We start from the raw sequence: 116124 nt of genomic DNA on the forward strand, positions 1-116124 counted from the left end.
ACAAAAGCCATTGTTAGTCATGGTATGGGGGTTTATTAGTATTTATTTATTTATTAGGATTTTAATGTTATGTTTTACACACTTTGATTACAGTCATGACAGGACAGGTAGTTACAGGTTACACAAGATTCATCGGTTCACAAGTTTAATGTCACAGTCATGGACAATTTAGTATCTCCGATTCACCTCACTTGCATGTCCTTGGACTGTGGGAGGAAACCGGAGCTCCCGGAGGAAACCCATTCAGACACTGGGAGAAAATGCAAACTTAAGCTGGTCAGTGAAAACATTAAAAATCTTTTATTTGCTCTTTTGTACAAAAAATCTCCCAAATTTTCCAGAGACGGAGTTTGTACATATAGATGTTTTAATGGTTTAACTGGCCTGTTCTGAGTGACTTTAATGCAGATTGGCACATGACTCCAGGCTGAGCGGGAAGACGAACAAGAAAGGGCCAGTGGGCTCTAAGTTTAGAAACCATGCCAGTTTTAAACACAGCCATGCGCTAAGCTATTATTAGCTTTTTGGCAATATTTCCCTGAGCCATTTTAATACGTCTCACTCTTTTTTAGTATAGCGGGGCCAGTGGGACTCATTTTAAACACTTTTCCTCTTTCCACATTCTTCTCCTTTTCGCAGTTAATCTTCTGCTTGATGTCCTGAACGACCAAACTTGTGCATCATCTCAGGAAAATGTGTCTGCAGGAGAAGTTTCCAGCTCCATGCAGCCCTGACAGCAGACAAAGGACGCACACTAACGTTAGTGAGTCTCGGGATGAGTTTTCTGAGCCTGTGCCAGATGTGAAATGAATAAGCAGCAGATGGTGGAATGTATATACGTGTTCTTTACAGACAGTACAGTTAAGCCTACAATAACATGTACACACCGCTATAAATTCCCCCCGAACTCAAAACTGTAATATTTAATGGATTTCTCAACTTAGCTGCTTCTGGTTGTATAAATTTATATTTGACATTTCTTCAAATGAATCAGAGACCTAATGAGTACCTCAGAAAAATATTTGGAGGCATGGTGTATTCAATTATACAGTGATGTTACTGGAAGTGTTGGTGCTGCATCACATACCACAATGTCCTAAGTTTGATCCTTACACATGATTCTGACACCTAATTCTGATTTCCATAGAGAAATTTGAATCTGTGTTATATAGGGTTTGATTTCACCCTACAGCTTTTGGAATTTATTTCTTGCCCTCATTTAGAGTTAATGAAGTGTGGCGCTCAGGTGCCACAGAGGTCTTAGCAGTACCAGAAACGTGGTCAGGTGCTCTAAAGACACAACAGGGGGTGTCTAAGGGAAGGTAGGACAGACTGGGAATTTCCTTCGTGAAGGTTCAACATTGATTCCTAATGTCTGGCTGTAGTGTTAACATAACACAGGTGTATTTATTTTAACTTTTAACTATTAGGTGAAAAGAGCTTTTCTGGGGTCTGATACAGATGTTGGACAAGACGGCCTGGCTACTACTGGAGTTTGTCCACACCAAACTTGTCAAATCATGTGCATTGTGAACAGGATCACAGTCATGTTTGAACAGGAAAGGTTGAAAAGTTTAAGGTAATAATTGTAGAATTGTATACAACTGTTATTAATAGGTGTGGCTAAAAAACCCAACCTCAAAATTATGTGGTGTTCACATACTTTATTATACTTTAGTACACCTACTTTATAAAAATTGTATTTATGTATTAGTCCTGATAACAGATAACAGTACTGGAACACAGATACACACATAATAAACGCTCTTTACTTCATACAATCCCAATAGGGTGCTTTGTTTTTTAGCATACAGTGTTCAGTATTCAGTGACAGAAGATCACAACCGTATGTTTTCTAGTACATTTTATATGAGAGGATGGATGCAATAAATAACTCCTGACAGCAGTGTTTGTTAGGAGTGGTGCTCAATGGTCTCAACTCCAGCTACCTTATTTGGAGTTTACACAAACCATGTGTGATAAATTAGCTCAGGACGGAGATAACAAAGAAGACCATGCAGTGGACGGCAGGAGCAAACCAGAAGGATGAAGGAAAAAATAAAGGCTCTTTAAGAGTCCAGGTCTTGTGCAAGAGTGCATTAGGGAGTGAGCGATGAGGACGGTGGAGAAGGAGGAGGAGCGGACTTTTGAAGGGGTGGTAGAGCCACCCAGCCAATAACAGCCCGGAGAAACAAGGACTTCTTAGGGTTTTGACTTTACGTGGTCAGTCCAGACACAGCAAGAAAGGTGAAAACACACAAGGAGAGTAAAATCTGTCCAGATTAAGGAGTGGACAAACTGAATTTGAAGAAGTGCAGGATGTTCTGTGAGGTAAACTTACTCTAAAAGACATCAGTGATTTGGGACGAGGCCTGACTGAACTCTGCTGTGCATCATCCTGTATCGGATTAGAAGAAGCAGCAACCAGAGAGGGGTGTGGAACCAGGACGCACATGCCTGTCCAGACAAAAGCACCCTCAGCTCTTCAGCAATCAATTATTTATGTGTTGAAGAGTTGCAGTGGACCAGGAAAACAGGAGCTCTGATATCCGCACCTCACACAATCCCGGGATACTGAAGGCTAAAGGAAAATAAACCAAGTAAGAACAGGAACAGGAGCCCACAATGAAAGCTCTTCAGAAGAACCAGGGGCGCACGGATCAGATCATAGGTGCCATGGCAGAAATGCTGAGCTCACTGGCCATGCCCAGCCAGCAGTGGGTAAGTTTTTTATTCATTCTTTATTTTGTTTCAGGGAGTTTTAAATTCACCAACATTTTACACAATCCAGTACAAATCTGGTGATGGATGGTAATTATGAAATGATGGATGTCGGATTTGTTGCTAAGGGAAAACAACAGTGTTTTTAAACCTCACTAATACAAATGTAGTAGATAAACGTCAACACCTTTGACACAAATCTTGTTTATTCAGAACTTACAAAGTACATCATGTAACCCTAGAAGCTGAATAAACTAATAATAACAAATATGTGATTATAAATAACATTTAACAAAACTCCAACAATTATATTGTAACCATTAAGTATTATAAATGCTTTATATTGTTTCAGCCAGTTTTAAAATACAGAATCACATAATCTTTCCTCTTTATGAGTCTCATTCCTAAAATAATAAATTATACAGATTCAGAGCTTAGATTACAAATACATTCTACAAAACTATTTTGCATACAGGGCGGCACGGTGGCTCAGTGGGTAGCACTGTTCCCTCACAGCAAGAAGGTCCTGGGTTCGATCCCCAGGTGAGGTGGTCCGTGTGGAGTTTGCATGTTCTCCCAGTGTCTGCGTGGGTTTCCTCCGGGTGCTCCAGTTTCCTCCCACAGTCCAAAAACATGCAGTTTGGTTAATTAGAGACACTGAATTGCCCTATAGGTAAATGTGTGTGTGTGTATGTCCAGGGTGTTACTGTGTGCCTATTGAAAAGCTGGGATAGGCTCCAGCCTTTTAGTTCTTTAAAACTTACCTTAGTTTAAAACTAACCTTAGTTAGAGTTCTTTGTCTGTAACTGAATGATTTTAATTCTTTTCTATGTTTTCTAACAAATGATAATATACTTACATTTAGCTGATATATTAGGTGGTGTAGAAAGTTTTGTAGTGTCAACCCTTGGCTCAGAATGGCTCGTCAGTGACTTTGGTGCTTATATAAATATGACTGCACCCCTTAGACTGAGCCAAAAGTCTTACAGTGGGTCACAAGATCTCAAAGTGGATCATCAATTTCAATTTCAGGTCAAGAAAGTCACTTTCTGAGCAACTTCAGGTCCTGTGATTATCTGTACAAATGACTCTCAGTAAGAACAAAGTAATTAAAACTAATCACTTTGCCAAAAAACTGGCAACCTAAGCCTATGTAATTCATGCTGGCATGTCCACAGTCAAACAAGCTTTAGATATGGGTTTAAAGGCTGCTATGGATGATATTGGCCACAATAAATGGTGAGCCATTGAAAACCCAACAACAAGCGAGGTGGTTTTTGCTTTTGGAACCTTGTACATTAATGTCAGAGACATAATCCCATTAAATACCTTTGGAATGAATTGAAACACCAATTTCAAGGGGCACACTCCAAACTCTTGGGGCAGGCTTTCACAAAAGAGCTGTTTTAACTGTCAAAGTGAAAGAGGGGTGTGGCAACTCTATATTAATGGCCATGATTTATACTAGTCATGGTGGGTCTGTTTTCCCAGGAATCACTGGGTGCAATGCAGTAACAAATCCCGGACAAGACAACAATCGATCACGGGGCCTTGGCCATTGCTTCCTCAGACAAAGCCTAGAGGACTAGTGTAATTTACCACTGTGCCACCCATGTATTCAAGTATCTGTATAGATCAGGTACTGAAACTCTCGTTACTACTTTACCAGCCTGTTTGTCATCGTGTTCCTAAACAAACACTCTTTATAAATACATTCCAGATCTGAGATGAGCTGTTAAAAGATAAAACACAGACAGAATCTGGAACTAAATCTGAATTATACATCCTGTCCTCTTCCTCTCCATCAGATAAACAGGAAAAGTGACAGACACAGGGTTGAGGTATTTGTGCACTAAATCCATTATAGTCTGTGGGCTAAATTAGCTTTGAGTGATTTAGGACCGATGTGTTAGACAGCGCTCTCCATCACCATCATCAGAACATCTCTAGAGGTAAGATGATGTTTCCTCCTAGAGTGAGTTAGAAAGGAGGGAGGTGGGCATGCTGAGGAGGGTACAAGTTCTGGCATAGGTACAACGACAAATGTTGAGGCTGGTCTTTGGACATGGTACAAACGCAGGAAACAGAGAAGCACTGATTAAGACGTCTCTCTGTATCCCAACAGGCCATGCAGCCGGACTCCTTACCACAGCTATAAGGCTCGTCTCTTAAGTACAATCGAACCGTCTGTCTGCTTCTTGCTTAGGGCTGTGGATGCTTGTTCCGTCGTTAAATGCAATAACATTACCAAATTAGCAACCAAATCAAGAAATCAGAGGCAGGATGGAACACAGAGAAACTCATTCCACCGGTGGGAGGAACAAAACAAGTAACATGGAAAGAGACACACAGTTTCTCCTTTCTTTTCTTAGAACAAGGTTCTTCTGAGACCAGGTATCGCTTCTGGTGGGCCGCCACATGTTTGGATCAGAGTAAAAGAGGAAAGTGAGAGAGAGAGAGACTGACCAGTCATATACATGTGCTATTTTTATTATTAAGATTAGTGGCATCAACCAAGAAAGGCAGTTTATAAAGACTAGATGTTGAGAAAATAAAATAAACAGGGTTGAATGTTATATGACGTACTGTAGCCTAGCGGTTAAAGTACTGGACTAGTAATCAAAAAGTTGCTGGTTCAAACCCCACCTCGGTTGGGCCCTTGAGCAAGGCCCCTGACCCTTAATTGCTTAGACTGTATACTTAAAAAGATAAAAGTGTCTGCTAAATGCCGTAAATGTAAATAGGATAGAAAAATGGTTAATTAGGTAAGATGTAGAGAAGTTTATTACAGATATATTATACACCAACAAGGCATAACATTATGACCACAGACAGGTGAAGTGAATAAGACTGATTATCTCTTCATCATGGTACCTGTTAGTGTGTGTGTGTGTGGGGGGGGGGGGGTATATTAGGCAGCAAGTGAACATTTTATACACAAAGTTGATGTTAGAAGCAGGAAAAATGGGCGAGCGTGAGGATATCAGTGAGTTTGACAAGGGCCAAATTGTGATGGCCAGACTGGGTCAGAGCATCTCCAAAACTGCAGCTCTTGTGGGGTGTTCCCGCTCTGCAGTGGTCAGTATCTATAAAAAGTGGTCCAAGGAAGGAACAGTGGTAAACCGGCGACAGGGTCATGGGTGGCCAAGTCTCATTGATGCACGTGGGGAGCGAAGGCTGGCCCATGTGTTCCGATCCAACAGACGAGCTACTGTAGCTCAATTGCTTAAGAAGTTACTGCTGGTTCTGATAGAAAGGTGTCAGAATACACAGAGCATCACAGTTTGTTACGTGTGGGGCAGCAAAAAGGGGACCAACACCATATTAGGAAGGTCAAATCAAATCAAATCAAATCAAGGTTTATTTGTCACATACATGGTCATACACAGTACAACTGGCAGTGAAATGCTTTAGTGACTGCTCCGCCACAGTAATTACAAAAACTACAAAATAGTTAAAGAATATATTATACAAAAAATATAGAATGTTTTTAAAAGTAAGGTTATGCTTGATCGGTGTAGATATATTACAGGTATATTACATATATTTAATAAAGAAATGTTTGAAAAAGAGTGTGAACTATGTTTTTTAATATTTTTGAATTATTTTTGTTTGTTTTAATACCTTTTTTTTTATTTGTGCTTATAGTGTATATGAAATGAACCAGTTCACTTTTAACATTCATTACACTTATAATACCACTAATTCCACAAAATCTTCATACTGCAGCCTACCAATAAATTACATACATTTATTCTCCATTAATCAATAATAATAATCAAATAATCAATTTAATCTGAAGTGTCAAGGTCCTGGTGTAACATCCTCATCGGTCCTCTGCTTGTGCACCCTGTTTTGTTTTCATGTCTGTGTTTCCCTGTCCAGTCTAAGAATAGAATGCTTTTATTTGTCATATATCATACAGATATACAGTACAATGAAATGTTTTTTTCCGCATATCCCAGTTTGTTTGGAAGCTGGGGTCAGAGCGCAGGGTCAGCCATTGTACGGCATGGTTAAGGGTCTTGCTCAAGAGCCCAACAGTGTTACCGACTAGGACACCAATGTCCCGTGTCTGTTACGCCCCCTTGTCTGTGATTTGTGCCCTGTCATTGTACACATCTGTGCTGTATTGTTCTCCAGTAATCCGTGTGTGTATAAGTATCCCAGTTTGTTCTTTGTTCAGGACAAAGTGTTGTTGTTATTCATATATACAACACTTTCTGTTTTTTTTTTGTTGTTTGTGTTTTTTAATCGTTCTCATCTTGTGATGTGTGCAGTCAGCTTTAGATCGGTATTCCAAATAATTTCTACATAGTGCAGAGAGAAATAATCCTAATATTTTACATTTCTCTAAAAATAATACCTGCACTTAACGACTACTAATATATATTAAAATGATTGTGGTTGTGAGCAGCTTTCAAACGTTTCTCACTGCTTCTACTTTATTTCCTCACTGATTATAAAACATAAACACTGATTTATGTAACTGTAAATAGAAAACGCCACAAACATGCACAGAATGTAGTGCTTACCAGAAACCAACCCACAGAGATCAATACTTGCTATTTGACACCCACGGCCCACTCGAACACAAGCTAGGAATGTTTAGCGCACAACACCAGCAAACTGGAATATATGAGGTATAAATAAAAATATATAAGAGCATATTTAAACATATCCATGTCTAAAAAGTAAATGTGAAAACATTTGAAAAGTAAATGACTCGGATTTTGGTACTAACAACAAAGTACGACAGTAACACTATACCAACACATGATTGTTTAATTCGGACAATTAGGTGCAAAACAAATGGAACAATTCAGGACTCTAGTAATTTGGTAGCAGTGGAACTTGATTAGTGACTGGAAGTTTACTGGTTCAAGGTTGGTCCTCCGAGCCAGACCCTTAATCCTCCAATTTCTTGCACTGTATTTAATCTAAATGACATAAATGCAAATGTAAATATTATTATTTCCAAAGTGATAGGACTGTCACAGTAACATTATGAACCAGTGGGTTTCAAACCACTTAAAACTGCTAGCTTTCATTTAGTTTGTTTCTTTAACAACATTTATACACGTATATATGATAATCTTAAGCTTTGGAAATGTATTTTAGCATCTTCATAGTTTATACACAGCAGAAAAAGACCAGCATGGTTCAAACTAAACCTAAATTCATTTACTTTTTATATTTGCTTCAAGCTATATATATTTTTTGTGAATAAGTCATCAAAATTATTTTTTTGCAGTGTGACTAACATTTAATTTGTTAAAATTGCCAGAATATATATAAACATTGAGTGATTTGTGAGAAAGCTTTTGTATTTTGGACGTATGAGAAGAACCAATTATTGAAAAGTACAATTATGTTTGGAAGAGTTAAAGGTAAAAGATGAATAAGAAAACCAGCTAAACGATGGAAGGATATAATTAGAGGAACCATGTACAAACCATTAAAGACTTGAACAGAAGGCAGGATATCCTGAAGAAACTCTATCCATGTGGTCACCAGGAGAAGAAATCAGCTTGACATTACTTAATAATAACAACAGTTTTTAGCCAAAGCTAACAATATTAAAAGTTAAAAGCTGAACATATGAATACTTTTCTTTATCCCCTGCAAAGCCATACAGCCGTGTCAATTCAGCTATGACTGGCTGCCTCAATTTTCTGGGTTTCTAAGCTATGAACCTATTGTATATTGAAGATAATCAAAATATTAGAAGACCTTATAGGTAATCAGTTCTGTAGTGTGACCACTTTTATTTTCCTTTCTTCTATTTAAAAAAAATTACAATATGTTTTCCCGTATTTTTAAGAGATGGTGGATGCTCAAACTGTGTTTTACATTGAACTTGAACTGATGAATCATGTGTAACCTGTAAGTACCTGTCCTGTCATGACTGAAACCAAAGTGTAACACATGAGCTTAAGATCCTAATAAAAAATACAATAGATAAATAAAAAATTCCACTTTGTGCAGTGATAATGTTGTTTTAATGGTAGTAATGAAAACAACCTTTGTACCTTAAGTTGTTGTGATCTTACCATGACTCCTCAATTCACCAGTATAACCAGCTGAAGGCAGCTAAGGTACTGGACTAGTAATCAGAACATTGCTGGTTCAAGCCCCACCACTGCCAGTTCGCTGCTGTTGGGCCCTTGAGCCAGGCCCTTAACCCTCAATTGCTCAGACTGTATACTTTCATGGTAATGTAAGTCACTTTGAATAAATTTTGTTTTAAATAAAAAATTTAAGTGTTTCCTTGCAGTCTAAAAACCAACTTCTGTAATAAAACTGTATTTCAAAAAGACTGACAGGGTCAATTACTACATCTTTTCCATTACGTGTCAAACTAATACAGTATGTAGCTTATCTACAGAGGGATGCAAACCACAATGCAAGAAAATGCATTAAATTAGTTTTTATTTACAACATACAGTTAAGCTTGTCAGCCAAAAAATTCAAAGTTATTTCTTTATAATGTTGCAAGTTATATGAAGGCTCAACAAAATTAACAAATTACAGATTCTGGTCTTTACTGCAATTCACAAACTGCCACAAAGTCTTTCGGAAATGTGGTTTGTAAATGCCTTATTTAAATTCTTTGTACATGCTGTCATGCACACAGTTGTTTTTGTAAATCACCCACAACACACTGACTCATTATTATTAAGTTCAGCCAAGTCACTTTCGACTCCTGGAGATCATAAGGAAACAGTTTCTCCAGAACATTACACATGTGATATATTAGGAAGTATGAACACATTATTACTCTTTATTAAGAGAAATCTTTTGAAATTACGGCCTTAGTCAAAAACTTGCACTTTCCTTGATTTTGTTTAATGCTTCATTAAAAGAAACATAAAACATACACTGACTAGGCATAACATTATGACCACTGACTAAAGGCAAGTGGAGGCAGTGTGATGCTTTGGGCAATGTTCTGCTGGGAAACCTTGGGTCCTGCCATCCATGTGGATGTTACTTTGACACGTACCACCTACCTAAGCATTGTTTCAGACCATGTTCACCCTGTGGCCTCTTTCAGCAGGATAATGCGCCCTGCCACAAAGCTAAAATGGTTCAGGAACAGTTTGAGGAGCACAACAACGAGTTTGAGGTGTTGACTTGGCCTCCAAACTCCAATTGAGTTAATCCAATTGAGCATCTGAGGGACGTGCTGGACAAACAAGTCCGATCTATGGAGGCCTCACCTCACAACTTACAGGAGTTAAAGGATCTGCTGCTAAGATGTTGGTGCCAGATACCACAGCACATCTTCAGGGGTCTAGTGGAGTCCATGCCTTGACAATTCAGGGCTGTTTTGGCAGCAAAAGGGGGACCAACACAATATCAGGAAGGCCTGACTGGTGTATAATAACATATACAAAACTATATCTATATACAGAAAAACAGAAAAAAGAAACATGCTTTTTCATGAGGAGATATAGAGTATATACAGGTATAAGATAAAAATGCTTGTAAACAACGTAGTTCTTGACCTGTATCTGTAAAATGATTGTTATGTAATCTGAACAGCAGTGGTCCCAGGACTTTATTATTATTATTATTAATGCTTATAATAAATCCTTTCTCCTAAATGCACAAGTGGAAGAAGATAAGACACTCTTTCCACTTCAGTGTGGGATAAATAGAATTGTGCAACATTAAAACCACCACTTTACGAGCGCATGTCCCTACAAAGACGGGCAGATTCCTGAGGTCAGGAGTTGTTCACTGACCTACTGAAGTACAAAGCACACGTTTGAAGATGACAAGGTACACATTCTGAACAGAGACAACAACTGGTTTGAAAGAGGCATGAAGGACCAAAGGTCAAACTAGAACTACTATTTCTGAGGAAAACAAGGTTTTCGTCACCACATGTCATCTAATTATGGGTTTAACCCTGATTTTACACCAGTTCACACCTTCAGACTCGATATTATGTAATTCCATGGGGTTACAGGTCACATTTAGGGGTTTTGAAGTGGCGGTGGTCTACAGAGATGGTATGATTATGTAAGTGTTATTCTTTACCAGTTAACAAGTGGGGTGTGTTCACCAAGGCACTTGTTTAGGCCTGAATGGTGAAACTCTAGTAAGGTGAAGTGAGGTGATCCAGTGGCTTTGTTAAGTGTTATTAAATCAGGTATGTTGATTATAAAATTTGGTGACGTTTCATCAATGCTGATGGAAAGTATAATCAGCTGTCAACTACAACTCAACTCATAGTAAATAGAAAGATTTAGTATTTTAGTATTAGTTTGGATGTGTTAGAAAACCCTCAGACTTTAGGACAGTTGGCCTTTATGACAGCAGTTAAGAGACCCTGTTGTACCCCATCTTCACTCAACATGGACAAAAACAACCTACTATCTCTAGAAGTGACTATTTGACACAGAGCCCTAATTCATACTAAGAAGTGCCAATAACCAATGAGACTAGAGCTGTAATCTCATATAAAAATACACTACATGGCCAAAAGTGGACATCAGTCCTAATTACTGAGCTCAGTTGTTTGCCAGAATAAAATCTGTTGAGGATGCAGAAGGAATTTTAAACTGTTCATTTGAGCAGCACCAGAACATTTTAATTAAAGCTGATCAGAACATTTACTCACCTCAAATCACAGTGGAGTGGAGGGACTACTTCCTGTAATGAACCTCTCATGGCTTTGACTTTATGTCTCAGGCCTGTAGTGCATTACTCTGATAATCTGATATTTCATGTTCTGGATGCAACAAATTAAACAAACCTGAAGCCTTATTGGTTTAAACGACTGAATTTTGTTTAAACAAACCTGTAATTTAAATATAAAACATAATAAAGATTTGGTTTCTGTGTTTCTGTATTTACGTTCCTGTGTGTGGGCATTTTAGGACTCAGAGGAAAATCAAGAGTTGGCAGTGGACGAGGATCAGGAAAGTCTTGAGTGGGCGAGGTCATCTAAGAACAGCCCCGAAAGAGGCCAAAAAGACAAAGAAGGTAAGCCAGATATGCCTTATTTGGTCTTGTTTTGCTCAGACAAGATTTGAATCCATCAATGATGACAGTGGTCAAGTTTCCCAGTTCTGCTGGCTATTCATAAGCTGGGTGAACATTCCATTCCAAAAGCATGGGCATTAATATTGTATGTGGACCCTTTCATTAAAAAAAAAAAAAGCATTTGTGAGGTCGGGCACTGATGTTGCTTGAGGAGGCCAGACATGGAATGGATGTATTAATTCATCCCAGAGATGTTCATTTGGTTTGTGGTCGAGGCTCTGCGCAGGCTGCTGGATTTCCTCCACACCAAACTCATTAAGTCATGTCTTTATATGCAATATATCCAATCATGCTGGAACAGTAACTGGCCTTTCCCAAACTGCTGCAACTAATTAAAAGCATGTAATGTTTATACACACTTCGATTAAATCCAAATTTAGTATCTCCAATTCACCTTCACTTGTTTCACACTTTTATATTTTGGTTATAAGCGGTGAGGGTGGGAGGAGGAGTAATCAGTCGTGTCTGAGAGACTGAGAGACGCTTATAGTCCGGATTTAGCTCCATCTGATTTCCATCTTTTTGGACGCTCAAAGAAGCTTTAAGGAGAAGAAGATTTGGGTGATGATGAGGGTGGCATGGTGGCAAAGGTAGCACTCTCGCCTCACAGCAAGAAGGTCCTGGGTTCGATCCCCAGGTTGGGCGGTCCGGGTCCTTTCTGTGTAAAGTTTGCATGTTCTCTCTGTGTCTGCGTGGGTTTCCTCCGGGTGCTCCGGTTTCCTCCCACAGTCCAAAGACGTGCAAGTGAGGTGAATTGGAGATCCTAAATTGTCCATGATTGTGTTTGATATTCAGCTTGTGAACTGATGAATCTTGTGTAATGAGTAACTACCGTGTCTGTCATGAATGTAACCAAAAGTGTAAAACATGACGTTAAAATCCTAATAAACAAACAAACATCATGTAATGATGTGACAGCTTTGATGAATCAGTGGCTACTGGCTCAATCAGAAACATTGTTTGCTGATGGCATCAAAAAGTTTGTACGATGCTGGGAAAATGCATCATCAAACGATGTAGAAAAGTGATATAGTTTGTTTTTGAAATATATAGAGTTTTAAAAAGTGCCGTCACTGGAGATGAATAAATCGTTGAGTAATTAATACATCATACTCAGCGCATTTGTACTTTTATTTAAAGTACAAAAGTACGAGGGGCCATGTTTATCCCTTATTAACATCCCTCATCTACCAAACTGGAAATCTAATCATTTCTGAACTCATCTTGGACATGCGCCATGTGCATGCAGAACCAGATTTAAATGCACTTGATTTCTGTTTTGTATTTAAAGCTGTTGGTTTACAGATACCCACCAGGCAAATGCCACAGTAAGGAGATAATAATGTTTTGTGAAGCAGGCATGGTTAGCATGGCCAGGAATGCACTGTTTGGAGATAAGCAGAGGTAATATGGCTCTTATCAGATTGGATTTGTTACATTGTGCTGCCTGAGGTTAATGAACCACACCCTGTAAGTGCCCAGTCCGTGCTGATAATCAGATCCGCCCAATCAAACCAATGAGTCGGTCTGGGCCCCTGCTAATGCCTGATCAAAAAATCTTGATGAGCAGTCACAGGGAACAACTTCCAGATGCCCTGAAAAGGCAGCAAAGATTTCCTTTCTGCAAAAAAGTCCACTGAAAGAAAGTTGTTTTGCTCAGGAAATGTTTGCGTGCTTTGGGTTTTTTCTTGAGTGCAATGAAACAAAAGGGGCTTTGTAACCACCCCAGGGGAACCAAAATGGGTGTTTGCAGAACATAAATGGTTGCTGTGCTGATTGTACAGGGTATCGCATTAAATGCAGCGGCAGTGTTGACAATCTTCATTACAAATTCGTTCAGTCTGATGGAATGTGCAGCCTCCACTAAATATTACCTTCAGACCACTTTATATCACAACTACAAGCTTCTGTTTTTTTCCTGTCCCATCTTCTGCTGATGCGAGCTGACCGGCTTCCCCACATACTCATTATACCAGCTTTTCCAGGTTCAAATTTCCCAACTCCATGCTGAAGTCAGGGGTTTAATTGCTGCTAACTCTATAATGGTTTAGAAACCGTATCTACTTCAGCTCAGAAAGGTCTGAAAACCTGCTTGCTAAATGCTGAAATGTCTGCCTTGCTGACTAATGCAATTTTAGTGGTGCATTAATAGATTTAAAAGGAGAGTTGGAGTGAAATGTCTATGCTTTGGTGAGGATGAGGAGACGCTGGTTCTCATTACTGCAGAATGGGGTGAAAGTGCAGGACATAACTCCTCTGTTAAAGATTAGAAATAAAATTTATTCTGGTGGCTTGAATGGAATCACAAAACTGTGACAGTTTTCACCAAAACAACATTAGGCTCCCGAATGTCTTCACTTTTAAACTACTGATTCACAAACAGAGAGGTGCATGCAGACCTAATAGACTCCTGATTTAAAAGGGAATCTTTTACCAGGCATTTAAATCGGCTTTTATTTTATTTAAATTATATTTATGAATAAAAATCATGTTCATATCTTTTTATTTAGTCTTATAAACTGTCATAATCTCAAAATGCTGACATCTCAAACTCAATGATACACGGACAATGGTTTGACCAAAGGTGGGAGTGCCGGATTACGACCTCTGCTGGCTGATGAAGGCATCTACACAGATACGGGGGATAAAACAGGCCCTTCTCGGTCAGGAGTGGAGGTCAGCAGCAGTAGAGGAAGTGAAATGCGATTGGGTAATTGGATACGACTAGATTGGGAAGAAAATTGGAAAGAAATCTTCACACCACAGACACTAAGCAATTAATAATAATATAGTAATATACAGTATATTAATTATATAAATAATCTACACAGATAATAATTATAATATTAATAACAATATCTGGATAGATGCCCTGCTGGCCGGTAGCACTAATAAGATTAGATCCTGAACCTCAGCGGTGGTGTGCCTCACTTAAGCGCCTCATAATAATAATAATAATGGGGCGGCACTGTAGCTAAGTGGGTAGCACTGTCGCCTCACAGCAAGAAGGTCCTGGTTTCGATCCCCAGGTGGAGCGGCCCGTGTCCTTTCTGTGCAGAGTTTGCATGTTCTCCCCGTGTCTGTGTGGGTTTCCTCCGGGAGCTCCGGTTTCCTCCCACAGTCCACAAACATGCCGTCAGGTTAATTGGAGACACTGAATTGCCCTATAGGTGAATGGGTGTGTGTATGTGTGTCTGCCCTGCGATGGACTGGTGCCCCGTCCAGGGTGTTACTGTGTGCCTTGCGTCCATTGAAAAACTGGGATAGGCTCCAGCACCCCCCCGCGACCCTAATTGGATAAGCGGTTAAGAAAGTGAGTGAGTGAGTGAACAATAATAATGATAATGATAATAATAATATAAAATATAATAAAATAATAACGAATGTTCTTACCTTTAAAATCAATTAAATTGAGACGTTTCCGCCCCTGTGCACAAAGCAAGGTCCACAAAAACACGATGTGAAAGGTTGACTGTGAAGCAACTTTACTAACCTGCACTGAACCCGGACCTTAAACCCACTGATCACCAGTGGGATGAATTGGAAGACTGATTGAACCTGACCTCACAAACACTTGAGTTAGGGAGCATAAATTCCCACAGGCACACTGCCAAAATCCTCTCACAGAAGACTGGAGGCTGTTATAGGCCAATGCTCGTGGTTTTAGAGCAAGATGCTGAAGAAGCTGATGGACAGGTGACACATACTTTTAGCACTTTTAAATATGCATTTTAATGTTGACTTTGTGTTCTTTAAATTCTGGGAAATGTATTTCACTCACCAGGGATGAATGCTTCAACTTTCCATTGCCTAATTTTTCCAGGGATTTCCATCCTCATATGCGATCACTTACTGCACTCTCATTTTTCTTCTGCATGCCCTGAATGTTGCCAGTGTGGTAACTGCTGTGTCGGGACATCATGTTCTTATCCATTTATTTTCCATCATTTTATGTAAACTATATAGAGAAGGACTTACAGGACAACACGTTTGCTAGAAAACAAAGCTTTGCAGAGGCAAACAAAACACTGATCATGATTTTTCTAAACTGTAAATAGATTTTCATAGATAAAGCTTGCAGGGAAAACAGTGTTGTTCATTTGTTGTTCAGCTTGACTATTACCAGAGTCACGAAATTAGTCTAAACAAGCAAATCAACAGATACCAAAAACCTAAATGAACAGAAACGTGCTGTAACTGAAGCATGGCAATAGTGTGTAGAACAGCAAATATGTCCAGTAAGTAATGTACTGTTAATAAATCAGTAAAGATCAAAGACTATCCAAAAATCTATTTAGAGTAAAACTATTCAGAGATGTTCCACACACACAGTGAGGATTTAACGCTGGAATGTATCATGGTCCACTGGTATTCACAGCACAGACACATTTGTGGAATTATGAGCTTCTTGCTGATCTCTGGAGTTCTGCTGAAACACACTTGTGCTTTCTGTTATTCAGTGTTATTCAGTTATCTACTCCAGTGACGTGCCACTGTCTGATAATGTATATTACAGTATTTCACAATGAAGGTGGCATTATATAACACACTCAGTAACTTATGGAATGAATTTTGATACTAACATTTAGTTTTGGTTAAAATAAAGTCATCAACACTTTTTAAGCTATTAGCTACTTGCCACAAGCAAATTTAAAAAAAATGCATTTTGCCCCTTTTTCTCCCGATTTTTAGCGCATCCAATTTTTGCCCAATTGCGTTATGCTTCCTCTCTACTGGTGCTGACCCCCGTACCAATTGAGGAGAGCGAGACTGTCACACGTCCCCTCCGACACGTGAGCAGTAGCCCACTGCATCTTTTCACCAGCATGAGGCGCGTTCATATGTGGATCAGCTTTGTGCTGTGCAGACGCGATCAACCAGCCAGCAGAGGTCGTAATTCGCTCAGTTATGAGGAGTCCCTATCCGGCTTTGTCCTACCCACCCAGCCCAGACGGATGGCATTATATTCAAAATCCCAGCTCCGGTGTGCTAGTGTGTTTTACCGCTGCGCCACCTGGGCGGCCACAGGCAAATTCAATTTGTATTCAGTTACTCAAACGTATTTCAGTTCTACTGCTGCTGACCTCCACTCCTGACCGAGAAGGGTCATGACTAACACACACCTCCTTTCGACATGTGTGCACCAGCCAGTCATTCCTTTTTCACCTGCATGAGTCTGGTTCATATGGAGATCTGTATCGTGCATGGAGAGTCATGCACTGAGGTCGTAGTAAGCCAATTATTGTAAGTATAGGCACCCAGTTGCCCAAAAGTTTGAAATGCCAGCACTGGTGGGCTAGTGTGTTTTACCACTGCACCATCCAAGCATGAAAACATGCTAATTTAATTACAAACTGTGAAGATCTCAGAAGAGCTGGTAGCCTATTTTAAGGGCCTTGTGGATAAAGTGAACTAACACTCAATGAGACGTAGAGGCTGTTGATTCAACAATTGGACACTAACAGTCATCTTGGCAAGGCAGGTGGTCATGATACTGCAATCTGTGCCCCCTGCCCTCTCCAAGGCAGGTGGTCCATTCCAAAATCAGAAGATGCTTGTTGCATTGTTATTAAACCCCATCATTATCATGGCCAGTGGTAGCTCAGTGGTTAAAGTACAGGACTAGTAATCAGACGGTTGCTGGTTAAAGCCCCACATCTGCCAGCTTGGCACTGTTGGGCCCTTGAGCAAGGCACTTAACCCTCAATTGCTTGCAATGTGTACTGTCTCACTTGTAAGTCACTTTAGATAAAGGCATCTGCTAAATGCTTTAAATGTAAAATGTAAATGAAGTTAAACAGTCATTAGCTCTGAATACAGCAGGGTAATTTGCTTAAGTTAATAAAATGTATTTAATGCAGCACATTATTATCCACCAACATGATTTATGAACTTCATTTACAACTTTATGGACCTTTTGTGCACATGTGGGCCTTAAAAGAACAGTTGCAGGAATTTAAAGTTGTACCTCCCCGGGGATGAGATGGCTGAGCCAGGCCTGACCTTAAAAGGGTCTTCGAGCCCCAGCGCTCCAGCTGGCCTGGTCCCAGCTCAGGTCTGAAGGCACCACACTCGGATGATGACTGTGTAAGAAAGTAGGTGCAGCATTACTACTTTAGTTCTCATCATATTATGATTAGAGCTCGAGCGTGGCACATATGCCAGCGCGTTATCTAATATCCACTATAGCACGTCCACCTTACGTTTCAGTTCTGATCCACAGTAGTGGCTTAAATTATGTGACAGAAAATAAGAACCAGATGGTGATATCAAATACACAAACAGCAGGGGCAAATGTGAATACGGTCAAAGTCCAGCGTTTTTGGCTGGAAAGTGAAACAGGGTTGTTATGGAGAGCAGACGGGCTCTCAGGTCACTGCTCCTGAGTGGGTGACATTTTGATAGAGTGTCGTCCTCAGCGCCTCTGCTCCGGGCAGCAGGCCACCGACGGCCTGAAACGTCAGCCTAAAAGTATTCAGACATCTTTAAGTGCAAGGTGAGCCTGAGTCTGTAAAACCATGACTAAAGCATGTGTGTTTTAACTATATAGTAATAGATTTATCATTATTATAGTTCAGAACTGTTTTTATTACATTTTTAATTTTTATTTGAATATAATAATAATAATCATAACAATAATAATATCAATAATAAATTTTGTGCATTTTCTCCCTTTTTGTCCAATTTTTTCTACCCAATTGCGTTATGCTTCCTCTCTACTGGTGCTGACCCCCGCCCCGACTGTGGAGAGTGAACTGACACACGTCCCCTCCGACACGCGAGCAGTAGCCGACAGCATCTTTTCACCTGCATGAGTTGAGTTCTTATGTGGATCAGCCTTGTGCACGGAGAGCCACACCCTGATCAACACATTATTCCTCCACGCCATCAATCAGCCAGCAGAGGTCATAATTGCATCAGTTATGAGGTCCCTATCCGGCTCCCTGTCCTGTATGAACAACAGCCAAACGTTGTTCATATAGCCGCCCAGCCCAGCCGGATGGCAGAGCTGAGATTCGATACGATGTATTTAAAATCCCAGCTCTAGTGTGCTAGTGTATTTTAGCGCTGCGCCACCTGAGCGGCTTCATTCACTTGGTTCATTGGTTTTACATAAATTGGTTGGTTTTACAGAATCCTGGTGTTTAAGACTCCCCCAAGCCACAACCTTCCAATTTAACATCTCAGCTGTGGAATTCTGTACTTGTTAATGCTTCTGAAAGAAAAAGCAGGACAGCCAACCAGCAAAATGTTGATCTAATCATAAGGAATGAACATGTACACATATTGTTAATGCTACACGACTGAAGTGATAATATGCACGTTTTAAAATCTTATTTTGTGGCATGATTAATAAGCAGGTCCTGTGGTGACTAAGCAATCGTGTGGCAATTAACAACAGCTAAGTTAAAAACATAGAATTAGGAATATACTGTACCTGTATTGGTGCAGAATGCAGTGTGAGTGTTGTGTATCTTGATTTAGTGGGCTGGTCGATGACGTCTGTGCTGTATATATGTTGGGTTTTCACCAGACGACATTGTCATGTTCCTGTGATGAACTGAACAGCGGAGGTAAAGCATTGATCAGGATCATTTGGGTAGGGAGATAGGGTTTATTGGGGGTTTATGGGGTTTTATAGGGGGTTTAGAGTCGTCTTTAAAAGTCGTTTCTTTTAGAGTTCACGACCCATCAAACCCTCAGGCCCACAGAGGCTGGGGCATCTGGAACTGGACTAATTCTTAAATACATGATCTAGGATTGTTCAAGTGTATTCGGGGCATCAAGTGAACTGATTCATGTCTTTCTTATTTATCCTAGAAGTATAAGTTCTCAGTTGTCAGAGGTACCACTCCTTTCTAAACTGGTTTAGGAACTGGAACACAAAATTTTAATACCACTGTCCTACATGGTTACTTATACAGTAAATGCCATGCTCTGGAATTTCCCAATTTGGTTATGTAATCATACGGCTCTAAAAAGATTCAAAAAGTTCTCTTGCTTCTCTAAATAGCGCTGGCACCTTTCTGCTGGAAACGAATATGAGCAGACTGATCTTTTTTGGTATGCACCAAAGGACTGGATTGAACCCCAACCCGAAGCCAGATCCACTCTGTATTCTATGAATGTAGTCTGTACCGTTCGAGATGAGGCCTGGAAATCAGTCTGAGCTCGTCTGTGCAGCACATTAATGAGATGATTGTGAAAGTGCTGCTTTATAAGGCGAGGACACAAGGGTCAAGGTTGGACTCTTACATAATCAGTGGAGGCTTGATTTTATTACAAGAATTTAGAAGAAGGAGTTCAGTGGATCATGTTTACTGGAGGAATATTTCTTATCTGTGTAAAAAAAGAAACTCAGTTTTTAATGCGTGCAGTTTTTGTGTGTTCCAGTGAACTGGGGCTCAGAAGAATGGGCGGGGGGGGGGCTTGAATTTAAGGAGAGCTGTGAAAGGCACCACTTGGTACTTACTCCCCCTGCTTGTCTATGCAGGTGGGCTGGTGGATACGTGTGGTGTGTTTAAAAGTTGCAGGGTGTGGTAGTGTGAACAAATGTGTGTCCTGGCTATTCCTGTGAACTCGTGGACTTGACTTTCCGACAGGCGGGTAAACAATTTACTCTCCTTAAGACCCAACTAAATCAAACCCTGCGGCACCGGGCCAGCTCTCCAAAACGACTCATTCAAGCTCTCAGGTTAAGTGAGCTTTGTTATTAGGGCTATAGAGAGAGTTCCTAAACTGGAGCTTAATTTATGTCATATCTAAGGTTCAGAGACACTTGGAAGGGGGTGTTTGGGTATTCCTGCCTTGAACCCAGTATTTCTCGGTGCATCCAGTACCTTCATTCATTTTTATTCCAACATTTTTCATTCAAATTATTCTCCAGGCCACCGAGGGAGGATGGTCCCTCTCAAGGTTTCTTCCTGTAATCCCCCCCCCCAATTTCCCCCTAATCTAGTCATATCCAATTACCCGATTGCATTATGCTTCCTCTCTACTGATGCTGATCTCTGCCCTGGTTGAGGAGAGCCTAGACTGACACACGCCCCCTCTGACACGTGTACAGTAGCCGACTGCATCTTTTTACTTACATGAGGTGAGTTCATATGCGGATCAGCTTTGTGTTTGGAGAGCCACATCCTGATCAACGCATTATCTCTTGACTCTATGCAGGCGCAATCTATCAGCCAACAGAGGTCGTAATTGTATCAGTTATGAGGAGTCCCCATCCGGCTCCCACCCTGTATGAACAACAGCCAATCGTTGTTCATGTAGATGCTCAGTCTGCCAGATGTCAGAGCTGAGATTCGAACCGAGTTCGAAATACTTCCTGTAATTTGAAAGGAGTTTGTTTCTTGCCATTGTCGCCCTCTGCTTGCACAACAGAGGTTTTTGGTCCGTCGGTCCTGGATTCTGTAAAGTTGTTTTGAGACGATGTCTATGGTAAAAAGCACTGTACACATAAATTTGAATTGATTTAAAGTTTCTTTAACAGATTTATTCTGGTCAGGAAAGCACCAGGAACAGTTCACAAGGTATGACCACTCTGGACAGGACGCCAATCCATCGCATCCCTGCTTCAGACATGGGACAATCAGCCGGCTGATAGCACTGCTGAGAATTGAACCCAAAACTCGTACATATATAAATCTGTGATTAAGATTTCTTACTTGTGGTCTCTTCTGTACTCCAGAGTCCTCCATCCATCTGTTACTGTACATGACTGTTTACTCGATGTCTGTGTTTATGGATTCTTGCTTTGCTTCTTAGTATTTATCATATGAAACTCATGTGAGAGGAAAAAATAAATAATTCTAGCCAGCATGAATGTAAACATGTTAAAGAATTACACCTGTGTTTTCCAAGCTTATTTGTACTAGCTGCATTTGTAGCATATGTGGAATTACTGCTGACAATAAAATGGGTACTGGGTCACAACAGGAGAAATGCAGTTGTGTGAGCCGTCAATTAAACTAGAATCAGTCATGTTTAGATCCCTTCTGTTCAGAAAAAAGGTGTTTGTATATAAAACATTAGTTTGTTCTCTGTGTGACAGCATGGTTATACCATATATCCCAAAAACATTCAGATAGGTTTATTGTAACCCTGTCTAGGGTGTTTTTCTGCCCTGCACATTGTGTTTTTAGTACTCCAAGTATACTTGGTGCATAGAAGGCATTAAACTTTGAAAGGAAGATAAATAACATTGTAAGGTCCTGAGTTCGATCCCCAGACGGGACCGTCCGGGTCCTTTTTGTGCGGAGTTTGCATGTTCTCCTCAGGTTTCCTCCGGGAGCTCCGTTTCCTCTTACAGTCCAAAAACATGCAGTCAGGTTAATAGGAGACACTGAATTGCCCTATAGGTGAATGGGTGTGTGTGTATGTGTGTGTGTGGGTGGGTCTGCCCTGCAATAGACTGACGCCCCGTCCAGGGGGTTACTGTGTGCCTTGCGCCCATTGAAAAAGCTGGGATAGGCTCCAGCACCCCTTCCCCCCCCCCACTACCCTAATTGGATAAGCGGTTAAGAAAGTGAGTGAGTGAGTGAGTTTGCCTCTTGTACCTGGATTATTTACTGTTTTTGTTTTCTTGTAGATTTTGGTGATTAGTGGTGACTAATAAAGATGCTTCACCAGGCCCCAGTTAGCTTCCTCTGGATATTTTGGTTTCCTCCCACCTAAAACATGAAGAAGATGGTCTTGGCTTCTGGGTGGTGCCAGACACACTTTAATTTAATCAGAATTAAGCAAAAATAAATTTGCTAATTTATACATGGAGAACATGCCAAATTTTGCTTGGGAATGGTGCAGCGGCCTATAACACTACCCCACCCCTGTTGATCTGGGTTTGAATCTCACAGGTGCAATCAGCTGACCCAGCCTATACACAGGCAGAACTAGTTATGTCTTGTGGTCGAATCCTTGAAATGCATTGTGCCCAGTGTTTCCTGGTGGAACCAGACCCGCAGCAGCCCTGACCAAGAACCAGGATAAAGTGGTCTATAAAAACTAATTGAATTGATTGGATGAACTCTTACAGCGACTTCACACAGGTCACATATTTGGACATAGCTTCAGGATCTACACATGCATTATTTATGGATATATTAATAACACAATGTGATTTAAATCTTTATTAGCTAGCGTTAACGCTGCACATACTTATTAAAAAACACAGATAGTGCTGAAGCCTCTATCTTTAGCTACACGGCTTTGTAGAGATCACTGAAAGGTGAGGGCAGTGGGACGATCAGCTGTGTTATAGCATCCACACCCCCTACTGCTGACAACTGATAATGCATTCATTTTCAGTCCGCTGCTCCTGAGCTCTCAGATATTCTTCTGCCCACTGAGGTCTTATATAATCATGCATGTCTTTACAACCATGACTTTCTAGAAGAATGTGGAACAGGACTGCAAGGATTCACTCCTACTCAGCTATAACAGCATATCCAAGATCGAGAATTGATGTTAGGTGATGGGATCTGCTCCTACTCAAGGTTTCAGTTCAAGGTGATTCATGTGCAGGCCATTCAAGTTCTTCTCAAACCAAGTTTGGGAAACTCATATTAAAAGCTGTTCCTGGGTTCGAATCTCAGCTGTTCAATGGGCACAATTGGCTTAAAAATGCAGAGCTGTATGTGCACACGTATAATCACATGACAAGTTTTTTTTTTTTAATTTTCTATTTTCCCAACCTTTCCCCCCCAATTTTCTCCCCTAATCTAGTCATGTACAATTACCCTGATTGCATCCTCCATTGATTTAACCCTCCACCGCTGACTGAGGACGCTTTTCAGCTGACACACGGCCCCTCTGCCAGGTGCTCTGTATAAACTGCATTTTTCACCTGCATGAGTCTAGTTCATGTATACCGATTAGCACTGTGCATGGAGAGCCACACCCTGATCAGCATTATTCCTCAGCCTTGTGCAGGTGCCATCAATTAGCCAGCAGGGACCGTTATTGCACCAGTTATGAGGACCCATGATCCGACCTGCCCCTAACCCTATGAACAACAGTCAATTGTTGTTCATGCAGCCGCCCAGCCCAGCCGGATGGCAGAGCTGAGATTCGATACGATGTATTCAAAAACCCAGCTCTGGTGTGCTAGTGTATATTTACCGCTGCGCCACCTGAGCGGCAATCACATGACAAGTTTAACCTAAAGGTCAAGTTCTTACATCTTTTCTAGCCTTTACATCAGCTCCCTCTCTTCTACTGTACCACATTCTATAACTGAACTCTAGAGAGACTGGACACATTTCTACACACAGCCACTTGCTGGGAGTGTGAGAGAGTTTGGAGAGGGTTAGTTACAGGAAGAGGGGGTGAGAGAAAACGAAAGATAGGGGGAGAGGGCAAGTAAGAAAAGGGGTGAGCAAAGGAAGGGGAATTTAAGCACTCAGCACGATTCTTAGCTGATGGCATTCTTACAGCTGAGCTTATAACCATACTCCTTCTGATTACTTGTCTAATGAACTTCTTATTATATCTTCCAGCACACTACATTCCGACACACACACACACACACACACACACACACAGAGAGAGAGAGAGAGAGAGAGAGAGCGAGAGAGAGAGAGAGAGCGAGAGAGAGAGAGAGAGAGAGAGAGAGAGAGAGAGCAGACAAACTTTCCCTCTAGCACATGCTGGCTCAATTAGAGTGGAATTTTTCAGACCTGCTCCCCCTCAACCTGTCAAAGCATTTGTGCTGAAACGTCACTAAATAGTTACCCATATGTACCCACATAGGTAGATTTCAGGTTATGGCAACATTAAAATATATATTTTTGGTTTGGCTAGTAAGGCTGTTTTACAAAAGTTACTGGGGTAATGGTAGCGGACCTGGTAGTGTGTGTGCTCCACAGCCCCAGGGTCCAAGAGACCTTGGTTTAATCCTTGCTTCAGATAAAAATGAACGTTTCAAGACTGTGCACTGTGAGAGGTGACTGGTTTAATGAGTATTATAATTACATACATTATATGCTACGATCATCACAGTCATCAGTTCTTATCCCAGTTAAACACCAGTGGGAGATTTTGTGCTTCTCTCCACCATCATGATTGAAACAACAATGGAGGAAAAATCTTTTGGAAAAAATGTGTTGAATTCGTTTTTAGAATCTGTATCAAGGAGCCAAAATCTGGTCTGGTATGTCATGTTGACCCACCTCCTTCACTAGGCATTTTATATTAGTTTTTCCTTTAATCTGTCATGTCTGCCAGTACGTGTACTTGTTGGTTACCATTAGAAAAGAAAGCAGAGGCCGATCAGGTGGCACAGCAAGCACGCAAGCACACCAGAGCTGACATTTCAAACATGTCGGTTCGAAACTCAGCTCTGCCATCCGGCTGACTGGGCGGCTACACGAACAATAATGGGCTTGTTGTTCATACTGGGTGGGAGTCGGAGCCGGGACCACATAACTGATGCAATTACGACCTCTGCTGGCTGGTTGATGGCACCTGCACAGAGTCGAGGAATAATGTGTTGATCAGAGTGTGGCTCTCTGTACACAAAGCAGATCCACATATAAACTTGCCTCGAGCAGGTGAAAAGATGCAGTCGGCTACTGCACACGTGTCAGAGGGGGTGAGTCAGTCTCGTTCTCCTCAATCAGAAGTGGAGATGAGCATCAGTAGAGGGGAAGCATAATGCAGTCGGGTAATTGGATACATGTAAAGTAGCAGCAGTGTGACTGAGCTGGTTGAGTGTGCGGTGCTCAGTATTATAAGGCTGTAATAGAGAAGTAATAAAAATAGCCAATCTGCAAATCTGAAAGTTGCTTAGTGGGCTGAATGTTTTTAATACACTGGGTTGGTCACACACACATATTTGGATCTGAGCTTATCAAAAGTTTGTCACTGTGTCCTTCTGTTGCAATCGTCTTGCTGCTGTGTGCGGTAAACAAACGCCTCCACCTCTTCCCTTTCTCCCCAGTGTCCAGCAATTTATGTAAGCCACTCATGTATCAGCCCGGCATCAAGACATATAGCTTCTGCCTCGCACATCGAATATAAAACACACATGCAGTTATGTTTATCTTTAGGCTGAGTCTGGGTGGTGTTGGGTTTCTGCCTGTCCATCTGGAAGCTTCTGAACAAAAGATCTGCCAAGCGTACTGACGCTAGCGCGGCCTGGGTTTGAACTACAACAAGATAGATGGCTGAATGATGGAGTGATTGATCAAAATGCATTGAATGTGAGGCGTTAAAGAGGGTCTTAAGGGGGACAGAAATACGAGGGGAGTGGGAGCTGTATTCAGAAATAGCCAGTGACTGGAGCTGCTGACTGGAGCTCCACCTCCTCCCCCTCCCGGCCGGTCTTGCTTTTTACATCGCTCTCAGCCTGTGGTGCTGTCTGATCATTGTACCAGGCGCTGAGCTGAGGGAGGAATGCTGCATGGGGAAAACAGAGGGAGTTAGCTGATATGGCTTCTTTTTTTTTTACTACACTTTAACTTGTTCCTTTGAAATATCTGGATTTTAAGGCTTCATTTTTTATGAACAACTGTTGCTTGTTTGGTTTTCTGGACGCCCACCAAGACTATCTCCTTCCAATGGGATTTACTCCATACAACACAGAGGGCAGAAGTTGGTAAATGTGTGGATTAAAGAGCGTGGATACCATGGGTCATGCCCCTGTCTGGTAGACTGACCGGCAGTGATTGGAATACACGATGAAGGGCGCTCACCATCACCGGGGGTGTGCCTGCCAACACTTGTTCCGAAAAGTTCTGGCAAAGTGCGGCTGCTGTTACGCCCGTGTCAGAGGTCAGTGATACTGTCTTCTAAATGCTGGACACATCTTGATGTAGGATGGTCAGAAAATGATAGTTAAGGGTTAAAAAAGCAAGATGCATTCTCAGGAACTGCTAGAATGAGTAAAGTTAACTAGTTGGCAGTGATTATAGCAAAACGTTTCCTATTTTGATGAGATTTTGCTAAATGATGCATGTTTTATCCATCCAGTTTATATGTCATGCTTTTAGGGCCTCTAATTAAGGAAAAATACTTTTTATAACAAAAGTTATAAATAATACAGAGTATTACACGTATAAAGTGATCATAGTGGTGACAAATTAAGAGATGTGGTGGACAGCAGGCTATTTCTCAAAAAAATCTAATGTTCTTAAATTTGATGTTTTAACTGATGGAGCAGCTTGTTTGTTTTTACTCCCTCCCACTTTTGAATGCAAGTCATTTCTTTTAACAATCTTGTGTTGTGGCCTGTCCAGCACTTTCACCTAATTCTCTTTGGACACCTTTAGGATGAATTGAAACATTGATTGAGAGTCCAACATCAGTGCTTGACCTCAGAATTGGTCTTTTGACTTAATGGACACAGCTCCCTTACACACACTGTGAAAAATCCTTCTCAGTTATTTTTAAATGACTCTTTATTAATGCTCATTTTTTAAAATATAGTGCTTCAATACTGAAAATATTATAGATTTATTATTAATATTTCATATATACTCAACAGGTTATCAACAGAATATATCAACTATATTCTTAACATCTATTATATGACTCAAATATTATTGACGTATGGACTATCTCAAAATATTACAACCTTATTTTAAACATATTTTAAACAACATTCCTAAGGGTCAGAATTCTAACCTTATTCTTGAAAAAGTGACTCTATCTTCAACAAATTTGGCCTATATTGTTAATAATTATGTTCTTAATTACCTGATAGCATTATGCTTCCTCTCTACCGATGCTGATCTCCACTCCTGATTGAGGAGAGCGAGACGTGTCCCTCCAACGTGTGCAGTAACCGACTGCATCTTTTTACCTGCACGAGGCGAGTTCATATGTGGATCAGCTTTGTGTACGGAGAGCCACACCCTGATTAACACATTATTTCTCGACTCTGTCCAGACGCCTCAATCAGCCAGCAGAGGTTGTAATTGCATCAGTTATAAGGTCCCTGCTCTGACTCCAACCCTGTATGAACAACAGCCAATCGCTGTTCGTGTAGCTTTTATGTAACTAACTAAAAAAGAATATCTATATGTTACAAATTATTTTTGAATTTATTTATAGTTTTCTCCTTAAAATGTTAAATTTTTAATTTCTATATAGTTTATATTAATTATATTTTTCATAATAGTGGCTCCTAATATCAAAGCTGATTTCTTTAACTCATTTGTTGCAGTGATTTAATCGCTGGCTTCATTTCTTTGCTATTTTGAGAGCGAGCTCCGGTATCGCACGTCCTGATATTGCAGAGTGAGATGTGGCCCTGGGTCAACAGGGGAGGTGCTTAAATTGAAATTGTTCAACCAATCACAAACTAGCTGCAATGACATCACCACATTTGCCGGGCCTTTCTATTTTATTTTTATTTTTAACCTCAACCAGAGAAGCTCCATGGCACGCACTGAATCCCCTACAGAAGGTAAGATATTTCTTTTAGAAGTTTCTTGTTATACATGCTTTTAACATGTAGTAGTACTGGTTTTGCTTACACAGAATAATATTTTAGATATTGTAGCCTTGGCTTGGCTAATCTCTGATAGCTTTTGCTATGCTAGCTAGTTAAGCTAGCTGGCTAACCTAATGGTAAATCAGAGAAATCTATTTAATGCTTTCACACTGTTAAAATTTTGCTTGGAACAATGATTTTGGGGGGACCACATAGATGATGTTCCTGGGACCACATAGATGATGTTCCTGGGACCACATAGATGAAGTTCCTGGGACCACATAGATGATGTTCCTGGGACCACATAGATGATGTTCCTGGGACCACATAGATGAAGTTCCTGGGACCACATAGATGATGTTCCTGGGACCACATAGATGATGTTCCTGGGACCACATAGATGAAGTTCCTGGGACCACATAGATGATGTTCCTGGGACCACATAGATGATGTTCCTGGGACTACATAGATGATGTTCCTGGGACCACATAGATGATGTTCCTGGGACCAATTGGTTGAACAATTTCAATTTAAGCACCTCCCCTGTTGACCCAGGGCCACATCTCACTCTGCAATATCAGGATGTGCCTCCGGTATCTCATACTTTCTGGCTGAGTAATGGACCACCACATACCTCAGTATTACTGTATTTTCTTTAATCTGCATTGCTGTTTAGATTCTCCTCCGAGTCGTTTGCTTGAAATCTCCTGTGACAGATGCTCTTCCTCCTCATGCTTATCTCTGCTCTCGAGCTGGAGCCGCTGACAAGCTGCTGATTACCCACAGCTCTCTCTGTGTGTGTGTGTGTGTGTGTGTGTGTGTGTGTGTGTGGGTATATTTGATGTGTCACTGTATCATCCACACACTCTCAGAAACAGATGTTTGCCACTTCTTTTGGTAATTGCTAGATTTCACACTCTTTTTACTAATGCTTTTAAGCAGCTGTACATATGATGTGCAGGAATGCTGTATGAGTAAACATAAGTGTGTACATGAGTGTGTATATAGACATGTGACAGGAATAAATCCTGCACAGTCTCTGTACATGTCCATGGGTTTAGGGTTTATGAAACAGCAGGGGGTTGAGCAGTGGGAACAAATCTTAGGGGCCTCGTTTATAAAGTCGTGGATGAAATAAATCCAGACCTTTGATGTATAATTATTTCCAACAGAGAAAGTTAATTTAAAATGTCCACATGCACAAAACTTCCCACATGTGGTGTGTTTATTAATCTCATATATTCTTAAAATGGAACTTGGGCTTCAAGTTCACCTAAAGAACCCCTTTAGCGACCCATATGGGACACAGGAGGTTTTTCCTTGTTGAACTTGTAATGAATTTGCCTGTGAAACCTCTTCCAAAAGCAGAGGGGTACGCAGGCTCGGGTGTTTTAGCTGATAGCAACACTAAGATTCAAACTCTTGATTCCAAAACTACAGCACAACATGACCAAAAATGAATGCATAATTTATTCATTTATCATCTTGTACCACTCAGAATCACTGAATGCAAGGCAGACAAGATTTAATCCTAGCGCACATATTAAACCCTCATTTATACGGGTAAAGCTGCCAGCTGCATCTTTACATCAGAACCGTGAGGTTGTGTGTTTCATTAAAACAGTGGGAAGTATGATGTCACTACAGCTGGTAAACACAATGAGGGAAGAGAACTACCTCGTAATATCTGACTAATCCAAGAACAGACACACGTGCACATCTGCCCTCATTCTCTCAGGGCACAGCTGGACATCATCTGTTTTGTTTTCTTTAATAATATGGTAACATCAATGTTGCGTTGGGCTTTAAAATACAAACCTCAATCAGAAATTGGGACATTAAGTAAAATACTAATTAAAATGCAGTAGTTGGTACATTGGCTGACCTATTTTAAAAAAGTTGGGACAGGTGCATGTTTACAACTGCTACATTACGCTTGCTTTTGACAACATCAAATGGTTAAAGATACTTAGTGCAAGTATTTTGTTTTTTATTATATTTATAGTTTTTAAATGTAAAGTTTAATGTAAAGTTTTTTCTAAAGTTATAAAAGTAAAAAAGCAAACACATTAAAATGGACCGGTTTCATCTTGACTGCTACTATAAAGAATACACACCTACTGCATTTGTTATTAAAATAAAAGCCTGGGTTCACTTAAATAATTCCAATTCACATTCATAATACTAGTATAGCCAAAGTACGAATGTTAAGTAAAAGTCAGCTATTTTAAAGAAAGATAAATACTGTATATTGCAATAATATTCTGCAGAAGAAAATTGCTTAAACTGGGAACCAGCTAATGCTGGTCTGGTTTGTTTGTGTGCATTTAATGGTACAATACTTTGTCTTTAATTTTGCTGGTATATTACCAAAAGATTGTGATACCCATCTTGTATAATAATAATGTTTTGTAAAATCGTAACACATACTATAGCACTATATGGCCAAACGTATGTGGACACCCCTCTTACTTATTGAGTTTAGATGTTTTATTCACACCCAATGCCAGCTGTATATACTGTATTCAATCCTATACATTAAATTTATTACTTTTATTTTTGCATTCATGGTTTTGGGAAGGTAATTTCCTGTTCCAGCATGACTGTGCTCATGTGCATAGAGACAAGGTTAGACAAGTTTGCTGTGGAAGGAGTCCAGCTGCCTGCAAAGAGCCCTGACCTAAAACCCAACAATCTACAGTCTTTACAATGACAACTACAAAACTAGGCCTATGCACAAATACCCATAGACACACTCCAAAATCATGTGGACACTTAAGTCTGTCCTGTAAATTAAAAGCTGTTATTGCTGCATTGAGAGGGAGAGCAAGAATTAATGTTATGGGAGTGTGATGTTCTCTAAGCACATGGTATGGTGTCCACATACTTTTGGCCATATAGTGTATTTTTGCCATGTTACCCACTATTAATTTTAGTGACCAAGGGGAATTTAAGCTGACTATTTTTAAGAGACTAATTTAATATCAGATTTGTACTCTCAACGGTCATCGAGTGTCACTGAACTGCAAACAAAAGTCAGCTGGGCTGAAATCTCATAAAAAAGTCATTGTTTCAGTTGAAGGTGGACGTTTATCAAAACATATTTTGAGTAGATGATTGTCACTTATTGCTGCTTAGAACGAGAAGTGTGTAAATAAGTGTAAACAGTGCTCTTAATGAGGCTCCTGGTTTCAGCTCGTCCCCGTGCATGGATTGATCTCCTGTCTGCTTCAGTCCTGCTCTCTCTGCATGTACTTTAAGGGAAAATGACAGTCCTGCCATCTCCATCAGTGGACGAGATGGCACTAAGCCTGCAGTTATGTGATCCACTGAGGGAATGCATGCTGCAAGTCAGTGAATATCATTCTAATGCAGGGGATTATGGTGAGAGCCAGCTGCTTTAATATAAATCACGTTAGAGGAGAGCTGTTTAAAACATTTCACTTCTGAAAAACAATCTGGACCATCAGGCTAGTTTTAGCTGCTAACCTGCCACGTGTGATCGGTCTGTGTAAGCTTTTCTAGTTTGGTGATTTTGCAGAAGTTTTGAATACTGGTTGAATACTGGAATAAGGGCAGTTGTAGCCTAGTGGTTTAGACACTGGACTAGTAATCCAAAGGTTGCTGGTTTAAGCCCTACTCCTGCCAGGTTGCCACTGTTGGGCCCTTGAGCAAGGCCCTTAAACCTTAATTGCTAAGACAATATACTGTCACAGTACTGTAAGTCACTTTGGATAAAAGCATCTGCTAATTGTCGAAAATGTAAATGGTTTAGCTTTTAGGTTTGATGGTTTTGCAGTGGTTTTGAATACTGGTTTAGCTGTTAGGTTAGGTGGTTTGATGGTTTTCGGATTCTGATATGGCTGGTTCTTGCAAGGCAGGCCAAGGTCAGGCTGTTTTGAGATGCTAAATATTTATAGTCTGGTTTTAGCCGGTTAGGTTGGTCTGGTTTAATGGCTCCATAGAGGTTTGAATCCTGGAATACTGATTCTAGCTGGTCAGGTTGGTGTGGATTCATGGTTTTTATATCGGTTTTGGATGATCACAGGCTGGTTCTTGCTGAAAATAATTTGATTGAATGTAGAGTGGTTTTAAAAGCTGGTAAGCCTGGTTCTAGCAGGTCAGCCTGATCATTTTACATACTATATAGACAATTGATTAAGAGCTTGTTGGACTATTCCAAAATTACAGCCAATAATTTAGGACACTGCTGTACATGATTTGTGGGGGTTGATAGCATGTCTTGAGAATCACATCGAGAGATCAAGATCCCAGCGATGGTGGGCCAGCGCATTAGACTGCTGTGCAGCCTGAGCACCCCCTACCCTGTCTGAGGGAATTTGTGCCCACTGAATGAAAGGAGCATTTGAGTGTAGTGTTGTAGTGTATGTATGCACTACGTAATATCAGATCTCCATCACTCTGTTGCTATTCCATGCGGTTTAGAGATAATTCTATTATTTGGGGCTACCTAGAAGTGTAATTTACAGATATTATAAAAGCAGTCCTAGAAATAATTGTCGTAGATAACTTAGATATTCCATAAACAGCATAGGCCACAATTTCAAGTCTTTTGCACTAAGTAGGTGAAGTAGTCCATATTGTGTTAGTACCTTTACCTATGATTATGATTATAGTGTATTGTATTTAATTATACTATATGTATTTTTATATACTATAATGAATTATACAGTTATAGTAGTTGTATTCCTTCTGGTCTTGCATGGCACATCTTTTTAGCACCCTGGCTGCATAATCCATGGTAAAATCGGGTATAACTGGGTGGTTTACATAAGACTGTTTAATCATGTTTGAATAAGGACTGAATGTTTACTCTGGAGGCTCTGGAATAAAAAAACAAGCTGAATGTATTTGGAGTCGAATGATGAGCGCGATCCTCTCCATGCTGCATTCTTGAGTTTGCACATCCACTCGCATTCCAAATCAAGGTATCCGGACTGATCCAGGATTGTATTTTTAGCTGAATTTGGCTTCTACCCATTTTGATCCATGCACCCACATACCCGCACAGAGTGCATTCCTCATTTTAATGTTTATGGAAGTGATATTGCAGAGACTCTGGAGTTGATTAGGCTCATGTGCCAGCCGTTCATGTTTGTCTTCAGTGCAGCATAACGATAAACGAGACACTAAAGGAATCATGTTTCCCGGAACTGAATCATCTCTGGGACAAAGTTTATCTGTACTAAGGTGATACACTAACGTGTCACTAAGCTTCTGTGCTTCTATTATAAACCCTTCTCTTCCATCCTAACATTTTTATTTTATTTATTTACCTGGTGGCTCATTTTTTTCTAAACGGTGCTTGCTCGCTTGTTGTGGTTAATTCAAACCATCATGTTCATTCAGCTTTAAAATGCTGTTTGTTTCTGCACTGTAGCTTTTATTTACTTGTTTACAAGCTCATCAGGCTTGAATGGTCTCAGTGAGCCCCGTGTCCAGTAGCAATTAAGAAACTTTGCTCATAAGCCCTTATAATTCCCATCAGGCACTTGCACAACCATTAATATCAATCACTACCATTGAGCGCTGAAGTTGTTCCTCTGTTCGTAACTACACAGGCATGTGTATGCTTTAATGAGGTACTTAAAGTTTGTTATACTGACATTATGGCAGCACACATTGACCTTACACAGCCAAGCATGAAATAGCACTTTCTCAGATAATCACTTGTGGCACTTAGGGAAATGGTGGGAAAGAGACGATCGAAAAACAAAAGACACCTGTAACCATAAACTAAACCAGAGTATTAGATCTGGATTATTTCACCTCCTGACCCCCCCCCCCCTAAAACAGGAAGCTGAGGAAACTCAGAAGAAAAACACATCTCAGGCCAAGGTGAGCAGGATCAACAGGACTGGTTTACTGATTCGGTGTTCTGACTTAGAGCACACGCTGCTGGTCATCACTCCTCTTTATTCCAGTCAATAAACAATAATAGAATACAGCATCTTCAGGCCACATATTTATCGTCTGCTGCCAAACGTGATACAGAAAGAAGTAAAACCATTTCAGAGCGACGCTTCTCTAGCAGTAACATGATTTCTTCACATATGTTCCTGTTATACCACAGACCATGTCATCTACCATAAATATGATCTAATATATATAAATCCTAAAGCACTGATGAATAGTTTAATGACCTGGAAAACCTCTGTACATATTTATATGTAATTTAATGTCATTTAAAATACGATAATTTCTGAATGTGCATGGGCAAACACCCCTATTACTAGCACCCCATCATAGCAGGCTCATTTTAAAACATGCTTTATTTATGTATATTGATGTGTTGCTTTTCATATATTTTAAAATTAAATTTTCATTTAAGTTTTTTGTGCCAGCATGAAAATGTTTAAAAACCCGGTTGTTTTTACTGAAGCAACACCAGGATGTACTGGACTAGCAACTGAAAGGTCAGTGGTTCAAGTCCCTTAAACAAAGCCCTTAACCTTGAATTGCTTAGACAGTATACAGTCACAGTACTGCCACATTGGATAAAATCGTCTGCTAAATGCCGAAAATATAAATGTAAACATATGTGATGACCATAGTGACTTTCACATACAGTATGTGAGCATTAATAATTTAATAAAGTAATTTAGAATTTGACCTGTCAGCTGTGATATCAGAGCTTCTGTTAACTTTTCAGTGTTTTATTCTATTTATAAATACTCATCACTGTCCAAGGAAGTTTAAATACACTATTAAAACAAAGCTAATGATTCAGCATTTTGTCCATTATGCTAGAGAATAGTAGAAGTTTTAAATTGCATATGCTGGATGCTCTGGTGGCACAGCAGTCTATTACTCTAGCATACCCAAACTCAGATGTCAGCGATGCCATTGGCCTGTTGGGCATCTACACAGTCATAGTTGGCGATGTCTGAGGGAGGATGACCAAAGACCTGTGATAGGTTGTGTTCCTTTACAACATCAGTGCTTGACCACACAAATAAGTCTGGTCAAGCAGAGTGGATAATCTTATAGACGAAGGGTAAATAACTCCATATTAAAGCCCATGGTTTTGGAATGTGATGCCCACTTTGTGCCATGTAGTGTTTCACAAATTTGGATGTTTGACTGTGGGTTTGAATTTTAAGTAACTGTTTTCATTCCAACCTTCTACTTTGGGTATTGTGTGTAAATCAGGCTGATTTGGAGAACTTTGAGGTGACCACAGCCTGCGGTAGGTTCTTGTTTGTACCAAATCTTGGATCTCTGTTCCTGTCTTTGTTCTCCAGTTCTTAGTTTTGGTCTTGGACAAAGCAGCAGTTGAAAAGAAACAAACACGTTGGGGATTGTGGCTGCTGAATGTTGAGAATGTTGAGGTATTTTTAATCATGGGACCCCCCTCACATTCCTTCTTTCCTATTTTTCCACACTTTTCTGACACATCATATACACAGTTCCTTCAGCGGGATTAAGAAGGAGCCCCGGTTGAATTGTGGTCAAGAAGTCAGATGATTTTCCTGTGTGGAATGTGAACATCAAGTGAAGGATTAGGATCATTGTAGGGGCAAATCTCCATCTCTCTGTTTATGTCTGTCTCTCTGTCAGCTGGGCTATATTAATCTCCGTCCAACTGCTGCTTGTATAATCCCTCTCTGCACGAATCACCTTTGCTTCCTTGTAACTTTAATTTCTCCCTCCCTGCTGATCTGTTTCTTTTTTTTTTCCTCTTCAGATGGTGCTACTATATTCGTCCTGCTTTTACAATAGAAAGTACAGTTACTAAACCCAATGCAAACTGTACGTACTTGTTAAAACAAGCGAAACAAAATAAAAATCATGTTACTTGGTTCCAATTACAGGATTCATCCTATCAAAGTTGTAAAAGTTTTTAGGGGGTGTGGTTTGTTGGGGTGAATAGTGATGGACATGATAATACTTCTGGAGAAACAGAACAGTCTCTGTATGGTCTCATTGGAATCATCTTGACTGCATTTACTACTAATAATAATCATGAGCCCAAAAAAAAGAGTCGCAGAGAAAAATAAACTTGTACACAAATGCCTCCTTGTGGAGGCTTTATCTTATCTTGTAAAGCACAGTGGGACCAGATTGTACAGAGAGATAGAGAGTAAGATGTATTGTTTGTGTTGCCTGTACCACATAAATCATCTATCATCTATCTATCTATCTATCTATCTATCTATCTATCTATCTATCTATCTATCTATCTATCTATCTATCTATCTATCTATCTATCTATCTATCCATCCATCCATCCATTTATCCATCCATCCATCCATCCATAGTAAGTAGACGCCTTTTTCCAAAGCACCTTGCAGTACTGTTTTGAGGGTTAAGGGCCTTGCTCAAGGGTCCAACAGTGGCAACCAGTCAGTGGTGAGGCTTGACCCAGTGACCTTTCGATTACTAGTCCAGTACCTTAACCACTAGGCTACAGCCGCCCTGTAGCCCAGTCAGATCAAATGGGGAGTGTCTTCAAGCTTCCGTCTTAAGGTCTGTCCACAAATGTTTAGGTCTGGGCTTTGGCTGGAGCACTTAAGAACATGCAGAAACTTGACCTGAATCCACGCCAGTATAGGTTTTAAATGTACGACTGTAATGATTGTTGCTCCAGTCTGAGATCCTATGAGCTCTAGGGAAGGTTTTATTCAATGAGGTTCTCATATTTGGCTGCAATTATCTGTTTCATATTTCTTATACATCTCCCTGTCTCACCTACATAACATGACACTGCCACCACCATGCTTCAGGGATGGTGTTTGCTAGGTGAATTGCCTGGTTTTTTGCATACTTGGAGCTTGCTGTTCTTCCCAAGGAGTTTTCTTTTTATCAGATCAATTTTATTGGACCGTTTTTCCTTACGTATTCAGAATACTTTGCATGCTGTTTACAAAACTACAAAACAAGGCAGAATGTTATATGCCTTTTACTTAACACCAGCTTCCATCTCACCACTCTTGCCAAACACGTCAAATCAATTCAAATTGCAACAATTGGACTCCAATTAAGAACTGTCAAGGATAATTAAAGCAAACAGGATGCACAGGACCACAACTTAAAGTGCCACAGTAAAGGTTCTGAACACTTATGAAGAACAGATTTCAGTTTTTTATTCTTGGTTGGTTAAAGATGGTTAAAACAGGCAAATTTTATCTATTAAAATGTACAACACAATAAAATGTGCAGAAACTTAAGGGGTCTGAATATTTTCTCAATCCACTTTGTATTTTGTTTGTATATCCTCGTCCTTTGCAAGAAGGTTCAAATTCAGCCCAAGCACAGGCAATGTAAGCAATGTAAGTAAAGGCGATATGTTTAAAGTTAAAACTTGTACCGTGTGTACGTTGTGTCTCCAGCTCCAGCGCTTGTGTTTGTGAGCACTCGGGATAAGAATGAGTTATTAAATGCAGCATAGCATTCCATACCTTTTTTAGAATAAACAATAAGACGAGACATGAATGGACTCCTTAAAATTCCTCGTTTGTCAAGACATAAACTGTCCTTTGTGCCTTAAAATAGTCCCCACTCATACTGCCTTAGAAAGACACCAGCTTGTGTGTAATTGAAGGAAGAGGACTTTCTCTGACCTTTGGGGTGTGTTTCAGTGCCGGAGTTTCAGCGCTGGAGTTTAGAATTGTGTTTTTCGGCACAAAGGTCTCTCTCTGTCTGTGTTGGCAAACACCCGGAGCTTCTGTTCCCAGAGGTGAATCCAAACAGGGAACTGTTTAACATTTTCCTGAAAATGGAGTGCAAACAGTTCTGAAAGCTTTTAGACCTCACGGTTTTGTCACTCCAGGCCCTCTGTTGATTGAGACATGGCCACATGACCAGCGATTGGCTGTTGTTCACAGGGTGGGAAAAGTCAGACCGGGTTCCTCATAACTGGTGCAATTATGACCTTTGCTGGCTGATTTGGGGAATAATGCTGATCAGGGTGTGGCTCTCCGTACACAAGGCTGATCCGCATATGAACTTGCCTCGTGCTGGTAAAAAGAGGCAGTCGGTACTGAGCACGTGTCGGAGGGGGTGTGTGTCAGTTGTGGAGCTTCTCAGTCAGCAGTGGAGGGTTGTATCGATAGAGGTGAAGCGTAACGCAACCAGGGTAATTGGATATGACATTTATTAGGGGACAAAATTAGGGGACAAAACTGGGAGGAAAAATGGAAAAAAAAGAAATTTTATTTAAAATAAACACATTCCTGTTTAATATGATGACTTTATGCCCCAGTACATAAAGTGTATTAATATGACAACAAAATATATCAGAATCTTTTGTTATGACAGTTCAGTTTTGGGGAATCAGACACTCAGTTCAAATGTTATTTAATAAATAAAGTAAAGGGCAAAAAGACACAAGGGGCTTTACTTTTTTAGTTTGTAACTGATAAATTGGCAATTGTTGGTTTATATGGACTGAGGTTCATGTAAGTTTGCACTGGGTACTAATATACGCCAGTAGGTGTTTTGGCCTTTGATTTTGTTAATTACCCCTAGGTGTGAATGAATTCCCTGAAATATATTGGCATCCTGTCTAGTGTTACTTGCTTGCACCCAGTGTTTCCACGACTGGCTCCAGACCCACTTCAATCCTGATTAGATTAATGAAAGAATACGGTGTACCTGTAATCAAATAATAATTGTTGCTGTATACTGCACCACAGTGTATGCACATAGTGAATCTGACAGAGAAACACCTGTATACCTGTAGTACACTGAAACATAATTGTTGTTTAATCATCGAGTAGTTGAGGCCGTCACATCGGTAACTCAGAAAAGCAGCTGAGCTTATTGTATATTATATCTCTGAGTTTTGTGTCTTTTTGATTGCTTATCCTTCATGTAGATGTTTCTCTCTCTTCCTCCCGGATTCAGTTGCCATGGCAATGTGACTTCGAAAAAACTAAGAGCCATGGCGAAGAATAAAGATGGGAGTTTGAGAAATGAGCCAAACAGATGCTGTGCACCCGGTCGCTTAATATTCACACTGACTCACATAATGAGCTTCTGTAATGTGTAACATTAGCACAAACACATTGTATGTATTATTATTTAGTTTTAAGGGCACATGTGCAGACTTTCGAGTGTGGACGAATGAAGGGACGAATGATGAACTGAGCATGTTTGGATTTCCCAAGCTGTAGTTAAAAAAAGAACTTGCGCAGATCAACTTCTGACCCACTTAAAGACTTTTTGCTGTTACACAACAGTTAATTAATCTGTGGGGTTAAAGACAGCGAGTGTTTCCTACTAGACATTTCACACCTGCCACCTCTTTATAAACTGTCACTGGGCAGGTCAGCATGCAACGCTAACTGACGTCACCTATACATAATGTCCTACCTAATTCAAGGCTGGGAAAAGAGCATTTACCTGCATAATATGCAATTTGCTGTGAAATTTAAAATGTAAGGTTTGTGTTTAGCGATTTAACATTTCTCATTTGTGTAGCGTCCAAGTGCCTCACAGTTACTGGTTAATCTGCACTATGAGACGTGCTAGCAATCCTACAGCAATTCAGTTAGCAATCGGTTAGCCAAAATGTCCAAGATGTCGCTCAGGTGGCACAGCGGTAAAACACACGCTGAACACCAGAGCTGGGCTCTCAAATACCTCGTATCGTATCTCAGCTCTGTCTGCCGGCTGACATGAACAACATGAACAACGATTGGCCTGTTGTTCAGATAGGGGTGGGATATTAAAAAGCCGGATAGGGACTCTCTCATAACTAATGCAATTATGACTTCTGCTGGGTGATTGATGGCGCCTGCACAGAGATAAGAAAAGAGTGCTCTCAGGGTGTGTCTCTCCGTACACAGTGCTGATCCGTGCTGCACTCGTGAAAGTGTAGGTGACAAAATGCATAAGGCTGCTGCCCACGTGTCGGAGGGGGTGTAAGTTAGCTTCGTTCTCCTCAATCAGAGCGGGGATTGCATTTGTGGAGAGGAAGCATGACGCAATCGGGCAATTGGACGTGCTAAAAGAGAGTAAAAGGGGAGAAAATGCATCAACAAAATATATAAAAATGCCCAAGATGTCGAAGTGTAAAGCAGCTAAAAACACGATTTAGGTAACTGTTGTGTAACTGAGTTTGGAAAACTCCCAACCAAATCTGTGGACGCAGAGGGGGGTCAAAACACCTACGAGAATTTTCGTCTTTGAGACCGTACCTGGTTGTTCTAGGTTTACATTCAACCAGTGAAGTAAGCTACGCTGTGTATTGTAGCTTCCATTTATTCTATCATTCAATTTATGTGTGAGTAAGTGTAATTTAATGACTTTTCTTTTTTGAGTTTGAAATCAGCCTTCTGATTTTAGTGTGAACACTTTTCTGTTGCATCACCAATGTCTTTTGCCCACATGATTTTAAAGAATCATCCTAGGTTTATCTGAAATGAGATTGTTTCCATCATGTCCCACTCACAATTAGATTGTGTCCTGCTCGCGCACATATAATTCCATCTAATTGCCACTTGTAATTCCAGCTCATTTCTGGCATCATGTTAAGTGGGTGTGCCAAATGTAACTGAGGAGGTTTTTCCACTTCAGTGACTCAAAATGAAGTAAAAAAAGATGCTTTTTTAATCTTTTGTCTTCTTTTTCCACATCTACTAGCTACTTTAGCCACCTGATCCTCCTGGGTACCCTTTAATTCCTCATGTAAAGCAACATTTACATTATTCCTTCTGTAAGTCCTAGGCTAATCATCAGGCATCAGTGCAGAGGCCAGGAGGTGAAGAGGCAGGCTTGCTCAGGTTCTCTTGGGAAGGAATACGTGTTGCTCAAAATCATAATTGTAATTTTGTTCACATGCACACATAACACTATGTGGCCACTTTGGGATGTAAACCTTCCATTCCTGTGTTCTGATCTTAATCTGATAGCTTAACTTACCATTATTAAGAGATCACCATTTATTGCTATTATGCTGCTGGAAATCCCGATAGTGTTTGAGGAGGGTATATTTGCCTGATCCACACCCCCTCTGATCCCCTTAGTTTCCTCGCGTGCTTCGGTGGATTTGCAGATGAAGCTAATCCACTTCTGCAAAGGAGCCTCAGTCTACTAACCAGGGTCCTTGCACAGCGTTTCAAGACCCCACCCACTTAGTCCGGTCTTTTCTCACCCAGCAGACTCGGTGGCCAATTGTGCTCGCTAGATGGCGCCCAGCCGACCAGTAGCAGAGCCGAAATTCGAACCGGTGTGTTCAGAATCTCATCACTGGTGTGCTAGTAGAATATCTCGCTGCTCCACTTGGGCGCGTAGAGATCACCATTTTAAGCCAACTTTGCCATAGTGTCTCTATGAGCCACAGTCCAAAAGAGCATGACTGGTCCCACTTTTGGTATTCTAGGTTGGTATTCTTCTCTTTTCTATTTATAAAAGAGTCACTTAGCAGTCTTTGCAATCTGTGAGAAACTGGCAGAACTTTTATTCTGCCTTTAGGTACATTTAGCTCCGCAATGACAGTAAAGTCCTGCAGTTTAACAAGAAACAGTTTCCTAAAATAAGCACATAAGCCCTTACATTCTAGAAAAGCAGATGTAATACAATAGATTACATTGTAATTGGAATGACCACATATGAGAAAATTGGTCAGTTTAATTCATTCACTCGCAGCCCCAAATACAGAAGTAGCTGGCACCTTTCTCGGATTCCAATCACAAACCCTCCTGCAGTGTGTCATTATAAAGAATAAGCTGAGTGAATTTATTGCGCCAGGGTTGTGTGGTTGGAGAAGTAAAATTTTCACCCTCCTTCCCCTCATTTAGTGCGTCAGCAGCCTGTGCCGTCCTTGCTAATTCCAGAAACCACACTGAGAGGGCAGCGGCCGAGGTCCAGTGGTGGTGCCAGACGATAGGGCGGCTCTGCCTAAAAGGAAAATGTGGGCCCATGGTGGTTGCTGGGACCAGCTGTGCTGGAATGCAGTGGTTTTTTTAAAGACCCGTGGTGCATGGTGAGAATATAGCCCTGGGCAGAGATCTCACATCTACTGATAAAGCGACAAACTGAAGGAATGTTAGATTTGTACCTCCAGGATAGAGGTCTGAAAGACACTAATGTGCATCTCTATCTTATCATCTGAAATGTTTCTTGACTTTTGTCAAGTGTTCTGTGGAAAAAGTGACAGGTTTAATGATTGGTTGGATGATTGATAATTAAATAAGAAATTTTATCCACAAGCTTGTCACTGCCTTTACGTCAAGCTCTTCATTTTCAGCCAGGGTTATACTGTACAATTAAAACTTAAAGTCTATATTTCTACACAGATTTTAATGTAAACTTACTGTCATTTACATTTACAGCATTTAGCAGACGCTTTTATCCAAAGTGACTTACACAGTGAGCGGAACACAATGAGCAATTGAGGGTTAAGGGCCTTGCTCAGGGACCCAACAGTGGCAACTTGGTGGTGGCGGGGCTTGAACCGGCAACCTTCTGTTTACTAGTCCAGTACCTTAACCACTGAGCTATCACTGGCCCTGTCTGTGTTTCCATTCATCTTTAAACCAAAGTAAAAAGTCTGGCTTTACCAGACTTAATTTGTAATCATGGGCTCACACTGCGAAATTTACATGCAATCAGACTTTTTTTTTATACAAATATAAGCAACTTATCATATATGGTGCTGAGATCAAATACATCTACATCTGATCTGTGGATTACTTATACATAAATAACAATGAATGCATAATAAATACAGATTAAATAGCAGGAATTAATTTAGACACCTTATCCTGTAAGCTTGCAGCAATAACAGCTTGCTGGTGTAAATAAGCCAAAGCCGTGTTCTTAGCTTGCTTTACTTCTTTTGTTTCTTGTCAGTGTCTTGCACTGATTCCCAGCATTTGACATGCACACTTGACTAAAAAGCACTACCAAGGGCAAACTAGTGTCAGTGGTGTGTAAAACGCTGCAAAAACCACAGTCCACAGAGTGCTTGTGTGGATCCTGCTGTTTTATTTTTTCAGGAATCTTGGTGTTGAGCATGATTCACGTGACTGTCTCATCAGATGTATGTGTTTTACTTTTCTATATTGTGTCTGTATGATTGTATCAATGGGAGCTGCTTATCTCAGGAGTCATATAATATGCCAGATTCAGATCTATCAGCTCTTTCATTTCATCTTTGTGGTATTTACATGTGGTCTGAGGGATGGTCTGAGAAGTGGAAGGTGGAAGGGCTGCTGGTCTGCTGTGTGTTTAGTGCTACTCTTTTATTACTTGTGGTTTTTCTCTGTCTCTTAATCACTTACACAGCGAGCCTCCCTACTCCCAACTGGACTCATGTAACAACTGTTAGCAGACTTTAGTGAAATGAAGAATCAGCAAAATATATTTATATGGGTTTATTCTGTCTCTACCACCGTTCATATTAAGTCACATAGCACAATCAACATGTTGATTAGATAAAATGGATTGGCAGGGACATTTTGATTATGGGCTGTTGACTCATGTATATGTATACTATGTGTGCTAATACCACAGTTTTTACATCTTAAAACTGATTTTAGAAGAGAAAATCAGGCTATAATTAAAATTACCAAAGCTAATAACCCTGTTAGGAACATGTTTACTGAACTGAAATGTTTGTGCTGATTTTTATCCACCAATTCTTCAGAGTAGTTTGGTCAATGATCCACCCAGAGTTTCTGTACTAGAAGCTTGTTGATTGGCATCTTAATCTATCTAATCTAAAGGTGAAAATACATAAGCTAGGGTGACCACATTTAAGGTGTGCTGTGTTTTACCCTGGTAAAACAGGTAATGTCATATTTTCAGAAAACTCACAATAAATAATAAAGTTTTTGTCACTTAAGATGATACCAGGACTGTTGTAACATACATTTACTTTAATTTTACCTGTAAAACAACAGATGTCAGGTTATATAACAGTGGCATATACTGTAGTTCCATATTCATTTAAACACAGCATTGGTTTTAAACAGTCACATTTTTATACATATTTTTATATGAGGTGGTTCCATAACCAGCAATAGCATCCTACTGGTACAAAAGGGCTCTGAGTAAATGTGAGGTCAGAACACTCTCCATAAATCAGTTTTACACTTGCCTTCCTCACCAGAAATGTACCGTTATCATTCTCCTTCAACTCTCCTCCACGTCATGACTGTTTCCTTGCCCACCAACCCTCTTCCATGGCACTTACATCTTGCCAAGCAGTTTGGTAAAAAGTAAACACACAACCTGCTAAACATAAAAGCTCGTGTTAGTTCCACAGCATTAACCTCCACTCAGAACTCAAACCTCCAGGTTTCCTATAAAATCAAAGGGTCAGAAAGACCTGATGCAGCTTAAGTCTGGCGGCTGGGTGATTTAATGTCTATTCCAGCAATTTGGGTCAGTGGTTATTGCAGCGGATCTCCACAGCGCTGAAAGAGAGCATGACTGGGTTAGGGGAACAAGGCAGTAGGGGAGATGAAAAAGCCAAAAGAGGAAACAGCCAACAGTCTGTGCTCATTAGGAATGCAAATGGAGTGCAAAGAAAATGCATGCAGGGTCTAATCACCAAATATGGAGAAGAGCATAATTATCAGGGCACATTAGTGGGTAAAAATGAACCTGAAGGCAGAACCTCTATATACCACGAGTAAAAAAATAATCCAGTGTTTTGTGCCCGGTTCTATATACTCACTGCATCTGTAACAGAAATTTAGTTAAAACAAAACACACTTAAACTGGAATCCCAGGGAAGTTCTTTAAAAGTCTTGGCATCCAACCAAAGCTGTTCAAACACTAAAGCAATGAATTCATTCATGTGTTTTATGTAACCACTTCATAGGTTGTGTTTAATTCAGAGTCTATTCTGGTAACACTGAGTGTAAAAGAGAAATCCACCCTGGATACAACTCCATTCCAGACCTCACACAATCACACATTTATTTACATTACCACCAAACAAAAACTGAGAGTAACCAATCCACTAAATGACCGTTATTCTGAAGTGAAATCCAAGGACATTTTGCAACTGGCAGGCAAACATCACCAACCAGTAATGTTTGTCTTTAATGTGTATAGCTGTGAAATGAAAAGAGGGACAGTTCTGGTTCTGGTTATTTAACTAGTAGCATAGTAAACTGTGTCAAATTATTGCCAACTTTTAATGTACACTGGTCATCGTAACATGAACACAAAGGAATGACCAGTTGTGGTCAATTAATTATAATCACTGAAATTAGATTTATAATCTTTATTGCTATATTTATATTTCTAAGCCGTCATATTTTGTCAGACTATTTAATTAATTTATTTATAGGATTTTAATGTCATGTTTAACACTTTGGTTCCATTCATGACAGGGCAGGTAGCTACAGGTTACAGATGATTCATCAGTTCAAGTTTAATGTCAGACACCATCACAGGCAATTTAGTTTCTCCACTTCACCTCACTAACACGTCTTTGTACTGATTGTTGGTGAATTACATTACAGCAGTGATTTATATGGCCAGTGTTTTAGCTGCATCACTGTTGCGCTAGTCCAGCCTGAGCCTCATACAGTTCTTATTACTCTCAGTAGTCGAAATATAATCTGAGGTCTGGGCTGAGTGCAGCTGAAGTGCTATAGAAAGAAAAACAGAGCAGCATGACTTCGCTCCTTTTAATGGTGTTGCTTATTGACTTTTGTTTTATTTAGGCTGAGAAAGCACTGGTTTGTGTGCTACATGCTTTCCCACTCGTATGATCCTAAAGCCTGGTCTGATGTGCTTCTAAAAGGTGTATGTGATAAACTTATGAAAGCCTAGAACTACAGAAATCTTACAGTCAATACTGTGATATACAGTAGAATTGCAGAATATAAGGAAAAAGATGGTCCATAAATACTGACTACTGAAGAAATATTTGCCTCCAACCAACCAACCAACATTTCCTTTTTCTTTTTTTCTATTTATTTTAGGCATTTTTTTTCCATTTTCCCCCTGATTCAGTGTAGTTAATTTGTCTTCAGGCACTGCCAATTATGCCCGCTAGATGGTCCGCCGACCAGTGGCAATGGTGATTTTGGCGATTTTTGGCGGAAGTGTCTAGCTCTTAACCTCCCAGATTAGCAGATATTGGTGAGACTCACTTGGTAAGCTTAAAATAAATTTTTGTATACCAACTGTTTGAAGTTAAAATGCTTTCGGCGAAACACCTGAACCTAATGATGCTGTTCTCCAGCTGCCAATCCTAAGATTGCCTAATTCAAGAGAGGAATGGTATTTCTCCCATCAATAAATCACGGCCAGTTATGCTCTTTTGAACTCCTGGCCACAGATGGCTATAGTATCTGCTTAGATCCTGTACATATTTGACCAAAGTAACTTTTTACTATTGGTTCATAGGTTGGCTGTCAGATTGTACACAGCAATACCTTAATATTTTCCGGAAACCCAGTATTTGGTACTCTGTCTGTGGGATGTGTGCTACATCAGTCAGACATAGAAGGACGTTTGTCAGTGTATTACTCCTGCTGATTAAAGTTAGATATTGGTGCAGAGGCGTGAGTGTTTATGCTGCACAATAGCCGTACTGCAGTGTACTGTATTAGCCTTGGGCAGTCGCCAAACACAGTCCCTGTGGCATGGCCAACCCAGAGCTGACTAAAGGCTTTTAGGTCCCACAAGGCCACAGCACTTTATGAACACTGCTGCATCATTATTGCTACCACACACACACACACACACACACACACACACACACCAGCTTAATGGCTGCCTCAGCAGTTATCCATGGCATAATCGATTGGAGGACTAAGGCTAAGATCTTAGATAACTGCCCCAAACATTCCCACATACAGATCTGCTGTAAATGCTACAATTGGTTTCTGTTAGATATAAAAAAGATGTTAAATGGTTACATTTATACTAATTTTAAGTTTAAATACACCCACTACCTCACACAACTTACATGATAGAAAAATTAATGGACACTTTACATACATTATATACATATAGGCTTGTTGAACATGAAAAACCATGGGTGGTGATACGGAGCTGGTCCCCCTTTTCATGCATTGATGGATCAAGGTTTAAATTCCAATTCATCCCAATTCAAAGTTGTTGGATGGGGTTGAATTTAATAAAAAAAATGTGTCTGTACGGACTTTACTTCATGCAGTTAGCCGATGATTGACATTATACATGTTGGTGTTGGGAATTTACTTTCATTCATAAATAACCAGCCGAGTTGTTGTTGCTCTACGAGTGCTCCAGAACAGCTCTAGCTGGACACAAAAGTAAAAAGCTGACTTATTGAAAAGGTAGTACTTTCACATTGTGTGCAACTCTTAGCTATACTTACACCCACTTAAACAGGTGAACCGACCAATTAGAAAAGACAAAGCACCACAGAGACCAAAATTCCTGGACACAAGTCAGAGTCCACTTTCTACAGTGCTTTCTACAGTGCTGCCTGGAGAAGACAGGGTTAAGGGCCTTGCTCAAGGGTCCAACAGTGAATTTGAACCAACAATCTTCCAATTGATAACCCAAAGCTCTACCTACTAGACTACCACTGTACCTGACTTTAGTCTTAAAAGACCTGGATTTGCTGTTACTTTGTTAAAAAGTGCTGTTTTGCTTTTAAGTATCCTTTTAGCTAGTTAAGAGGGGAGGTCTAAGCTTGGCAGTGTGGCTGTAGTTTCATATTTTCTCTTTTTTATATCAGCTGACCGAACCGATATGAGTGCATGTTGACCTTTAGATCCCTGATTTATTTCAAATGTTTTTTTTCCTTCGCTCATTCTTCAGTTCATTCTGCCATACTGATAGACCTCAAAACAAGATTGGCTATTTAGATTCATACAGTAATTAAATCATCTTGTTTATATTTCAAAGCCAATGTTCTGCAATACAGAGTACAAACACACATCAGTTCTGATCGACTGCAGTGTAAGTGTAAGTGCGTATTAGAGCCAACAAAGCTTTTCTCGAGAAGCATTGAGCTGAGGACAGGAACAAGACCTCAGGAGAGCCATTAGAGGGAAAATGAAAAAAAAAAACAGTGAGAGGATGAGAAAGTGGAAGCAGTGAAAGAGGACGGTAACCGATCTCGATTGTGATGGATGGCACAGGCCATACATTCCTAGCTGTTATGTTCAGCTGTTAATGACCTAATCTGCCGAATGGTGCTGCGATCGCATTAGGAAAATGAATCTGTGGAATCAGTTCTCTCTCTCGTACACACCATTAGAGAAATGAGTCACAACCGATGGCCCTGATCAGTCTGTCAGTTTCAATTGGATCTTTTATTATGATCTGTATAATACACACACTCAACTGTGAGTGGCACAGATCGTTCTTTATCTTCTGATGTACCATGTGTGACAAAAGATTAGTTTACTGATCCATTTTTCCAAAAGCATTTAAAGAAATGATTGAAATCATTCTACACTAACTTCAGTTCTAGTAAAATTGGGGCAGTATGTGAAATGCTACCACCACTGTATTTTACAGTGGGAATGATGTTACCTGACTTTCAAACTAAAATACATTTCATACAAAGCAGAACAGAACGTCTTTATTTGTTATATATACATATACAGATGTACAGTACAACAAAATTCTTTCTTTGTATATCCCAGCTTGTTTTTGGCAGCTGGGGTCAGAGCGCAGGGTCAGCCATTGTACGGCGCCCCTGAAGCAGACAGGATTAAGGGCCTTGCTCAAGGGCCTAACAGTGACTGCATGGGAGATCTGAGATTCAAACTCTTAACCTTTCAATTGATAGCCCAAAGCTCCACCCACAAGGCTACCACTGTTACAAACTGGGAATAAACTGTCAGTCAATATTGTCAGTACTGTGTATTGTTTTTAAGCTTGCCGCTCAGAGGCACAGCCAGCAGAAAGTGGAATTTGATGTGTATCATGTGAAAGGCAGTAAGCGCCAATATATGCCCAGCCTTGTGGTGAATGAAGCGCCAAACGCCTGTCTTGTGAAAGCAGCCTTTCATACTCATCAAATTACTGAGTGACCTCTTGTGCCCTATGAATGAGGTCACTGTCACTGTACAAGAGACCACTTGTTGTAGAATAGATATTCCTTTAACTGAGGGCAGCTGTAGCCTAGCGGTTAAGGTACTGGACTAGTAATCGAAAGGTTGGGGTTCGAAGCCCCACCACCAGGTTGCCACTGTTGGGCCCTTGAGCAAGGCCCTTAACCCTCAATTGTTTAGACAGTATACTGTCACAGTACTGCTAAATGCAGAACATATAAAATGTATAAATTATTTGCAGTACCCATCCCCACAAAACTGGGCGTTGTACGACCCCTGGACCACATCCCATATTGGGTGTCTCTGACCGGCCGGGATGAGGTCAGTGGTAATTAGAAATAAGACATAAATAAGTGTAGATCACACATGCAATACAACAACATTGTTATTATTAAGAAAGGACTGTTATTTGTTCAGTTTACCTACATTTGTATGTTTGTGTGTGTGTGAATGTGAGTGTATCCATCTTCACCGTAACATGTTGGCAAAATTACAATCAGCCCTCCACAACAGTCCCAGTTTCTCATGTGGCCCCTTGCAAAACTTAATTACCCACCCCTGCTCCAAGTACACCTTTTCTGGAGGCATCTTACATTTCTCCACCAATTTAATATATCTTTGGTCACCTGTTTTTTTGTATTTAACATATAAAACCATGAATTGTTACTCAAGGTAAAAACTAAATGTATAGAAAACTTTCCCGTGTTAGATCAGACGTCAGATCGTGAGGAACGGCTGGCTACACCACAGCTCTGGATCTGTATGAAAAACACCACCACCAGCTGTGTGCTTCGGTCTTTTCAGAACAAGTAGTCCCGATTCTTTTGATCTCACAATCAGCTGCATGTCTGCCTGACCTTCCCACAACACACACACCACCAACATGAAAAAAAACACAGTAAAGCTTGTACTAGTCTTGTATGTGGAATGATTTAAAGACATGATTACACACAGTTATGAGAATTTTATTAGAATTAGTTAAAACTTTAATTATACCCTCTGTCTGTATTCTTAAAAGATGTTTGCTTAGCTTTGAACATCCATCTTTACATTCCGGATCATCTTACACTGCTGTAACGGCTGTGAGTTCATGAAACGAGTTCCTGCCGCCCTGAACTGAAACACATGCTCAGAAGAATGCACTGTGGGGGGCTGCCAGGAATGTTCTGTCCAACAGTATGTGAGAGACAAAACCAAAGTTTTCCATCTGCACTTATTTTCCCCTCTTTCTTATGCTGTTAGCATAAATCGTGTGTTTGCATGCAGCGAACAACAGTGTTTACCGGGTGCTGTGGTCTTCCAGATGGGAAATCTACATGTAAAGGGAGTCAGAATAATTCTGATATGTTTAGAGTCTGGCCTGGGGGTCAAATACATCCCCATATTATACATAGTATAGCATGAGGCTCTGAAAATCTCAGCTCAGATGTTGCATATGGCTCTGTCTAGTTCTGTAAACTAGCCAGGAGCTAGCTAACTAGACAGAGCCATATGCAACATCTGAGCTGAGATTTTCATTTTATGGAGAATACAAGCACTATTGCCTCACAGCAAGAAGGACCTGGCTTCGATTCTCAGGTGGAGCGGTCCGGCTCCTTTCTGTGCAAAGTTTGCATGTTCTCCCTGTGTCTGTGTGGGTTTCCTCCAGGAGCTCCGGTTTCCTCTAACAGTCCAAAGACGTCCAAGTGAGGTGAATTAGAGATACAAAATTGTCCATGACTGTGTTTGACATTAAAAGCTTGAACTGATGGGCGCCCAGGTTGCGCAGCGGGATTCTGAACTCCTCGTTTCGAAACTCGGCGCTGCCACCAGTCTGGCATAATTAGCAGTGCCTGCATCAGACACGGTTCTGCTAGGGCGGGATGACCGGACTATGTGGGTGGGGTTTTCAAACGCTGTGTAAGGACCCTGATTAGTAGATAGAGAGGCGCCTGTACAGAGTGCGTAGGTGAAAAATGGTTCCGCTAAGGGCTGCGTGTGGGTCTGAGGAGGCGTGAGCAGCAATATACCCACCTCGACTGCAATCAGGGATCTCCCAGCAGCGGAGGACAAATTGACTATGCTGAAACAATGAATAAATAAAATAGAAAAAAAACTTAAACTGTTGAATCTTGTGTAACCAGTTATTATCTATCCACTTAGATACAATTTTTGGTACAAGTGCTCACGTTTTTCTACATATTTACCTCCATATCATAGAGTCGGTGCAAAACTGGAATTGTAAATGTTAGACACAAAAAGTTCTGGCTGATAAACCCCATACAGTCTAAGTTGATAAGCGGATTTATGGTGTGGAATCATTACATGACGTGTGTATGAGCTCAGATGATGGATAGCACATTGTTTGATTCGTCACTCTTGATTTGTGACGGATGTTGTAAACAATGGCTGATTGTTCGTCGTACAGACCCTGATTTCTGATAACATTCTTTAGCCCTGAACTGGCAGCTGAATTGATTTATATAAGAGCTGAACTTCGAGAACATGCTGAGAGAGATTTAGAACCGATCCGGCACCTGACGTTTGAAGCGAACTGTTAAAAAGCTGATCCTAATCCCACATCAGGAAATTCCATTTACCCTGAGATCAGCTCCTTTATTACGCTATTAATTCATATTAGGCTGAAAAATCCTGTGAAGACGTGTTAAGCAGTTTTCACAGCGGGAACACTTGTTTCATAAATTTGTTCCAGTTCCAGGAACATCTGTGATATTTCTTTTTAGAACTGTGGAGTTATATCATATGCACATTCTTATCATTACTTTGTATAATAAAAAATTTATTGATTTGTGTTGCTGGTGTGTTTGTGGTTGTCTGATGATTAATTTAATATAGATAAGCGCTGTTCAAAAGTTTACATACATCTGTAAGGAACATGTATAACAGTTTGGGGATTTATTTGTTTTAGTAACTGTTCTTTCTCTGTGACTGAATTACTCAAACACATTCAAACACTTGCATCTTTACGTTACGTTTACATACTAAGTCAGCTACACTGCAGAAATGTATACATCTATCGAGTAATACACACAAACAGCAAACTAGATTAATAATTAGTAAACAAATAAACACTTTCTATAATAAAAAAGTTCTATAATATCATCTATAATCCTCTATACGTTCTGTAATGCCCACTTTGTAGCACAGACTCCTAATTCTTTGTTAGTGATTAGGATAACAGCTGTGTGGTAACTTCTCTGTGCTCACATAAAAGAGTTTGTTTGATTGAAACCACTACATGAAAGTACATGAAACAGTGCTCTTTTGCAAAGTCAGGAACAAAACCCAGACTTTAAGGTGCCAGTTTTCCACTACACTACATTCGCTACAGTCTTTGGTCCATAGCAATCCAAAATTTGCTTGACTGTAGACAGTAACATGTTTTGGCAGCTTGTAATTTATAGAAGACTTAGGAACTACACAACCCTGCCACAAAGGGCATTCAGGTGCACTGCTGATGTTAACAACTTGCCTGATCTTTATTATGAACCCAGACATTACGTATTGCTACCAGCTGTTACAGATGTGGATTTGTTCATGACATGCTCACATTCGAGTAAATAATCTAAATTGTTTTAGGAGCTTTTAAAGGTAATTACTTAACAGGATGTTCATGCAGTTGTAGCCTAGCGGTTAAGGGACTGGACTAGTAATCAAAAGGTCACTGGTTCAAGCCCCACCACTGCCAGGTTGCTGCTGTTGGGCCCTTGAGCAAGGCCCTTAACCCTCAATTGCTCAGACTGTATACTGTCACAATACTGTAAGTGGCTTTGGATAAAGGCGTCTGTTAAATGCTGAAAATGTAAATGTAAATGTACATATAGGAAATAAACTGAATCTAGACGTGGTGAGAAAAACGAAAAAAGTTTGCGTCCCTTCCTGTGGGTGAGGATTAAAATTGGCTTCCTGTCCACATCCCCCTGCTCCCTTCCCAGGGTCCCTGTGACACCAGCACTGAACTCACAGCTTCAGTTGCAATGGGACTAAATTTAGATCCTCTGGGTCACACTGAACAAAGGTCCCTCATTTCATACACTCAACCAGTATGATCGGCTCAGAGTCTATGGAGATGCCAACTACTGGTAAAGCTTATAATTCAGCACAGTTATGTTCCAGGTGATTTCATTTAGAACTGTGATCACCCAGAAGCATCGTTTTTTCCCAGGTCATGTTATACAGCACGTGGCTACAGCACGTTGTTATGATGGTGTATCAGGACCACAGTTCATATAGATAGTTCATATGTTATAATCAAAGGGTGTGCTATGATGTCCACCGTAGGCTTGCCAGTATAGAGAAGCACAGACAAAAAGCTTAGACGGCCACGACCTGCAAGTTCTGCTTCAACAAAACAAATTTCTCAAAGTCTGTCTAGTTCTTTTTTCTAAATAAACACAGTTTCTTACAAAGTGGTTTCAGAGTTTTTATACTAATAACAAACTGGGGTGACACTGGCTCGGTGGGTAGCACTGTTGCCTCACAGCAAGGGTTTGATCCCCAGGTGGGGCAGTCCAGGTCCTTTCTGTGTGGGGTTTGGATGTTCTCCCTGTGTCTGCATGGGTTTCCTCTGGGGGTTCCGGTTTCCTCCCATAGTCCAAAGCCGTGCAAGTGAGGTGGATCAAAGATACAAAATTGTCCATGACTGTATTTGACATTTTGACCCTACATGACTAAATGACAGAAATCCTTCATCAATTAGATTCCTGGAAATATTACAAAAGCAGCTAAACACTGCTGAAAAGCTTGCTTGACTGTGGACAGTTGCTCTCATGTTCTAGCACCTTGTAATTTACAACAGACTTGTTTTTCTTATTTCCTAAATCATCTGACCATACAGACAAATTTGCTCTGTTTACAAGGTTACAGTTTTAATTATCTTCCATATTTCTACGGGCACAGAGAACTCTCAAACTGCACTCAATCATAATTAGGAGACTATGCCACAAAGATACAGCGGCAATATCATTGAAATCTCAGAAGTGCCATGACATACAAGTGTATGTAAACTCATGACATCTGGCCAGACGTGTTTATGACAGGGTTACAGTCGTCTTACGAGGCGTGACTCACATAAAGTGTTACTCTTTTAAAATGTAGTCCAAATTTACTTCAGTGGTTCCAACAGCTGTCAATGAATTTTAAAAGCACAGAGCCAGTGAATCCATACTGACTACTACTACTGTCCTCTCAGCCCATAAACCACCGAACCCGTGAACAGTAGTCTCTTTATGCCCGTGTTTAGTGCACCACAGCTGTGTGCTGCTTTGTGGTCGTGTGTGAACGATTGAACCGTGTTTATGCAAGGCAGCTTTTATTTATTTTGCTTCCCCCGTTCATCCTCTGAGAGACTTATTGTCCTCTTTTTTCCCCTGTGTGTGCAGATTCTTACTCCGCTGCGGGCAGCGAGGGAAGTATATCCACGTCGGTGGCCTCTCTACCCCCCCAGGCGTCAGGCAGCTCTGCCCCAAACTCGCCTGCCTCACGACGCTCGGTCAGCACGTTGAAGAAGTGGCTGACCAATCCGGTTCGCAAGCTGAGCGTTGGGGCAGCTGGAGGAACTAAAGGCGAGAGAGCAACACGTAGACAAGAGGGCAAACCGCCGCCTCCGTCTTGCAAGAGTAACCCGGAGCTGGGAAACAGCAGAGAGGACAACATCATCTTCACCAACACCGAAAAAGAGCTGGTTAGATACATTATACACTTTATATTAGTGTCCAGTCTGCTCATGCGTTAGAATCTAGTCCATTAATACCCCGGCCACCCCCGGCTAGTATACAAGTGGACTGAAATTGGTTACTCTTTTTTTAGGATACCAGGACTCACTTATAGAGCTGGAACATTTAAAGCTAGAAAATCCAGAACTACAATCTGTGGTAGTCTGGTGATAGTGTAGTATCCTTATATTATACTCTATATGGTCAAACATATGTGGACACCTGAGCATGACCATGAATGTCTGATCATTCATGAGTTTAGGACAAGAAGGTCTGGCACACAAGTAAGAACACACACATACTCACATCTGTACAGGTGTCATAGGACAACGAGACACACACACGTGGATTGCATCTGTCACAGTGAGCACTGTTTGTCCACTGAAGATCAATTTTACTCTCTAGTACTCAAGAGCATTGGGCAGTTCATCCTGGACATGGTACCGTATTTAATGCTCACTTTAGTGGGTGGAGGCTGCTCACAAATATTGGTTGCAAGGTTGAAATAGACCCGGGAAAAGGTGCTTGTCTTATTATTTTCTGCACACCCTGTGCATCATGACGCTGATTGTTGCTTGTTCTTGTGCATGCAGGAATGGAGAGATGGTCTACCTGCTTTAGAAGATGCTTCAGGAATCCTACAATCCCATGGTCTTCAGTCCGATTCATTTCAGAGCTCCACGTCACTGGATCAAACACAGGTCAGTCTCTATACTAAGAGATCCACTGTATAACCAAAAGTATGAGGACACCTGACCATGGGCTTGATGGACATTCTATTTCAAAAGCTTGAGAGCTAACAACAGCCGGAAACAAATTCCTTGTGTGTGTAAACATACTTGGCGAATAAAGCTGATTGTGCATTAATATGACATTTTTAACCATCACTCACCACTTTGTGGCTACTCTTCCACCAGATTTTGAGGTGTGTCTGTGGAAATTTTTACTCATTTAGTCAAAAGAGCATTTTTGAGGTCAGCTAGACAGGAAGGCATGACTAACTAGATGTTTAGTGATCTGATGTCAGAGTCTGTGCAGTTCACTGCTTTTTTATTATATTTTATTATATGAATTATATGTTTTATTAATGTAATATATATTTATTTTATATATAATTATTATTTTGTTTAATTTGCACAACATTGACATGCATTGTGAGATGCTTGTGATGTGTGTGAATTGCTACTGTAACTGCAATTTGTCTTTGGGGATCAATAAAGTAATAAATCAATCAATCATAAAGCTGGAAACATATGATCTAGTTTATATCAGTGATTTTTTATACCTGTTAGAAAGACAAGAGGTGTCCACATACTTTTGGTCATTAGGTAAACATTAAATAAAACAAAACACTTGTTGTTAAATACATGTTTTTCTTCACTGTGGACAGACTGCAGGACCATTTAAAACCAGTTTCATCAAAATCAAAGCACAGTGCAGTCTCAAGAGATGCTGGTTCAAACCCCACTACTGTCAAGTTGCCACTGATGGTCCCCCAAGCACGGCCCCTAAGACCCTTTTACATTGTATTCTGTCTGAAATGTAAAAAATTTTGTCTAATAGCGTCTGATTGATGCCTTAAATGTGAGGTCAGGCTCAGAGTGTGGTAGGAAAGCGTGGACAGTAAAGATTGGACGGGGGTGTGACAGGGCTGCAGTAGCACTGATCTATGTTTGACTGCAGTGTAATGAGAGCCAGGAAAAACAGGATGGACTGTGTCATTAGTAACCAGGCTGTCTGTAACAGTGCTGACTCCAGGATGTGTGAACACACACTGATCAAACACACTCAAATTCTACACACACACACACACACACACACACACACACACACACACACACACACACACACATATGTGTGCACCTGAGCCAGAGCCAAGCAAAAACACACACAGCCCCGGGCATCACACAAACATTAGCCTTAATGCTCCTCGGCTTGATCTAGCTCCCCTCCCATGCTCCCCTTGTGCTTTATAGAACTGAAAAATCAGTACTCCGGGATTTATCACCTCTTTCACCTGCAGACTCAGCATCACCTAAAAGCATAACAGCAGCAGCAATGATGCTGATTTACAGCTATGTCATTACACACACCCAGTCTGAGCAGCTGTAGAGCTGAACGTCAGTCTTTTCGTTTAAAGCAGCCTTGCTTACAGAAACTTCTATTTGATGGTTATTCCACACCAATGTGTGTGTGTGTGTGTGTGTGTTGCTATTAAAAAGTATGTGCACCCCTGTATCATTTAGCTGAGCTTCAATCTCATGCAACACATTTATTGTTCATTCAGCTTCAATATCGGCTTCATCCTCATCAGGGTTGTGGTGGGTCCAGCGTCACCCAGAAACAGTGAGCACATGCATGCATGAATACACACTCACTCATTCAGTCACTCACATCTTCACACACACACAGTGGTACCTCGAAACTCGACGTCAGCTGGTTCTGGGGCGGCACTGAGTTTAAAAGGCGTTGAGTTTTAAGGTATTTTCCCCATAAGGATGTTTGGGAAACCTGTTAATGCTTTCCATGGTCCCGTGTAACTGCATACAATTTAGGCTAAAGTAAAATAATGGGGTTGTTTTTGACACTTATACACTGAAAAAACACAAATGTAATATAAAGAACACTTTATTGTTTCCTTATGCTTCTTAATTGTGGAGATGCTTGATCTTGGAATACTGTATTCCTTAGCGAGTTCAATCCCGACGCATTCACATGAGAAGCAACAAAACCGCTTTTGTGCCAACTGTGCCATTGTTTCCTATGTAGTGTGACAATGCACAAAGCTTAACGTAACTTATTGTACTAAAACAATGAGCGAGCAATTTCATTAGTGCAAAGAACTTGTGAGCACTAATAATTAAGAGAAGTTTAGTGTTCCTGTGTCATTCTTTTAATACATTAAGTTACATTAAGCTTTTTTTTAGAATCTCGGAAAAGCTGATTCTCTAATTCCTCAGCACCTTGAGCTGTAACACAAGTTTAAAAGTGAAACAGTGAGGAAAATCCAGATAAACACAGATACATGTGAAGCTTTCAGACTGGATTTGACGGTTATTCCACACCAATGCAGATTTGTCTCATATTCGCACTTTGATGACGGTTTACCGCACCGCTCAAGCCAAGCGATGAGCAAAGCGGCGGTTGCACACACGTCGAGTTTAAGAGTACAAATTTCTCGACACGTTTAGGGGACTTCGAGTTACAAGGTACCACTGTACTTAAAAAGGGTTCTTTAATAACTGGAGGCTGTGTGAGCAAAGTATATAAGTGCACTGAGCTGTAAAAACATTTAGTGATAGACCATCATCACGAGTCAAACTTAACACAGCAGGTGATGAACATCACAGGTCCTGACTGATTAAACAATTTGGGTTAAGTGAAAAATTACACAAGTGCTTTTTTTGACGGCTCATGGTTTTAACCTCATATCCCTGGTAGATCGCACTGACAGACATCAGGACAAGAGTGAGAGTACAGAGGATTAAAATATTTGGGTCAGGCTCTCTCCGGTCATCCTCTCATGCATATTACTGTGTTATTACTGTACACGGCTGAATTCAGGGCTGCTTGTTGTAGTGATGCACTTCATGTCATACTGCCTTCACAAACAGCCTTTATTTTACTTCACCTGCTTCTGTGCAGTAGCCACCCAGGATCCAGAGAGTTTATTGTTTGTTTGCTAATGGAAAATTCAGAATGAATATTTAATTGCTGAAGCAATTCTGCCCCCTCTGCCCCCAAACAAACGTATATATAACATGTTTTTAAACAGTACGATTTATTTCATTCATTGCATTTTACACAAATAACTGTCTGGCATGTTTTTATTAGTAGAAACCTGCAAAAGATTTAGCACTTTTATTCTATTTCTCATCATAGGTAAATGAGAGCAATAATAAACAGGCCTCACTTGGCTAAACCTAACTTTAGCATAATTTCCGCCAGGAAGCACAACAATCCGGGCTTGTTATTAAATAGCTGTGTATAAAAGTGGACTTCTGGGTATAGAAAAACAAGGTGTAGAAATAAAAAATAAACATCATCAAGGGAGATCTCTCTTGTACACAGAGCCAATACACATCTGGAAACCATCTAAGCTAAACAGGAAACCTTTACACCAGACGGGGAAGATCAACCAGCAGCTCAAAACATCACATCATGCAACACGAAGCACAACAGAACATGTAACATAGCAAAACAACCCAGTGTGATGTAAGACGAATATAAATGAGGACAAAAGAGGCAAAGAGAACGAATCTCAAACACAAATGTGGGGGAGAAATCTTCAATGCAACCCAAGTATTCTGGTGGTTTGCAGTAATACACTATACAGTGGTACCTTAAAACTCGACGTCAGTTGGTTCTGGGAGTGGTGTTGAGTTTAAAAGGCATTGAGTTTCAGGGGATTTTTTCAGGGGGTTTTTTCCAATAAGGATGTATGGGAAACCTGTTAATGCGCTCCATGGTCCTGGGGCTCATGTAAAATAACACAAGTTTAAAAGTGAAACAGTGAGGAAAATCCAGCTAAACACAGATACATGTGGAGCTTTCAGACTGGATCTGATGGTTATTCCACACAAATGCAGATTCGTCTCATATTCGCACTTTGATTACTTTTTACCGCACCGCTCAAGCCGAGCTCTGAACAAAGAGTCTGTTTATTGTTAATTTGAAATTAAATTAACTCACTCACTCTCATTCACTTTCTTAACCGCTTATCCAATTAGGGTCGTGGTAGGGTGCTTGGAGCCTATCCCAGCTTTTCAATGGGCTCAAGGCACACAGTAACACCCTGGACAGGGGCGCCAGTCCATCGCAGGGCAGACACACACACACACACATACACACACCCATTCACCTATAGGGCAATTTAGTGTCTCCAATTAACCTGACTGCATGTTTTTGAACTGTGGGAGAAAACCGGAGCTCCCGGAGGAAACCCACACAGACACAGTGAGAACATGCAAACTCCACACAGAAAGAACCTGCTGTTTTTGTTAATAATGCACCACTGATTCACCGCTATTGTAATAAATAGTCATTAGTGCTAAGCATGACAGTTCATGTTGTAGACATGACGTGTACAAATGATGGGGAAAGTCGGCTGAGCTGTATTGTTACTAAAGGTCTGGTAAATAATGACGGGACTTTATCACCATCATGGTCTGGTCATACTTTAATTCCTCAATTTTTTGGTCTGATCAGAAGGTTGCCTGTGACCACAGAGTCCCCACTGTTTTGACTCCTAAACAAGGCTCTTAACCCTCAGTCGTTTGCACTTGATTCAGTCACAGTTGTAGGCTGTTATGGATAAAAGTGTCTGCTAAATGCAGTAAATGAATTCATTAGTAGTGTTTTGGCAGTGATGGGCAGTGATAGCTCAGTGTATACTCATTGTATCCCTTTGCATCCCTTTCATGTGTACACATTCCTTATCACTTTTTGAGGAGGTTAGCTGAGGTCAGGAACAAAAAAGAATTAAATTCATAATTTAAACAAAGACAGGAACTTCAGTGCACTTCCTCTTCTTAATCACGTTCCACGTCTGACAGGATTCAAATTTGATAGCATTTGTTATCATCATCGTGAACAATGGCGCGCCACGTCACATTGATCGCGGTCATCAGCGGGTGAGCATGCACTGCAATAATGTGACATTAGAAATCGCCGAACCTCTCTTATTATTCAGTTACTGTCACTGCCTGGATAATCATCTCTGTCACCAAGGCAACCGACTACAAAAGTCATTTCCTGTCTGTATTACCTACATTTCATAACATCGCACTGGTGCTTTTGTCTCCTCAGAACACACAATCCAGTCACCTGCATCTAGACGCCACCGGCTCCGCGTCGATAGACGACAGCTCCAGCCAATCGTCAGCCTCAGTGGACAGTGAGGAGGAGCGCAGGAGTGCCTTAGAGAAAAGCATGTATGTGTACAGACTACAGAATTTAACCTTAAATATCCATAATCCCTCACTATAGGACTTTTATTATTCTACATAGAAGGTGTGTAGCATCTCCATACTGGGAAAATGTACGTTATTAGTCTTTTAATACCCACTTTTACTGCAATTCTAATTTAAAAATACTATTTTCCTGTTGTAGCTTAAAGCTACAGTACTTGTCCTAATTACTGACAAAACATTTACATTTTCGGCATTTCGACACTTTTATCCAAAGCGACTTACAGTTATGACTGAACAGGATTTTAAGCAATTGAGGGTTAAGGGCCTTGCTCAGGGGCACAACAGTGGCAAACTTGGCGATGGAGGGGGTTGAACTCACAGCATTCTGATTGCTAGTCCAGTACCTTAACCACTGAGCTGTCACTGCCCATCACTGCCAAAACACAACTAATTGATTCATTTAACGCATTTAGCAGAGACTTTTATCCATAGCAGCTTACAACTGTGACTGAATCAAGTGCAAACGGCTGAGGGTTAAGAGCCTTGTTTAGGAGTTCAAACAGCGTGTACACCGTGGTCACGGGACTTAAACCAGCAACCTTCTGATCAATAGTCCAGTACCTGTGAATTACACAGATGTACCAACTGCCTTGTGCAAAGTTTGGACGCCCCTGGTTAAATCCAAAATTCTCTTAATGTTCTAAGTAAATAAATAAATACATCCTCAAAACCATTTCAGATGAATTGTTATGTCTAGCCAGTCAAACACCAGTGCCTGGCCCTCTATATAGTTATTTCAACCAAACGGACTCTTGATTTTAAAACAGCATGTCCAACAAACTCATGATCAGTTACGCCCATACAATGAAGTTTATATAAAATAATTTTTATTTTTTTGCTCACTTTATTGTGTTGTGTATTTGACCCTAAATGAATACAAGTGCCATTTTTTACCCTTCAATCCACACATAATCAACCATAATGACCATGTAAAAATATGTTCTCTGAGTTTTTCAGCAATCAAATAAAAATAAAACTGCAGTGAAACAAGTAAAACATCTAACGAGTAAATAAATACTTTACTCTTACTTTTATAAGTTATGACAGACTGGCACAATCACTGCTTCCTATCTGGGTGTTGTACTGCAGTGGTGATTGTGCGTATCTAATTGCAAAAATAATGCTGTGTATGTTAAACCTTTTCCTCTTAAACAAACATTTTTTTTTTTATAACCAAATGACCAAAAGTATATATATACTCCTATTAGTTTTTTAATTTGGGTGTTTCTGCCTGACACTCCTATCAGGTGTATAAAATAAATGATCTAAAATACTGTACATTACATGCTTCCAGGATCATAAAGACATGATTAGTGTAAAGGAATTTGGCGAATACACACCCCTGACCTCAAACCACTGAACGCCTTTGGAATTTGCCATGCCTTTAATCAGAAATCAGTGCCCACAATTACAAAGCTCTTTAGACTTAATGGCCACATAGACACTTAAACATCTTGTGGAAAGCCTTTAAGAGTGGAGGCTGTTATGACCACAAAGGGAAATGAGGTCAACTCCATATCATTGCCCACTGTGTTTGTTTGGGATGTCTAACAATCTCATGATTAGGCCATATAGAGTATTTGCATATGTAACACTGCCAAGGATAGATTTAATGGTTTAGTATGATTATGGAAATTGTTAGTCAGTGGGTAATTTTATCTACTTACGGTATATCAGTGTGAAATGTATAGCTTGAAAGTTACATCGAATAGGTTACCTGTAGGATATACGTCTGAGCCATTAGTGCACTCCTGAACTCTTCTCAGTAAATAAGAGTTGATTTGATTAGATTTTGGAGCAGCATGATGAACTGTTCCTGTACTGTACAGTGTGATGAACTGTATTCATTTGACCCCTCTCAAAAAATCTGGTAGGCATTTCTGGTACACTAAAACAATTCAGTGGCTCATTTTACCCGTTTGACAGCCAGGTGTTGTTCATTTTAACTTCTTAAAGGTTGTCACACAAAAAAAAAGGTTTAAATTGATACTAAAACACTTTATGGCCAAAAGTATGAGGATACATTATGTTTTAACACTTGTCAAATTGTGTTGAGTGCTTAAGTACAGTGACACTTTAAATATGCTCAGGCTGACAGAAGTTGCACTGTCAAAATTGTTCGCTCATGAGTAAATACATGAGTATACCTATTTATTTATTGCAGGTATGTACTGACAGAGCTGATCGAGACAGAGAAATTGTACGTAGAGGATCTGGGACTCATAGTGGAGGTGAGGTTAACTATTCAGACACAAGATCATTTAAAGCGAGGGGGAATTAAGTTTTTCAAAAAGCTCAAACCTGAATTGGGTTAATAATACAGTGACCATGCTCATTTGCATAGAATTTAATGTGGGCTGTAATGTGTTTAAATGTACAGGACATTTTTCATAGCTGCCTCACTACTGTGTGTATACAGTACATGTGTGTATGAGTAATGATTTATTTTGTTCTACTGGAACTGACTGTATGTGTGGAATCTTTTACAGGGCTACATGGCCACTATAAACACTAAGGGAGTACCAGAAGACATGAAGGGAAAAGACAAAATAGTGTTCGGCAACATACACCAGATCTACGACTGGCATAAAGAGTGGGTATTACTGTACTGTAGTGTTTGTGTTCAGGACATTCACATGGACTGACATACAACAGGCCAACTTACAGGGTCCACAAATTAAAAAGGGTTAGGATTACTAGCTTAACTTAATAATGGTATAAATGACAATTAATAGTTTGGCATTATTGGCATTTTTGATCTGGAATATTTTCACAAAACCTACAATCAACCTAAAGATTTTGTGTACAATCATTCAGTCTGTACACTTTTGACGTCAACTTTTGTGGGTGTGTGATGTGTTGCATTTGATTGGCACCCTGATAAGTGTGTTTCTACAAAAAAAGAATGTGTTGTGCCCCTGGTACAGTTGTGCCAGACTTCTGTAGAAATATAGAAGTATATAGCTCCAGCCAAGATGAATGACGCCCAATGTGAGTTTGTGCTGTGTGTGTTGGTATTTGTGTGTGTCCATCTACCTGATCCTGCCTGATCCCCTCTCACTTTCTCTTGTTTGTGCAGTTATTTCCTGGGTGAGTTGGAGAAATGTGTAGAGGAACCAGAGAGACTGGCACAGCTCTTCATCAAACATGTACGTCTGCCAGCCTCAGTCAGTCCTGAAAATGAAGCAACTCTGTCTTGTTTTACTTTTCTGAATCTGTGTGTTTATAAACCTCTGGAAATACTGCGCACTAGGCAGGTATAGGCTCTGGACTAATCACCTAATAACCACAATTTATAGTCGCCAATCAAGTAAACTGGGGTACCAAAAGGAAACCCACAAATGAGTAGAACATGCAAAATTCCTAATAGACCAAACTATAGACAATGATCTATGAGTTTTTCTTTCAGAAAAGTTGGGACATTCTGTAAAATGCAATAAAAACAAGAATCTGTGATCTGTTCATTGTCTTGAAGCTTTTTTTTACTGACAAACGTACAAAGAAGAATGCTCTTCATGATGTGCCAAACATTTTCAATAGAAGACACAGCTGGACTGCAGACAGGCCAGTCAAGCACACACACTCTGTGTCTATGAATTAAATGATAAACTTTGTGTCACTGTAAAAATGTGGTTTTTGGCCTTTTAACAATATTATTTGCAGTAGATGGTAAAAGACTTTTCTTTCACCATGAAAGTACTATTTGAACAAATGGGCAATTCAAATTTTTTTTATTTCAACAAAATACAATCACATTGGTCTGCCGAAACATTTAAAGTCATTTATTTGTACTAAGGTTCAATAGAATCACAGCTTGTTGTTTTAATTGTATTTTACAAAATGTCCAAACTTTTTCTGAAAAGTGGGTTTAGAAAAATATATAAACTAAAGGTACAAAAGTGGTACCAGTCATGGCTTCACCCAAGTGACAAATGGTCCATTTATAGACTTTTGAGTCCTGAGTGATTATCCACCTTTTCTGAATGTCTCTGATGTCAGAACGCTGGTGCCGCTCTTCCTCTCTGTGTTTGGGTTCAACAAAATAAACAGAGCAGAGTAAACACACAGTGGCCATGTTTATCCTCTCCTAGTGCTGCACTTCCATTTCTAACTCTCACATCATCCTCAGTCCTAAAACACACTGTGTGTGTGTGTGTGTGTGTGTGCGCTTCACTGGCGCACCTCATGGGGCCGGGAAGCACGAAGGAAAAAACAGGCGGACAGAAAGAGGCAGGAATACGAAGTGGAATAACAAACATGAACTCGCCTCATTCTGAAGCTCAGCACACTGAACATGCTCAATCTTCAGTCGTAAAACACAAACTGCGGAGGGTGTTGTTGGTGGGGGTTTAATTATTGTGATTGTCTTTTTCAGTTTTAATTGGCACTGTAGTTAGTGTTCTGATTTATGAAGGGGTGTGTGTCGTACTGCATGACCAACACATGACAGTGATGGCACTGGGGATGTGATGAGTAAAACTGTAGTAAAATGTTTTATTTTTATTGGGCAGAAACACTAAAAACCACGGTAAAAACATTTGTAATGAATATACATTAAAACATGTTTCATGCACCATGTTTTCCATGATGTGGGAATCGAACCCAGGCCCTTCTTCTTTTTTTTCTATTTTATTTATGCATTGTATCCCATTTTCCGCCAATTTAGTGTAGTCAATTTGTCTTCCGCTGCTGGTGGATCCCTGATTGCAGTTGAGGGTCAGGTCAGGGTCCTTACACAGCGTTTGAAGACCCCACCCACATAGTCCGGTCATCCCGCCCTAGCAGAAACGTGTCTGCTGCAGGCACTGTTAATTATGCCAGCTAGATGGCGCCCAGTTGACCGGTGGCAATGCCGAGTTTTAAACCGAACCGGAATATACCGCTGCGCCACCTTTCTTGCTGTGAGTGTGAGGTGACGGCACTTCCCTCTGTGCCACTGTGCCACCTGGCCTTATTTAATTTAGTTTAATTTCCAAATATATATTTTATAGTTTGTAATAAAGATTAGTAAAGTTGATGTTTTAAAATGGAAAGATCTTAAGAAGAATGACTTTGCAGTTAATCATGGACATGTGCTGGGAGACGTTTTGGGTGGTTAATTAAAGTTTTTATTCTAACCTGAATGGATTGACTCATGCCAGCGCGTCGGTCTCTTCCTGCCCTCTGATTTTTAATAAGACCGAAGCCCTTTGAGTAATTAACTTAAAAAGGCTCGGGAGGAATAAAGAAACTCATAACTAAATCTAAAAGTGGCATCAAACTGTGCCAGTGAGCAGAGCGGGACGTCCAGCTGTAATGAAAAGCAGAGGCTTAGTTCTCTTCTCTTCTCTTCTCTTCTCTTCTCATCTCATCTCATCTCTTTTCTTCTTTTCTCTTCTCTTTTCTTCTGTCTCTACTCTACTCTTTTTGTTATCTCATCTCTTCTCATCTCTTCTCTACTCTTCTCTTCTCTTCTCTTTTCATCTCTTCTCTTCTTTTCTCCTCTTTTCTCTTCTCTTTTCTTCCGTCTCTACTCTACTCTACTCTTCTGTTTTTATCTCATCGCTTCTCTACTCTACTCTACTCTACTCTACTCTACTCTTCTCTTTTCATCTCTTCTCTTCTTTTCTCCTCTTTTCTCTTCTCTTTTCTTCTGTCTCTACTCTTCTCTACTCCTTTCTCTTCACTTCTCTCTTCTCTTCTCTTGTCTTCTCTCCTCTCCTCTCCTCTTCTATTCTCTGCTGTTCTCTTTTCTTCTCTTACACTGGCACATGTTCTTCCTTTTAAAAACAGGATTTCTGCTCATCTGTTGTCCTCTGTTCCAGACATCACGGTTCTAACACACAAGCTTTAAAGGAACATCAGAACCAGAAGCATGAACGTGTGCATCAAATTCCCACTAAAATGAAGTGATACAGTGTGTTCTGATTTTGTCAGTACAGATGTTTTTAGTCAGATTCATGAAAACACACACTGTTATTTCACCCAAAAATGAAGTGTGAAGATGAGAGACGTGCACATACACACGCAAAGTTTAAACAAGCTTATACTGTATTACAAACTCTAAATAAATATATTTATTTATTTATTAGAATTTTAACGTCATGTTTTACACTTTGGTTATACATTAATGACAGAAACAATAGTTACTGGTTACACAAAATTAATCAGTTTACAAGTTTAATGTCATGGACAATTTTGTATCTCCAGTTCACCTCACTTGCTTGTTTTTGGACTGTGGGAGGAAACCCACACAGACACGGGGAGAACATGCAAACTCCACACAGAAAGGACCAGACCACTCCACTCGTGGATCGAACACAGGACCTTCCCGCAGGACCTTCTTGAGCCACCTTGCCGACCCAAACTGTAAATAAAATTAATACCTATGTATAATTTCATTGGCACTGTAGTTAGTGAGGGCGGCATGGTGGCACGGTGGGTAGCACTGTCACCTCACAGCAAGAAGGTTCTGGGTTCGATCCCCCGGCGGGCGGTCCGGGTCCTTTCTGTGCAAAGTTTGCATGTTCTCCCCGTGTCTGCGTGGGTTTCCTCCCACAGTCCAAAAACATGCAGTCAGGTTAATTGGTGACACAGAATTGCCCTATAGGTGAATAGGTGTGTGTGTGTATGTGTCTGCCCTGCGATGGACTGGCGCCCTGTCCAGGGTGTTGCACTGTGTGCCTTGCGCCCATTGAAAAACTGGGCTAGGCTCCAGCACCCCCCTTATGTGACCTATATGTGATCTTTTCAGCTATAACTACAGCCACAGCTTCTCACAAGACTTTGGAGTATGTCTATAAGAATTTGTGCCCATTCAGTAAAAACAGTATTTGTATGGCTGGGCACTGATGTTGGTCAAAAAAGCCTCAACTGACATTCCGGTTCAGTCCAGAGCTGTTCAGTAGGGCTGAGGTCAGGACTCGTTAAAAACGAGCTTTTTTGCAGCAAACAAAGGTTCCCAACTCTATTAGAACGTATTTAACACAAGCCATGAACTGTAGGTACGAGTGTAGATCCAGGCGCCGGCGCTTCGTACCCGGCAGCAGTTGAAGTAGCTCGTCTCTGGTTACATTCAGGATAACACGACTGAATTATACATGATCTCATGCTCATATCACTCCATTAAAATCTCCATTACCTCTCTCCCTCTCTCACACACTTCCTCCTACTACTATTTTTTACTTAATCCCTGCAAGCGAAATTCCTAACAGTGCACTACGGTTTTATATGATGTGACACTTTTAGCTTTTTTGTTCACACACACAGCGCTCCTTCTAGAGAACAAGTCATTATTTGAAGCAGGAACATTTTGTCCTAATTTGGACATATAAAGTTCCCTTATGTCCTCTGGCAACTTGCATGACTGGCACCCTTACTAAGCAAAGAGGGCCACACACCTTCAGCATGTGAATCCACTTGCAAATGTGAAGTTGGGGGTTCCTACAGTGAGTCCTAACACTAACACAGGAACATGCTGTGCCCTCTGTTAGCTTGGAACAGACTGTTGCAGCAGCAATGAAGTGACCTCCCATCTGGTCGTTCCTCCCTCAGAAATGGGCAGTTGTGAGACTTTACCTTTCTTTGATGGTGGGCTAATTTTTGATTAAATAAATGAATTTTAACAGGCACATAAACACAAAATGAACTTGTGCATGAACACTCCATTGTGGAGACCATTGTGGGACCAGATTGCCACTTTTTTTATTTTATTAATTAAGTATATTTTTATGGTGTGTTTCATTTTGATGCATTGTTTATGTTGCCAGGGTCGCAGTAAAAATCATGGACAACATGTGGGTTGCTTGTAAAAAAAGTATTAGACTGCTGCACCACATGTGCACCATTTTTGTTGTTTATTGCAGTAATTATTATCCACAATCTGTTTAGCTGTTTAATTCTCTCTGTTATTTAAGGAAACAGGAAACAATGTGACTTCCAACTGTAGTAGATTAGAAATATGTTTTAAAAATCTGAAATATTAATACATATTAACAAATCCAGGGTTTGAAGAAATACTAAAACCTCAGTAATACACAGCTAGTGCCGACTAACTATGTTATTCTTCCTCTGATCTGTGATTTACAGGAACGACGACTTCACATGTATGTGGTGTACTGCCAAAACAAACCAAAGTCGGAGCACATAGTCTCAGAATACATAGACACCTATTTCGAAGTAAGTACAAGTTCATTCTTTGAACAGCATGTCACAGACACAAAGAGAGCAATCGTACAGACCACTAAACATCACATCCATTATTATTGGTTAAACGACCCCAACACATGGGTCTTAATATAAAGTTACATGACTTACATTTGAAAGGTGGCATCCTGATAGCATGATCGTTTTTTGGCTTAACTGAGCCCTTTTAGCTAAAGTGAAAAGATCACCCAATTTAACACCTCTATCCTTTAAGACACTTCCTCAGACATTATTCCTCAACTCCTAGATGCTAGAAATAGGTGTCCCATAAGTACTAAGAAGCACAGTGGTGCCATCTTTATCAGCTTAAAGCAACGCAAATCTTAATGCCACAGCATACAGTGATATTCTTAAAAATTTGAATGTGGTTGCGGATAAATGAAAATTAATTCCTGCAGTCATGTTCCATAATGTTTAAGAAGGTCTCAGCTCTGCCATCCGGCTGGGCTGGGCGGCCACATGAACAACAATTTTCTGTTGTTCACAAGGTGGGACAAGCCGGACCAGGGTTCCTCATAACTGGTGCAATTCCGACCTCTGCTGGCTGATAGATGCCGCCTGCGCAAAGTTGAGGAATAATGCTGATTAGGGTGTGGCTCTCCGTACACAAAGCTGATCCGCATATGAACTCGCCTTGCACAGGTGAAAAGATGCAGTCGGTACTGCGCATGTGTCGGAGGGGGCGTGTGTCAGTTGCAAAGCTCCTCAGTCAGCAGTGGAGGATTGTATTGGTAGAGGTGAAGTGCAACGCAATCAGGGTAATTGGATTAGATTAGGGGAGAAAACTGGGCGGGGGGGGAAGAAATGTTTTAGAACAATGAAACCATAGGGTCACCCTAGGGTAAACAGACTCCATTTAAATGTGATCAGCTGTCAGTGCTCAACAAATGTTTGACCATCTAGTATAGTTGGAGGAAATGGTTTTTTGTGTGTGCTGTGTAGCTAAATTTTATGTGTTTTTGTGTGTTACAGGAGTTGAAGCAGCAGCTCGGTCACAGGTTGCAGCTCAATGATCTCCTCATTAAACCTGTACAGAGAATCATGAAGTACCAGCTGCTTCTGAAGGTGAGACGATGTTTTAATTAGCTGCTCTAAACATACACAATAACCAGATCATTAACTCAAACAGCGCATAAAATGTAAATGTTTGTAAACTTCACTCAAAAAAGTGAAAAGTAAATAATGAGTAAATGAGATTCAGTTTAACACTTAACTATATAAACATTGTACAGTAAATAAGTACATCCTGGTGTCTGCATGCTTTAATAGAGCAGCAGGCTTCCTTTCAAATGTATTAGCAATAGAAGAGCTCAAGAGTCTTAACTCCTGTCCTGTGTATAAAACCTCGTTTCTACACTCACTGTCCATTTTATCAGCTCCACTTTGTAGTTCTACAATTACTGACTGTGGTCCATCTGTTTTTTTACATACCTGTTTAGCCTGTTTTTACCCTGTTCATCAATGGTCAGGACCCCCACAGAGCAGGTATTATTTAGGTGGTGGATCATTCTCAGCACTGCAGTGACACTGATATGGTGGTGGTGTGTTAGTGTGTGTTGTGCTGGTATGAGTGGAACAGACACGGCAGCGCTACTGGAGTTTTTAAACACCATTTCCACTCCCTGTCCACTCTATTAGACACTCCTACCTAGTTGGTCCACCTTGTAGATGTAAAGTCAGAGACGATCGCTCATCTATTGCTGCTGTTTGAGTTGGTCATCTTCATCAGTGGTCACAGGACGCTGCCCATGGGGTGCTGTTGGCTGGATGTTTTTGGTTGGTGGACTATTCTCAGTCCAGCAGTGACAGTGAGGTGTTTAATAACTCCATCAACGCTGCTGTGTCTTATCCACTCAAACCAGCACAACACACACTAACACACCACCACCATGTGGTGTTGCAACATTTACATTTGCATTTGCATTTAGCAAACACTTTATCCAAAACTTTATCCAAGACTAACAGTACTGTGACAGTATATTGTCTAAGCAATTGAGGGTTAAGGGCTTTGCTCAAGGGCCCAATAGTGGAGACCTGGCAGTGGTGGGGCTTAAACCAGTGACCTTTTGATTACTAGTCCAGTAACTTAACCGTTAGGCTACAACTGCCCTTAAAATTTAAAAAAGTAAATATAATATAGTAAAATCAGATCACATCAGGACACATCAATATAAGATGCTGGAAATACACACGACTCCTAACTGAGGCAGAATATTCTTTGTGTCAACAGGATTTTCTGAAGTACTACACCAAAGCTGGGATGAATACAGAGGATCTGGAGGTATGAAACTCAGTCTGTAAAAATCCAGTTTATTTAAAACCACAAATAAAATCATGAAGACTTGCATAATCTGTGTTTAGATGCCAAGCAGATCTTACTCAGAACAGCATGTGCTCATGAGCTGCTCGACTATAAATCCACCCAAAACAGAATCATTTTACTCAACATTATGAGCTACTTAAGACCTGTTTTCACACATCTTCTCTTTCTCTCTCCTGTCTGTGAAACAGAAAGCAGTGGAGGTGATGTGCTTTGTTCCTAAGCGCTGTAATGACATGATGAACGTGGGGCGGCTGCAGGGCTTTGAGGTACGAGGCATATCACACACCAAAGTCTAAAACTGTCTCAGCAAAAAAGAGAACCTTCCTGCTCATAGACTCACTTTCTTTTCAGGGTAAAATCACAGCACAGGGAAAACTTCTCCAGCAGGACACGTTTACAGTCGCTGAGCAGGACAGCGGCCTTCTGTCCAGGCCGAAGGAGAGGCGGGTCTTCCTGTTTGAGCAGATAGTCATTTTTAGTGAGCCAATTGACCGGAAAAAAGGATTTTCAATACCTGGTTACATCTTTAAGAGCAGCATTAAGGTGAGAAGTTTGTTCTATGAGAAAATCCTACATATGTTTTCTGTTCTTTTGGTTCTTTTTGCCCCCCTTTCATATTTGTATGTTTTAATAAAAATATACTTATATCTTCTATCTTTGAATTTAGTGGTGCATAATGTTGTCACACTCTCTCTATTTTTGTGGCACCATGATTCTATTTTTAATTAACTTCAAGTCTCAAAATGATCTGTACACACATTGCCTGTTAGTACATGGAACAGTGGTTTCTTTGCCAAGTTCTGCCAAAATAAAATTTGTCTAGATGTCATAATAGCACCTTAAGCACAAGCTAAAATTTGTCACAGGTCACATGGCCATAGAAAAGAACTTTCTAGGAAAGCGTTTGTGATTAGACTACTGTTTATTAAAAATGTTAAAGACTTTGCTGCAGGTTGTAGAAGATTAAGGTCATGCTAAACTTTATTTAATTAGTCTCTATAATTAAATAATTCCAGGGGAATTAGTGAGTGCATACGGCTGCAGTATGCATTTAATTAAAAAATGTAATTAAGTATCGAGCACAATAGTCAGTTATTTTTTAGTAAAAGCATTTGAATGCTTTATTTTTTTTTACTATTTAATTTTTTTTCTACTATATGACATTATTTGACTAAGTGCATGCACCAACTCCATTGGTGTTAACAGAGCCACCCTTTTTAAAAATTTAACATTCAATCACTTTTGGGGCAGCACGGTGGCTAAGTGGGTAGCACTGTCGCCTCACAGCAAGAAGGTCCTGGGCTCGATCCCCAGGTGAGGCGGTCCGGGTCCTTTCTGTGTGGAGTTTGCATGTTTTCCCCGTGTCAACATGGGTTTCCTCTGGGAGCTCTGGTTTCCTCCCACAGTCCAAAGATATGCAAGTGAGGTGAACTGGAGATACAAAATTGTCCATGACTGAGTTTGACATTAAAAACTTGTGAACTGATGAATCTTGTGTAACCAGTAACTACTGTTTCTGTCATTAATGTAACCAAGGTGTGTGAAACATGAAAATTCTAATAAACAAATATCACTTTTGCACCAGTAAGCATCCTACTAAAGTGCAGTTCTCTCCAACCACAAATTTGTCTTGCTGTGCCATGCTATGCTTTCCTGGAACACACTGGGCCCCCAAGCATTGTTTGAATGCCACTGCCTGTCTGAGTATTGTTGCTGGCTGTGTGCATCTCTTCATAGTCACAATTTATTAATCTTATAATGGTCACCGTTGCTCATTAGTATTTTGTTGTGGTGTTTGTCTCTCAGGTGAGTTGTCTGGGTGTGGAGGCATGTGTAGACGGTGATCCAACTCGCTTTGCTCTGACGTCTCGAGGTGCTGATGGCAACGCGGTGCGCTTCGTCCTGCAGTCCTCCTCGATGGACATCAGCAGGTCCTGGCTGAGCGACGTGAGCCAGATCCTAGAGACACAGCGCAATTTCCTTAACGGTGAGCTTCCATCACCTGAACCTTTGTCCAGTCGTTACAGCAACGTTTCCTTTTGATCCTCTTTGATCAGAGCCTTGGTTTAAAGCTTCTGTTCAATTATTTTATGATTAGCTTCTTAAATACAGCTGTAGTGAAGTTAGTGTTACTGTAAAGAAAGAGAGTTTGTAATTCTTGTAGTTTGTAATGGGAAAGTCATTATTGGGTGATGGTGGGGTGTCAGGTAACCCCACAGTAAAAAAAGATTTTCTTAAAATGTTCATGTGACCCGCCGTCCTATTTCTATCACCAGAATTACACTGATTTTATGCATGAACACTGACATTGTGCCATTACTTATTATCATTCGTATGCAGTTTTTATTTCTATGGATGTGAAGTAGAGTCTAACTGCTGTGTTTCGTTGCTCAGCCCTGCAGTCACCCATCGAGTACCAGCGGAGGGAGAACAAGAGTAACAGTCTGGGTCGGACCATGAGAGCACCAGTGTGCACAACATCAGGTCTGAGGCCGCACTCTTCAGCTTCCATGGACAGACACAAAGCACCATGTCTGCGTGCCTACAACACATCGCTACCCTCCCTATACCTGTCCAGCCAGGCCACATCCGACACATCTGCACAGCTAGAGGTACAACTCTTACTGACATGGTTCTAATCCTTGCGAAACATCCTTCTTCAAGTAATACAAGTTTCCGGATCCTGCTGTTGTTCTAGAACAACATTCCTTCTAACCGGTCGATGCTATCTGAGAGCAGCAGTGAGTGTTTTCTGTTCCTTCCAATCCTAAAACACTTGAACGTTTCCTCCAGATGCATCAGTCGGCTTCCAGACAGGAAAGGTGTTTTGTAAGCAATTAAATAATAAGTACAAAGAAATGCACAAGTAAATAAAAGATCAAATAATAAGTTGAGATTACGGTGTTGAAGTAAAGCTTTATTTGTAGCTTTGATTCTAAATAATTTGAAAACATCTGAGCAGAACCTTATAATCCATTCTGTGCTAAACTGAAGCCAGTAATGTACCTGTAAATTTATTCATGCAGATGTGGTCCAACATTTGTGTCTCTGTCTCAGATTAAAATGCAGTATGCAGACTACACACACACACACACCATATGACAATATTTAACAACAAGCCTGCTGAACTGACTCTCCTGTACTACAGCTAGAACTGGACAGCTCCAGTAGTTTTCTCAGTGGTCAGATGCAGCTTGGTCAGTCCAATCTAGGAATCGTTTACTGATTGGTGTGTGGAATGTGTTTACAGTTACCACAGGGGCAGCGCTGCACACTGGAGACCCGGCTGGAGAACCAAACCGTTTCTCCAACCCACGTCCAGCTCGCCTTCAGACAGGAGCCTACACTTTCTCAGACTGTCCACTCATTACAAACAGTATCTAACGGTGTCCACCCCTCCAGCACCCACAGCTCACAGGTACACACGCACACACGCACATATACAAAAAGAAGGCCCATTACTCCCCCTCCTGGAAGCCGTTGGTAGTACAGAGAATGTAAATACACCAGTTTGTTTAATAAATTACTTTACATTTATTCAGTTTTCAGCTTAAATAATAAAAGCTGTGCAAGGCTAAAATACAATCTGGGCCCGTATTTTACTTATCACATACTTCACTTATTTAAACTTACATACACTAAAACGTCTAGAGTATGCCACCTTATGGCATATTTTGGGAGGTTGGAAAAAAAAAACAGTATACAGTAAACCCTGAGAAAACCCATCAACCAGACTCAACACAGACAGCCACCAAAGGCAGGATTAAACCAGAACCCTAAAACTCTGCGGCCCCAACACGACCTGCTGCACCACTGTGCCATGCTGCTAAAATAGATTCATAAAATCTACTGTTTAAGTAACTGTAATGTTTGATTCAGTGGTACAGTGTGAAAATATGTATATTATTCATTGTTTTATTACTATTTTTAATGTCAGGAATATATAACGTTCAGTCTTTCTGTATACATTTAACACATATTTCTAAAATTACCTATCTTTTATAAATATTATGTATTTCAATATTTTTTTAATTAAATGTGTTGAAAAAACTGGGTTTATGAATAATTAGACAACTACATATTATTCAATATTTAAAATGTATTAGGTTTATATTTTAATTTTAATAATGTCATGTCACATCTCCATCATGGCTTTGTGATGTTTGGCTGCACAGATGGATATCTTAAATTATTAATGACACTTTGTATATTATTAATTTTTACTAGATATTAAGACAATTATTAAATAAAATAATTATGAATATTGTGTCTATATTATGAATATCTTTTTAAATAAAAGTGAAACATTAAAAAAATCAGCTCAGTGTTTCATTTAATAGAATTAATTACAAATAGAATATAATTTTAAGTAATGCATTATATAACTGTAAATAGAGCATAAAGAATTCAATTATTTTAACAGATCTTTTATTATTTGTTAATGGCAATTAGCTTATAATTGTTGTATATTTAAAACTGAGCTCAGTTACATTTATGCAGTTATATTAACATTACCCTTTTTTAAACCTTTTTATAATTAGTATAATTCCTTTGTTAAATACTGTGCATTAAAAACTAATCAAAGTCATCAAACATTTTAAAGTATACATGTAAAGTGAAGTTGCTCATAATGAAGAACGAATTTTATTAATTTACATTACATGCATATTTATCTGAATTAACTACCACATTTAGGGATAGTGAGATATTAAATAAAGAGAGGTGACACTGAATAATTTTTATAATTTTTATGCAGCAAATTCTTAAGGTCTCCCAGAGTTCCCACACCTCATTATTCTTCATAACCAGCGCCTGTGTCAGGCCTGTAGCTCTTGTGTCCGTCTGCACCTTTGTTCAGGCCGCTGACAGTTCAACAATAGCTGTTTGGGTTTGGCATGTTTATCATGTTTACTAAGATATACAGAACTGTGCTACAGAATAAACAGGAAGTGGACAGGGAAGAGTGAGATCCCTATCAGCAGTCGGACTGTTCTCGTCCCAGGCCGGTGCTGGAGTGCTTAAGTGTGTTTTGATGGCGGTTAGAAAATAATGAAAACAGAACTAATGATGGTGGTTTGGGAACTGAAAACACTTAGTTAAAATGGTGCAGTCATATTAGACACGTGTACACTATATGATTAAATGTATCAATAGTAAGTCAGCATAATCTATAGAAGTATTGATTGATTGATTGATTGAGTACTTTATTAATCCCCGAAGGGAAATTATGGTGTCGCAGCAGCAATAACAATTATGACAAAAAACATCACACAGTGACATTACAATGAGGTAAATAAAGAATCAAAAAATTAGTACAAATGTAAATACAAGTAAGATATAAAATCTAAAAATATAGATATAAAATCTAAAAATATACATATATGAAGAAAAATAAAATAAAATAAAATAAAATAAAATATAATAACATAAAAAATAATAATATAATATAAAAACATCTAACAGGACAAGAACAAAAGAAACTAAAAGGGGGGGGGGGGGGGGGGGCTGAAGGTGCAGTTACAGACGTTGTGCAATTTGAAATTTTTAAATAAAAACTAAAAACTAAAAACAGTACCCTGTGCAAATTGTAGTTTAATTGTCTTTTGTGGGTGTTATAGGTTCTGAGTTCTTCTCTTGCACCAGTGAGAGTTATTATAGGTTGCCACCGCTGTGGGCAGAAATGACTTCCTATAGCGCTCTTTGTTGCAGCGAAGTTGGCGGAACCTTCCACTGAAGGCAATTTGCTGTTTAATCAGCAGGTCGTGTAACGGGTGTGTGGTATTGTCCATTACGTTGAGCAGCTTGTGCAAAATTCTCTGCTCAATAACCAGCTCTAGGGGCTCCAGAGCAAAACCCAGCACAGAACCAGCCTTCCTGATAAGCTTGTTAAGCTTTTTGGAGTCTTTGGCTCTAATGCTGCTCCCCCAGCAGATGGCTGCATAGAAAATTGCACTTTCGACTACAGACTGGTAAAAAATGTGTAGCATCTTGCTGCATACATTGAAGGACCTGAGCCTCCTTAAGAAATAAAGTCTGCTCTGGCCTTTTTTGTAGACAGCCTCGGTGTTATCATAGAAACCCTTGAAATGCAGAGTAAATAGAAGCTGTGTTATATTAGTACCTGCTAAAATATGCTAAATGAGACATAATATACCTCCAGTAGTGTTCAGTAAACATGACTACACAGAGCTTTGTTGTGGCTGAATAAAAAACTGTTTGCAAAATATAACATAAGCTACTAATATATCCAGTGATTAAGGGCTGTGAAACATTTTCTCTGTTTTTATCCAGCATGAAGCCGAGGGTGGATCCAGAGCTGTGCAGCATTCACTGGGCTTGTCTGCTTTAGGTCCGTCCTCCAGTCTGCAGCACTCCAATCATTTGGCCCAGCTGGATGAGGACGACCTGTGAAGTTTGAATTCGGACACTGGCTGGCCACAGCATGTCCCAGCCTGGACGTGCCTGTCCACTCCAGCCGCCTGTAGGACTTCCCTTCTGCAATGTAGCCTTGTTCCATCCTTTCTTCGCACTCTGATGTGAACGACCAAGTGAATGACTTTTCTGCTTTTCTTGTCCTTGCTTTTTTACTGGCAGTGTTTTTTTGTTATCAGAAACTATAGAAATAACCATTCCTGCATTGGGAGGTCACTGGAGTTGGTAAAACGTTATTTTGTTTGTTTAAGTGTGAGTACATGAGTGTGAAGGTGTGCATGGAAAACTGCTTCAATATTGTAAACATGCTGAGTATTTTTTTCAATGATGTGTTCTGATCATGAACCTTCATGAGGTTCAAGCTGGATTTTGTTCAACACGGCCTGTTTACAGAGGCACTATTTTTACCCGCAACAAACTGCCTGCTAGGATGCATATGTTCTCCAGGAGCCAATAGGAAATTGTGGATGATTTGTATATACAGTAGAGATGAGTATCTGGACTGCCTGCATGAAGACGCAGTGGCTTTGGGGCCTCCACACTGAATATGGAAGTGTCTGGTGCTGTGTTCCCGAATTCTGTTTGACTGTACAGCGGTTTTTGATCTAGGAGCGGAGACTGTTCGCCTCTAGAGACCCTCTGCTGGCATGATGTTAGGCTAGAGGTCAGAGGAACCTCCCTGCAGCTGCAGCTACTGTCCGACGGCTTCAGCATGTGGAGAAAATGAACGCTTTCACTGTCCTCTGAGAATAAAATATTATTCTACTTTCTTACAGTATGTCAATCTTTGAGTAGTTAAAGGGGAACACCTGCATCTGGCTATTTTTAAATAGCAGAAAAGGATTTTGAATGCCAAAGATTTAACAAAAATGCATTTTTTAATATAAATCATTTATGTAAAAAAACTGGTCCAATCATTTATTGTTACTGCATTTTGCAAACACTTTTATCCAAAGTGACTTACAGTATACAGTTTAAGCAACTGAGGGTTAAGGGCCTTGCTCAAGCACCCAGCAGCGGCAACCTGGAGGTAGTAAGGTTTGAACCAGCGATCTTCTGGTTACTAGTCCAGTATCTTAACCACTAGGCTACAACTGCCCTGACTTATGTTTCTCTTATAATATTAGACTTATGAAAGACTTATAAAAGCTCTGGCATTCTTCTTTTATTCTATTAAAACATAACCAGTTATGAGTGGTTCCCCTGAGAATAACATTCTAGCATTCTTTAAGTGATGTATATCCCTATACTGGGGAAGAAACACTTACAATAGCAGCCTAAGAGTAATATTTGGATTACGTCAGTAAGTCTGTATACAGTTCACTCATCTGAGGATGCCAGTATTTTTCTAAGCTAGACCCTTTGGGAATGATTTTCTTTTAAGAGTATATTTAGAGTATGTTAAGTATATTAAGTATTTTAATAAAATTAATAAAAGTCTCACATTCAAACATTATATGTTACTGAATGATACAAATATGAGAGCGCCCTAACAAAGCTTTGTACGCACTAGAACAATTTTATGTAACCTGGTATAGAGTCTAAAAAACTCAGGAACTGTACTGTAGAGACGGACACTATTCTTCCAAACGACATTTCTTTAGTTTATGTCTAAAATAAACCACAGATGTTTTACTGGGTTGAAATTCTGTACCAACAGGTGATGGCCTATGACCAAAAAACTGACAACCTCAGAGGCCTAAACTGTGCATAGATAATTTTCAAAATCTTAAACAGTCGCTTGAAAAATTAGCTTATTTAGAATTAGCTTATTTATTCCGCAGAAAAGTTTTGTGATCCATACAGGAAAATATTTACAGTAATTATCATTATGCTACAGACACAGTACAAAGAAATGAGGTCTGGATGTCTGAGCCCCTGCCTGAATGTCCATGAATATTTATTCACTGGATAGAAAAGATGGAATCAAAGACAGCACATCAAAAAAAATAAAAAAACATTCTGAGCTCCCCTGATAGGAAATATTGAAAACTAATCATCTCAGAGAAGCCTTAAAAACCAACATTTATAAGCCAAAAAAGGTAAGTTGATTACAAATGTACCTATCACTTAATATATGTGGTTACATTCATTACTTTATCATAACTTAAATATGTTATAGTATAGCATCTTCATCACAATCTCATTAAACATAGACTGTACTGGTATAGAAAAAAACAACCAGCACATTTACATTCACTTTAACACTTCTTCAGTGTAACCAGCAGAGGGAAACAAACAGCTTTTGAATTACTGTACATTAATTCATACACTATTGATGCATTTACGAATCATCCATCAAAAACCCAAAGTGACTCTTATAAAAACACTTTTTATAATATTAATTTTATTTTGTTATCCATAACGTAACATAATTATAGCTAGAAACGTTACATAAGTCACTTACAACTTAGTTTACCCACTTATAATACATAATATATACTAATAAAACATCCTGACTTTATTCTTTAACATAACCTGCCATATGTACAGTCATGTGGAAAAGATTGAAAATCTCTGGTCATTTATTTATTAATTCATTTATTTTACTAACCATTCAGTAAAGTCAGAGTCTATCTATCACATGGAAACACATACATGTACTTACTTACTTACAACCAGGTTGAATTTTTTGAATGCATTTTTGGAAGGTGGAATGAAATCAGTGTCTGGAGAAAGACCACAGAGAGACTTGGAGAACTGCTGAAACTTCTCACAGACGGTGATTGAAAGCAAGGATCAAACCCTCAGAAACCATAACCAAGGTCCTTAATTGATTGGATTGTATTCAGTTGCAAATGTAAGTTGCGTATTTATAGATAAATAGACAGACAGATAGATTTATTAGATAGATTTATTTATTTATTAGGATTTCAACGTTTCAATGTTTTACACACTTTGGTTACATTTGTGACAGAAAAGGTAAATACTGGTCACACAAGATTTATCAGTTCACAAGTTTAATATCAAACACAGTCATGGACAATTTTGTGTCTCCAATTCACCTCACTTGCACGTCTTTGGACTCTGGGAGGAAACCGGAGCTCCCAGAGGAAACCCACGCAGACACGAGGAGAACATGCAAACTCCACACAGAAAGAACCCAGACCTCTCCACCTGGGGATCGAACACAGGACCTTCTTGCTGTGAAGTGCCAGTGCTACCCACTGAGATAGATAGATAGATAGATAGATAGATAGATAGATAGATAGATAGATAGATAGATAGATAGATAGATAGACAGACAGACAGACAGACAGACAGACAGACAGACAGACAGACAGATATTAATAATAGTGTGACAAATGTGCAATAACAGGAAATTGGAAAGTTGGCTTCTACATTTTTACTGCACTGCAGATGTTTATAGATGTTTAACAATGCTTCTTGGGTACATGGTCTATGAAATTATTTTACTAATTAAATGCCTCTTGATTTCAAAAGCCGTGGGGCTATCAGCTTGGTTTTGGATTAGTAAATAAATCTTAACTACACATATCAACATCATTACTAAATGAGTTTTTTTATTAACAGATCCCTGAAATGTATAAAAAAGCATTATTGTGATTATCTGGTCATTTTATACATTGTCAGTTATCATGGTTCTTTGAATAGTAGCAAGTGTGGAAGTATTTATGCAGGTATGTGGTTCATTAGTTCCCGGACTGGGTCACATTGTGGCCATTGTTGGGCGATAAAGAGATAATGGGTGCATGTCTGTAATTTACAGAACTACTGAGAGAGTATTCACTTGCGGAAAGGTGCCAAATCAAAGCAACTTGTGCCACTAGCCATGGGATCCAACCAGCTGGGGGTCTATTCAGTGTGAACTCCAGCCGAGCGCCATCCTCAGTAACTGTTAACCCAAGCATCATGCTCAGATAGCAGAGGCCATTGAAAGATCACATGACTATGAACTTGAAGGCAGAAGGTCAGGCTCTGTATTTGTCAATGGCCTTCCTATTTACACCGAGGTGTAAACGATCTGATGGCTTTTCAGTCATTTGTCCTTTTAAAGTGTTTCCTTAACACCTGGATACAATACCCACCTACGATTAGCATCCCGAATTCTGTCAAATTAGCATCTGAATCATGCATACAGGCTGCGGCCCGACACTCACACGATGTTAGATTTAATGTTAGCTAGCCATTTGCCAAATTTACATTGTAGTTAACATGTGAGGAGTGTGTTAGCTAAAGTTAATGTGTTTTCTGTGTTTTCAAGCACAGATTAAATCACATTTTTTGCAACAGTTACCAAATTAATGCAGCATTTGTCTAAAGTCTAAAATTTGTCAGTTGCCAGACTTCGACTAGAAAAACAAAAGAAAAAAGTCCTTAACTATAGAATCATTACTTGGATACTTGGGTGTTTTTCTTTTTAACCTTTAAGTTGGATTTCTGACATCATATCAACATCAAATCAAATCAAGGTTTATTTGTCACATACATAGTCATACACAGTACAACTGGCAGTGAAATGCTTTCGTGACTGCTCAGCCACAGTAGTTACAAAGTACACAAAGTAGACAAAAATATATATTATACAAAAAATAGAAATGTTTAAAATCTAAAGTGTAAAAGAATAAAAAAATAAAATTAAGAAAGCTTAAATATAATTTAAAAGTAAAAGTAATTTAAAGTAATTTGGTTACGGTTGCTTACACTGTTAAAATAATTAATAATTATTTATAATTCATTAAAAATGGTTGCTTACACTTAAAATAATTAATAATTAATGGTAATCTAATTTGAAATGAAATTACTGTAATATTTACTTTAGATCAATTAATATACAGTACACATCAGTTATGAGCTTTTAGTACTTGCACGGATCAAACTAAAGACAAGATTCAGTGAAGGCTTTCAGTGGAGGATTTACATTTTACCCGCTCTATGGCTTAACCATGTGGAGCTCATAAATAACAAAAATGTGAGTTCCTACTTCCTGAAGGAATAAAGCATTACTCATATTTATTTGTCTTAAATAGACACTACTTTTAAGAAGTTCAGACTAATAAGCTACATTAGGTCATTAGTGAATAAAAAATAATACAACAAAAATTTGCTGTTAAAATGTTTAGTTTCAGTTGTATATAAAATATATAGAATATCCAGTAGATTGGTCTTTGGTAAAACACCAACATAGTATCAACATGTAGTACCAACATGTTCACTGTATTATTTGTATATTACTGTTTATTATAGATTACTAGATTTTCTATGGAATACACAATGTGATTACCATCTCAGTAAAGCCAGCTCTATTCTCTATTCCACTGAAAATTGGAGCCATCTATAGAGCACTGAACTTCAAAACAGAATTAATTAATGCCCACCTTTACGCTAATTTGTTTTGTTTTATTTATTTGTCATGTCATGAATCACATCACAGACTGGCTGTTTAGGCCATTAACTCGCTCACTCATGAAAACACAGTGAATTATATTTTGGAGTTGTGAAATATACTCTTAATTAAGAAAGCTATTAGCAAAATAGTACAGATGTTTAAATGTAGGCAGATTGATGTGATTCACAAACCCCCTGAATGTACTTTATGTCTGTAGCAGGGTGGATTCTCCTATAACTTCACACACTTTTCTTTCTTCTGGGTAAACCACAAACTCTCTGTTCTTTTATTTTCTAAACGTTCATTATATGGCCAAAAGTATTTTGGAATTGCCTGGGCATCAATCAATATATTTTAACCCATTATGTTGTTTATTTCTTGGTGCTCTGATGATGCAGTGAAACATAAGCTAGTCCACTGCTGGCGGTTCAGATCCAGGCTCTGCTATGCAGCCACTGTTGGGTCCTTGAGCAAGGCCCTTAACCCTGTTTGCTCCAGGGGCGCCGTACGATGGCTGACCCTGCGCTCTGACCACAGCTTCTAAACAAGCTGGGATATGCGAAGAAAGAATTTCATTGTACTGTACATGTGTATATGTACATATGACAAATAAAGTATATCTTCTTCTTCCTCTACTGCTGAGATTAGGGGTTTAAGTCTCAGCTGTGCTATTGGTGGGCCCTCATGGACATTACTGGCTAGTGTCCATGGGAATAGCCATAACAGCCTAGTCGCCTTTTCAGCACACTCTCAGTGCCGGTCCCAAACCTGGATAAAATAGGAGGCTTGGGTCACAAACTGCATCCAGCGTAAAACCTTTGCCTGGTATGCAAACAAGATTCGCTGTGGTGACCCCTAATATACAGTGCCTTGCAAAAGTATTCAGCCCCCTTGAACTTTTCAACCTTTTGCCACATTTCAGGCTTCAAACATAACGATATGAAATTGTAATTTTTTGTGAAGAATCAACAACAAGTGGGACACAATCGTGAAGTAGAATGAAATTTATTGGATATTTTAAACTTTTTTTAGAAATAAAAAACTAAAAAGTGGGGCGTGCAATATTATTCAGCCCCTTTACTTTCAGTGCAGCAAACTCACTCCAGAAGTTCAGTGAGGATCTCTGAATGATCCAATGTTGACCTAAATGACTGATGGTGATAAATAGAATCCACCTGTGTGTAATCAAGTCTCCGTATAAATGCACCTGCTCTGTGACAGTCTCAGAGTTCTGTTTAAAGCGCAGAGAGCATCATGAAGACCAAGGAACACACCAGGCAGGTCCGAGATACTGTTGTGGAGAAGTTTAAAGCTGGATTTGGATACAAAAAGATTTCCCAAGCTTTAAACATCTCAAGGAGCACTGTGCAAGCGATCATATTGAAATGGAAGGAGTATCAGACCACTGCAAATCTACCAAGACCCGGCCATCCCTCTAAACTTTCAGCTCAAACAAGCAGAAGACTGATCAGAGATGCAGCCAAGAGGCCCATGATCACTCTGAATGAACTGCAGAGATCTACAGCTGAGGTGGGAGACTCTGTCCATTGGACACAATCAGTCGTACACTGCACAAATCTGGCCTTTATGGAAGAGTGGCAAGAAGAAAGCCATTTCTCAAAGATATCTATAAAAAGTCACCTGGGAGACACACCAAACATGTGGAAGAAGGTGCTCTGGTCAGATGAAACCAAAATCGAACTTTTTGGCCACAATGCAAAACGTTATGTTTGGCGTAAAAGCAACACAGCTCATCACCCTGAACACACCATCCCCACTGTCAAACATGGTGGTGGCAGCATCATGGTTTGGGCCTGCTTTTCTTCAGCAGGGACAGGGAAGATGGTTAAAATTGATGGGAAGATGGATGGAGCCAAATACAGGACCATTCTGGAAGAAAACCTGTTGCAGTCTGCAAAAGACCTGAGACTGGGACGGAGATTTATCTTCCAACAAGACAATGATCCAAAACATAAAGCAAAATCTACAATGGAATGGTTCACAAATAAACGTATCCAGGTGTTAGAATGGCCAAGTCAAAGTCCAGACCTGAATCCCATCGAGAATCTGTGGAAAGAGCTGAAAACTGCTGTTCACAAACGCTCTCCATCCAACCTCACTGAGCTCGAGCTGTTTTGCAAGAAAGAATGGGCAAAAATTTCTGTCTCTCGATGTGCAAAACTGATAGAGACATACCCCAAGCGACTTGCAGCTGTAATCGCAGCAAAAGGTGGCGCTACAAAGTATTAACGCAAGGGGGCTGAATAATATTGCACGCCCCACTTTTCAGTTTTTTATTTCTAAAAAAAGTTTAAAATATCCAATAAATTTCGTTCCACTTCACGATTGTGTCCCACTTGTTGTTGATTCTTCACAAAAAATTACAATTTCATATCGTTATGTTTGAAGCCTGAAATGTGGCAAAAGGTTGAAAAGTTCAAGGGGGCTGAATACTTTTGCAAGGCACTGTATATACAGGAACAGATAAAAAGAAAATAAGTTGTTTATTTCTCATTGGTTGGTTAAGACCACATTTTTTTGCAAGGCAGTGTTGTTTCCAGTGATTAGGTGATTTAGCATGTGTGTGAAACCTTTCAGATATCATTTATCAACCTAAACTTCGGCATGCACTCTATTTTCTACCCTGTATGTGGTTTAGGAGTGCAGAGTATTTAAATGCATTTTTATTCATTTACAATTAGTGACAAATAGATTTTTGATCTGGCATTAAAGTTTATTTATTGATTTTTCCATGCTTAGTTAGTCTTAATAGAACTTTACATCATATAAACAATATATACATTATTACACTTTACAGTAAAATGTGAACATAGATCATTTGTATCAGATTTAAGCAGTGATATTCAAACTGTGAGGCAGGCGGTAGTGAAGAATGAAGGTTGCGCATATAAATATTATACTAAATAATGTTATTTACACAATAAACATGAGAACACACTTCAAATTCTGGTAAAAGGTTTGGAAAAGTAAACAAACGATTCAGCAAAAATAATCAAGACAAAAAAGTACAAGAAAATGAGGTGGATTGTCAAAAATACATGACATTTTATATGAACATTTCTAGCTGTGTGTACAGTTCTGCCAAGGAAAAGTTTAAATACCTCTATGCTATGGCGTGATTTCATGTAAACTGCTTATTAATGCTGAAAATTAATGCATGTCGGAGGTCATGAAGTGTTAAACCAATAAACCAGTATGTGGGGGAAAAAACAGATCACAGAGAAAATAGGATTGTTCTGACTAGTTGACCTACTTTCATTGTTCTGATGTCCAGTTCTGATGCCGTCATGCCCATGGTAGGAGCTTTTGATGTTGTACAGGAGTGGACTGCACTTGGATGTACTGTTTTAGAAATACTTCAAACCACTGGTCCCAATCATATTACTATCAGCCCATTACTTAATATATTGCAGAGCGTATCATGCACAATTGTTATGAAATAGGCATCACCATGTACATTTTTAGGGGGGGCATAATGTTTTGGTTCATAAGTGTCTAAGGATGAGCAGAATATCTGCTGTTTCTCTGTATTCACATTCTAGCCTTAGTCAGAGTTCTTATGTCCTTCAGTACCTCAGAAAACATGTTTGCTACTTATGGCTTTCTCTCTTCATTGTCTCAACATGGTGTTCCTTACTCCCGTTTTATGTTGCTCAGCTGTTGTTCGCTTTGTGGCTGTCCAGATCGACCCTTCCTGCTCTGGTGGGTCTTTACGTGCTTCGAGAGGTGGTCACTACGCATGAACCTCTTGCCACACTGCGAACACCCGAATCGTTTTTCACCGGTGTGTGTACGCAGGTGCCTCTGCAGCTCATCTGAACGTGTGAAGCTCTTCCCACAGAAAAGCCAGTTGCAGATAAATGGCCTCTCACCTGCATGCCAGCGCAGATGCGCTTTCAGATGTGACGTCTTCTTATACACCTTTCCACACTCTGGGATGTGGCAAATATGCAGTCTTTTCTTGCCAAACTCTAAGCTGGTGCTGTCGTTGCCAGCGGTCTGGCAGTTTGGGCACTTACACCGGCGGCACCTCCGCGTGGAGCTCAACAAACTCTTTGAGGTGCCTTGCAGGAGGGTTGCAATCTGGGGCTGGTGACCCAAAACCAGCTGCCTACCCAAAGACAATGGATGACTAGAGGTGCTGGTGTTGCTCTGAGGAAGGCTCCACCACTGCTGGCTATCCTCGACGTGCCCACCAGGCAGGTGGTGGCGAGCCGAGTTGTTCTGCAGGAAGCTGGGAAAGTTCTGACCCACGGCATTGTGCTGTGTGTAATACTGAGCGTTTCCTTGCGTCTGAGATGACAGCATCTTGACGGGTGAGACCTCGAACGAGTAGGTGGGAGTAGGTTCGGCAGGAGGGGTGAGAGGCAGCTCGTGGTGGTGGTGATGGTGATGGTGATGATGATGGTGGTGCGCGTGTGGGCCCAGGCCGGTCTGGACATGTCCAGGAAACTGCATCTTGGGCACAGTGAAAGCCATGTGATGAGCACTCAGGCTGGAGTTTGAAGCCATATCATTGCCCCAGAGCTGAAACATGCTGGATGTGGCACCCACCGCTCCTTCATAGGGGAACTGGGGGCTGTCTGTGCCCACACTGCCGCTCACCTGCCAAGCTTGGCTACATGTGGTAGCCAGGAAGGAAAGTGGAGCAGGGCCGCTTTCTGGTGATGAGCTTGGGGTTCGATCCTAAAGGAAAAACATACAGATATGGTAAATACTAGAACAAAATGTTTAAATAATAAAGAATTCATAAAAATTTAAACATTCAATATTATATTAATGCATGAATGTTGTTTGATGAATATAAGCAGTAGTGCAAAGATAAACAGACTCTCACAAAATATCAAAAGTTATTTACATATGGAAATAATACCTTTATGAACATTTTATTTTAGGTAAATTCTAGTTTTTGAAGATCTAAATTTTAATTTAATTTGCAGTTTAGAAAGAAAGACCTATATGCTAATTTGACATGAACTTCTATGTATATAAATCGCAGTAAAATACATTAAAAATAACTTAACATAATAGTTATATAATAATATAATAGTTATAATATTAGCTATAATAATTTTAACATTCACATAACCCAGATCATTGCGCCTATATGAATAAACCCCTTGTGATAATTTAAAATGAGCCACAGCACTAAAATATAAACTGCATTAACATTTAAATTTTCAAAACAAGAGCAAACCAGACATGAATGCAAATGTTATATTACAATACTGCAAATATAATATATAAAAAATATAATAATGTGAACAAAAATGAAAATCTTTATTATCTTTGTTAACTTTTATTAACAATATTAGGAATAAATACACATTTAATATAAAATTCATGACCGTACAATTGTGAATACATTAAAACAGTTTTTTACATTGACTTAAATTTACTTTTTATACACTAATTGTCTTGTAATATATTTTATTTATCAGATGATGAGCATTCCTGCAGTGTATTTAAGTTTCCATAAAAAAACAGGTTTAGTAAATTCATAGTAAAAAACACAGTTAATTTTCTGTACACTATTTGTGACAATTATATTACAGGAATTAAGGAAAAGTGCTAATGTTAAGATATGAATTGATTTGCTGTTTAACATTATGTTTAAGTTTCCTAATTAGTTTATGTATGCAGTAGATTAAATACACTTAATATATGTACAAGATTTGGGTGACTATTGGGTCATTATAATATTATCTTACCTTGAAATAACGTGTTTAACTTAATTTGACAATTCTATAATTATTTAAAAGTGTCCACATGCGTGTATAGATTTCTAATTAGTCTGTTAAAGACTCCTAATGCTCCTAATAACTTTAAAACAGAAGAAAAACATAGAAAACAAACCTGTAGAAAATTGTGGAGTAAATTATCAGGTCTGGATAAAGTCAGTGCGGCCATGTGAACCCGCGATGTAGAACCAGCACCTGCAGATCAGATCAGCTCCGCACACACCGCGCACCAGTCAAAGCGCAGTTATCCACTTCAGAAAGCGCGCAAATAAACAATCACCGAGTATGAGTACTGTTACTGTAGAAAGAGGTAAATCCGTGTAATACAGCGACTCATCCAAAGTCCGGACTCTTTTACCCCACACACTCCAGATCTCACCAGCACCGGTGCTTTTAAAGTGAAGTCGCAGTTTACAGTGAGCCATCCTCACCCAGTTTCTCTTTATGGAGCACCAGATCCTCTCTCCAGGGGTCTTTCAACCAGCCAGTCAACGCAAGGGGAACCCCGGGGAGAGAAGTGTGGGGGCAGTAAAGGGGTGTGTGGAGACGAGCACAGGTCCAACCTTAATGTCATCCCAATGATTTTAATCTAATCACTGCCTAAGCTAATCATTCCATTTGGACAGTTTGAAAAAGCATGTAAAACAAGGGTGCAATTTTTACAATAAACACTCAAATGATCTTGAGAATTAAGTAATAACATTAAGAGATGTGAGGAATAATAATTGATATGTGCACATGTGTATGGCTGCAGGTTTGGGTAAAACAAATTATTGCATTTCCATGCATATAAATAAAAATGAGGGTTGTAGAGGTACCCTGACATAAATCATACACCAAATGTTAGTTTCATTAAATATTTATACATGTAAACTATACTGCAAAATGCAACAAGAATGGGAGTTGTTCATCATACATTTTATCCTTATATATTCATACTAGATGTACTATATATAAAAAGTAGTATAAATATATAAATGATCAGTGTAAACGTGCAGTGGTGAGATCAGTCAGTTTTCTGGAGAAATGGATGTGTAATTCTCTGTGCCTTGGATGAAAAGCACCATCCAGAATTTTATCAACAAAAGGTACAAAAATCAACATCTGTCCTGGCATGGTGGTGCACCAGTGCTCTTGGTGTGGGTGACTTGCATGTGTGTGAAGCCTGCCTGCAGTCCAGATTTGTCTCCTACTGAAAATAAATGATGCTTCATATACAGAGGAGGTCTTAAATTAAGCATGAATGGGGAGGGAATTTACAAAATCGATGGTAACTTCGGTAAACATACTTCTGTCCCAACTATTCTGAGTGTGTTGCAGGCATTAAATTCTAAATTTGTTTATATATTGAAAGCACAATTAACTTGGTCAGTGAAAAATGGAAATCTTTCTACTTTTGGCAGTAAATAAAACAAGAATAAATAACAAATTATTGCTTTTATTGCTTTTTACAAACATGTATAAAAGTAAGTTGCAATACTAAATTTATATAGACATCCAGGGATGAATATAAGTCACTTTTGAACATCATAGACCACATTGCTACCTAACTTTAATTCAACGACAACTAAAACAGTCCACAGATAACATTTATAAAGTCTTCAGGTGCAGCAGATAAACCACTACCACCAGCAGGAACAGGGTAAATGGTATAAAGTGGATTAAAGCAGATCAAATGCGCGTAGTTGTTGTGGCTAAATGCGCGTCCACATGCGCGCCTCTGCAGGACGTTTTCACACCCCGAGTTCAAGTTAAGTTCAGCGCCACATCATCACATCTCACAGATTAAAGCCAGATCAGAGATCAGGGCTTCTCTGAGAGATTACGGGTCAGTCAAAGAAGCGTTTACCATTTTAATACAGCCAGAGAGGGAAGAAAGAAGCGCTGCTTTGTGTCAGTGCGCCTTTAAAGAAGAGCTGATTCTCATTCAGTTCTCTTCTCACCTCATAGTGCATAACAATCAGTCTCTCTCTCTCTCTCTCTCTCTCTCTCTCTCTCTTTATCATTCATGTCTTCACTGATTCTGCTACCAGCTATAACTCTTATACACTATATGGCCAAAATATGTGGACACCCCTCCTAATGATTGCTTTTAGATAATTTCATTTGTAATGCCAACATTTGTACTATACAACAGACTAAATGCTTTCAGCTTTGTGGAAAAAAGATGGAATCAGGCTTGATACCTGTTACTGCATGACTGCTTCTATTTACAATAAGGGTTAGACAGGTGCACCATATGACAGTTTGGGATTTTGAAATGCAAACATGCCTTAAAGTGTTTTTATTTGGTATATTATTCTTACTTGGTTATAAAAGTAGATTAAGTACTACATTACATTATTCCGAAGGATGATAATGAGCAGAGATAACTAACTGTATGTATGGAATAGCTGGGAATAGTGACAATACTACATGTTTTGGTTTTGAGGTAACATATACTTGCTGAGTTGGTGTTATATGGTGTAATATGGCCTGAGGACAAGCTTAGGACTTAGATTGTAATGATAGCTTGATGGTGCTGAGGGATTTGCTTAAAATCCATACAACTGGACTATACAATTAGACTGCATTTCCATTGCAAAATAAATAAAACTGAAGAGAGAAGAGAGATTCAAACAAGGTACAGGTTAATACAGACATATACAGCACCATTTGGTGGACCATTTGTGTCCAGCAATCCGTACAATAAAATAAAATAATGTTAGATAAAATGTATTCTTAAAATTTAAGTATGAATCCCAAATTGTGAACTTACAAATAACATCAAGACGTTTTTAAGTTTTTACAGCAATTCTAAAGTCAGTTAGGAATGTGTTAATATATTCATTAATTAAGAGACTTACATTATCAACATATTCTAGGGTCAGTAAAACATTGAATCAATCAGCATCTTCACTGTCACAGCCTCAAACAGATTTGTTTGGCTCAAACTTTTATATCATGTAGCCCAATAAAAATCTAATTACAACCAGGACTGTACAGATCAGATGTAATGTTGATCATTTAACATTCGAGTGAGACACTGAATTACACACACACACACACACACACACACACACACACACACACACACACACACACACACACACACACACACACACACACACACACACGTTTAAGCATTAAATTCATTTTTAAATAAGTCTTCACTCCCACAATCTGATGGTTTTATAATATAACCAGGACTAATGTTTTTACATGTGTGTTGTTTTTGCATTAGTTCTGTGTGATAAAGCACATTTGGGTTGTGAAATGTCCTTTGTAATAAAACATAATGTTATTTTTTCCATTTCATTTTTTGGATTCCCTGGACTCACTGGGTGTAATGCAGTAACACACCCAGGGCAGGGTAATCAATATAATACAAGGCCATAACATAAACATAACCATAAATCAAAAATAATGCTTAAAAATTAAAACATATGTAAAAACAGGTATATAGTACATCCCACATTATCTGTGGACTTACACTGCTGACATATTGCAGCATCATTTCTCATTGTCTTTCAGTTAGCCTAAAATAGTAACACAAATCATAAATCATAATCAGAGCAAAAACACACATTAATTGCTCAGAAAATGCTACAAAATGCTGTGATGTTTTTCATGTTAAATTGTATTTCAAACATGAATTGTATTTTTTATAAAAACAACAGTGTAATACAGGAAAGGCTAAAGAACCAGAGTAACAGATAAATAAATAAAATATTTGGTGGTGTTGAGTAAAGAAGCCTCCTCTATCTCTTTCTTTGGGCTTCATTACAGAGCAGAAGTTGTTAATTACCCTGATTCTTATTTCCTGTCCCTTAAATCCCCCCCACCCTCCTTCTGAACCCCCTCCACTGCTGCCTCCCAGATGAGGAGCTTTGAAGTGCAAAGTACGCTTGCCATACTTTGAACTGAGAAAACAATGCTCCTGTGGTCGTGCTTACCTTCCCCATGTTAGCTCATTTAAATAGACCTGGATACAGCCTGCACCGTTTTCAAGGGAAAACTCATTTCCAGAGCAAGCACACATCCCAGGCCTCATTAAGCAACTGTAGAGACGTCAGGACTCAGGAATAAGGGACGAGTTTTTTATACACTCCACACTCACATACACGCTGCTCGGTGGCCATTTACATCCCTGATGAACAAATATTTCACTCAGTCAGTTCCAGTTTCAATCAAGTTCTTACTCTTAATAACAACTATTGCAAACTGTTCCTGGAGAACTATTGGCATTGCTTGTCAGGTTTCTTGTAGGGTTTAAATGTTAAAAAAGACAAAATTATGAGGCTTGTAGAAACTCTTTTACTCTATATGGTCAATCATTACGTCCATCTTTTTAAACCACACTGACTGCTAACTGCTAACTTAAAGGAAAATCAATCAATTCAGCAGTTTAGGGATCATTTTTCTGTGAATGACTGCATGACTGTGGCCCTGTGCACAATGCAAGGTCCATAGACATGATTTGATGTGATTGGGGTGGAGAGATTTCAGCAAGGCCTTACCTAGATCTAACCCTAGGCCTCTCTGTCCAAACCCAGTGCCTGAGTTTACTATTTAGTAAAGGAGTACAAATTCCCACAGACACACTCCAGAAGTGAACATGTTATTAACTTTTTTGTAACTGGAACTATAGGCCTATTGATTTGCATTATGCAAACAGAATTTTAGTTATCAAAATCCTTCAATAAACGGTAAAAAGGGAATTTATTTATTTGAATGTATTAACCACATACATTTAAACTTAAATGCATCAGTGCTACTGTAGATCTTGTTATATGGCATTAATATAATCACACCCTAAAATAGTAATAATGTTTATTGTACAATGCTGCTTGTAAATTCTTAATTGTGATTGGTTAGAAGGCTTTGATAATTAGTGGCTAATGCAAGGTAAATCACAGCTACTGTATCTACAATATTAATGGACTTTGTTTATTTAAGTTTAATATAAAAGACAATGTGCAAAAATATTCCTATTAATGTGGGAAAGATTTGATTCTGTTTACATTTATTAGGTTAGTTATTACTTTGATTAAAATTGATGATAGCTCAGTGAGTACATGGTACATGACTAGTAATCTTAACCCTCAATTGCTTGCGGTGTGTATGGTTACAACTGTAAGTTGCTTTGAATAAAAGTCTCGGCTAAATGCTGAAAATAGAAGTACCATCAGCAGTAAAACAAGACAAAATACTGTTTTTAACACATACTACAAGTTTAATATAAAAGACAATGTGCAAAAATATTCCTATTAATGTGGGAAAGATTTGATTCTGTTTACATTTATTAGGTTAGTTATTACTTTGATTAAAATTGATGATAGCTCAGTGAGTACATGGTACATGACTAGTAATCTTAACCCTCAATTGCTTGTGGTGTGTATGGTTACAACTGTAAGTTGCTTTGAATAAAAGTCTCGGCTAAATGCTGAAAATAGAAGTACCATCAGCAGTAAAACAAGACAAAATACTGTTTTTAACACATACTACATAAATCTGAGTATAATTGTATGCTGTTGGAAACTGTTAAATAGATGGAGTTGTTATGCATATATGAAGTTATTTAGGACTTGCTGTTGAAGCAAAATCATTGATTTTGTGGCATAATGCAGATATAAACCACCGCATCTCTGATTATTTTGCATTAACTGCACATCTTATTGTGTTCATCAGCACTAAAATGAATTGTATTACATTGCATACCTAAATAAAAGTCCCAACAACTGGCAAAGTTCAGGCACAGCAGCAAATATTTTAAACCATGTTAGAATAACTTCAGGCAATGAAAAATATAATATATTTATCTGTATAACAACATCTAGAGCAGAACCCAATCTCTGTAAAGCGTAACTGCACACCTCTTCCATCACACATGACAAATCCACCCACTTAAAGAAAGCTCGGTATCCTCATAAAAGCTGCAGAACAATGCAGGAATGAGCAAGCATGTTTTCAAGCTGTTTTTATCATGTCTGGGGGCACTGCAAGAGCCTCAGATCACTAAATTGTCCCAGCTGGCTTGACCATCTGCACTCCAAACAACTAGCCACAATCCTTTGTACTGGTGGCCATTTCCAAAAGCCAATTTTACAGCCTCGTGTCGGCTAAATGACCCTCAAACGGATGACATGACAAATGCAACCTGCTGTTCTCTGTATCTCTACAGCTTTAAACCTTAATCAGAGCAGACTGAGACAATATTGCTTATAACCACCGTGACCACCACAACAGGAGAGTGAAACAAGACAAAAGCTTCCCTAATGGTCTGGCTGGTTTCTTTTAACCTTTACTGTAAGTTTGATCATGTGTACTAAAAGATCTTGTGGTAAAACACCTGGCATTACATGACATTTACATATCAGTTCTAGTTTTACTTTTGTTAAAATTGTCTACTGTCAGTGAATTAAACTGGTGACAGGAATAAATTTAACTTAGTAACTGTAGTGATTTAACCCCCTAAACCCCTCATCTGATCTTCTGCCTGGAACCATAAAGAAATCCTAATACATTTTAGAGTATAGAGTAAAGCATAAAAAAGTAAAAACTATATTACATTAGAATGTCACTAATACTAAATACATACATTTTATTCAAAATTTATAACCAATTAATTTGATTATTAAAAATAGAAACCTAATGAGTAAATTATGGGACATTGTAGCCTATGGTTAAGGTACTGGACTAGTAATCTAAAGGTCGCTGGTTCAAGCCCCACCAATGTCAGTTTGCTGCTGTTGGGCCCTTGAGCAAGGCCATTAACCCTCAATTGCTCAGACTGTATACTGTCACAGTACTGTAAGTCGCTTTGAATAAAGGCATCTGCTGAATCCCGAAAATGTAAATGTAAATTAATTGTAGAAAAACATTCCAGAGCAAATATTAATGTATTATTATTTGCACTTTATCAACTTCATGTATAAAGTCACTTTAATTTTGTGCTTATATGTTGATGCAACTTATTTGTTTATACCCTTCACCTCCAATTTAAATGTTAAAAAATGTTAAAAAATTGGAAACTCCAGATTCTCATCCTAATGATTGGTTATTTTGGCTACATAATTAAATTATAGTACAACTATCATTTCTAGTGGTTTTTAAGTTCAGTTTTGACTAAATAATTAAATCCTAATCCTAAGTGGCAGCCGGTTTATTTGATGTGTATGTCCACATTGACCAAAATGGGTTTACACACATTTACACAGATTGTTGTCTGTTTGTTGATAGATTGTTGTCTTTTTGGATAATCCAACTCTTAAACTTCAGATCACAGAATGATGATCTCCACATTCTTTATTATTTTTCAGGAATTATAGCAAGCTGCCCAGGCTTTAAAGGAGCAAAACATTTTCACACACTGTTTTTAACACACTGTGTTTAAATGTTGGAATGATGTTCTTATAGTGGATTGCTGAGTAAGCTTTACAAGACACATGTTTTCCAAAAGGTTCCACAAAAACAGTAAGATAAGGGATTATCAAGGTGGTTTTGGCAAACAGTGTAGCAGAAAAATGCACTAGCCTGCTACCGCTGAGATCCTGTATCCTGGGATCTTTAAATCTCAGCTGTGCTGTCGGCCAGTTAGGCAACCACACAGACATGATTGGCAAATATGAGACAATCTTTGCATTCCTCATGCTTAACCATAATTTTTGCATTGCCAAATGCTGTTACATTTGGGGTAAAACTAACAAAGCTTTACTACTGTTCCATGGATACCACATCTTCCTGGAGGAGTAATTGATGCCAGTTTGGAGGGTTTTGGTTGGCCAGCCAGTTTCAGCAAATGGATTCAACCACACATCTATTTTCCATTTTATGCATGTACACCAAAGGTAAACTTTTCCTGGAGCGGACTGTCTGACAGAAAACACAGTGGTGTGGAAAAAGTATGTTGAATTACCAAGTGTACCAAATTGCTTTGTATGAAAATAAAAGTGTTAAGTTCAACTACATGTCCACTGAATCATGATGAAGATTCACACATCATGTAAAGCTGGAGAAAATCGCATGTTTAGACTTGTCAAAGAAACTTCTTTTCAGTATCAGGGGCACTTGAAGTTTGTTTGCGTTTTGTTTTCCAGTACTCTTAACAACTTCAGAAGTCAGATCACAGGAGCCGCTGATCAAAGCGCTTTTCGGTGAGTTCAGGAAACACAGGAGCTATACGCCGAGCTTTGATACTCCACATCAATATTTCAATTCGACGATCACTTGACACGCACACGCACTGCTTCAGACGGAAGCAGCGAGTGAAACGGAGGGGGGAACTGGAACTCCATGTTAAAGAACCAGGAAATCCAGTTTATACTGATGAGCACAACTTAGGTCAGTGTTGTTTAAGAACACACAGCTGTTTGGGCTGTTGGTCAGGAAAAATGGTGGTCGAATGATACAGAGCTGTAAATGTTAAAAAAAAATCACACCAGCTCTTTTATTTCTGGCATCTGAAAGAAGTAAGCCTTGACATGAACCTCTTTGTTTTGAACGTACAGAGAAGACTCGATGTTTGAAGAGTAATTATTACCACTTGATATGCTGTATACATTTTATAATGCTTTTTGCTCCCATAGATTATCTGCACTTACTCTTTCACTCACTCACTTTCTTAACAGCTTATCCAGTCAGGGTCATGGGGGTGCTGGAGCCTATCCAAGCTTTTCAATGGGCACAAGGCACACAGTAACACCATGGATGGGGTGTCAGTCTATCGCAGGGCAGACACACGTACACACATACACACACCAGGAGGAAACCGGAGCTCGCGGAGGAAACCCACGCAGACACAGGGAGAACATGCAAACTGCACACAGAAAAGACCCGGACCACCTCGCCTGGGGACCTTCTTGCTGTGAGGCAACAGTGCTACCCACCGAGCCACCGTGCCACCCTTAGATTATCTGCATTAAATATTAATTCTTATTCACCAGCTTGTATATCATTCAAAATAAATGATTACTAATTAAACAATGAGAAAATAAATAATTTATTCATGAATGATGTTAGCTAAATCCCTCAAAAATACCAATTCCCTCTAATCGCCGTCAGGCTGATATGAATAATGAAGAAGCCGAGGTGAAAACAAAAGAAATGAACAGTGTGATTGTTCTTTAACACACGACACACATTTATGAACAAACAAAAAGAATTAGTCTGAACAGCCAGCTGTGATGATTTACAAGTGTTGAGTTAACGAGGGTGTTGTAGAGCACATGGACTCATGCTTGTTTTTAAAGAAACTATTGATGATGTTTAGGGCCCTCGGGTGGCACTACAGTGAAGCCCACTAGTGCAGTAAAGCCCAGATAGAAACAGTAGGGCTGCATCATGGTTTTTCGAGTGAAAGGAAACCAGAGATCTATAGGAAACCCACGCAAATAGAGAGAAAATGCTAAGTTTTCACAGTAACTGGTACATATTCCCTACTTTTGATAAACAAATAATGGTTTATGAAATTGCTTGTGTGCAAATATAAGCAAAGGAAATGATACAGGGTGTAGAAATGGAAAGAAATGTGCAGTATGTTGCTTGTTCCTGCTGCTTTCATGTTGTCTTGCAACATCTCTGAGTTACTGTTGGGTTTTTTGTACCTAGTGTAAAGCCACGTTGTGAAATCTTGGTTGTGCGCCTGTCCAGTGTTGGTCAGTTGTGGTTTACTGAACCAATTGTACCAACAGGGATTTTAAGTCGTCAAGTCAAATTTGTTTATATAGCAGGACCAACAGACCAAAAAATCCTATTGAGCAAGCCGAGGGCGACAGTGGCAAGGAAAAGCTCCCTTAAATTACAGGAAGAAACCTTGAGAGGAACCAGACTCAGCAGGGCCCATCCTTCTTGGGTGGCCTGGAGGATACTTTAAATAAATAGGATTTACACAAATCATACAAACACAAAATTAAATTGAACTGAAAGTTAGAACTAGCAAAAAATAAATAAATTATTGGAGTTCTTCATTGTTCAGTCCAGTCTGTGATAAAGTCTGTTGTAAGTTCTGAACATTTTTGGCGCAAACATGCCAGGTTGAATACAACAGTCAATAAAATGTGGCATGTGTAAAGCACTACTACTGTACGCTAAATGTAGCTATGTGTGCACTAACATTTAGTTTGTTTTCTGCAGAAGAAGTTAACAAAACTTTGATTTTGATTAGGAGTGTCCAAACTTAAGACAGAGTTTCTGCTCCTTGACTGTAATAATGATGAACCGGTGATGATCTGCCTGCAGACGTAGCTGTATTTATGTTTGTGAAGCTCCATCAGCATCTGTTTGGGCCCCTCCGTCAGCGTAGCACCCTGAACGTATGTCACACCATGCTGTGTAACCGGTGGCACATATATGGAGCCACCATGTGACAGGGAGGTGCTTTCATCTAATCCTCCTGGTATAATCCGAGCCTCTGTAGCTTTAATTGACGACCCCTCATCAGATATCTGCCTTTAGAAAATGAGATTGCTAAATCTGTTATTTTTTTGGTGTGTAAAAAGAATTTTTAATGTTGCAGATGGAGGGGGGTGTGCATCATGATGAAGGGGAACGGTGAGTCAGATTCATTTCGTTTGATCTTTGCATTAATTGAGAGAGGCGGCTGTAAGAGCACCAGGCTTACACATTAAGGTCAATGACAGACTCATGTTAATGTAATAACATAAAATACAGTGGGCTGTTTTACCCAGCAAATGGACTTGGACATACGGCCTTGATAAAAATAAATAATCTTTAATATTTAATAAATACAATACTGATATCAAAGGTTTACATACATTAGTAAGAAACATGATTTCAATAATTTCACAGCAAGAAGGTCCTGGGTTTGATCCCCAGGTGGGGCGGTCCGGGTCCTTTCTGTGTGGAGTTTGCATGTTCTCCCCGTATCTGTGTGGGTTTCCTCCGGGAGCTCCAGTTTCCTCCCACAGACCAAAGACGTGCAAGTGAGGTAAATTGGAGATACAAAATTGTCCATGACTGTGTTTGATATAAACTTGTGAACTGATGAACCTTGTGTAATGAGTAACTACCGTTCCTGTCATGAATGTAACCAAAGTGTAAAACATGACGTTAAAATCCTAATAAACAAACAAACAAACAATAATTTCTGCGACTGATGTTTTTCTGTGATTAAATAACTACAACACTAAATTCTTTGCCCAAAAGTAGCTTTACTAACTTACAGCAATTTTTTACATGTTCACTGTAGGTATACTGAAAATATGCAGGGTCAAAAATACACATAAAGTAGCTTTATTTATTTATTTATTTATTTGTATTTTTTTATGCATTTTTCCCTTTTTCTCATGATTTTTAGCGTGTCCAATTTATACCCGTTTGTGTTATGCTTCCTCTCTACTGGAGCTGATCCCCGCCATGATTGAGGAGTGTGTGCAGTAGTTGACATTTTTACACCTGCATGAGGCGAGTTCATATGCCGATCAGCTTTGTGTTTGGAGAGCCACACCCTGATCAGCGATATTCCTTGACTCTGTGCAGACGCCATCAACCAGCCAGCAGAGGACGCAATTTGCTTAGTCACGAGGAGTCCCTAGCCGGCTTGTCCCACTTTATGAACAACAGCCAATTGTTTTTCATGTAGCCGCCCTGAGATTTGATACAATGTATTCGCATAAAGTAGCTTTATTATTCATTTAGTGATGCAGAAACTTTAATATTAGTATTAGTATATAACTTACTACAGGTGGTGACTTTATATAAAACCATATAACCATATAAAATTGGCTAGTTTGACTCCACCTGTTAAAAGTAGATGTAACAGAGGGTTACTGTACCATGGTAAAGACAAAAGCAAAACAAAAACCTTAAACTGCAAGGATGGTCAGATGCAAAAACAACCTCTTAGGGTTGCGGTGGGTCCAATTCACTGGACAAAAAGTAGGAAACACCCTGGGCAGGTTGCCTTCACAGGGCACATACACACACACACAGTCAGACTTTATGCCTTTAGAGTTGAGTAAGAAAAATCAAAGCTATCAGAGAAAACCTACACAGACATGGGGAGAACATGCAAACTCCACACAAAAAGGACCCAGCTCCACCAGGGAATCAAACACAGGACTGTCTTGCTGACAATGCTACCCACTGAGCCGCTGTGCCGTTTTTATAGGGTAATTCGATATATGTAAATGTTTATCACAGTATATTGTTTCTACTGAGCAGTAAAAAAATATGTTGATATAATTTCCAGCATCTTCTTTTAGATCCATCTGAGCTCCACAACTCCTAGTTTCTTTTTTAAACTCCGCTCTGCCAGAACACAACAGAAGGTTCTACTTTGCAAAACAAATGAACAAAGCCAAAGCAGAAATACCATGATGAAAGAACAAACAGAAGCTGTGTGCCCTCCAACCCTTACCAGTCTGTAAATAGGTTACACCTCTACCAACCTCATTTACTTGTTTACCTAAACAAGCTCACAAAGCGTTCTGAGCTAGCATGTAGCTTCAGTTTCGAGAATCATGGACTCCAGAAATGTTCACATGAATTAAAAACTGTGTGTGTGTGTGTGTGTTCAAACTCTTCATAATAAGAAAAGATGATCTGTAGCCGATCTATTGATGTTTCCTAACTAATTGTAAAGTAGGCACTCAAAAGCAGATGTCGCGTTTCAAAGCGCCGGTAAAGAAGAAGACAGGTTAGGATTTATGCTAAGATGAGTGGCATCAAAGCGCCGAATGAGGCTTCTAAACAAATTGAACAAGTCAAGCATTATTCACCTAGGACCCTGAGTGTGCCTAGCGCATGCTGATCAGAGGCACACGTCTGCCGCTCGTAATATCCCTCAGTGAAGGAACAGGTCCACTGGGAAGTGCCAGCAGCTAGCGGTTAGTACCGAGCTCGGTGTGCAAGGCATGAGAGCCTGGTGCCAACAGTTCTGCAACATCTGTGTGCACATAAGCCCCGCTCATGTCGGGAGGACACCTGGAGACGTGACACCTTTTCTCTACAGCACATTCTTCATCTGTGTCACCGAATGATGGCATCGTCTGTGTCAACAATCTGATGCAATCTGAGTAAACAGTGATGATTATTAATGAAGCAGTTGGCTCTTGTGGAGTGATACCTGGTTTGAGAGTTGTAGAATTCACCCACTGTTGTTGTTTTCTTGATTCATCAGGATATAGGTTATTTTACGTGGCAGCTCATGGTGGGAACGACAAGTATTGTAAGTTTTTAGAGGGAAATCACTTCATGAACTTGACTTTAAGCCCACTCACTCGCTTTTTATAGATAGCAGGTGGAAGTTTCTCCACAAGAGGGAGCTACTGGCACTGGAGTAATACCAGCACTTTGCATCATCGAATATAAATTCCTGAGTTGATGTTTCAGGCACAGCCTTTACTCACTGGATTATAAAACTATTGATATAAAATAAATGATGTGCTTTGAAATTTGAGGCCACAGTCTGGGAAAGGGTCTTTTTTGTTTAGCATAACTGTGATCCTGTGCACAAAGCAAAGTCTATAAAAACAGAGAATCTCTGGTAGCCGGCACAAAGCCCACTCCATATTAATGTCCATGAATCTCAACCCCACCAAATGACTTTGGAATGAATTGTAATGCTGATTAAAGGCAAAAATTCCCCACAGATACATGGGGGGTAATGCTGCCAAAAAGGCAAACATTCCCCACAGATACATATTAAAACCTCTGCAGTGACTGAAATAGAATTTTAGTTCTATTTTTTGTGCATAAACTTGAGCATAACAGTAGTATTTGTGCTTTACACCAGTAACATACTGGAACATCTCTTTTAGGAAGCTTTTACAATTTGGACACTAGAGGGCGCCACACTATAAATTCACAAGAGGCCTTTCAGAAGAAACGAAGTCTTGTGTAAATGTCATCATGGACCATTTCAAGTTCTTAAAAGCAGAGGTCAGTGGACAGACCGCCTGAAGTTTGAGTTAAAGACGTTTTTCACCTGAGGAGTGATTGTAAATCACTACCCAAAAATAACCCAAGTAAATAAAAACCAAGTACCCTAGTTGTGTTGCAAATAAAGTAAAATGCTGTGCTGGGAGGGACAGTGGGCTGGAGATGCCCATATCGTCGGTGACAAATCAATAGGGCAGCTTAGAATTATCAAGGTAGGTCAGACATTCAGATCACACCCAACATACACCAGCCAAGACTGATCTTAATGTTGTGTACTGATATAAAAATTGCATTTACTGTGGTAGCTATCTTAGGTTTGAATCTGAAGCCAGTCCTCTGTCGAGAGTACTGAGGTATTTGCTGGACACCTAACACAAATGTATTCTGTGATTCTTTTAATTTATTAAATTTGAATTACATATTTAGAACGTTTGAGCATAAAAGCAAAACTATGACAATGGGATCACACACATATGCAGTTTATACCTGTTTATACAGTTTATGATTTGGATTGTGTTGAACAGCAAGTAGAGAATTCGGTGTAAAGTTCTGCAGAGCTGCTCTGACTTCAGATCAGCTTTTAAAACATCTAGGCATTTTCTTCACTGATTCAAACATCTAAAGGTGACATCCTACGTACACTCCTCAAAATGATTTCTGTCTGTTTCCTCCACTCTGATGCAAACCAAATTGGTGTTGAAGAAATGAATTGCTAAATTTTTAATTAACTTCAAAACATCTGCACTTCAGCTCAGAGAGAGAGAGAGAGAGAGAGAGAGAGAGAGCAGGGAGATTTGCTTTTAACCTATTCCAGCACATTTGCACACCAAGGTAAATCTTGATTCTGGCACTCTTACAGAAAGCGAGGGTAAAAAAAATTAAAAATGGAAATGAACCTATACTTCTGTGTATAGATCAAAGACATGAAATGATTTCACTTTTTTGCCATTGCTTGATCTTCAAAAATAAAGAGGAAAAATGAAGGACAGAGACGAGTGTGGTTACAGTTTGATGCAATCTTGTTTATTATACTGATTTATACATCGTACTTATATTTCAATAAATACACACACACTGTTTATTAACTGTTTATTATCTTTCTTGCTTCCGTTGATTAGAAATTATTAATAATTGTAAAGGCAGCACGGCTTACAGTTTTTAATTGTAATTATTTTTTTAGAACAACACGATACCTATATTCATCTATACCATTAAACATAAACAACAAGTCTTTACAGATAAATAACAAAACAAATCACACACAAAAAGAAACAAACAAAACCCAATAAATATATATGCTTCCTAAATAAAAACACTGGCTAACTGAGGCACCGCAACCCCAACCAGGATAGATCAGTCAGCAAAAGTAAACGCTCACATTTAATTTCATTATTTTTTATTTCCCATCACATTACACAATGTATTTATAGATAGATAGATAGATAGATAGATAGATAGATAGATAGATAGATAGATAGATAGATAGACATGTTAATAGATATAGAGAGACAGACATCAATAGATAGATGGATAGACAGACAGACAGATAGATAAATAGATAGACAGATAGATAGATAGATAGATAGATAGATAGATAGATAGATAGATAGATAGATAGATAGATAGACAGATAGATAGACAGATAGATAGACAGATAGATAGACAGACATCAGTAGATAGATAGACAGACAGACAGACAGACAGATAGCAAGACAGACAGACATGTCAATAGATAGATAGATAGATAGATAGATAGATAGATAGATAGATAGATAGATAGATAGATAGATAGATAGATGATAGACAGACATGTCAATAAATAGATAGATAGACAGACATACAGATAGATAGACAGACATGTCAATAGACAGATATACAGACAGACAGAAAGACACAGACAGACAGACAGACAGATAGATAGACATGTCAATCGATAGATGTCAGTTATTACAGCAGCTCAAGATGCATTAAAGCAAAAAATATTAAAGTACACAAGTGTTGTTGGACAACTGTATGTAATTAAATACATAGAATAAAAATGTAGCATGTAATATAAAACAAGATTTAAAAGTGTCATTGCAGTAAATATGTAATCTACTAAACTGTTGTAAGGTGCTCTTTGCAGTAAATGCATAGTGTAGGCTCCATAAACAGAGAGTCTAATCATGCTCCATGAGTGGCTCAGTGTTCAGTGATGTTATATGTTTAGTTTTGAATTTTAGCTCCTGTTTTTCTACTTGGACAAATGAATTGTTTTATAAATATATAGTAATAAAAAAGAAGAAAAACAAATAAAGAAAGAAAATGCTTACCGTTAGTATTTATAGATATTAGGACCGTATTACAATCACACACCACCGATAGTCGGTAGTGGGCGCTCCTGAGTTTCAAACCCACGCCATTCCGGTCCGTTCTACGAGAACTTACAGTCCTAACACCTAACCCACTGTACTAACGGTAAGGTCACCTGGAACCCCCGCTTAGTGCCTTATAAGCCTAGAACTGTACTACTGTACTACTGAGTTTTCATGACGACGCCTGTCAATCATCACGGCCTTATAACCAGTGTGTATGGCTGTGGGCGGAGCTTACCGTAAGCTCTGTGGTCTGAGGTGTGACACGTGACCCACTGCTGCTTACACTGATATGTTTATTTCTGTTATAAAAACAAATATGCATTTTATGAATGAAATCTATCAAAAATGGCAAAGTTTTCATGCTGTATACGTAAATGCCTACATAATTACCAGAATAATACACAATCAAGCAGGAATGTATAAATGATTTTATCAAAGCAGGTGTATCACAAGATTAAGAAAACAGCATCTGAAAATGACAGAGATGAGCTTGTTTACAACCAAAAAGCCTTTAGCACATTTTCTACTGCTAACAAATAAAAACACTGATAAATGTTATCAATATGCTGAATACTTTAAATGCTATTGAAGTGATGAATAAAAATCTGTTTTTATTATGTAATAAAGGATAAAAGTGTCAGTATAAGAGTTGTAGTACGTAATGTGGGTTACACTTGATAAAATGATGAATATTTTGAAAGCTATTGAAGTTATTAATATGCTGAATACTTTAAATGCTATTGAAGTTATGAATAAAAATCTATTTTTTATTATGTAATACATAAACTCACTTGCTAAATGGCCAGCATTTTATAGTACTGTGGTGTCCTAATCTTTTTGTGATCAAAATGGAAAGCATAAGCACCAGTGTCAAGAACTTATACAATTACTGGGTAAATTCAGGTTCGTCTATGAACACAAGTCTATATACAGGGTGATTTTATTTTGATTTAAAAAAAAAAAGACAGTATGGCAGCACAAGGCAGATAGCATAGTGTGTGAGAGACCGGCGCTGAGGGATTTAGGTAAGTAGTATCACTGTGGCAGCATCTGAAAATGACAGAGATGAGCTTGCTTGTTTACAACCAAAAAGCCTTCAGCACATTTTCTACTGCTAACAAATAAAAACACTAATGACTCGTTTGCTAAACAGCTAGCATTTTATAGTACTGTGGTTGCAAAGTAAAATACAAAATGCGAGGATTTAAAACATTTTAACATTTCTCTAACTGTTAATTCTGATTATGTAGAAGAGCTAAACTACAGTTTTATTTTACCTATGAAAAGTAATTCAACTTACATTTCTGTTTAGTGTTCAAACCTCATATGTCTGCGTCAAACACTATTAAGGTTGTCCTAGTCCTGACTTAAACCCTGTTCAGATGCTATGGCAGGACCATAAACAGTCAACAGTCATGCTCAAAAATTGTCCAGTGTGGCTAACGTAAGGCAATTTTCCAGATAAGAGTCAGCCAAAGAGGGTAATTACTGATTAATTGAGTTTCTTGAGTATTTCGGTGAGTTTTACAATCATTCATTTAATATTTAAATTTAAATAAGCATGTCAACAAAAACTTAAATCTACAAAAGCTTACAATGTAAAAAAATATCTAACGTATAATGTTCACTTGCTGCCTAATATTTCTCACCCACTAACAGGTGCCGTGATGAAGACTTTACCTGTCAGTGGTCATAATGTTATGCCTGGTCTGTGTGTGTATGTATATATATCTACAGAAATATATTTTCCAACAAATCATTTTAGGAAATGAGAAGGAAAAACAGAGAACAACATGTAAAATGAAAGACACAAGACAAGTATACAATCTTATAAGAAAATATTTATGTTTGGATAAAAATTGTTTTTATTTTTTTCCCCCAAAATCAGGCATTTGTTTACCTTAATTATGAATTTTCAAATGATTTAAACAGGTTTGTCATGTACCAGGCTTTAATAGGTTAATTTAGATGCACTGGATCTGCTTTGCCAGCACAATACTATGGTGAGTTAAACATAAGAATTTTTTTTTTAATTTTTGTCAGATAAATGTAAACAAATCACATGTACCTATTTTCCAGCTGAAATGGGAACTTTTGTGTACTGTCCTCTCCGCACAACACCTGCACTGATGTGGGTGATATTTAACAAGTCTCTCTTTGATAACACACACACACACACACACACACACACACACACACACACACACACACACACAATACATTCTCTGTGTTTGAGCCATCATCTGTCTACCTGTGGAACAGTCAGAACTTTGAGAACCAGGTACAGAACAGGATCCAGATTTAGGTTTGGATTAGGAGCTTGATTATTTCAGAAAGTTTATTTTTGGCCGGTTGTGATTGTCTGTATCCGCCTAGGAGACACCGTTTTGAGTGTAAACAATGGTGTATTAAAGTTCATTTCAAAGTTAACATACACTTTCTGTGAGCAAATTATTAAAACAACACTTCTTGTACTTTTAAGTTTATGAATTTTTATATTTCAAAAGGTTTTTCTAAAAGTGTATATAAAAAAACTCTTCAACTTATATAATTAACTTGATGTTGGTGGTAAAGAAATTACTTTAATTTATATAACTTTGTGGCATTGTGTCCTAATCTTTTTTGTGATCAAAATGGTAAGCATAAGCACCATTGTCAAGAACTTATACAATTACTGGGTAAATACAGGTTCATCTGTGGACACAAGCCTATATACAGGGTGATTATATTTTGGTTTTAAAAAAAGGCAGGGCAGCAGAAGGCAGATGTGGACTCAGTGTGTGAGTGACCGGGGCTGAGGGGTTCAGGTAGGTAGTACCACTGTGGTATGTATATGTGGGTGTTGGAAGTAGAAAATGCAGCTAAATGCAGTTAATCCTTTAACAAGACCAATAGCAAATGCCTATATATCCAGATAATTGTATTCCCTTCCATACACATATTAGAAAAGTAATACATTAGATATTAAATTCACTGGACATGAATAAATGAAGGTTATGTAAATTGCAATGACTCAACGTCTCGCTCCTGAGGTTAATAGTTTTTGGTTACCACTCAACTATCCTTTTATCATTTGCATATCTGATGCAGGTATGAATCACAGCTTATATAACATTAACCACATTATTCATTCATTATTAAAGGTTTGTAAGGGACTGAAATGTATTTTTTATGTTCTATATTATAACAAATTTATATTAATACATAATGATCTACATAATATTAATAGATCATCAGATAGAAAGAAACTATTTCAAATAATTTTAGAATAAACAAGTACTTAAGTGCAATAATAAGAGGACTATGTCCAACACTGACTACACTCAATTACTTTCACTGATTTTAAAGCAGTAATTCTGCAGACTGATCCACCTTAATCCTCTCAACCTTAAATATGCTCACTAAAAGAAAAAAAACCTCAGTGCAGTCAGCAAGGCGGGAGCAGGAGTCCCAAGGCACTTGGCTTTGTCTGACTTTTGGCCTAGGACATCAGATAAAAGACAGGACAATGGCTCTCCATTCTGCGCTCGGCTTCTTAAATGACCAGGAAGTGCTTGTGAGCTGCCCCACTCTCTCTTATTCTAAGGCCCGCTCAGCCTTGGCCAGCCAGAATGGCTGCAGAGCACGCGGGGAGGAAATGAGAGACCAGTGGCCACCCAGCCGGAGCCAGAAGTGCCCTTTGATTGTGGAAGCAGAGGGGTAAAGGTTGAGGGTTGGTGCAGGGAGAGGAATCAGAGGAGCGAGGCTGATGTGGACCACAGCCCAGTTACAGTCCGACTGAGCATCCTGTCATGGTTTTGCTCTCTCTAAGGGACAGACTTGTGAATAAGATACAAATAAGCTATATATAGTACAACGATACAAATAAATTAATACAGATTTTGACAAGTGGGACCTCGGTTGTTGTTCGTATTAATATTTGATGCTATTTTTGAATGGAAATGCAACTTGAAGTGCTGAAAAGTGTGGGGTAGGTGTGAATGTTAGCTTACATTTACTGCTTTTAGGAGGCGCATTAATCTAGAGGGGTGAGGATGTGCTCTACACATGAACACAAATCTCCTGGAGCTTTGTTATAAAAAAATAAAAAGAAGTGCTAAACAGAATAAATAAAGATATACAGTGTATCACAAAAGTGAGTACACCCCTCACATTTCTGCAAATATTTCATTATCTCTTTTCATGGGACAACACTATAGAAATAAAACTTGGATATAACTTAGAGTAGTCAGTGTACAACTTGTATAGCAGTGTAGATTTACTGTCTTCTGAAAATAACTCAACACACAGCCATTAATGTCTAAATGGCTGGCAACATAAGTGAGTACACCCCACAGTGAACATGTCCAAATTGTGCCCAAAGTGTCAATATTTTGTGTGACCACCATTATTATCCAGCACTGCCTTAACCCTCCTGGGCATGGAGTTCACCAGAGCTGCACAGGTTGATACTGGAATCCTCTTCCACTCCTCCATGATGACATCACGGAGCCGGTGGATGTTAGACACCTTGAACTCCTCCACCTTCCACTTGAGGATGCGCCACAGGTGCTCAATTGGGTTTAGTCCATCACCTTTACCTTCAGCTTCCTCAGCAAGGCAGTTGTCATCTTGGAGGTTGTGTTTGGGGTCGTTATCCTGTTGGAAAACTGCCATGAGGCCCAGTTTTCGAAGGGAGGGGATCATGCTCTGTTTCAGAATGTCACAGTACATGTTGGACTTCATGTTTCCCTCAATGAACTGCAGCTCCCCAGTGCCAGCAACACTCATGCAGCCCAAGACCATGATGCTACCACCACCATGCTTGACTGTAGGCAAGATACAGTTGTCTTGGTACTTCTCACCAGGGCGCCGCCACACATGCTGGACACCATCTGAGCCAAACAAGTTTATCTTGGTCTCGTCAGACCACAGGGCATTCCAGTAATCTATGTTCTTGGACTGCTTGTCTTCAGCAAACTGTTTGCGGGCTTTCTTGTGCGTCAGCTTCCTTCTGGGATGACGACCATGCAGACCGAGTTGATGCAGTGTGCGGCGTATGATCTGAGCACTGACAGGCTGACCTCCCACGTCTTCAACCTCTGCAGCAATGCTGGCAGCACTCATGTGTCTATTTTTTAAAGCCAACCTCTGGATATGACGCCGAACACGTGGACTCAACTTCTTTGGTCGACCCTGGCGAAGCCTGTTCCGAGTGGAACCTGTCCTGGAAAACCGCTGTATGACCTTGGCCACCATGCTGTAGCTCAGTTTCAGGGTGTTAGTAATCTTCTTATAGCCCAGGCCATCTTTGTGGAGAGCAACAATTATATTTCTCACATCCTCAGAGAGTTCTTTGCCATGAGGTGCCATGTTGAATATCCAGTGGCCAGTATGAGAGAATTGTACCCAAAACACCAAATTTAACAGCCCTGCTCCCCATTTACACCTGGGACCTTGACACATGACACCAGGGAGGGACAATGACACATTTGGGCACAATTTGGACATGTTCACTGTGGGGTGTACTCACTTATGTTGCCAGCTATTTAGACATTAATGGCTGTGTGTTGAGTTATTTTCAGAAGACAGTAAATCTACACTGCTATCCAAGCTGTACACTGACTACTCTAAGTTATATCCAAGTTTCATGTCTATAGTGTTGTCACATGAAAAGATATAATGAAATATTTGCAGAAATGTGAGGGGTGTACTCACTTTTGTGATACACTGTAGATGTTAATAAGTGCAGGGTTGCTTTCCATTTAAGTGCATAGTAAAAAGCTTGGTCTTTAGTCGTCTGTTGAGACTCAGAGACTCAGCTGTTTGAACAGACAGGGACGTTCATTCCACGGCCTGGGTGCTAGTACAGCTTCTATGATGACCATTAAATGTATTTTGTTGAACCGCATGTGTAAAAATAGGAAACTATTTAAAATGAATAAATGTAGTTTATTAAGGTTGTTAATAAACTCAGGCATGACTGTTGTCTTTTTTATTGGCAAAAGATCTCACCATACATTTCTTCATACAAACTCTTCCTGTGTGTGTGTGTGTGTGTGTGTGGATGTTATGAGTTAGAATACACTGTGGGTCTCCCACTGCCACTGTTACAGATGGCCATCATCATTCTTTAGCGATGATCTCTGGAGTGGTGTTAGAAGCATGTATGGGGTGAACGGACCACATGGGTGGAGAACACAGTATGCACTGGAGACTCAGACAATAACACAGCCTTTTTCACAATGGTGCTCAAGGCTGCAGAAAGCTCATAGATCACAATGCAGAGGTGTATGCCAAAACAAACAATCCCAGTGCACTTCAATGTCCTTCTTCAAGTCTCAACGTTGGCCAGTATATTTATGTTTATATAAACGACATGACCAGAAGTATAATAACAATCCTCTTTATTAAGGAGTTCAGTAATTTTAGCTAAATCCAGTAATAACATGTATCGTGCAAGCTTTGTGGACAACATTAGTAGTAGTTTGTAGCAGTGGGTCAGAGCTTCACCATGACAGAATGCTACCTGTACCATATTTTACATCACACAGACTGTCGACTGTTCAAAACTTCAGTTCTACTATTTAAAGATGTCTTACAAGTAACACTGTTTAATTTCTTTTAGTAAGTAATTGGTCCTTGTAAGTAACTTTGTTTATTTGGATTTTAACGTCATGTTTTACACCATTCGGTTACATCCACAACAGAAACAGTAGTTACTCGCTACACAAGACTCATCAGTTCACAAGGTTATATTGAACACAGTCATGGACAATTTTGTGTCTCCAATTCACCTCACTTGCACGTCTTTGGACTGTGGGATTAAACCGGAGCACCCGGAGTAAACCCACGCAGACACGGGGAGAACATGCAAACTCCACACAGAAAAGACCTGGACCCCCCCACCTGGGGATCAAACCCAGGACCTTCTTGCTGTGAGGCGAAGTAAGTAAGTTTTCCATAAAGGCTCTCTGGTGTAACATCTTGGATGTGGTCACTGAATTATAGACACTAGTTGTCACCATGATAAAACCCTAAAAAGGGTTTCTGTAAAGTCTCTGCATTTTTCCTCTTGTATATAATGGAAAAGGACATTTGTGGAAGAATCTGTTATTAGTAGTAATTGTGTAAAAGTGATTTAAAAGCGGGTGTAACTTTTATAACAGAAAACATTAGCATTTTATTAGCATAACATTTACTGCTGGACATGTTTAAAATGGTACATTTGTGAGAAGAACCCAGGACGTCGAGGGTTAGTGTTTTGTCAATAGTTACAGCCCCGCTGTTAAAAAGAGCGCTAACACAGTGTGAGTGTTTTTGTGATATAAATGTGTCTGGTGTCTCAGCTACAGCCAGCACAGGAAGAGTAAGGAGGACATATGGTGAGGACTTTTGTCCTGTAAGAGGAATAAACCTTGATGACTTGACCTCCACCAGAGATCTTGTTTTTTTTTAATAGGGTAAAGGAATTACAACAGATGTGCAAGCTGACCAAGGATGGATCACAAAACAAGCAAACAAAAAACAAATCATGATTTATTTTAGAGCAGGAAGGTTTTAATTGCCAAATGCAGGTTGTATATAAACACACACAAAACTTGGTCCATAATCTGCCACAGCTGATTTAATTTATTCATTTCTCCTACCAAAGTTTGTTGTAGCAAAAGTGTCAAAAGGGGCAGAAACAGAATCAACTAAGGTGCAGTTTATTGTTTATTTTTTTATGTAGCTGTTGTTTCTGCTGCTTTTGTGTCATCCTGCTGCTCATATTAGAGAGAGTGCTGGCTTCTTTATTACCTTTTCAATCATTAGTCTAAAAGCACATTGTAAAATCTTGAGTGGACATTAGTGGCTCCATTAACCTTTTACTTGTGGAATTTTGGATCACTTGTACCGACAGGAATGTTTGATTTAAAAAACATTCAAATAAAACAAATAATTAAAATAATCTTCTGACAATTATTCATAACTCATATCTTTGTTTATGCTTAAATAGACACTTTAGTCTCAGAACTGCTGGTGAACTATAATAACACACCAAGAAAGCTGTGCTGTCCCACAGCTGTAGAAGGGACAGTAATTTAACAATACATCGCGTGATAAAATGAAAACTGATGAACTCATAAGACGGTCATTCAACTCGAGATGCTATAAAAAAGATGGACAGACACCCTTTGACAGAACAGGAAGGGCGAGGTAGTTTGATGGAAACAGAAAGAGAGACGTGAGGACAAATCTCTGAGACAAGGTCAAAACTAAAGGACACAGTCTGACTGGTCAGCACCAGCAACTCATAATAAAAAGATTAAAAACAATAAGAGGAACTACAGTATTAGAAATGCCAGTGTCTCCTCCCACACTGAGAAGAATAGAGTGATGAAGCAAACAGGGACTTCTGACCCCGGGGACCAGGACACACAGTCAGCCTGGGTGGAGATGAGGTCCAGCTAGACAGTTTTGTAATTAATTAAATGTTTATGTGGCAAGGACAGAGATAAAACACAGAGACATGGTGAAACAGCCTGCCATCATTTTCCAGAAAGTTCAGTGCATCATTGTTGCTGAGAATGTTGTTATGTACTGTTTGTACACATTAATACAGCTTTGCTTGAGGCTGTAGGAATGTTATCAATTGAAGCTAGCTAGTTAGCAGATAAACATTTATACAATAAAGGTATTTCTATTTGTCCATAATCTTCCATAGCATTGTTATCAATATGGTAATGTTGGTCATGCTGCCTGTTTACAGATGTGTTTTTATTATTGGATCTCTGACCATTTCTTCAACCATGTCCACACCTTCCGTTGATCGTTGGTTGGACCTGTTCACTGTTATGAGCCTAATTCGTTTATGTATAAGTACTCTATTTGTTTCTTTTGTTCATGTGTTCTTAACTGTCTTTTTGCAGGTGCTTGCAGGTAGATCCAATATTGGATCTACACACTTGCGTCCTGTTCTACAGCTGCCTGTGTCAGTGTTTATCTATCCATCCTTCCATCCATCCATCCAACCAACCAACCATCCATCTAACCATCCATCCATCCAATATCCAACTATCCATCCAACCAACCAACCATCCATCCATCCATCCAATATCCAACTATCCATCCAACCAACCATCCAACCAACCATCCATCCAACCAACCATCCATCCATCCAACCAACCAACCAACCAACCAACCAACCATCCATCCAACCATCCATCCATCCAACCAATATCCAACTATCCATCCATCCATCCATCCAACCAACCAACCAACCAACCAACCATCCATCCAACCATCCATCCATCCATCCAACCAATATCCAACTATCCATCCATCCATCCATCCAACCATCAATCCAACCATCCATCCAACCATCCAACCAACCATCCATCCATCCATTGTTTACTTGAAAGCATTTAATAATGGAATATAATGGTTGATAATGCATCCAGTAGGCAATGCAGTAAGCACCGACTGATAACCAAACTTTCAAAATATATTCAGAAATGTGAAACAATTATGTCCCAATATAATTACCCACTGTGGAATTCCCAAACAACATGAAGGGGGTATCTCAATACTATTGTTTGACCAAAACACATCAAGTGCATACAGACAACGATCTAGATTGGACTTAACATACACACACATACACATCAGCCTGTTGTTTACAATGTTTTGTTAAAGTTTTAGTAACCCATAATGCTCTGGCTTCATCTTGCTGGTGGGGGGTTACCACTCCATATCCTCTTCTATTCAGGGCATTGTTTCTTTTACTGCTGATTAATATCTTGTTTAAACAACCACCAGACAAAACTCACCATCAGTGGGTTTATAAATTCTCCAGAGTGATCAACACAATGGCTGCATTCCTAAAAACAGACCCTCACATTATCACAGCATCTCTGCTACACTGGAGACCACTAGATATGAAAAATGCGCCATCGAAACTATGACAGCACATTGAGGCAAGGTAATTAATACGTATATGATAGTTCTTCAAAAAGTTACAACACTTTTTAAACTCTATTTATTAAGAATTTTAAAAACAAATGACGTCACTTTTCCACACAGTCACCTTCCAATGCATTTTCCCAGCGTTGTACCCACTTTTTAATGCCATCAGCAAAAATGTTTTTGGTTTAGCCTGTAGCCACTGATGCACCTCTGCTTTTACATCATCATCACATGAAAATCTTCTTCCCCTTAAAGCTTTTTTGAGCGTCCAAAAAGGTGGATATCGGAAGGAGCTAAATCCAGACTATACCGTTTCCAACTAAAAAATAAAAGTGTGGAAACCTTTTGAAGGACCCTACTATAACCCATATACTATATGGCCAAGGTATCTGAAAATACCTTTAGATTATTGAGTTCAGGCATTTTACCTCACCCATTGATATCAGGTGTACAAAATCAATGATCCGAAATAAGTTAAATGCTTCCAATTTTGTGACAGCAGTTTGGAGAATGTATTTTTTCTGTTTCAGCATGACTGTGACCCAGATCATAAAGTGTTCATATGTCCATAAAGACATAGTTTGATATGATGGTTTGACAGAACCCTAATCTTAACCTCTTTTAAGACCCTTTGGGATAAACTGGAATCCCTGGAATGAGTAAGGTTGTCCTGTTCAACATTAGTTAAACAAATTGCTATTATGACTAAATGGGCAAAAAGTCCCTCAGACATTCTTGTGGAAAGTCTTTCCAAAAACAATGGAGGCTGTTATAGCTGCAAGGAAGGGGGGTTTATTGTATGCATCTGCATGTAAAACTTAATGAACATTGTTTATATATGACTTCATATAAGCCTGCCATAGAAGGTTGACTTTTTGGATGGAAGCCAGACAGAAATGCCATGACTGTTACTGCATAAAATCGTGGTCTTCTGCACGCAGCGCTGAGCACAAAATAATATTTGTGTTTTGTTAAGAAAGTATAACACTGACCCTTACCTAAACATTACATTTACT

The 116124-nt window shown here is 39.4% G+C and overlaps 2 protein-coding genes and 1 long non-coding RNA gene across 4 annotated transcripts; 2 read left to right on the forward strand and 1 right to left on the reverse strand.

The window, feature by feature from the left end:
* The first annotated feature begins 2525 nt into the window (after positions 1–2525).
* Positions 2526–78604, forward strand: arhgef25a (Rho guanine nucleotide exchange factor (GEF) 25a). Of its 2 annotated transcripts, XM_063015000.1 has the most exons (17): positions 2526–2721; positions 11613–11718; positions 54588–54889; positions 55514–55621; positions 60729–60853; positions 63057–63123; positions 63382–63485; positions 63972–64041; positions 68960–69049; positions 70049–70141; positions 71307–71357; positions 71588–71665; positions 71751–71942; positions 73206–73386; positions 73794–74011; positions 74650–74817; positions 77691–78604. In XM_063015000.1, the coding sequence occupies exons 1-17, from the start codon at positions 2626–2628 to the stop codon at positions 77808–77810; spliced, it is 2169 nt and encodes a 722-aa protein (XP_062871070.1). In that variant the 5' UTR covers positions 2526–2625; the 3' UTR covers positions 77811–78604. The 2 variants fall into 2 exon arrangements, with proteins under 2 accessions (XP_062871070.1, XP_062871071.1); XM_063015001.1 differs by lacking the exons at positions 2526–2721; positions 11613–11718 and adding an exon at positions 26184–26553.
* On the forward strand, positions 18196–21726 carry LOC134333148 (uncharacterized). The gene is made up of 2 exons (XR_010015344.1): positions 18196–18274; positions 21275–21726. It is a non-coding gene; the product is annotated as an uncharacterized LOC134333148 (long non-coding RNA).
* Positions 78605–86835: 8231 nt separating the features above from the next.
* Positions 86836–89112, reverse strand: sp5l (Sp5 transcription factor-like). Its single transcript, XM_063015977.1, has 2 exons — positions 89059–89112; positions 86836–87888 (listed from the first exon to the last, which is right to left on the reverse strand). Exons 1-2 carry the CDS (start codon positions 89110–89112, stop codon positions 86836–86838), a joined length of 1107 nt encoding a protein of 368 aa, XP_062872047.1.
* Positions 89113–116124: the final 27012 nt, after the last annotated feature.

The sequence above is a fragment of the Trichomycterus rosablanca genome, chromosome 19 (assembly GCF_030014385.1).
Source record: "Trichomycterus rosablanca isolate fTriRos1 chromosome 19, fTriRos1.hap1, whole genome shotgun sequence".
NCBI lineage: Eukaryota > Metazoa > Chordata > Actinopteri > Siluriformes > Trichomycteridae > Trichomycterus > Trichomycterus rosablanca.

Excerpts from the sequence above, each read along its gene's own strand:
- arhgef25a (XM_063015000.1), top strand. The coding sequence starts at position 2,626 with ATGAAAGCTCTTCAGAAGAACCAGGGGCGCACGGATCAGATCATAGGT. Across the intron at positions 60,854-63,056 it reads AGTGCCTTAGAGAAAAGCAT|GTATGTACTGACAGAGCTGA; the intron begins GTATGTGTACAG and ends TATTTATTGCAG. Across the intron at positions 71,666-71,750 it reads GGCGGCTGCAGGGCTTTGAG|GGTAAAATCACAGCACAGGG; the intron begins GTACGAGGCATA and ends CTTTCTTTTCAG.
- sp5l (XM_063015977.1), bottom strand. The coding sequence starts at position 89,112 with ATGGCCGCACTGACTTTATCCAGACCTGATAATTTACTCCACAATTTT. Across the intron at positions 87,889-89,058 it reads TACTCCACAATTTTCTACAG|GATCGAACCCCAAGCTCATC; the intron begins GTTTGTTTTCTA and ends TTTTTCCTTTAG.